At 35.7% G+C, this 116792-nt stretch overlaps 3 protein-coding genes and 2 long non-coding RNA genes across 8 annotated transcripts; 4 read left to right on the top strand and 1 right to left on the bottom strand.

Annotated features, from left to right (window-relative positions):
• Positions 1–10362: 10362 nt before the first annotated feature.
• Positions 10363–54112, bottom strand: pamr1a (peptidase domain containing associated with muscle regeneration 1a). Of its 4 annotated transcripts, XM_087261803.1 has the most exons (13): positions 53148–54112; positions 52793–52980; positions 39343–39462; positions 29882–30058; positions 27541–27666; positions 27322–27436; positions 26591–26808; positions 25407–25598; positions 16776–16967; positions 16632–16698; positions 16319–16548; positions 13992–14359; positions 10363–11361 (listed from the first exon to the last, which is right to left on the bottom strand). In XM_087261803.1, exons 3-13 carry the CDS (start codon positions 39431–39433, stop codon positions 10780–10782), a joined length of 2358 nt encoding a protein of 785 aa, XP_087117929.1. In that variant the 5' UTR covers positions 39434–39462; positions 52793–52980; positions 53148–54112; the 3' UTR covers positions 10363–10779. The 4 variants fall into 4 exon arrangements, with proteins under 4 accessions (XP_087117929.1, XP_087117931.1, XP_087117928.1 ...); XM_087261805.1 differs by lacking the exon at positions 25407–25598 and having other exon boundaries at positions 53148–53363; XM_087261802.1 differs by lacking the exons at positions 52793–52980; positions 53148–54112 and having other exon boundaries at positions 39343–39508.
• LOC147843182 (uncharacterized) lies at positions 34256–35556 on the top strand. Its single transcript, XR_015496236.1, has 3 exons — positions 34256–34285; positions 34410–35214; positions 35418–35556. It is a non-coding gene; the product is annotated as an uncharacterized LOC147843182 (long non-coding RNA).
• Positions 39522–89227, top strand: LOC147836107 (uncharacterized). Its single transcript, XM_087260117.1, has 6 exons — positions 39522–39526; positions 45515–45643; positions 45734–45865; positions 63214–63235; positions 84595–84628; positions 88264–89227. The coding sequence occupies exons 1-6, from the start codon at positions 39522–39524 to the stop codon at positions 88272–88274; spliced, it is 333 nt and encodes a 110-aa protein (XP_087116243.1). The 3' UTR covers positions 88275–89227.
• fjx1 (four-jointed box kinase 1) lies at positions 52897–54664 on the top strand. The gene has a single exon (XM_087261844.1). The coding sequence runs from the start codon at positions 53074–53076 to the stop codon at positions 54241–54243; it is 1170 nt and encodes a 389-aa protein (XP_087117970.1). The 5' UTR covers positions 52897–53073; the 3' UTR covers positions 54244–54664.
• LOC147843181 (uncharacterized) lies at positions 65001–66562 on the top strand. Its single transcript, XR_015496223.1, has 2 exons — positions 65001–65112; positions 65685–66562. It is a non-coding gene; the product is annotated as an uncharacterized LOC147843181 (long non-coding RNA).
• Positions 89228–116792: the final 27565 nt, after the last annotated feature.

Genomic DNA, 116792 nt, shown 5'->3' with positions numbered 1-116792 from the left:
ACAGAAAAAAGTAGATTAAAATAAAAGTTGTTATCAAGAAGGTAGCTGGGAAAGATTATGCCTACATTAACAGTTAAGGGAAAATAATTTGAAATGGTGGTATATCGATAACAAAAAGAAGATGCGTTATCCGACTTCTAAAACCTAACTCTGGTTTATGACTAGTAGTATGTTAAATGTACCTACTTTTGTAAACATTACATCTGACATTGTACTTGTATGTAGCATGACTCTTGGATTAAGGAACTAAACAAGAAATATTAAAAATAAAAAGAATTAACGAGAATAATTCATGATCCCATGTCAGGATCACACCAGGTAAAAACATGTAGAATTGATAAGATTTAAAGTTTAACGTAAGTTTGTTTTGAAAAGGCACAGCTTAGAATGTTTCCCAGCCATGGGTTGCAGCTGGAAGGGCATCCGCTGTGTAAAACATTGGCGGGTCATTTCGCTGTGGGGATTAATTAAGGGACTAAGTCGAAAAAAAAAAAAAAAAAAACGAATTGAATGAATGAATGAATAAACAACATAGAATGTTCAGGTTCAGACTAAAAGTTGAAAAACTTCTAATAATTATTAGTTAGCCTGAAAGAGTCTCATTAGCAGTGGCTAATGCGGGGGGCCCCCTGCAGGGATCACTGACGCGGCTCCCTAATGAAAAAGATGGGGGGGGTGGAAGTGTTCACAAACTGAGGGGACGAGGGAATTCGGTGGAGCGATGACGCGAGGAAGCAATCACAAATTGAGGAGCGGAGAAGGGGGGCGGGGTGGAGTGACAACGCGGGGAAGCCTTCACAAACTGAGGAGCAATCACAAACTAAAGGAGCGGGAAAGTGGGGCGGGGTGGAGCGACGACGCGGGGTAGCATTCACAAACTGAGGAGCGATTTCAAACTGACACCAAAAGCGGCAAGAGCGTCAAAGTAGCCAGAAGTCATTCATTTTCAAAGAGAACCGGCGGCAAAGAATAGGGCGGCGCGTCTTCTCCGATGTGAGCGTCGAGAAGAGTTGAAATCAAGTCAACTTTATGGTAATGACCTATGACGCGGTTCGGCGTTAAGCAATTTAGAATGAAGTAGTCCACCGCTTAAGAGGAGTTCAGAGAACACAGACGTGAACTTTGTGGTTCCGACAACAGTTGTTCCAAGGGGTTTGATTATTGCGGTTGCAGGATTTTCAATTATTGAAAACTGCGAAGAAGCGGGGCCCCCTAATCACGCGGGGCCCCCCCGCGGTGCGTGTCCTGCGGGCCCGTCCGCTCTACTACTGCTCATTAGCAAGCTGTTCAGAAATTTGAATGATTCTGAAGTTGGGGTTAGGGATTAGGTAGGGCGATATAACAGCTATCAGCTATTACAGATATCACATAAAAATTTACACTGGCAGCAAAATCTGATTGTTAGCATATTTTGTCATCCAAATGTGCTACCTAATTTTTGAGTGGGAGGTAGGACAATCTGACAAAGTAGGACAAATCAACAGAACAACGGCCATTTGATCTTTCTTTCTAAGTTGTTATAACAAAATCATTATCACAACTAACAAACATATAGCTTTCTTATAGTCAGTGATGTGTGTGTTGTTATATACACCTTAGAGGGTTTCAACTTCTTCAGATGTGAGTCAGAAGAATCTCTAGACCAGTAGTGTCCAAACTCGGTCATGGAGGGCCGATGTCCTGTATATTTTAGTTCCAACCCCAATTTTAACATACCTGAACCAGCTAAGCAAACTCTTATACTTCTAGACTTCTAGGCAAGTGTGTTGGAGGAAGATGGAGCTAAACTATGCAGGATACCGGCCCTCCAGGACCAAGTTTGGACACCACTGCTCTAGACCATTATTGGCTCATAACTGCGAAGAGCTGTGGCCCTCCAGGATCTGAGTTTGACACCTGTGTTCTAAATTATTTATTCATTCATTTTCTTTTCGGCTTAGTCCCTAAGTTATTAATCCGGGGCAAAAACGATCATTGCATGACAATATTAATAGCTTTCTAAATCTTTCCATCTCTCAAATTAAAGTTAATTACAATCATAAGATAACATGTTACCATCAATAATGTTTAAGATTTGATATCAATCAAATTTTGACAGGATCATATTAACTACTTCTGTGATTCAAACTTTTGTAACCTCAAAGTCTTAGATTTCATTTCTCCTCAAGAGTAGGCTGGATGTGTCTCCTTTTCTCATTCAGCAGTTTCAGAGGTGAGCTAATAATGGATGACGTAAACAGACAGGCCTGCACCAGCCTTTACAGCGTCAGTCAGGTTAGTTCTCTGTGTTGCTCACACATCAGTGACAATAATTCACAAAGTAAATTACAAGATCAGTTCACATCACTGAACAAGAAACAGACGTGTTAAGATAAGCAGGAGGTTGTTGGAGTGTGAGGATGTGCAGAGCTTGTTGACAGGTCATGCCAGAAACTGATATTTCCTTTTCTTTTTTTTTTTCAATTATACTTATGCACCTTTATTTTCTCTAATATCCCGATCAAACATTTTAAATGTAGCCATATTTAGAAAATTCCTTTTAAACACCTCTTAAGTTAAAGGTGTGTTCTAGAGTCTAATTTTAAAGAGGTGGTCCAGAGTGTATTTTTGAGGCCTGGTTGTGTTTATAAGATGCAAAGCACTGAGTGCTCATGCTTCACTTGTAGAAAATCACCCAATGTTTCATATATCTTACTCTGATTATATACAGATACTCAGCTAACTTGAAAACCACTGTCAAATTTCCTAGTTCCTCCAAAAGGCCCACCTTCAAGAAGCTCTGATTGGTCAGCTAACATAAAGTTATTCGCAAATCGGTTCCACATCACCAGAAAAAGTGTCACGCGCCTTCAAGCACACACTTTTGCGCTATGCAAACACTGTCAGAGTAGCTGTTAGCCGTATTAGTTTGAGCCTTAATCAGACAGAAAATGACAGAGGACACAGCTGAACCTCAGGCCTGGTCTCTAAAATATATAGTACACAGGTAAAGTGGATAAATAGAGAGACACTGTAGCACTGGTAAAGATCGTGGGTGTTGACAGCTGTTTGATGGATAAATATGAATTTGTAGCTAAATTGTTAGCGGTGCCAAACAGCATATCCCATAGTTGCAAGACAACATACCGTTAATGCAAGGCACTGTACATGGAATAAATTTTAAAACCTTTTAAACAAATTTTTAAAACAATTACAACAATTAAAACAATTTAACAAATAAAAATACTTACAGGTTGTGGCTCACAATCGACAGCTTCGTCTATTATGGTTGGAGCTGGTCCTTCTTTGGGGAGATTTTAGCTGAATCCAGCACTGAACTTGGTGAGATTCTGGAAGCTATCCTTTGTCAAATGCTAGCTATATCTTTATTATAATTCTCTGTAACATAATTAAATAAAATTGTAAGCACTTCACTCTTTGTGTCGTGTCCTTTGGAAGCCCAAATACAGAAACAGCAGAAGCTCTGTGGAAATAGCAACATTTTAGCTTTCTCTGCTATAATATTACAGCACCTTTGGCCACGCTCCTTCATTTTGCGGAGTGTATGCATGTGGTGAATGTGTGTAACCGGAAGCCCTTGTGATCTCGCTAACCAAAATGTATTTTTTGTACTTCCCAAACCTTGTTCGCTGTAGGCTTTGCTAAGCTAACACTGTAAAAGCTAAGCTGTCTACCTTTGCATTGAACTTTGAGCATCTTACATTCAGAGATGTTGTTTATGTTCACACAGCTACATTACACATCAACTCAATCAAGTTTAAAATATGATATAGTAGTGGACCATCCTTTTACAGCTAAAATGAAACAGATGTAGTGGCAGATCTTTTCTTTTGTATACTGTAACCTAATATTCTAAACTGATCATCAACAGAGAAAAATGTATGCTATATGACTTAATATTAACAGTTGGGCGTTGCACAAAATTAAATCGAGATTACAGTAACTACTTAAAGGGTGGGGATTAATTAAACTAAATATGCCTTTGGTTTATGGCTTTTTTGTGAAAAAAAAATAAAGCCAGTATAGATAATACAACCAATATGGATAGATGAATCATAAAAAAAATATTCCAACAAGCTAAAAGGTGACTAAAATTGATGCATAAAAATGGAACAAGGTGAGCAGTTACAGCACCTAAATCAGGGATGTCAAACTCAGTTCCTGGAGGGCAGCAGCCCTGCACAGTTTAGTTCCAACCCTGCTTTATCACACTTTCCTGTAGGTTTCAAACAAGCCTGAAGGACTCAAATAGTTTGATCAGGTGTGTTTAATTAGGGTTGGAACTGAACTGTGAAGAGCTGTGGCCCTCCAGGATCTGAGTTTGACACCTGTGCTCTAAATTATTTATTTTTTATTTATAAATTAATGTTAAATCATATAAGCTAAATTGCTGGTGTTAATAAAACAATTATATGCACAGTTTTCAATCCTTAAAATAAATATACTGTGTGTAATTTGTGAATACTCCTTAACATGTACACTGTAAAAAATGCTGGGTTGAACACAATTGATTTGTGTTGGGACAACATGTAGGAATTAAGTTAACTTATTACTTTTTACAAAATGAAGTGGACTGAAAATAAAACATTTTTTTAAATTTTATAAACAAAAGTTGTCCTAAAAAAGCCTCAAGAATTGTGTTGTTACAACTCATTTTAAATAAATTATTTTTTGGGGGGTTTTCACCTTTATTTTTGATAGGACAGTATAGATAATTGACAGGAAAGCATGGGGAGCAGTGAGAGGGGAAGGATCGGCATAGGACCGCGAGGCGGAATTGAACCTGGGTCGCAGCGAGCAGCGGAGTGCATGTGTCGACGCATTAACCACTACACCACTAGCGCCAACTTTACAACTCATTTTAAATAAGTATCTTGAACAAAAAGCAAACATAATTTTTCAGTGTATTAAATTGACAAAAGTACAAAGAAAACCAACCCAAGCTCATTCTGAAAATGTACCCCTATATAAATTTCTGAAGATCACCAAATACATCCAAGAAGCTACGTTTTTTTGCATTTTTGTTACTGCGAATCCACCAGAGGCTGCTGTGTGTGCTCACGAGTGCCATTCGAGCCTGCTGTTCTCTCATGAAATCCACCAGAGGCCACTGTCGACTGACTGACTGACTGATCGACTGACCCTGATCGAGGACCCTCCTCCTTCCCTACACCCAACCAATAGTGTTTTTAAGAGCACCGATTGATGCAAAAACCACCCACTTGCCTAAACCCAATCACAGTGTTTTCAAAAGCAATCCTAAAAAAGAAAAGCCCTCTGATTTTTGCTACGTTTTTATATTTCACCCCATTCTCACCTTGTTATTTACTTGTTTATAGATTTTTTTGGTTTCTGATTTCTGTCTTACCTGCTTTCTGGAACTGTTCTTTGCCGGTTCGAACCCCGTCATTGTGGTCAGCTCCCCTCTGCATCTCAAGTCCGCTGACATACATGACGAGCAAACTGGACAAACTGGTAACAGCAGGAAAGCCATCCATACGGAGATAAGCGGTCAGCTGGTAAGCGTGAAAAGGAATGCTCATAGTGTTCGTTTTAAAGACAAAATGCAGACATTCGTACTTATGGCTACATAATTCGTGATCCCCAGAAAAACATATGCTCTAGGGCTATGTTTTCAGAATGAACATGTGTTGAAGAAAATATTTGCTGTACTTTTAATGACAAGCTTAAATGAATTCTGTATTCTATTTGGACTGTGGGGGAAACCGGAGCACCCGGGGGGAGAACATGCTAACTCCACACAGAAATGCCAACTGACCCAGCCAAGGCTCAAACCAGCGATCTTCTTGCTGTGAGGCGACAGCACAGACAGCACAGAAATGGCTCAAACCAGTGACCTTCTTCCTGTAAGGCAACAATGCTAACCACTGAGCCACCGTGTCCCCCACCATACTCATACTCAAATATTCATTATTTGTTTTTTAGGATTGTACTGAATCCACTCTCACAACCACCCAGAATGCAATAGTTCTACATGTAAAGCTTAGTCAGTATTTATAAACTGTGCATTGTCTGTCCTCACAGGGAAAAAGGCTTCAACACTAAACACACTTTCACAATTCTCCGCAAATACACTTAAAGACTGTTTGCAGGGCATGACTAAGTACATAAACGCACGAAGGATAAAGACTTTTAAGTCAAATCTTTGGATGAAGCAAAATGGCTCTCTTATCGTTTCTCAGACTATCTGCAGAAGAGGGGAAAAAAAGTTAGATAAACAGACAAACCTAGATACCATAGACATAAACATAGCGCTCTGCCTGGACTTGCCCAACTTCAAAAGAAACACAGTACCATTCCCTTTTACTTAACATCCAACAGATTCTGTGCATACATAACACGCACACACAAGCTCGCGCGCACATTCACGCTCGCGCACACACACACACACACACACACACACACACACACACACACACACACACACACACACACACACACACACACATACACACACACACACACACACACACACACACACACACACACACACACACACACACACACACACACACACACACACACACACACACACACACAAGCAGCCACATGCACAGACATAAGGTCAGGATCCTACCCTGCAGGTTATAGGTAGTAACAGATTAACAAGCTTCTACATCCTCTATTTTCAGATGCACAACATCACAAGATAGCGTGTAAAAACAGACCTATTCTCAACATCCCTGTAACATGATGCTACACTTCTGTGTTGTCAACAAAATAATACTCCAAATGCAAAAAAAGGAACCATTTTTAAAGTGTAAGAATATGTAATTTGTTTACACTCTTTAACCTTAATTTAACAGGCTATATGCACACAGACTTTTAATTTTCAGCCAGGCAGCCCAAGGCCTTTCCATAATAAAATTGCCACATTTAAGATCTGATTTTTTTTTTTTAATCTGCAATCTTCACTGCCTGTTAGATATACAATATGAAGTGGGTCTCAGATCGGACAAGAAGCACTGCATTAAATTCCATTTCCCCCTGCCATGTCTTTAAAATATGACAGTTTATTTTACCTCAGTATTTTTAATGGAATTTCTGCACTAGCCTGTTGCTATGGTGCTAGTGGCTACAACGATTTTTCATCTCGTTTGACGCTTGAACAACTAAATGAGCACTTACAGTAAGTCTATTTAACTGAATGTATTGTAATTACATTACAACATCAATGCTGTAAAAACTACCTTGTGAAATGGAAATTAGCCACATTAAGCTTTCACCGGAAGTTTATCATTGGCTTTAAAACTCTAACGTTGTATGGAGCCCGTTGTTGAAAGTACAATATTTATAGTGTGTTTACTGACAAACGTTATTCCAGGGACTTTTTTCAAAGAAGATTTTATTTCAAATGCTTAAAAAAAGTCAACACAGTGTTAACACAGTGTCATATTAACTTCCCTTTTACTTGCAATGTTTATTTGTTTGGGAATTAAAGATCCTAATAGGGTAAATGCAGAAGTATGCAAAAGGACTTTTAATTTTACAGTGACCGGTTCAAGTGCTTTCAGCGATCTGTATGCCGTTACAAAATCAGCACGTTTAAAGTCTGTTTTCTTTAAAAATCAATGATCTCAACTGCCTGATTGACATACGACATAAATTGAGTCTCAGATTGTCCATAAAGCACTTCATTAGATACAATTTTCCTGCGCCTTTCCTTTAAAATATGAACATTTATTTTACTTTATTTTCCACAGTGCATTTTTTAGGCTTGGTTGTGCTTTGGATAAGATGCAAAGCAATGTGTGCTCATGCTTAACTTGTAGAAAATCATGTTATTGTTTTATATTTCTTACTTTGATTATATACAGCTACTCAGCCAACATGAAAACGGCTGTCATATTTCATAGTTCCTCTGAAAAGCCTACCCCCAAGATGCTCTGATTGGTCAGCTAACATAATGTGCTGTAATTGACGAATCGGCTCCTTGTCACTCCTTTACAAGCGCGTGCTTGTCTAGTCAAAGGTTTAGAGCAGTTGTTAGCTGCATTAGCTGCTTGAATCGGACAGAAATGAAGAGCACACAACTTACGCCTTCTCTCTAAAATAAAATCTGACAAAAGTCTTTCACATATATTCGGAATAAGCATGTGTAAGTAATATGAAACATGATGTAATATAAGTAATAAGAAACATTCTTATATCTTTTGCGAATGTATTAATTGGGATGTAGTATGCACGGAAAGCAGCTGCATAGAGAGACGCTGCCGCACTGCTGAAGATTGTGGGTGTTTACAGCCATTTGACTGATAAATATGAATTTGTAGCTAAATTGTTGACAATGCCAAACAGCATTTGCTGTTGTTTACATCCTTGTTTATGTCCTCACTACAACATACTGTTAATGCTAGAAACTGTGCCTGTAGTTTTAACAATTTTAACAAATAAAAATACATACAGGTTGTGGCTCACAATCCACAGCTGCATCTGTGAGTTTTTAGCTGAATCCAGCACTGAACTGGGAGTGGTTTTGGAAGATGTCCTTTGTCAAATGCTAGCGCTGTATCTGCTATTTGTGTTTCTCTGGAACATAATTAAAATTAAATTGTAAGCACTTCTCTCTTTCTGTTGTGTCCTTTGGAAGCCCAAATACAAAAACAGAAGTAGCTCTGTGGAAATAGCAGAATTTGGACGACATTTTAGCTTTCTCTGCTTTAGCATTACATTGCCTCTGGCCACGCCCCTTCGATGTGCAGGGTGTGTGCGCGAGGTGAACGCTCGTAACCTGAAGCGTTTGTGATCTCACTAGCCCAGATGTTTTTTTGTTTTTTTTAGTCCCCAAATTTGTTCACTGTAGGCTTTGCTAGGCTAACTCTGTGAAAGACAATGTCTCCCTTTGCATTGAACTTTCAGTGTCTTTAATTCAGAGATGTTGTTTATGTTCAAACAGCTACATTACACATCAACTAAAGTTTAAAATATGATATCGCAGTGAACCGTCCCTTTAACAGACACTCTAAGAAATGCTTTTTTTTTTCTTTGAGCAATTTCTTTGGTAAAATTGTGACACCAATTGTGAAATCCTGACATTACACTGAGCAACGTTTCAGTTTTTTGTTTTAACCTATTTACATAAAGTCAGTTATAAAGGTTACAAGAGTTTAAAATCTTAAAGAAGCTTTTTTAAAGTCGTAAAAAAGTCTCATTGAAGCTTTAATAATACATATTACTAATTAAAAATATATATTTATAATATATTTACAGCTGGACATTTAGAAAATAGCTTAGTCTTCACTTAATGTTACTTTTGGTATAAAAGAAAAATGGATAATTAGCTCACACTTTATTTTGATGGTCCGTTTGTTGAATTTAAGTTACATTGCATCTGCATGCCAACTAATTTTTATTAGATTAAAAGTAGACAGTTAGGTTGGGGTTAGGGTTAGTGCAAGTTGACATGTACAGTACTTGCAAAGTTTCTTATAGTCAGTTAAATGTCTGTTGAGGAGCAGTATCAGCAGATATTAAGCAGACAGTCTACTAATACTCAAATGGACCATCAAAATAAAGTGTTAGCGATAATTTTGACCCATACAATGTGCTTTTGGTTTTTGTCACAAATATACTCAAAATGAGGGTCATACACACATGCACACATGGGAATAACCCCTTTACTGCCTGCTCTACCAAAGGTTGACCCTATGTTGACTGCTTTAAAGAATTACTGGTAAAGTAATTTAAAGAACGACTGTTTTTAATAATGGTTTACACACACAGCATTGTTGGTTTACAAAAAAAATCTAACAAACATAATCCTGTTGCACTACTACACTAGATTTTGGTTTTATTGTAACAAAAAAAAAAAAAAAAAAAAAAAAAGCATGTTACATAAGAATATAAAATTGAAATTCAATTGAAATTGAAACTGAAATATTTTATGGCATAGTTTAACAAATAAAGGTGATTTAGTATTCAAAAATGTTTTATTTAATAAATATTTTATTAAATAAATTGGTCCTACACTTCATATTTTACATAGTACATTTATTAATTCTGGTACTTTTAGCATAAACCGACGTATCAACCATTTGGTAGAGGTTGCTATTTTAGAAATGATGGGATATGTTGAAAAAAAAATGCATTAAGTGTATTAACTAGCGACATTAGCAGTTAACATCCCTACAGATATCAACCTTTCATCTTAACAGTGTTGAATCCCATTGGTGTGATGTAATGGTCAACACTAGGAGGGTTACTGGTTTGATCCTTTGAGCCGTGAGCTAAACCAGTGTGTACTTACTTATGCAGGGCACTCAGACCCAGCAGGCCCTATAGAACCATCATGCGCTGTAATCTTTAGACAAAAATAAAACAAAAACTACAGGAGAAAAATGGTTAATTCAACACTGCGGTTGTCAAATTTCATTTAATTGAGATAACTCTGCATGATAAGTGCACTGTCCCAGAGCTGCACTAAAGACAAGTGTAAATACATGTATATTGATTGTGGTAAATTATGAGAAAACTGTCTTGTGAAACATCTTGAAGAGAGACCAAAAAATACAAGCTAAGGCCTGCAAGCGCAATGACTGAACTCACATGGAACGCTTCCTGTTCACTTCACCGTGCATAAACATATCCTCACACACACACGCAAGGACGTCAACTTGTTGTGAAATCCAAGTCTGCCACTTTCTCTTATCGATAATCACGTCTTTATATCCTCTAATGTGCAATATCATGCTTATTCTCATAAAAAACAGCAAAAGCTGGAACCAAAAAACGATATACAGTCAAAACAATAAGGGATCTCTATGTAATATTCCTCTCAATCCAGTTCTTGAAGTTGCCAACCCGTGTGTAGACAGTGTACAAATCAGGATTGCATCCCTGAAGATCATATCCGAAGCTCACTAACCCAAGCAGTTCCCAAGAATGATGGGAATCAGCGTCGTCTGCTTTGCTAGAGTCAATAACCTGTGAATTTGAAGTAATTTTAGATTCGTCTGAGGGGGAAAGAACAATCCCTCCAGTTTCAGAAGGGCAGATCATGGATGAACTGAGCGGATGTTGGCGTCCACATAACATGTTGTCAGTCATACTAACTGCGAGGCCGTGTTTGCCAAATTGACTTTCACACTTCACCACATCAGCCAATTCAATCTGTCCGGTCCGGGTCCGGGTCTCAGAGTCTGTCATCAGCCCGTGCTGGTCTGCTATGGGCCACCCGCTGAGGAAGGCCTGTGTTGCTGTGACTTCTCCACCCTGCAGACGGGGCAGGCAAACGGGGGATATGTACTCGCTGATTCGAGCTTTGTCCGCCAGCTTCAGCAAGGCCACATCAGAGTCTAAGACGTGCGGATCATAGTTTGGATGGATCAAGATCTGAGCAATCTGTGAGGGAAGAGAGATGATGAAAAGACTTGCAGTGAAAGAGGCTGGTCGCTCTGAGAGGCCAATAATCCTACACAGGCGAGCTGGCCAAGCCTAATCATAGATTATCGATAAGAATGCAACTCCAGTTTTAATGTGTATATTTAGGCTCCTGTATCCTCTGTATGGCTTTGGGACTTCCAAGAACTTTCTCAAAATATTCAATATGGTAGCGCTGCTGGATTTTTGGAAATGTTCTATTTACATCAAGAGCTATTTGTTGATGTAGTCTTAAATAGAGCAAGCAAGTTATTTACGTTACTTACAAACAAACTGACAGATGAATTTAATTAGCCATGTTTGATTTGTTCTCCGTACCCTGTGATGGCAGAAATTAACAAAATAGTTTAGTCTTTACTTAATCTTACTTTTGGTTTTTAAAAATTTATAATTTTGACCCATACAATGTTGGTTTTTGCCAAAAAACCAGGGTCATACACACACAAACACATGTGGAAATAACAAAATTGTTATACCATTGCATTGTTTGTTTACAAAACAAATCAAACAAACATAATCCTATTGCACTAAGTCACATTTGATTTTAGTTTTATTGGTTGAAAGAAATCAAGAAAGAATGTTAAAAGAGAATCTGAAATATTTTATGGCATACTTGGGAAAAAAAAAAGTTGATTTCAAGTGGTCACGCTTAGCTGATGATTCATTACAAAGCATGTTTGGCATGCTGTCTCGGGAGAGAGCCCTGAGCTCATAAGATCCTTGAGCCCGGGGTTCCCTCCCGTTTGCAGGGCGAGAGGGGAGTTTGAGCCCAGGTAGATCTCGAGAACTCCCCTGCTGTAGCTAATTTACAGATAGTGACTGCTCCTAAACGATAACAACTTACTAGGAGCATGTCTATGGTGCCGATTTGGATTAGTCATTTAACTTAAGTGGGAGGAAACGGGAAGAACATGTTAACCTTGCACAGAAACGTTGGCTGGCTTGGTAAGGAGCCAGTTGCTGTGAGGCAACAGTGCTAACCACTGGGCCACTGTGCCACCCATCTAGGTAAGGAGGAGGAGTAGGGGTGGAAGGGGGGATTCTTCAAAACGAAGATTGCAGTTATATGGAACTTAAAGTATTTACAGTGGTTTAGGATTCGTCTGATTGGAAAATCATAAGTTGAATAATGCGGGACCAGCTGCAAGCAATCATAAGCACATGCTCCTCTTAAATTTAGTTTATAAAAAAACTTTTATTAAAAACAAATTATGTTTTTAAATAAATTAGTCTTACACTTCATATTTTCAGATTTTTCATAGTATATTTTTACCATAAACCAACATATCTACCATTTGGTAGAGGTTAATATTTTAGAAATGATGGCATGTGTTGACATAAAACGCATTGAGTGGGTTAACTATTGACATTAGTAGTTAAGAAATGCAATTCAAACATTTTTTTTTTCCTTGGTGGGGCAGTTAAAGGGCTGTACAGTAAATGCTCTGATTATTTTGTGGTTAACACTATATTAGTGTCTTAAGAGGCAGGAGAGTAGCTTTTTATTTTATTATCATATTTTAGATTCCACTTATATAATCCTTTTTTTTTATTACCTTATACAAATTTCTGTTGCAAAACAAATCCATTATATCAACTTGCATCCCCATCCCCTCTGTGTGTCATTTTGACATGAAACTCATATTTAAAGAAAGCGGTAGAAGACCTTGTGACTTTTATCATACTTCAACTTGGAACACTAAACAAACAAACACATGATTGGATATTATTAGGTTTTTTGTTTATTTTTGTGTTAAAAAATACATAAATCTATCTTATGAGTGTCAATTTCACCCACAGTTGAGTTACTGGGAAGTGAGTGTGACTTTATTTCTCATTTAATATCGGAATTCTCAATTCAAATTGGAGTTTGAAACCTTTCTATTGTAATTATTTGTTCATTTATTTTCCTTTAGCTTAGTCCCTTTATTTATCAGGGGTCGCCACAGCGGAATGAACCACCAACTTATCCAGCATTTGCTTTACACAGTGGATGCCCTTCCAGCTGCAACCCAGTACTGGGGAACACCCATACATACTCATTCACACACACACATACACAATGGCCAATTTAGTTTATTCAATTTCAATTTATTCAATTTAGTTTATTGGCGGACAATGGGGAGAACATGCAAACTCTACAAAAAACGGCAACTGACCAAGCTGGAACTCAAACCAGCGACCTTCTTGCTGTGAGGTGACAGTGCTAACCACTGAGAAACCACCAAATTCATTTACAGTAATTTTATGTGAGTTTTTGTGTTTTATTTCTCACAAGTGGTCATCAGTGAACCTCAATGACTTTTATCTCTGTTTGTTTACAGTAAAGCGATGTCTGAAATTTGTCTTTAAGATACATATAAGATAATAATCACAATAAAAAAACAAAAGAAACAACAATAAAGTTACACTAGTAATATAGAACAGGTAACTGATTAACTATGGAGGCTCGTCCGGGATTAAACATCAGCTTTTAGCCAGCAAAAGTTCTCATTTAGTTTATTTGTATTAAAGCACTCGAGGCTATAACAACTAGTTACTTGGAATAACTGAGGTGCTTCTGCAAGACATACAAGCCTGACTGATCTTACCTGTATGTGCTGTAGTCTCTTGTTGTCTTTCGGGTCACTGAGGTGATGTTTTCCCATCACTATATTTAAGTGATCTGCACCAAGCGCTTCAGTCTGTCCAGTCTTCGCCACACAATGAGCTGCCACTACGACCCAGTGCTGGGTCACCAGAGCTCCACTGCACACCAGCTGCCATTTCTGGGCCTTCTTATGCCCATCTTCCTCTTCCTTCTCCTCCGCTTCCTCATCTACAGCAAATGTGTCTCCCCGTCTTTTGGTTCTTGCCACAAGAGGGCTGGCATTATACAGACGGGTATAAATGGCTGCATGCCATGGCCAGTAAATCTCTGTCAAATTTTGGGGACTGGCAGGTGGCAATTTACCGCATGCTGGAAGAGAATGAGTGCCAGCATGAGTTCAGGCATTTGTTTCTAATCATATCAGAGTGCCAGCTTTGATCTAAAAAATAATCATTTTAAATAACATAAATATATAAATATTATATTGTTATTATTTATTACACATTTTATGAAATAATAATTAAAAAAATATAAAAAAACTAGTATTATTATTTCATAAAATGTACAACAAATATATCAACATTTTATATATATATATATATATATATATATATATATATATATATATATATATATATATATATATATATATATATATATATATATAAAATGTTGATATATTTGTTTATATATATATGTGTGTGTGTGTGTGTGTTGTTTATAGTAATAATCACCATAATAATAATAAACATAATAATTATCATTATCTATTTATTACATTATGACAATTACTATTAATGATAAATAAAATAATAATAATAATAATCCGAATATTTCTAACAGAGATAGTTTATTATTGTACAATTATATTAGTAGTAGTAATAGTAGTTGTGTGATTATTATTTTATTATAAGCATATATATTGTTTATGTAAATAATCAGAATAATAACAGTAATAATCACTATCATCATCATTATTTTTTTACATTCTTAACAGTAGAAGTTATTATTTTATATTATTAGTATTATTATTGGTATAATAATAATAATAATAATAATAATTATTATTATTATTATTAATAGTAGTAGTAGTAGTAGTAGTAGTAGTAGTAGTAGTAGTAGTAGTATCCACAGCAATAATAACAATAAAATAACCAAATATTTACAACAGAGAAAGATTTTTATTATAAATTGTATTAAATACACATATACTGTTTTTATTAATAATCAGCATTATCATTATTTATATTTAATATTTTTAACAGATTAATTTTATTTTTGATACATTATTATTATTATTATTATTATTATTATTATAAAAATAATCAAAATATTTATTATTGTACAGTTAAATAGTTGTGGTAGTATGATTATTATTATATTATAAATGCATATATTGTTTATATTAATAATCAGGATATTAATAATCATCATTATTATTATTCTTTTTTTGTATTCTTAGAAGATGAAGTTTATTATTTTACATTTGTAATATTATTAATATTATAGTTATTCATAAAATTAATAATAATAAAATAAACAAATTATTTAAATTACATTATTATTATAATAATTAACAGAGAAAGTTAATTATTGTAAATTGTATTAAACACACACATATTGTTCATATTAATCAGCATAATAATAAATTAATATTAATAAATATCATTAGTTTTTTTTTAATATTCTAACAGATTGAATTCATTATTGTACATTATCATTATTAAAATGTAAATAATCTAAATATTTAAAACAGAGTCAGTTTAATATTATTAATTTTATTTGTAGTACTATACTATAGTAGGACAAAGCTGAAAAGAAAATTAATGAATGAATGTATTAGTAGTAGTAGTAGTATGATTATTATATTATATTATATTATATTATATTATATTATATTATATTATATTATATTATATTATATTATATTATATTATAAACATGAATATTGTTTATTATAATATTTAACATAAAAATAATCATCATCTTCATTTTTTCATATTCTTATGTATTATTTTTACAATTTTATTATCATCATTATTATTATTATTATTATTATTATTATTATCATTACAAAAAACATTTATATATATATATATATATATATATATATATATATATATATATATATATATATATATATATATATACTTATTATTTTTTTATTATTTTTAGGTGTTTTTTTATGTGTCTTTTTAAGTATGTGTTGTTGATTATTGATAAAAAATGTAATTCTGCTTTGTCATCCCACATCAGTCAGAGTTGCTACAACATATTTGTGAACAGAAAAGCCACAAGACGCTGTACATGTGATGTTGCTTCCCCCACCTGGTGAGCAGGAGAAATGTCGACCGCTCCACTTGCCAGTCTTCAAGCATGTTCGGCGGCCACTTCCAGAGGGCTTATAAAGCGCTGAAACACACTCATATTCTATACTGGTGTACACATGGTGAAAATTTTGAGGCAAATCTCCAAAAGCAGGAAAAGCCCTCTCCCGAGAGTCTCCTTCTGTCGCTCCCTGACTGGATGCAGAATACAGCTTGTGGACTGGACTTTTCCTGCCATCAGAAGGGATAACATGGGGATCCAGAATGCTTTCCAATTTACTATCACTGTCACACAGAATTTTTAAAAAGTCTACCTGGAAGGAGGTTGGTATTTTAAAAGCTTCTGGCGCACAAGTTTTGAAACCTTCGGCTCTCGGCAGGCTGTAAAACAGTTTAGGTGTTCAAGCTCACAGTGTGACTGAAGAATAAATTTCCTAAGTGGAAAATAGAGCCTGTACCTCTCACACACATGGGTTGACTGCCGCTCCAGGTCCCGTTCTTCTGGCAAACTCTTCTCCAGTCTCCACTGAGAATATATGTGTTGTTGCAGGAATACTCCACATATTTGAGTCTTCCATTGGAGGCTGAAATCTCTGTTGAGTAACCATTGTGGAGCTGTGGAGGAGCAGGGCATTCTTTGATGGCCACTTCTGTAATTCATAGGACAATAGAACAGGTCACTCAAAATTAGCAAAACATTTTTAGAGATGAATTTAAATGACAGCGTTCTGCAGTAAAACTGGCACCCTCCTCAAATATGAATTCTGTCAAAAAGTCTTTATTGTTTAGATTCTGCATGGACCGGAAGGCGATGGGATGTTTTTTTTTTTTTATGTATGTTGATGTACTTCCAACAGACCCTTTTCACAAGACTGTTATGACCCATTTCCACTGAGTGGTACAGTACGTTACGGTACGGGTTGGTATGGGTCATCTTTACCAGGCTTGCATTTTCACTGTTAAAAGGGTACCAATAGTACCCTTTTGGTGAGCGTGGTGTATGACAGAAAGTGTTAATCAACTTCATTTTTGCTCGAGGAAATGTATGGGTCGTTCATATATCATTTGAGAAGCACTTCTCTCAAAACAGATGCTTTATACACATAAATACTTGTGTATAAATGTTCATTACTAACCTTTCTATCAACATGATTTAAATATAACTGCAGATCAATGAAATACCCTACTGTAACGTCTGCGTTTATAGAAAATAAATAAATGAATAAATGCAACATATATGAACACATACAGCTCCTTACAGTCCCTGATGTAACCGATTACAGAAAAACTACAGACAGCATGCATTTAGTCCTTATTTAGGTTCAAAAACAACACGCAACATGTAGCCTGCAGTCAGTGCAAACCTCTCATCTGTATCTTTAATCTTCGCTAGCACTTGACTCGAGCTGGCCTTCCCAGCATGTATACCATGCTCCGACAACGTTGACTGCGCTGGCTTGGCCATGTGCGCCGTATGGATGATGGGAGAATCCTAAAGGATATCCTTTACGGAGAACTCTCATCTGGGAAGAGAACCACAGGACGCCCATTTCTGAGATTTAAAGATGTTGTGAAGAGGGACATGAAGGCCCTTGACATAAACACCAAGTCCTGGGAAGACCTCGCAGCAGACCGCCTGAAATGGAGGTGCACCCTGACCAAACAGCTCAAGTCAGGTGAGAAGAACATGATGCATGCGTCAGAGGACAAGCGAGTTCACCGAAAGGTGCAGAGCGTCAGCCAGGGAGCCACCTATCAATGCGACTGCTTCGGTAAAGAATGCCTCTCCCGTATTGGTCTCTTCAGCCACCAACGACGCTGTCTCAGACAATCAGTCATGCCTCAAGATAAGAGCTAGGATACGTCATCCATGGTCAACATTGACCGACGGAGGCCTACAGGCTGCTGAAAGAATCATTTGCTTCTTCGTTTTTTATGGCTTCTCCTTTGTTTTTTCGCACGTCAGTCTCACGTTTGTTCGTTTCTGACAGGATCGGATGACAGAAGCACTTTAATAACACGCACAATATGTCATCTGAACCAGTGAGCTTATTTGGCACTAAAACTGTTCTTTTAAAAGTGGACAAGACAAACACTCATCCTCCTCCAGGCTGATTCATAACACTTCCAGTTGACTGGTATGTCTTAATCATTGCACTGATGCTGGAAATGGGCTGAACACACTTACAAGCTCACCAAATGTCTTCTGCAAAGCTACACGGCTCTGTTCTTTGTTTTTTATAAGTTTTTTTTTTCAGTTGTGATGATTGACTGCCCTGTAAAATGGGGTCATCATTGAACAATTTCCTGTTCCTCAACATCCAGGTGTACTGGATATATGAATAATATGTGTAAATTTCAGTGGAATTGTATATAAAAGTTTTTGGTCCCATTTTATATTCGGTGGCTTTAACTATTATGTACTTGCATCAAAAAATAAATACAATGTACTGTGTTCATAAGTTATTGCAGAAGACTTGAGGTGCTCTTAAGGTGGGGTATGGGTAGGGTTAAGGACAGGTTTGGTTGTATGGGTAGAGGTGGGCTAAGGTGTAAGGAATGATCAATAGTGTAATTACAAATGTAATTACAGAAATTAATTACAAATGTAATTACAAGCGGATATTTCATCAATCATAAGTATAATGTAGAAACATGTATTTACATAACAAGTACATTATAACAAATGATTATTTTCAGTGTAAGTACATATTCGTTAAGGCTACTTAATATAAAGTGGGACCGAAAAATTAGCATATATAAATTCATGGCGTGCCAATAATTGTGGCACACATATATTTAACTATACATATATATATATATATATATATATATATATATATATATATATATATATATATATATATATATATATATATATATGTTAAAAAAACAACTGTGTTGTATATGCACAAGTTTCTTAATATGTTGAGCAAAAGATTAAATGGCTAAATAATCAGTAAGCAAGTAAGTTTATTTATGTAGCACATTTATCATAACAAAGCTAGCCGAAGAGCAGAACAGAATTAAGAATGCAGTGGGGGGTGTGAGGGATTAAAACAAACCATGAGCACCTACCCCCTTTCACACAGTAATGCCAGTAAATATCCATAAAATTACTAGAACAATTGTACCGTTAAATAAAGAGATGCACTGTTCACACAGGCAAGGACATTCTGTAATTTTCCCAGAAAAGCACCATTTACACACATAAATTCCACAATACTGAGATCATTAGCCAGAAATGACTTCTAAACGGCAGCGCTTATTTGTAAACATAAATGGGGGCAGATTTTAAATTGAAGGTTTCATTTTTATGTCAAACTTTAAATTCATGCAGCAGCTTTTTTTCTCAGAGACAAAACAAAATACTGAAATATAGAAGAAAAATGTTGTCGCGTTCCCCTTCATGTATACTCGCATCACACAGCTGAACACAGCACTTGCAGGTAAACTCACAGTGGTTCATCATATATTTTTCTTTTCTTTTTTATTCTTTTATAACCTGTTTTAATTTTAATCTGCTTTTACAATCGTTTTTTATTCACTGTTTTTATTGTTTTATACTCATCTCTTTTATTCCTGTTACTATTTCTTGCCTGTTTTAAATGTAATAAATAAATGAACAGGGAGCCGGGTTTATGATCAGTTTTCTTTCCCTGGTCAACACTTGCAGTAGCATTTTGTACCATTTGTATGCGTACAATAAATGACTGAGAGATACCAAGAAATACCCAAATTCACCAGTTTCAATTCCAATTCAATTGTACTAATTATTGAGACCCAATTACAATATTCAATGCAAGAAGTGATACATATGAATAACTCATTCCAAATCATTAAAGAATGATTTCAATCTCAAGATGATCCGTAATTGAGCAAAACCTTTCTTACAACTGAGTTCAAATAACACCAATGTTCTTGACTTGTAAAGAATGAAAAGAAATGACCTTCAGGCTCATTTATAAGAGCACCTCTCAGCTTTAGGGGAGCAAAGAGAATTATTTCAGTTTTTGTTCCTTTTCATTAAGTTGAAGAAAACTATTGGATAACCATTTTTTAATGTTCACAAGGCAGGCCGAAAAAAGGTTCAATATAATCACCAGCTTTTAATGCAGAGCTGGATATCATCCGCATACAAATGGAGCATGCTTCCTAATGATACCACATAATGGTTACATATGCATTAAAAAAGCAGATAAAAAAAGTATCGTTGCAGTAGCCCAGAGACAATAATAGCAATTCATAAAGAGAACTTACACAACTCAACAGACAAAGACATGCCTTTAAGATTTAAAGCAATTTAAAGTAGTACCCAGATACGAAAGAAGAACATGATGAGCAATTGTATCAAGGCAGCTGTAAAATGCAGGAGCAGAAGGACCGTACCTTTACTGCCATCAGTTGCAAGTAAAATGTCATTAAACACTTTGAGCCAAGCAGACTCAGTACTATGATCAAGAAACCGTGGAGAGGTTCTATTAACTTGGCTGCAGTTGGAAATGAGATCAATTACGAATGCACCACTTTTTCTAAAACTTTTTCTAAAAAAGAAAGCAATGAGACAAGCTGGTAATTATTAAAGCAACCTTGATTCAAATCCTGTTTCTTGTGGAAAGGCTGGCCAACAGCATGATTAAAGGGATAGTTTGCCTAAAACTAAAAATTCTGCCATCTTTTACCCCTTATTCACTTGAAATCCTTCAAGTTGGAAACCTTTAACAATTGACTTCTCTTTTAGGAAAAACCAATAGCTACTATGTATGTCAATAATTACAGGTTTCTAACATATTTTTTCCATATAACCTATTTTGTGTTCAACAAAAGACAGAAACTCATACAGGCTTAAAAGCACTTGAGAGTGAGTGAATAGTGAGCAAATTTTCATTTTTGGATGAACTATCCCTTATTAATCAAAGACTGTATGGCCGGCAGCTTACTCTCTGCAACTCTCACATGGTTGCCCACTGAAGCTAGGCAGGGCTGCGCCCGGTGAGTACCTGGATGGGAGACCACATGGGAAACCTAGGTTGCTGCCAGAAGTGGTGTTAGTGAGGCCAGCAGGGGGCACTCAACCTGCAGTCTGTGTGGGTCGTAATGACCCAGTATAGTGACAGGGACTCTAGGGACCCAGTATAGTGACAGGGACTCTAGGGACTCTAGCCGTCTTTCGGATGAGACGTTAAATCGAGGTCCCAACTCTCTGTGGTCGTCAAAAATCCCAGGATGTCCTTCGAAAAATAGAATGGGGTATAACCCCGGCATCCTGGCCAAATCTGCCCACTGTCCATCATGGCCCCCTAACCCTAACCATATCATAATTGGCTTCATCACTCTGTCTCCTCTCCACCAATCAGCTGGAGTGTGGTGTGCGGTCGGGCGCAATATGGCTGCCATCGCGGCATCCAGGTGGATGCTGCACACTGGTGGTGGAGGAGGAGATTCCCCCCATTGTGTAAAGCGCTTTGAGTGCCCAGAAAGGCGCTACATAAATGTAAGGAATTAAGGAATTATTATTATAATTAATAGCAATTTCAGAATAAGAAGCCTTAATTATAACATTTATAGCAATATATCCTCATTATCTTTACCCAATCACAAAGCTACTTAAAAGAGACACTCAGAAAAAAAATACACAAACTAGCCAACGAAAACAATAAAAACATCAGATATGCCAACTGCCAGGAGCGAATGGCACCTTTTAGCATATAGAAAGACATGTTTTTATGTTTTTTTGTTTTTTTTTAATTTCCAACAGAAACCGTCATAATGGACTAACTGTTGAGTTATTAGTAGAAAACAAAAGCTTAGGCATATGAGAGTGAGTAGTAATCAAATCTTAACATTATTTTAACTTGCATTTGCAGCCACATGAATGTTAGTCAAACACTCTTTAAGAACGTTATAAGACACTGATATAGAGTCGTTTTCCTATTTCCTCTCAGCTATAGGAGCATGAGCCTCATCATCCAGTCAATAGTAAAATGTGATAAAAAGCAGGAAATAATGATAAAAAATAATAATATAATAATAAATAAAGACAGCCTTTTTTAACAGCCTTTTTGCTTGTATTTGACCAATATTAAGGTCCATTCACACCACACAGACAAACACTAACAAACAACACTGTTAGAAATGCTGGTTAAACACTGTTCCTTCATGTTGTCCCAACACAAAGCGAATTAGTTAACTCAATCATTTTTACAAACATAAGTGGATTTAACATAAATACAATTAGGTTGTTCCAAAAACAACTTAAGAAGTGTATTGTTTCAACTTATTTTAAACAAGTAGTTTAAACAAGCAGCAAAAGTAATCAAACGATTTGCCTCAATCTGAATAAGACAATAATTTGATTAAGATGTTTACATGAGTTGCTTTTTGAATGTTCCTTTCATTATCCCATTTTACATGTTACAGCACATAATTCAATTAAGGTCAATGCGTCTCCACATTATACGTTTATGATTCATGTAATTTTGGGTGTTTTATTTTTAATTCAAGAGTTCCCACTTAGATATGCTTGGCATTTATAGCAGGTTTGGCATGCTGTCCCGGGAGAGAACCCTGAGCTCGGAGATATTTGAGCCCAGCGATCCCGCCCGGTCTAGAAGCATATCAGGTCTAGAAGTATATCAGGGGATCCGAGATCTGGTAGGTCTCGATTGCTCCCCCTTTAGAAGGGGAGAAAAAGGAGGAGATGGGGTGGAAGGGGGGGATTCTTCCAAAAAGAAGAGCAATAAGGAGAAAGTGATCCATTTACATTAAGCCAGGATCATTCTGATTGGATTATTACTGATTACGGATGAGTGGCCAGCAGTATACAATCATATCACGTGCTCCTCTCGAAATTAGTTTGTGAAACTTCACTTTGTCGACTTTAACTGCAGTTTGCACCTTCACTTTTATTTAAGAACATTTCATACATGCCCCACGTGACAAACAAGATATTAGATGCGAGTATGAACTGCTGGAAGAGTGTTGTTTTAATAGAATTTAATGCCGCACGCCATATGGGAAAAAAACCTCCACATTTTATGATGCAGGTGTCTGTGGTCCTTCATTGACTCTGTAGGTGCAGAGAATAGTGTCAAACAGCCTTGTGTTTAAAGACTATTCTGTCAAAAAATTTAGTGAAAATCCTACACAATGGTAATAGTTTGATTGTGGTGTTTACATGTCTGCACTGCACTTCAATAATGCCACTAAAATCTGCATACTCCACATAATCTTATTTCTGTTTAGTTCAATTATGCCCTAATCGAATGTATCAAAAATCTCTGTTTACATGATAGACTCTAAATCAGAGTATCGTCTTAATCGTATTAAAATCTGACTATTGATGTCTATTTAAACATACTCAATGTTGTGAAAAATGTATATGTTTACACTGCCCAAACATTTGCGACACACTATAATTAAATAAATAATTAAATTATCCTTCCTAAGACTAAAAAGGCATTCACGTGAAGCCTAAACAGATTAACTCTTTTTTGTTACAATTTGTTGGAAATCCCATTGGTATAAAGAATAATACAAATGTCAATTGCACATGTTCATTTTATGAAAGCAAACTCTAAGCAATGGCAACAGATGCTAAAAGGAGTAGCACTGATCCAACCATCTCCACAGATTTGTTTGTTGGTGTTCATCTATGTGGTGTTAATCAGTCTTTATGCTGCGCCCGCACCAGATGAGGAACACGCAACAAGCACGAGTAATTTACATGTTAAGTCAATGAATACAAGCGAATAGACATCCTGTGGTGTGATACACACAAAAGGCAGATATGCCTACAGAACATTGTCTGAATAGTTATATTTTTAAATTGTTCTTGTTTTAGTCCGAATTATATTTTGTAACATATTTTGTTTTTTATATATGTCTGTGTTCAGCCACAAATGGTCGCGTTTTAATTCCCTCCGCTGTCAGTGCGAAAAAAAAAAAACAAAGGAAATTGTTGAACAATAAATATAAGAATTTATGAAGTTTTTGTTCATTTGTAAAATAAATAAATGAATAATTTAGCCTATATGCTTGTCGTGCAAGTTCATGATTAAAATATAAATGAAAAAAAGTGATTAGATTAAATATAAAATATGCAAATTAAATGACGAACAATAATAGGTTACGAAGAAATTTTTTACAACCCTGTCCGTCAAAATGACAGACAATGAGAAAGTCTAACACGACTCTGATATATGTATTGGTTTTTTCCAAGCCAGGCTCATTCTGAGTACCCTTATTTGATTACGTACCCCTATTACTTTTGTTTTTGTGCAGTTTTTGTTTTTGGGAATCCACCAGAGGCCGCTGTGTACGCTTTTTCAGACCTCAAATTTCTCTCGCGAGTGCCATTCACGTCTGCTGTTTTCAAGTAAATCCACCAGAGGCCACTGTTGACTAACTGACTGACTGACTGACCGACCGACCGATACCCCCACACTCTGCCTTTTAAAACCCAACCAATAGTATTTTAAAAAGCACAGACTGACCCACCCAACAGCAGTGTTTTCTAAAGCAATCCAGAAAAAGAAAAGCCCTCACCTGATTTTTACCACGTTTTCAGATTTTACCACGTTCTCTCCCTGTTATTAACTTGTTTATTTTATTCTTCTGTTTTTTGTCTTACTTACTTTCTGGAACCATTCTTTACCGGACTCAAACCCTATCACCGCGGTAAACTCCTCTCTTCATCTCAAGTCCACCAACATACGTGTCAAACTACTGGACAAACTGATAACAGTGGAAAAGACATCCACACGGAGTTAAGTGGTCAGCTGGCATGCCAGAAAAGGAGCGGCATCATAGCGCCTCATAGCTTTTATTTTAAAAAACAAAATGCAGCCATACGTAGCTCTGGCTACATAATTCTCCAAAAATGTATATAGGCCTACTTTTCAGAATGAACCTGTGTTGATTTTTTCACACATTTTTGCTGAAAAGATTTCAATAAGCGTTCTGTGATCTCTGGCTGAAAGAAGCCTGACTCTCATACACACACGCACACCTGACTCTGACTAAGCTGCTTTGTCAGTCCCAAAAGCTGCCAAAAGGCTTTTGTCATAACAACATAAGACTCAGCGTACCCTTTATGCACACAGGAGCGGTGCCACTCCAAGTGCCATTGGGAAGACATGCCCGCTGAGACGCTCCCTTGAGCTGGTATGGTTTATAGCAGAGATACTGAGCTGAGTGGAGGAGCCCACCCTCATTGTACCGCAGGAATAGATCTCCATTGGCTGGCTTTTTGGGAGTTGCACAGAGAGCTGGTGCTTGTCCTTGTGAAAGGCAATAAAAATAACATTATGCAATATGTAAGCATTAAAAATTAAAGCATGGCAAGTGTGGTTTCTATAGAGGACATTTAGCAGGAACAATAAAAAGCCTCATAAAGGTGCATCAAATTAGAGAAAGCATTTGCCTGCATACATTTTACAGCATATGCTTATGGCTTACATATTATTAACGAATGAACTACTAATACACATAAACAAATGAATACATTGAAAAACTTGAAAATGTTAATATAAATTTATATGTTTGTGTGTGTGTGTACTTGTTTTTATACGCCAGTGACGACCTGAATGCACAGACTCATGAGGACTTGTCACAATAAGTCTCTGTGTGTGTGCTTATTTATGTGGTTTACAAGGATTTGTGTAATGACATTGGTATGACCAAGTTGTACTCTATTAACCTGGTTTGCTAGGACATGCCCTGTGTCCTTGTAATTGAAAACACTTTAAAAATCATACTTAAGGGGGGCTTTTGATGTTTAAAGTTTTGCTGCAGGTTTTCTGTAAAGTTGTGGGGTTAGCAGTAGAACAAGTATATTTTTATTATGTTTTTCACGTATAAAATACATGATGTGTATGGAGAGTCGTCATAAACGTATACACTCACTGGCCACTTTATTAGGTACACCTGTTCTACTCCTTGTTAACAAATTTCTAATCAGCTAATCAAATGGCAGCAACTCAATGCATTTAGGCATGTAGACACGGTCAAGACGATCTGCTGCAGTTCAAACTGCGCATCAGAATGAGGAAGAAAGGTGATTTAAGTGAAGGTAAAAGTGGCATGGTTGCTGGTGCCAGACAGTTCTGAAGGCAAAGGGGGTTCGACCCAGTACTAGTAAGTTGTACCTTATAAAGTGGCCGGTGAGTATATGCAAGTGTGCATGTTTGTGAATGTATGTCCGTGCATGCATGTTAACGTATAAATAAATACATTTATTGTATACACATATATGGCTCTATTAATTTTGTACCTGAGACTTCCTGGAATGTAGCGAAAAAGCCATCGTAGTTATTATATCCATCTGAAACAAATCGAATATGCAGAGAGTTCCCAGAGCTTTTGATTGGTCCAGGGCTTTCATCCCCACAGTATCTGCCAATCACAGGTGACTTGAGACTGTCTCCATCCCGCACCTCTACATAATCATATTGACAACTGTGGTCAGACTCCAGGCTAATCATTGAGAATCTGCAGTGAGAAAACATACAGGGTATATCATAATTATAAAAGGTTCTACTTTTATTCATTATTTTTTCTTCGGCTTAGTCCCTTTTCTGTCGCAACAGTGGAATGAACTGCCAACTGCCCTTCCAGCCAAAACCAAATACTGGGAAACCCCCATATACTCTTACATTCACACACACTCATACAATAAGGCCAATTTAGCTCATCCAATTCACCTATAGTGCATGCCTTTGGAGCGTGGGGGAAACCAAAGCACCTGAAGGAAACCCACACCAACATGGGGAGAACATGCAAATTCCACACATAAATGCCTCCTGACACAGCCGGGACCTGAACCTGTGACCTTATTGCTGTGAAGCTACAGTGCTAACCACTGAGCTGCCTATAAAGGGTTCTTCATGCTGATTAATTAATAAAGTAATGGATAATATAATGTCATTAATTTATTCCAATAATTTGTAATTAAATAAATAAAAATTAATAATTATTCATCAGATTTGTAGTATTGAAAGTTACCTTAGCTCCATTGTTGTGCCTCTGCCAACTTTTAGTGTCCATTCACATTTAGCATTGATTGGATAACTCTCTAAAGTCACATGACCGTGTGGCCTCTGTATGACTTCTCCGCATGCTAAAGTTGGTGAATAGAGAGTGTGTCTATTTTAATGCTCCTATTTGGAACAGTAAAAAGCAATATATTTAATCCTGTTTTCCAGAACGAATAGAAAGACTCACTGAGACAGTCTCCTCCAGACCACCCTTGGCGACAGGATGTGCAGTACCTGCCTCTGATGTAGAAATCATCTTTGGCCTGCCAGGTGCCATTGCTGCAAGTCTTACAGTTGTCAAAAATGCTGCAGCCTTGGGTGATACAGAAATCATTTACTTCTTGAAAACAATTATTTAATTAATGTGTATTAAAGCAGTAACTAACTAATTAAATAAACAAACAAGTAAATAAATATAATATAATAATAACAACAATAATAATAGTAATAGTAATAATAATGACAACATTTACAATACTAATAATATATTGAGATCAATCTAATAATATTTATATATGAATAATAATATGATAATTAAATATAACACAAAAAAAATACAATGTAAACAAACAAACAAATGCAAATAAAACAACACAGGCTCATTCTGAAAACATAGCCCTATGTACGTTTCTGGAGATCACAAATTATGTAGCCAGAAGTGTGTATGGCTGTATTTCAGCAAACACTTTGGGAAGCCATTCCTTTTCGTGCTTACCAGCTGACCGCTTACCTCCATGTGGACGGTTTTCCCACTGTTACCAGTTTGCCCAGTGACTCACCTTGTACACCGGCAGACTTGAGATGCAGAGAGGAGTTGACCACAATGACGAGGTTCAAGTCCAGTAAAGAACGGTTCCAGAAAGAAGGTAAGACAAGAACAAAAGCTAACAAATAATATAAACAAGTGAATAGCAGGGTGAGAATGTGGTAAAATCTGAAAACTTTGTGACAATCAGACGAGGCTTTTCTTTTTCTCGGTTCCTTTTTGAAACTGTCGGCTGGGTTTAGGGAAGTGAGTGGGCGGGTCAATTTGTGCTTTTAAAAACTATTGCTTGGGTTTAGGGAAGGAGGAGGGTGGGTCAGTTGATCGGTCAGTCAGTCAGTCATTCAGCCAGTCAATAAGTCAGTCGACAGCGGCCTCTGGTGGATTTACACAAAAACAACAGGCGTAAATGGTGTGAGAGAAATTTGAGATCTCAAAAAACATACACAGCGGCAGTGGATTCGCAAAAAACTTTAAAAAAAAAATACCTCCCAGGATGTATTTGGAGCTCTCCAGAAATGTATATAGAGGTACTGTATGTTTTCAGAATGAGCCTGAATGAATGAATGAGTTGAAATAAAATCAATAAATCAAAAATGTGATAAACAGACGGATAAAAAGACGGATAAAAAACAAACTAACCACAAAGTACATAAATAAAAAATTAAATAAATAAATAAAAACATACATACATGAATACTGTTTATGAAAGCAGACAATATAAATAAATATAATTAAACCAACAAACCAACAAATGCTAATGAAAGCAGAAACCGCAAGTAAATGCAACCCAGGCTCATTCTGAAAACGTACCACTATATACATTTCTGGAGACCGCCAAATACATCTCATGAGGTAAGTTTTTTGGAGTTTTTGTTTTCGCGAATTAACCAGAGGCCAATGTGTATGCTTTTTTGAGATGTCAAATTTCTCTTGCAAGTGCCATTCGTGCCTGCTATTCTCTTGTAAATCTAAAGCCGCTGTTGACTGAATGAATGACTGACCGATCGACTGACCCATCGACTGACCCACCCTCCTTCTGCACTAAACCCAACAAATGGTATTTTAAAAAGCACAGATTGACTCGCCCACCGACTTGCTTAAACCCAACGGACAAATTTAAAAAGCAATTTAGAAAAAGAAAATCACTTGCCTGATTTTTGCCATGTTTTACCTACAATCTCACCCTGTTATTTACATGTTTATTTCTTTTTTTGGCTTCTGTTTTTGTCTCACCTGCTTTCTGGAACCGTTCTTTACCGGAAATCAATCACCGGTCATCTTCCCTCTGCGTCTCAAGTCCACCGACGTACAAGTCGAGCTAACTGGACAAACTGGTAACAGCGGGAAATCCATCCATATGGACATAAGCGGTCAGCTAGTAAGTGCGAAAAAGGAACAGTGTCATACTGCCCCGTAGTGTCGTTTTAAAGATGAAATGCAGCCATTTGTACTTCTGGTTACATACTTCACAATCTCCAGAAATGTATAGGGCTACGTTTTCAGAAGAAGCCTATGTTGAGTAAATGAAATAATTAATGAAAGTATGGAAACAGCAAATGGAAAGCATACTTTTGGTAAAATAACAGCTAAGTATGCTAAATAAGTATTATAGAATATATAAATATAACATGATATAATAAATAAATAAACAGAATTATTCAGTTGCAATATAAATCCAATTATATAAACAGCTCAAGCTGAAAAAAACACATTAGCAGGTCATCAGCAGTTCAAAACTTATAACAGAGCTGTTCCCTCTTACCCTGGTGTAGGATGCAGGGGTCACACTCATCCAGAACATTTCGACAGCAGGGTACAGCATAGCCCACTTTCACTCCCTGAGACGGGCACTTACATGCAATCTGCTCATACTCACAGCAGGTACGGCACATGGCGTTCCACTGCGGGCCAGGGCACTTATCCTCCTGCGACCTAAAAACTAAATCAAGCAGCCCAGATGTCAGAAGTCCTGCACACTTCTCTAGAATTCATGAGAAGGATGTTAAGTGATGCTAAATAAGTCATGCATCCAGTTAATTGACAGAAAGTCATTGGTTTATAACAGGATGTAAAATCTGTGGTTTCTTAGACGAATAAGTTCATCTTTAAAGTGAAAATATGTAAGATTCACAATATGTGGAACAAAAGAAATAATGCAGATGTACATTAGCTTGATGCTATCTTGTAAAAGAGCAAAGGGATGATGGCAGTTGTCGTATTCAACTCTACAGTTGAATGGAAACCAATTAAATGGGACTCAAGCATAAATGATCTTCATGGATGAGGTAATGAATGAAAGATTTACTAACGTTACAATTTAATAAATTAATTCCATCTTATTTTCCACTCTAATGAAAAAGCTGGAAGTAAGCTAAAATTATGCTAACTTGCTACTCGTAGAAATCCCTCTCTATGCTGCACACATCATCAAATTATGTGTTTGTTTCCATGATCCACAGGGTTTGTAGCATGTTTTTCGTTGCAATTCTGTCAGGGCGGATACAGCAAAGCTGTTGGTTTGCTGCAAGCATTTTTGTCAAGAAAGCTGTATGAGAATTAAAGAAGGGCAAACTTTGCCTTTTATCAATTGAGTTCACTACCTTTCAGAAATATCTGTGCTACTGTGTTGGCCTATGTTCAAAATCCTCCAGATTACCAGCAGGCCAATGGTTGAAATAGCCTCCTGAGACCCGAAGACATTTTTTTTTTTTCTGTGATTTCCTACATCCTTTGGGTTAAAAAAATCTACAATTTAGAGTTTTTACATTTTGTTTTTATTTTTAATTTTACAGCATGTCCACTGTAGTGGACCAAAGGCCCATTTTAGTTCAAAACGACCGCCACTCAGACAGCAAAATTGTACAGAATATGGCTGTAGAGGAATATTAATCCAATATTATTGTAACAAAAACAAAATAAAAAACAGGTTTTTTAATTTGTATTGAAATTCTTGAGAATTCTTTTATTCTAAAAGAGAGCCAAACTCAAAAAAACAATACAAAAACAAAAAAGAAGTGATGTTAATCCAACACAAAATTTAACATAAAAGTGATTTAAAACTGATTTTCATTCTCTAATTGTCTCTAATTCTCTAATTGTCTGATTGTCAGACTCAAAATTAGAGTCTCCCTCAACTATTTTATAAAGAATCCTCTCTGCTTTTGTTCTGCCTCCTACAACATGCAGTCATTAACTCAATATGGTCTTGGTGTCCACTACAGTGGACATTTAAAAAAGGATGATGTTTTGAAACACAAACAAGTTAACAGCTTTAAAAGCTAAAAGTATTGTTCCTGACACTTTAATAATATATATGTAATAATAATAGTAAACATTCAATTGAAAAACATTCAAAAAGCTACATTTAACATGCCTCTCTCCTTCCCATAAAATTGTATATCAGCCATTTTGGAAACAGTGTAAGAAGTGGTTCCTAGCATGCCAGACAAACAAATGACATATCACAAGTCTGAAAACGCAATGTCCACTACAGAGGACACAAGTCAATGGGCGGGGAAAGATAGGGCAAGAGAGACCTGCCGCACTGCTCCATTGTGTCTGCATTCAGACCAGGGATTGAGGAGGAGAGAAGTCATCCTGATTTATATAAACACAATTGTCTTTATAGTGATATAACTAATTGTGGTTATGTGTATATGAAATTACGAATAACAAATGTAGCAGGGCATTAAATTACTTACTGTTTATTTCTTTGCATTTTTACTTCGTAAACTATAAAATCATGCATCTCATGTTTTGTCTCATTTTGTGAGCCAACTGACAACAGTCGTTCGCTAACCTCTTTGTCCCCTGCTCTGCCGGCGATGCCCAGTCCTCTCTCTGCTCACAGTGCTTCACGCCCATCTCGGAGCATTTTTTGAAAGGTAGAATTCAACCGAAAGAGGAGGGTTTCATGGCCCTTAAAAGGGATAGTTGACCCAAAAATCTTAAGTCTGCAATCATTAACTTTCCCTCCACTTGTTGTTACAAATCTGTTTTGGTTTCTTTTTTCTGTTGGACACGAAATAATATATTCTAAAGGCAGCTTGAAACTTGCAACCATTGACTTCCATAGTATTTGTTTTTCCTATAATTGATGTCAATGGTTACAGGTTTTCAGCTTTCTTCAAAATATCTTCTTCTGTGTTCACAACAGAAGAAAGAAACTTATAGATGCTTATATCACTTGCAGTGTTGGTCGCATTACAAGTAACGCAGGTTATGTAATAATATTACTTTTCTAAATGACAAGTAATGAACATCTTTTGCTCTGTGCAGAATTTTGCATAAAATCTACATATTTATGCAGAATGATTTTGAAATTACAGTAACAAAAAATGTAAAACATATAATTAAAAAAAGAATAACTTTTAAACTTAACTTATTTAAGGTATATGATGTGAATCCAATTTAAACAAAAAAATATCCTTTTGCAAACTGTATAGTACATAGCTCATATAAACATTTGTTTATTATTCAACAATATTACTGAAATTTAAATCAAAACTCTTCCATAAGTAAATAAATAGACATGGATTCTGCAGACACAGATTCCAAGTGGGCCTATTTATAACTACATTATATAGGCTTTATCACGCAGTCATTACCCTGCAAAATGTTGTCACCAATCAGCTAGATGAGCAGGAGTGGGTACACTGATTTTGTTGCGAACAATAAATGTTATTTTCCCTAGCTAATCATCAACAGCCCAAGTTTCTGACATCTGAGGATAACCAGATATGACAACACTGACAGCTAAAGCAATTTACAGACTGTAAGAACAGTTAAAATTGCAGCGTTGTCTGGTTTTTAACAATATTTGAGACATTTGAGTTAAATTATGGCAAGCACACAGTATTATTTTTGAATATTATAATGCACAAACTTTGCATATTGCACCTTAAAGTTCTCAATCGTGTCTTGGCATGTTTAACTCATACTTCTATCATAGATTTGATTATCAGTCATGTAATTATAGTGTGTGCTCTGTAACCACCCATCATGAGTTTTGCTGTAATCATAATATAGATTAAAGATCACCAAGATCTGTTTTCACAGTGCCATAATTATAACCTACTGTTTTCTTTCTTGTGGAAGCAAGACTCCTGTCTGTTTTCTTGCTATCTTTGAGTTTACAGACAGGTTAATTTAGTCACTTCCTGGCGCATTCATCTCAAGCCTGTTTTTCTCATTTGTGGGGAAAACGGCCAAAGAGACTTATGCATCTCAAAGTGAATCAAACCTCTTTAGACATATTATATTGAATTTGTAAGCAGCATGAGTACAACTTGTTATAAATAAATATTTAAACAGATTCACATTTTTTTCTTCCTGTCTCTTTATATAAATATAAACTACCAGTCAAAAGTTTGGGGACAGTAGGATTTTTAAATGTTTTAAAATAAGCTTCTCCTGCTCACTAAAGATGCATTTATTTGATCAAAAATACAGAACCATTGTAAAATTGTGAAATGTTTTTGCACTATAAAATAAATGTTAAAATGTATATTATTATTTAATTTAATCATTTTTTCCAATGATTTTAATGATGCATTTCCAGCCTTATTATTCAAGTCTTCAGTCACAAGATCCTTCAGAAATCCCTCTAATATTAATTATTATTGTTTTTGTTATTATTATTAATAATAATTTTATTATTAATGTAATTATTAAAAAACCAACAATGACTGGAGTGATTTCATATGAAACTACATACAATAAGAAAGCATTTATTTAAAATTACAATAAATATTTAACAACTGAACATTTTTTTTTATATTTGATAAACGCTGCCTTGATGAACAGAATAATAATAAAAAAATAAAAGAATAGACCCTAAACTTTTGACTGGTTGTGTTTATATAACAAAGCTGCGTCCAATAACACTTAGGCTGCGTCCGAAACCGTATACTTACATACTATATAGTATGCTAAAATCAGTATGCGAGCCGAGTTGTATGTCCGAATTCATAGAATTCGAAAATCAGTACGCAAGAAGTACAAGGATGACTTACTACTTCCGGCGAGATTCTGGAGTGCGCATCCCATGCATGCTGCGCTGTCCCATGATGCCCCGCGAGAGAATTCATGAATGGGAGTAAACCGACGCAACTGACGCAGGTAGGTCACGTGACCACACTGTTAGACCTTACCAGGCTTTTTTACAGTAGAACACTGGCAACACTGTTGCCAGCTACTCACTGTAAAAGTTTGGTTACAGTAAGTAACTGGCAACAGTGTTGCCAGTTAATTACTGAAACTGAACCATTACAGTGAGTGGCTGGCAACAGTGTTGCCAGTTGTTTACTGTAACCATACCATTGCAGTGAGTAGCTGGCAACAGTGTTGCCAGTTAATTACTGTAATAGAGCAGTAGTGGTAACTAACTGGAAACTGTGTACAGTTAATTACTGTACTGTAGTGTTACAACTCACAGCATTATACTGCATACACAATAGTATGTCAAGGTGTTACTAAAATTAATTAGTATTCTAACCTGTTATTAATTCTTTAAATTAATTAAGTTGTAAATTCTGACAAATTTATTTTATTGTTTTGGCAGCAAACAAATATAAAACAGAAAATGTATAACAAAATTAAGAAATCAGCAGACATAAATATCATCTTACATATTACTGAGAGCCACAGGTCTGCACAGCAAGGCTGCAGTCAAACTAACGTTTAAGCATGCAAAATTCTGTCACATGGCTCTGCGAAAAGGAGTGGGATTAAACAAAATATTTAGAGATTGAAAAAGCAAGCAACTGGTCCATCATTTTTGTTCAGAGAGGTCATGGTTTGATCTTTGATTAGTCTCAAGCAATCACATGATGTGATTTCGCAGTTCAGAGTTCTCCAAGCTTGAACTTTCCAATGCTGCAAACTGTAAAATTTGTTGCATGAGCATGCATTCCAGGTCTGCAGCATTCACATGCGTATGAATGGAAGTCTATAGGGAGAAAAGTGCAGTGTGACCGGGACTTTAAGCTGTAACTAATTAAAGACACCTGATAAAACTAATTAAGGCTCGTTAGAAGTCTACAGGTAATGTTGAAGCAGGGTGGGAACTAAACTCTGCTGCCCTGCAGTTCTCCAGTAACTTGGAGTTTGACCCCCATGGTATATAGCAGGGGTGCTTAATCCTGTTCCTGGAGATCTACGTTGCCGCAGATTTCAGTTGCTACCCATATCAAACACACCTGCCTGTAATTATCACGTGGTGTTCAGGTCCTAATTCATTGGTTTAGGTGTGTTTGATATGGATAGCAACTGAAATCTGCAGGAAGGTAGATCTCCAGGAACAGGATTAAGCATCCCTGATATATAGCATACTTTTAAAGCAACTGCTAACATTTATCACAATCACATATCCAATAAACACACACACACAAAGTGCTGCAGTGAAATGTGTTACTCTCACCTCAATGCTGACCATGCAAAAAAAAAAAAAAACTGAACAGCAAAAAACACAAAATAATTATTTTAAATTTTAAAGTTTTTAATAATTAAAAGCTCTGTCAAATCTCAAAAAGTTTAAAATAATTATAGAAAACAAAAATAAAGTTGGCAACACTGAAAAACCAAAGGATCCAATCTTTTATTGTTATAATTATCTCATGACAACAAACTTTTTTATTGTTTCAAATATAAATTCATAGGTGGAAACACTGCTCTGAAAAATACTTAGCAACAAACTCACAACCTGGGACCGGACAGTGGAGCTTTTGTGTGTGGATGGCTATGTGTATCATGTTTTTGTGATTCCCTGTGATGATATGCACATGTTACCTTACTGAGATGATGGAATTTAATTTTGGCTTAGTTGCCAGAAAGATACATACAACTGTTAGCATCTGTACATTATGGCAGTATGCAATATCCAATAAATACATATACTAAACAAAAGTAATGTAAGAAGTTATATGAGGAGAGGCTAACTAGCTAACAATAGCTTTCAAGTACACAGTTCAAGATAACAACAATATAACTTAAAACACAGCCTTATTTTAGAAACCCTCAAAAACATTTGAACACATTTTACTTACTCATTTTAGATTCTTATTTAAAGCCTAAAACATATCAGACTCTACATCTGAATTGATGGACAGAGAATAGAGCACACTCAGCAGTAAACAAATCAAACACCTGGCTCCCTTAAAGGGCCAGCATTTTCTGAAAACTCTTTCTAACACCTTTGTGTTTAAAATAAGACGGACAGTCTGTGGGAGTGTGTGGTGATGCCTAAATCATTGTTTTTTACAGTTATTTGCTGCACAATCTACAGAGTAACAGTGCAGTTATACTAATTAAACACACCTGATCAAACTAAATCTAAAGGTAGTGTGTTGAAGCAGGGCTGGAACTAAATTCTACTAGGCTGTGGCCTTCCAGGAGTTTGACACCCCTGGTACATAGCATATTTTCAAAGCAACTGCCTACATTTATCACAGTTATACACATATCGTTTAATAAAAACAATAAAAATATACTATAATATAAACTTCATTCATAGAAAAAATAAATAAATAAATAATCTGATTCTCATGTTGTTCCAAATCTGTAGTAATAATAAAAAACACAACAAATATCATGATTTATACATTTATTTAGGAAAGCCTTTAAACTGTTAATTGCTCTTTTACTTTCCAGTTTTCCAGACAAATTCATTGAGTCTCTGCAAAAATGTATGTGCGTGTTGTTTAAGATATATATATATATATTTTTTAAATAACACATTTTTACTAGTTATTTAGCAAAATACTAATATTTAGTTGAAAGTGCAATTTAAAATCTTAACTATAGGTCAAACTAGGCAATTAAATTAGATTAATTATAGAAAAAGTAAACAAAGTTATAAAAATTATTGTGACAATTTCTTTGCTCTGTGTGAATATTTTTGCCTTTAAATGCATTTCGTCCATATCTTACACTTACCTTTTAATAAGCTCTGTGGCATTGGTTGACTCCTGATACTCAATGTTAAAAACATAAAAGCAACCAAAGAAAACACAGAGATAAAATAAATATAAAATAGCAACATAAAGCATCAGAGTAGATGGGGCAGTAATGGTTGATCAGTAATTTACCATTTATTATCACAGTAAATATCTGTAATGGTACATAGAGTAAATTACTGTAATTTATTCCTTGCACTACAGAATTTCATACAAATCCTGCTCCTTTTACAGTAAAATACTGTTTCTTTTCATTACAGCTAAACACTGGCTATTTTACAGTTATTTACTGCATAATCTACAGTAAGGGTTAACAGTGCATGACAAAATGGCTTATGTAGTACGTCCGAATTCCATTCATACTTTTTCCACATTCATACTGTAGAACAGGGGTGTCAAACTCAATCCCTGGAGGGCTGAAGCCCTGCACAGTTTAGTTCCAACCCTGCTACAACACACTTACCTGTAGGTTTCAAACAAGCCTGAAGGACTCAATTAGTTTGATCAGGTGTGTTTAATTAGGGTTGGAACTAAACTGTGCAGAGCTGCGGCCCTTTTGGAACTGTTTGACACCTGTGGTATAGAACATACTTTTCTAACGGCCGAGTAGTACGTTTAAATTTAAATGCAGTACCTACTGAGTAGTAGGCAGTTTCGGACGCAGCCTTATTTTTGATGATCTCCTTCAGAAACTCTGTTGACTATATACAGATGTGGCTACTGATAATGCGCGAGTGAATTAAAGTGATCACATAAGTTACTACAGTAAAGTGCGCCACAGCGCAACATGGTCTAACACAAGAAATACATGGCCAGCAGAGGGCAGTTATGTGACATAGTGAACATACTGAACTGATATACCATAGCAGGTAGCCAACCTTGTTCCTGGAGAGCCACCTTCAGGCAGATTTCAGTTGCAACCCATATCAAACACACCTGCCTGTAATCATCACGAGGTGTTCAGGTCCCAATTAATTGGTTCAGGTGTGTTTGATATGGGTAGCAACTGAAATCTGCAGGAAGGTGGCTCTCCAGAAACAGTGTTGGCCAACCCTGAGCTAGAGCGTGCTGAGCAGTGTGACGCTCCGCTAAGAATTCTGCTGCATGCTTGTGTGCTTGCTCACCGGTAAACCAATACCGCTCAGATCCCGACCGACATAAAATTTCTCTAGTAGGCTAACTCACATTTTTTTGTAGCTAAAAAACCTTAAATAACTGTCTAAAGTTAATGCACTTCTATAAAATAAGTTTCTTTTTCAAAGCAGCATTCTTTCTTGTGCTTTCTTTTTTCTTTGATTATATATATTTTTTTTAGCTTTTTCAAGAATTAACAATACAGAACATTAAAACAATGCAGCAAACAAACTAAATTAAAACATACACAGTATATAAAATAAATAAGTAAAATAAAAATAAATAAATAAAATGGAGGTGATACAGTATAAACCAGTAGAAAAAAAATTGTCAAATCAAATCTAGTGGTACTGTTTTGTGCTTTTTTCTTTTAGTACAGTTTTTTTTTTAAATAATATTTTAAAATGCTTAAGTGATTAACTGTGTATTTTATAGTATATTTATTTAGGCAGCTGTGTGTGTTATTTTATAATACAGCAATACAGCCTATTTTAAACTACAGAGCTCTGAACATAATTCGCATAACAAATTCGCTTCAAAGACCACGTCTTATTAATGCATATCCTTGTTTTATTTAAGGTTATACTTTAATAATTAATTATGAATTGGAAGATTATAGGACTATATTTTTTGTATAGATTGTAGGACTATAATCCAGAAAAGTCCTACTAAATGTATAAAACTAAAGAATTAATTTACAAATTAATTCATGTCATTTAAGTCTGCATGAACAAAAGAACACATACAGGTAGGTGATTTTTTTGTAAGTGAAACACATCAACTTTATTAAACCTTACCATAAACTTTGAAAAACAATTTATAATTATAAAAAAATATAATAATACTTTAGTGAGAGTAAAGATGAAGTTACTTTAAAGTCATCAGAAAGAATCAAATCAACTGAAACGCCAGGTAGTCTGATCTAAAAAGCACACTTCAACTGAATGCAACCTGCAGGATAACATTAAGTGTTGGACTAAACACACACACACACACACACACACACACACATATTTTCCAGTGGCTGTGGTATTTAAATTACACCGTGCATTGAAATAACAGTGTTTGTGTCAGAGAAAACCAGTCATTACTCTTGAAAGTGAGCGTTACAGTTGAGTTCTTGCAAAACTCTTACCATTTGGCCAAGATGCCCCAGTGCTTAAAAGCTGAAGAAGATAAAGAAGGACGAGGAGCGAAGCCGAGTGGTATCCAGACTCAGGGGCCATCCATATCCCTGCGCTCACAGCCAGCTGGCCTGCGGGAGAGAGCATTCTTCAGCCAACACTTCTGTTGTGTCAAATGAGCTCCTGCAACATGAGGCCAGTCATTAGAAACCCCCAGTCTCTCTGTCTTCCTTTCTCTCTCTCTCTCTCTTTCTCTCTCAGACAGTTTCCTCTAACTCTCTCCCTCAATTTACAGTCTGTTGCAGTTTCACTGTGACGTAAGGAGTTTGATGGAGAGCAGGGGGGAACCTTTAACCCATTCTTCTACTAGTGTCATGTTTGTCTGTTTGCTAGACACAGTTACTAAGTGACTAAATATATAAATATCTGTAAACAAAGCAAACAGCTGTAAATGGGCTTCAATTGCACGTTTGTTGGCGTCAAGAGAACTCTTGGGGTGGTAATAATTTAGGTTATCATTAATGCTCCGATTAAGCACTTTTGGGGGGAAATAGAAGGATGGAGAATATATATTAAAGTGTCATTTCACTGGTCAAGCAGATAATAGGATGTGGAGAGGTATTATACAAATGACTGACTCAGAAAACTGCTGTTCTTTCATTTGCTCTCTCTCTCTCTCTCTTTTTCTCTCTCTCCTCCCCCATCTGTTTCTGTATTTGTCAGATCGTTTTGGTTTATTTTCTTTACATGTAGCCTTCTCCATTTTTGCTGTTTAAAGTTTACAGCTGTTTGTAAAGCTGATGATAATGAACTGTATGAGAGTGAATGGGGTTTGGTGTGAGGGTCCAGCAGGACACACTACAGAGAAAAACATTTGCCCCGTTTGTTTTGAGTTCCCATGGAAATCAAGTTTCCGTGTTCTTAACTGCTCCTGAATACACTCATTTTGAATGAAGAAAATCCCCCACTTGTATGAGTGCAATGATTAATAAATGTGTCACAAGACACAAACACAATTGAAAACTGGGGAACAAAAAACGGAACACTTTTTATATTAATTCAGATGCATTCTTGAAGTTTAGTTAAGTGTAGCTACATTTTTTTTAGCTTCTTTGTAAAACAAAATGTTTTATTACAAACAATATTTGACTTTTACACAGTTGTTTTTGTGAGTCAATCAGCACTTTAAATGAATGCATTTCCATATAAAACAGATAAACTAAAAGATGCAGATATCTCTTATGGAGATTATTTACATTTTTAAATGCAGAACTCAGAAAGCTCTCACCCTTTAAAAAAAAAAAAAATGAATCATAAACTGTTTGTAAAAACTGAGTTGTTGCATGGTTGAAATTCATTCATTCATTCATTTTCTTTTCGGTTTATTCCCTTTATTTATCTGTAGTCGCCACAGTGGAATAAACCGCCAACTTATCCAGCATATTTTAGGCAGCGGATGCCCTTCCAGCCGCAACATAACACTGGTAAACACCCATAACACACTCTTTCACACAAATATACTACGGCCAGTTTAGCTTGTTCAATTCCTTCATAGCGCACATCTTTGGACTGTGGAGGAAACCGGAGCCCCTGGAGGAAACCCACGCCAACACGGAGAGAACATGCAAACTCAGCATGTTATTGATCCGGTCCGGACTCGAACCAGCAACGTTCTTGATGTGAGGTGACAGCGCTACCCACTACGCCACCGCGCTGCCCCAGTTGAAAAAAACTTGCATATTTTAAATGTACAGTAAAAAAAGTAGGGTTCCACACAATTCCTTCATGTTGTCCCAATACAAATCGATAAAATTAACTTAAATAAACTCGTTTTTACAAATTTGAGTGGTTTAACCCTTGTGTACTGTTCATATGTACTACTCTTTTGTTATGTTAGAAACTGTAACAGTAAACTAGATTTATTTTTACGTTTTATCACAGTCTTGAATAAGTGATCAATTAGTAACAACTCTGGCTTTGACGCTCTGTTAGATTTTAATTTCTCTCCCTATAAAAAAAAGGTAACTTTTACACACTCAAAGACACACATATCCACACTTTAAATCCATAAACGTTTTTGCACAGGCCTGTCTAAAGGATTAATGCTGCCAACTGACGATGAACAGTAAAAGTTACACATTTTAACTCTTCCCTACAGGAAAAACCAGCAACAATCAAAAATGCATGATGATATGGTGTCATGGTTTTGTAATAATAAAAAAATGTGGTTATAATGGAAGTCAATGGGGAAAAAACAGCCACGAACAGAAAATTAGAGAGAAAAAAATAATAATGAAAACTTCCCCAACACACTCAAAACTTTATTTTATTTATTTATTTATTTATTTATTTATTTAGCTTGTTTAAACTACTTATTTAATATGAGCTGAAACAACACAATTCTTGAGATTTCATTGGGACAACTTTTTTTATGTTCAGTCCACATAAATTTGTTAAAAGTGTTAAGTAAATGTAATCAATTTGTGTCAGGACAACATAAATGAAATGTGTGGAACCCTGCATTTTTAAGGCTTAAACATAAAACAACTTAAAGTGTCTCGGAAAAAAAGTGTTGTTTTCACTTGTTTTAAATAAGTATGTTGAACAAGCAGCAAAACTCATTTTTTAAGTGTGTGAAATGTTGTACATTGTCAGTGAAACATTTTTCAAGCTTCTTCACATTTTACTTTCTCCAATATTTCTCTGACATAAGGTTTGAAAACATGGCATATTTTATATTGACTTATTATAATTTTCCACACTTTCTACTAAAATCGCTAAATGCTATCTGATCATTTTAAGATGTTTTAGTTAGTTAATTAAGCACACAAGAGCATTTTGCTCAGAAAAAAAAATATTTTTGTCAAGTCCACTGAATCAAGAACTTTTTAAGGGCTCTTTAAGAGTAGAGTATTCTGATGTTAAAAACATCTCACTTTATGAGTAAAATACAAGCACATTTTTATTACTGCCTGTTTCTACTATACAGTATCAATTTTCCTTATAAAACCCTCCACAAATTGTTGTCATTCTCTCCAGTTAAATCCAAACAAAGATCCGTATACCACTACAGCTTTGCATGTTTTATGATTGTGTGCATATTGAAGACACATCCTTAGATGTACTGTATATGTGCTCAGAATACTTAGCAGTTTTATGACTGTATGTCAGATTTAAATACAGCATTGCAGCCTGAAACATTGAAAGACCAGGCAAGCTAATGCATATAATACATGTCACGCTTGCTAAAAATAGCTGTTTATATATATTAAAAAAAGTGGTTTTACATTTGTTTTGTTTTGTTTTGCAAGGGGTAGTCAGAGAGATGTTTCACATGCAGCTCAGACATTTAATTAGTTTCAGCTGTGGCAATACTGTACATACAAACAGAATTCCACAGAAAGCTCTACGCCATGCTTTAAAAGAAACATTTCCTTCCAAACTCTGCTTCTCTTGGGCAAATGATTTATAAATCACACTGACAGTTTCAAAGGAATATTTGAATGATTGCTTCGATTATCCCAACTTTTTTACTTCTATTTAGAGATGGTCACAATCCATCAACGTCTATACTATATTTGATTACATCCGTGCGCAGCTGTATAACTTATGATAGTATGATACTGTAATCACTTATTGAAAAGCCAACCTCGCCTCTGGATGTTTTGAATGAACAAATATATGAAACACTGAAGAAGTGTTGCTGATGATGGTGTGTTCTACTTAGCATCTCTTGCTCAAGGGCAATCTAAAGGGGAAAAGGCTTTCTCTCTAAAATATTCATGGACATTCTGGAAAAAGCTTTCTAAAACGCGCATTTCCAATGAAAAGGAATTTTAAGAGTCCATGAACTTTGGTACTTTGCCACTTTGGCACACACTCTGTGCAGCTTTGCGAAATTTAGGCGCTATATTACCGTGTTGCTCTCTTTTATACACTGAAACCAAAAGTTGTTCTTTCAACTTAAAATAATTAGTTGTCTTTTTGCTTTGATGAGTTTCATTATTAATTGTTTTATATTTATTATTAAAATGTTAAATTATCTTTCATTAAGTACTTTCAAAACATTTGTGTGCTACTGTAAAATAGTTGACCCAACAAATTATTTCTAACTTGGACTTGCAGAGTTTAGTTTTAATAGGTAACTTACATTTTACATTTAAGTTAGCAGAACTTGAAAGGTTTAGTTGAAAACCATTAACTTACATTTTCAAGTTATCTGTACTAACATTTATACTCATTGAACTTACCCAGCAGACACACAACATCATACGACTTTAATATTAGGTTAGATTTAAGTCACTAGTGTCTAAGAACAAGTTATTTTAATGTCCAATAATGACGTGACTTGACGTTGATACTTTGTTGATTTAAGGTTGTGCTGGACCCAAAATCTTAAACCAACATCATATTGATGTCAAATACTGACATTTCTTTATCAGGTAGGGCAACCAAAATCCAACGTCTGATAGATGTCATATTGGTAATGTCCACACAATGTCAAGCTGTAACATTATTAGTCATTAGCCCCTTTCACACAGTGATACCGGTAAATATCTGGAAAATTTCCGGAACGACTTTAACGGTATATTCAAAAAAGCGCTGTTCACACAGGCGAGGACGTTACGGAAATTTTCCGGAAAAGAGCATTCACACATCCATTCCAAAATACCGGTAAATTCTGACATCATTCACCACAAATGAGCTTTAAATGGCTGCACTTGTATTTGTAAACATTTGACTAAATTACAAACTCTGTGGATGATCAATATTGTAAAAAACTTTCGCAGGATCACTTTCGCATGTCGAGATGTTCATAATATGTGCGTGTGCAGGCACATGCAAAGCTTGAAGGTAAACAAACAACGGCTTATCATAAGCATCTCGTCGATGATTATTTACACAGTTGGCATTAAGAAGAACATATAAACGTGATCTGACTAACTTCTAGCAGCTAAATGTGTCTGGAAAAATATTCAAAGGCTTTTATTCTCATAAACCGCGCGGACGTAAATGTGTCTGACTGTTGTGATTGGCTAAAGCAGACATCTCACGTGCTTATTACGGCAATCTTCCTTCTGCATTCACACAGCGCAGCATTCCGGCAAATTGCCGGTAATGTTACAACTTCTCTTTCCGGAAAATAGCCAGAACGAATTTACCGGTATTTTCAAAAAGGACCTGTTCACACATACAACCTTTTGCTGGCAATTTTCCGGAAAGGTCTGTATGTGTGAAAGGGGCTATTGATATTCGGTTGTTTTTAGGTTGGAAAGTGACCAAACTGCAAAGTCTGTCCAATGTTGGACTTTGACGTTGGCCTGACATTGGGTTCTGACGTCAACCCGATTTTCATTTCCAAACATTACAAAAATTACAAAATACAACCTCCCATGCATCATGTTGACGTCCTGTGCCTGCCGGATAATTACAGATTTTCTCAATTAGCAATACAGACAACCAAATACAATTCACATTGTATTAAATTATTTTACTTTCAGATGGAATGGTGCCCCAGTGGTTAACACTGTCGCCTCACAGCAAGAAGGTCACTAGTTTAAGTCCTGACTGGGCCAGTTGGCATTTATGTGAGTTTGCATGTTCTTCCCTTGTTTGTGTGGGTTACCTCCAGGTGCTCCGATTTCTCCCACAGTCCAAAGTCATGCGCTATAGGGGAATTGAATAAACTAAATTGGCTGTAGTGCATGAGTGTGTGTGTATATTAGCTCATTTTACAGCTTTTAAAGTAGCTTAACATAGATGAAGAATAGAGTAGAAAGCCAAAATATTTAACATTGTTAAGCACTCCAGTAACTTTTCTAAGATGCATTCATAAAGTAAAAGATTAATGGCCCATTAAACTCTTTTGAACTGATGAAAAATGTTGTGAATTGCCTGCATAAGATGAGTTTTTGAATACGAAAGTAGAACTAATTGTTTTAATATATGACAAACTGCTTATGCTGTCCCTCATTTATGAGTAACTTTGGATAAGAACATCTGCTACATGAATGAGAATGTGTAGTTTTTCTTTAAAGTAATTCATTGTTTCTTTTTTAAATCACAATTAGAGTACCTGTCCAAATGATTAATATGGTCCTGCTTATATTTGAGAACTGTGGATGCATTGAAATGTTTGAGCTGCCTAGCAGAGGTTTATTTTTGAGCTTTGTTTTTTTTCAGAGAACTTGTCAATCAGGTCTCTATCTTTCCTCCACAGCACAACCTGCAGTCATGGGTTGAGAAGTGGACGTCCCGCAGAGACTGCACTGATCTCAACGAAATCCAGCAGTGGGCCAAAGCTGTCTCCAGGTCAGCCTTATTTTTGCTCTTTCTCATCTTGTCTGATGCCTTTCAAGCTAATGACCAACAAACCTGTTCTCTGCAACAACCTCCTCACAGACAAACTGGCCAGGATGAAAGATCACAACTTGTAACCAAACGAAGCCAAAGACAGAGCTCCTTGTCAAAGCTGCCAGCCACAATACAACACAGCATGTCAAAACAAATAGGCCTGATGGGTTTTCACCAAAAGTAGGTATTTTCTGGCTCTGAAAATGAGACTTCTGATTCATTAAACAAATGAATGAATGAATGAATGAATGAATGAATGAATGAATGATTATAATGGCCTCTTGACAATCATGTTTATGACAGATTTATGACAGGTTAGGATGTCTTGATAATGTCAAGTTGTCACGACAAAGACAAAATATGATGCATTATGTTAAAGAGCCCCTATTATGCATTATAAAAGGTTGCATTTTGGTTTTGGGGGACTCCAACAACAGGCTAATATGCATGCAAGGTATGCATGCTTACAATATGCATTTATTTTTACCTTATTATCCCAACAACTCCCATATTATATGTTCAGTGGTTCCCAAACTCCTCCTTAGAGTGATGCTAATCTGCACTGATTGGTCCGATGACCCATTCTGTTGTGATTGGTCGACTGCATTTAGCGCAATGCAGAGAGAAACACCCACCATGATTTTTCAACATTGTTGAAGTAGTCAGAGTGCAGAGTTTATGTGTCAACCCAATGCAGGTGTGCATTAAAGCAATGCACTTAAACTCCAGCATATTGCTCTAGTCTTAACCATAAGTAAAAAGAACAACACACACTCAGTAATAATCCACACAGTGTCAAAAGTTGAATTATTTTAAAACTTGACCACTGCATGTGTGTATGAACAGCTGATGGTGGCCATGGCAATGACAAACAACTGAGAATCGCGAGCTCACAAACACATTTAAATCCGTAAACAAAGCAGCAAGAATTTTCAACGTGGTTTTAGACGCAATATGAAAATATAGAGAGTTAACCAGATATAGTACAAGCCGTATGGAGCAATTACAAATAACAAAACACAATTAATTACGTATTCTGCAAGCTATAGAAAACAAGGAGGCAACCATTTTAATCGCACTCACTTACACTTGTGAAATGTAGGAAGAAACTGATCTGTACTGTGTACTGATAAAATTTCTGAAAAGCTCTGACAAAGTCCCATACATCAATACCAGTTGCAGGGTAGATTATTGCATTAATCACCAGAATGTTCACTCATTAAAGTTCACTCATCTTTAGTAATGATCAGTCCCACACACACACTTACTCTGTTAGCGTTTGAAGGGAAAGGCACCTCATATTTGGTATTGTTTTGTGTTGACGTCAATATGAACAGGCAAAAGTTCCGGACGATCGACAAATCATTTAAACAACTCAAATATTTTATTTTACAAATCTTTATTTTTAAACAAGGTGCAATTTCAGATTTAAACCTCATGTGGATGTTTTCATTCACTTAGAGCTGTGTTTCACACTGCATGGAAGGTCGTTTTCAAAAACCAATAATAGGGGCTCTTTAAGTTGCCACAACTATACACCGTAAAAAATATTTGTTTCATTATTTTCATTGGTTTACTTTATTTCCTTTATTCTTTTGGATTGCATTAAAAGATCTTGAGCTTTTCTCCAGAAGTTTTTGATGTTGAAAAGTTTGAAAAGTGAAAATTTTAATACTTCAAAGTGATATAATGCCTGTGTTTTTGTTACGGTACAAAAACCTAGCAACAAACTCCCAGTACTTACTCTGTTATTTTACTCTGTTATTTAATTCCCTCTATATTATTTCTTAAACAATATCTCATCTCAAACTACTAAAAATGCCAATAAAAGTCTACATTGTTCATCTGCAGAGTTAAATTTTAAACATCAAAAGTCGATAGAGCAGTGATAAAACTCTGATTATGCAATTCACAACCAGAAAACACCATGTGAACAACCAAAAATAGAACATGTTAATTAACAGATATTTTTTACAGTGTAAGACATCTCAAACAATGTCATCTTTGCATTTAAAATTACGTAATTGAGCTGTCATAAGCATGGATAAAATCTCCTTCATATTCATGACATCGTGATATTTGTCTTGTAGTGATTATAAAGATAGTTGAAGTCAGAATTATTAGCCCTCCTTTGAATTTTTAAAATGATGTTTAACAGAGCAAGGACATTTTTAGAGAAAGTCTTATTTGTTTTATTTCGGTTAGAATTAAAGCAGCTTTAAAAAAAAAAAAACATTTTAAGGACAAAATTATTAGCCCCATTAAGCGCTGGTCTACAGAATACCCTAACCTGCCTAGTTAACCTAATTAACCTAGTTAAGCCTTTAAATGCCACTTTAAGCTGTATAAAAGTGTCTTGAAAAATATCTAGTCAAATTTACTGTCATCATGGCAAAGATAAATAAATCAGTTATTAGAAATTGGTTATTAAAACTGTTATGTTTAGAAATGTGCTGAAAAATCTTCTCCCCGTTAAACAGAAATTGGGGAAAAAAATAAACAGGGGGGGCCTAATAATTCTGACTTCAACTGTATCATGACAGTTTTAAGAACACCACCTTTAAATAACGCGGTATCAACTACTGGAAAATAATTACACTGCATGAAAGCTCTGCACAAGTTCCAAATTACATTTAAAAAAATAAAAAAAACATGCATGCCAACATCCCATTTTGGGGACCAACGCACTCTCTAACATCCAAACCCCAACATATCCTAATCTTCCCAGCAGGTGCGAAGCTCCGAAATCAGTGTGCGTGCATTCATGTGAAGAGTGACAGAATGGTGGCAGGGGGAGGATTTAGGCACAACACCTGCAGCTTTTTCATGATCTATGCCAGACATTTTGGGAACATGAGCTGACCAGCTGTATGTCTGGCAGTGCATTCAAGTAATAAGTAACAAGTCAAAACAGAATGACAGTAGGCCAGATCAGCTCAGGCATGATAAAACCACCCATAAAGCTGCTGTGATAATACCACAATAATTATGACAGCACTGTTTATTACTGTTAAAATGCTGTTAAATGTAGATTCAGAAGGGTTTTCAGTTGAATCTTGTTGTCCTTTGCGGTAACACTTTATTTTGATGGTGCATTTGAGTATTAGTAGACTGTCTGCTTGATATATGTTACTGCTCCTTCAACAGACATTTAACTGATTATAAGAAACTTTGCAAGTACATGTCAACATACACTAACCCCAACCTAACAGTCTACTTAAAATCTAATGAGAATTAGTTGAATGTAGATGCAATGTAACTTAAATTCAACACATCACAATAAAGTGTGACCTCCTTTGCAAAACTACCATATCATAAAAGTGGCTACATTATTCTGCAGTATAAAATAGACATACTTGCATTCAGTTTTACTTTTACTCACACATATTTGTGCTGGTAAAAGCCTGCTTTTTGAATTGCAATGGTCTGCTATGAGCTCTCATTGTGTTGGATGCATTTTGCAGCATGGCAGCTGTTACCATCATGTGTTTATGCTTGGGTCTTGATGTCCAGACATTTATTCCCAATCTGTGGTGTGTGAGAGCTAAAGATCATTGCAGTTTGCCTCGTGACTCCAGAGGGGACTGCATGTTTGGAGCTTTTTATCTTCCCCTCAATTTTACTGTTTATAGTGTCTGGTCGAACAAAAACTCATTCATATCATCACATTGGATTATCCTGTTTACTCGGATTCAGTTGATTTGCATATTTTTATATATATATATTTGATTATTAAAATTCCTTGAGCACTTGCTGAAATAAATATATAAATGAAACATTATAAATTATAAATTGCAGAATTAAAAATGCCTTAAGCTGCACCTTGGAGATTATATTATACAGTACCTCTAAGCTGGGCGTTTGCTATTTTATTCTTTTCGATTTGTTTTTGAAGGCACGGTAAGTCTTTGGTTGCTTTTTTTATTGCAGCAAGTAACTTTTTTAAACTCAGAAATTTTACTAAATTGTAAACATGAAAATAAAGAATTATATTTTGAACAATACACCCAAAATCAAAGTTACAAATGTCTGCACCTGACTTATTTAAAACAAAAATTGCAGATATAAATTATGTATGATCGATTTTATAGATAGTGTTTCACTTGTAAATATGTAATTTGACGGCAATTTAAATTTGTTATGTAATGTCAATATGGGAAGACATATGGAGTTCAGAAATGCACTTCATGTAAGATAAAAGCCTTCTGATTGGCTTTAGCCCTATTCAGAAGGGAATACACGCATAGATGGAGTAATGCGATTTTAGCAGAGGATGCCTGTAATATTAATGGCCAATTCACAAGGGATAAGACATCTCAGTAAAACTGCCAGAAGTGGGAGGAGTGACTCCTTTTACGTGAGAATGTAAAATTTGCCACAGATATCTCCCACTGTTATAGAATATGCAACTGAATGTTCTTCAACAGCCTCTATGCTTAAACACACACACAAACACACACACACACACACACACACACACACAAACACAAATACTGTACTACTGTCAGGGAAGTGCTTAATGATATGGGGGCCCTAAGCAATTCCAGGTATAGGGCCAAAGCACTGAAACATTCTCTTTCTTTATAGATATATACACAGTTGAAGTCAGAATAATTAGCCCCCCTGAATTATTAGCCCCCCTGTTTATTTTTTTCTTAATTTCTGTTTAACAGAGAATTTTTTAACCCATTTTTTTTTTTTTTTAAAGCTGCTTTTGTTCTAGTTGAAATAAAACAAATAAGAGGGGCCTAATAGGTCTGACTTCAACTGTATATATTTATATATATATATATATATATATATATATATATATATATATATATATATATATATATATAAATTTATTTTTTTTAAACAAACTGCATGTTGAAAATACATTTTAAGTGGAACCTTTATCTTAATGTAAAATTAAATAAAAAACAGTTCACAAACTAACTGTATGTACAGTTAATAAGCCATATTTGTGATTATATTGTAATGTTTGCATGTGCAGTACATGCGGAAAATTAGATTATTCATGGGGGCCCCCAGTTTTAAAAAGAATAACTTTAAAATCTTAATGGTTATAGACAGATTTTACAACATATGATAGAAAATTTATAAATGAACTATATTAGGCAATTCTTGCCATTGGTCAGGGCCCCAAACTTCCCAGGGCTCTAAGCAGCTGCCTACCTTGCTTATTGTTTAAGTCCGCCCCTGACTGCTGTTAACAATACTTTAAGTATTTTTTTTTTTTTTTGGTAAAAGTCGCTGTAATATTTATTGACACTCTTAGTACTAATTACTGACATGAAACATTATATGAGACTAAAATAACTGGTGCTAATTACCCCACCTGTCCATGTAAAACTGATCACTGTCTAAATATGGAACTTTTGACTAAAATTACTAGTGTGAAATGTGTTTTTTTTTTACAGGGTTGAGTGTAACTTTAACCTAATGTGCAGTTAAGTGATTAAGGAAAATTTGCCGTTAAGTCTGATACATAACTGGAAAGTTTGCCAAACAAAACATGCAAACAAATATAGTATGATATTAGATTCAGATAATATGATGTAGCTAATCCATGGGACTATATCACTTCAAACATATGCTGCGTTCTAATTTGCGTTTTATCTATCCTAAACAGTATTTAAAAATTTAATTAGTACATCCCAAACCATAGTATGTTTGAAAGAATATGACAAAGGCTACAGGATGGTTTACTATTTCCAGTAAAAATTTTAACCATGCATTCACACAGGGCTTCAGCGTCAACGCTTGAGCGAGGGCGTGTCTGAAGTTGAAGCTGACATGATCGTCATAGCAGCATCAGCCAATGAAATTAGTCCACAATCGGCTACTGTATGAGCTGGGGTATTTGCATAAATCGATCTGATTCGCTGACGCTTCCATTGGCATTTAAAAAGTTGAAAAGTTCCCAACTTCTGCAGCGAGCAACACCACTGAAGCAGCGCCGTTGGATCCACAATTTAGTTCGGCAACGATGAACATTGCATTGACGCTGAAGCCCGTGTGAATGCAAGGTTAAAAGTTTTACTGGAGATAGTAAATCATCTGGTAACCATTGGCATACTCTTTTTAACATACTATGGTTTCGGGACATACTAATTCTATTTTCAAATACTATTTCGTATGGATATTATGCAAATTTGGACGCAGCGCATGTATGAAGTGATATAGTCACATGGATTAGCTACATTGTAGGGTAAAAGTGTAGAAGCGTCCATACTCTAACCGCTGATAATGCACATTGTGCATTGACCTGAACTCAATTAGAACTTCAAATGTGGGTGAAAAGTGTAAATAAACTACAAACATGGCGGATCCACAAGACCAACCGCCAAGTAGAGAGAGGCTTTGTTAAAGATGTTTGTATGACTGTTAATTATTATCTAGCCAACTGGAAAATATTTAAATTGTGTTTCTGTGTTATATTTTATCTGCAACAACAATACTGAACTTATATAAAGACGTAGTTGGACATTAACTCCTGAATGCATAATTATCCAAAGACCTAAGGAGATTTCTCTGCATAAAAGACGCGTGAATGAGAGCTTAATCTGCTGCTGCTTCTCCAATAAGGTAGCACATTAAATATGACAGAAATGTGGATGATGTGTGGATGATTGACAAGAGTCATAACTAAGCAACACGATGATTCATTAACAAGGATGTAGTATGTCCCAAAGCTTGCATGCTCTTCTGTTACACACTCAAAAGCAGGGACGTAGTGTACATTGTAAAAATAGGGGAGGACAGCTGTATGAAATCCAGAAGTTTGCATTCCTAATTACTTGTTTCTAACTGGTCTGTCTCTAAAAAGGAGGGGGACGTATTTTCCTTCAAAAAAAGTACACTTTTAGGGTGTAGTATATGCGAATTGGGACGCAATATCTATTTATCAAAATAACTGTTCTATTCGTTTATGTGTACATCCTCCTGGTAATTCAGTTCAGCTGTAAAGGAACAACCCACCAACTAATCACGCCATGTATTTCGCTTGAGACCCTTGAGGCGTTCAATCATAGTGCAAATAAACATCTTCTGCTGACAGACGAACCTGTAAATATAACAAAGCAGCATAGCCCCACGTGCATTTACCTGAAAGGTTTAAACATCTCGAAACACTCAGTTTTCGTCAACTCATGTGCATTCTCCCTGGAGAAATATGAGACGATATTAGTGAAGTCTCATGATCTGGTCACATGGTTGGCGTCCATGCGGTGGCAGCGGAACACAGAAAGAGTTTGGGAGCAGAAGAGAGGAGTGGAGAGGCAGAGAACACCGCCCTGAAGAGGAGAATATATTAAAACTGCACTGAAACATCAACCATGGAAGACTCTATGGTGTGAAAGGCTAAATGGAAAGCGGAATGAGCTAAAATGCGTTTAGTAATCATGAAAGCCGGCAAGGTGAAATTATGCGCGTCGCTTTGCGTGTGGCTTGGAATAGTTACCTGGATTGGGAATGTGAAGTTGCACCTTTTGTCCGTATTTGTTCAACAAGACACAGATCGAGGAGTTTTGTTCTCTGTTGCAAATAATCAGGTAAACAATACGGAGATAAACGCACCAGGAATGCGCGGTGCAAAAAGTTTTAATATTCGCTCTGCGTTGATTCTGGATAACGTGATTGAGCAGCGGGTGTTCTGGAGCGCGTGGCTTGAAGCTCTAGCCACTCGTGTTTTTGGCGTGGAGCACGAGAGGAAGTGGAGAGAGCGGGTTCGGGACGCTCGGGTGGTGGCACTGGAAGCGGGCTGCGGCAGACCCACAAACCGCCTCGCAAGCTTCGCCGACGGCACTAGAGCATGCGTGCGGTATGGCATCGACGCGGATCAAGTGCTGGGCGAAACGCTCTCCTATTATCTGGCGGAGCTGCTTGGGATTTCCAACCTTCCGCCCTTGTCGCTTTCCAAACTGAACCTGTCCAGTGAGCAGTGGGCAAGTGTCCGGGAAAATATCGAGGTGTTAGAATGGTCGCCAAATGCCATCGTGTCTCTCACCGAGTTCATCCCAAATGTCACAGGAGTGTTTATTCCAGCTCATTTACAAAAACAGCAGCAACTTTCTGCTGAGAGTCTCTCGAACATGACTTTATCATATCTGCTCGAACTGATGCAGTGGGGCGATTTAATCCTCTTTGATTATTTAACTGCCAACTTTGATCGAATCGTCAGTCATATTTTCAGCCTCCAGTGGGACGCGCGCGTAATGGAGAGGACCACTAATAACCTTCTCAAAACAGTCAATGGAGATTTGCTTTTTATTGACAACGAGGCAGGACTTGTTCACGGATACAGGGTGCTTGACCTGTGGGAACGTTATCACAAGATTCTGCTGAGCTCGTCCTGTATGTTTCGGAGAAGTACAGTCCGGCGTGTGTCTGAACTGAAGCGCTCTGGAAACAGCGCAAAGCTGCTGTATGAACTGTACCGCGCGAGGGAGCCGCTGGCGCGCGAGCTGGGCTCTCTGTCTGAGGAGCACGCGCTCACATTGCAGAGCAGGATTGATGTCGTTTACAAACATATTAAACTGTGCACAGAAATCATGTAGACATGTCATGTGCGAGTTCAGGTGTTTCCATTTGTAGTTGCTAGATGTTGATCTATGAATATACACATCACTGTGTGTACTGTTTACTTAATCATGCGTGGCATTCCAATGTGAGTTTTTACTGCTTAGTAGATGTAATGAATGAAGCGAGAGAGCAGGATTACTAACAAAACACTGGAGTCTGTGAACTGCAACATTCCCCCTCCTGCTTTCCCAGGCTGCTATTTTGGCTTGTTTTCGAGAGTTGCACTTTTTTAGCTGGTCAGACTGGGAGAGCAGATTTTAATTCTTCTTTCAGATGTTATTTGCCTATTATGAGGGTCCATTTGGTAAGAAGATAAAGAAATAAATAAAGCAGTAAAACAGTAAGAATAGAAAAGATGTATCTTACTGTCAAAATAAAATGTAAAGTATCTGAAAATAATGTTGCTGTATGTGTGATGTATTAGCTGTGTGGTGTTGTGGTGTTGAAGATTAATGGGAAGATTACTCTTTTTATTAATCAGTGTCTCGAATTTGCATGTTATAACTTTGGAAAAAAATCTGTACCAGATTTGTTACACAAGTAGTATAAAACCAAACATAACCCCAAGGCTGTTTATACTGAAGTTGATATTTAGCTGCACCTTGTTGGTGTTTTGTAGCATCTATTTTTTTTTTTTTTTTGAGGTGGGTCATTAGCACAATGCTCGAGCCCCAACCTGGAACATGAACAGGGATGGGCAGTATTTATTATACATGCATTTCAAATGTGTATTTTAAATACACAATAGTATTTTGTAATTTGTATTTGATAAGGTTTATGAAGATGGGTTAGTATTTTTATCAAAATGCATTAGTGTCTTTATTTTTGTATTTGAAAATACTGTAAAATACTTTGTAAGAAGTCTACATGATGACTTCATAGTAATGCGGCCTCAGATTGATGCTTCCCAAGTTATTTGCCTAGGCTTGAGATATCACCCTGCAGCACGGTGGCTAAGCAATCTCACCTTACAGCAAGAAGGTTGCTGGTTCGAGTACAGACTGGGTCAGTTGGCATTTCTGTGTGGAGTTAGCATGTTGTTCCAGTGTTGGCGTGGGTTTCCTCTGGGTGCTCTCCCACAGTCCAAACATATGCGCTATAGGTAAATTGGGATAAGCTAAATTGTTGTATGAGTGTGTGAATGTGTATGGGTCTTTCCCATTGCTGGGTTGCGGCAGGAAGGCAATCAGCAGCATAAAACATATGCTGAATAAGTTGGTGGTTCATTACACTATGGTGACTCCTGACGAATAAAGGGACTAAGTCAAAGGAAAATGAATGAATACATAACTATTTTTAAAGATAAGACTGTTAAGAAATTGTCAACGCAATTGGATGGAAACACAATGAAGAAATATACAGTAGTACTATATTCCAACTCATTATCTGAATTACATGGTTTTAACAATGATTAAAGAGTTCATCTTCAAGACAGGACTTTCTGTATGAAATGTGTACAAAATGTATACTTAAATGAAAGAGAAACAAAAGTTTATGAATAGCATGTACAGGAGAAGAGGTGAACAAGTTGTAAAGAAGCTGACTGAAACTTTCTCAGAGACTTGTTCACTTCACTAAGTCAGTTTAAAGGTGAAGGGATTGATCGAATATGCCTATTGATGGAAGGTTTGTCAGGTCATGCTCCCTTGTAAAAGTATTTTGTAGTATTTTTAAAAGACAGTATTTTATTTTGATCCATTTGTAGCTGCTGTATTTTGTAGTTAATTTTGATACATGTAAAATTGATGTATTTGGCATTTTGTTTTAAAATACATTTTAATGTATTTTTGCCATCCCTGACTATGGACAATTTAGCTTACCCAATTCACCTATAGCGCATGTCTTTGGACTTAGATAAACCGAAGTACCTGGAGGAAACAGTTGAATACGGGATAACATACTATTTCCCCTAAATCAGTCCCTAATGCAGAGTGTAATTTTTACAATTACACGCTAACATGAAGTGTGCAGATATCATGCTAATAATTTGAGTGATCAAATAGAATTTTCTCATAAATATCATCAGGTTATATGACATCATGTTGATGTTGTACCCCAATACACCCCAACATCGTGATGATGTTGGATTTTGTTTGGAAATGAAAATTGGGTTGACGTCAAAATCCAACGTCAGGCCGATGTCAATGTCCAACCTAAAATCAACCAAATATTAAAGTGTAATCATGTTACACCTTGACGAAGTATATATATATATATATATATATATATATATATATATATATATATATATATATATTTTTTTTTTTTTTTTTTTTAATTTATATATCAGATGTTGGTTTTTGGTCACTTTCCAACACAACCTAAAATCAACCAAATATCAATGTAATTTGACATTAATTTTGGACGTTAAAATAACCTTGTCCTTAGATGCTGGCTAAACATTTAATTTTGGTCACCTGACGTCATGATCTGAACCTAACCTAATATTGTGTGCCTGCTGGGATGTATTTGTTGGTCCCATATAAGTATATTTTAAAGTAGTGCTACAATCCTGCTAATCTGGTCAGCCTTGACACTTCTCGTTTTAATAATGTAGATGAAATGATCGTGGCGTTGTTTGCATGTAAATAGGGTTGACAGAATGATGTATTGCTGTCCAGTGCTGCTTATTATGAATGCAGAGACAGTAGTGTTTTCTTATCATATGCAGCAGCACTATTTATCAGTCATATTGATCTCCATGATTGATGTACTCTACCAACCCCTCCCTGCAAAACAATTACATTAATTATTTTTTGCAGGGCAGAATTTTACCTTATTAGTTTAATTCCCATCCTTTTCATTGATGGAACAGCATCAGCAAAGAAAGGGGCTTGCAGCTAATGCAAATCTAATATTTTTAATCATATCATCAAAGCTGTCATTTATGTGCAGTTCCAGTGCCATCCTGTGAATCAGATTTGTTGGAGGCACGGCGAACTGCCACTAAATATTAAAGTGAAATTTTGAAGCATGTTGTCTTGACAGCTTGTTTTTGGGCGTCTAAAATGCTCATTTAAAATGCAAAATACAGCTTTAGCCATGTGGAAGAAATGCCAATTTGAGGGAATTGGGGAAAGAGACTTGAATGAAACAAAAATATTTTATCTGACAGAACAGTAGGCTCCATTCCTGCATTTCCCCATAGACTCTTCTTTCATGGCCCTTGTTGAGGAGGATTTGGTTTCAAAGGCATTTGCAGCTTTCAACAACATCACTCATAGCCTCTTTAGACCATTTTATCTTTACTGCTTAGGGATCAGGGACACTAACAACAAAGTGAGCCTTTTAAATAGCGGGCCGCAGCTTTTAAACATTTCATGGCAGTACGGCTTGAGGTCATGTAGCTTTTATACAGTAGAGGGAGCACAGAAGTGATTAAGTGGAGGTCAGAGGTTAAGCAGAAGGGAATGTTTGTACCAGATCAGCCACCTGCCCAATCAGTCAGTTTCCATGTCAAAACACAGACACGACAGCAATTAAATGTGTTTACTTCTACACTTTACAGATCATAAACTATAGCAAGTATGTGTTTACAGCACTAATCTACTGTACTGAAGGAAAAAAGAGAGATAAAGATGCTGGTGTTAGTAATTGTACCAAAATAAGAGGGATCTTTAATTTTTTTGGTGATTTTTTTCACATAACACATTTACATTTACTCCACAGTACTAAATAATTAATAAAAAATGAGCCGTGTCTAATCTAATCTTATGAAGCTGCACTTACTGGCCACTTTATTAGGTACACCTGTCCAACTGCTCTTTAACACAAATTTCTTATCAGCGAATCACATGGCAGCAACTCAGTGCATTCAGGCATATAGACAGGCCCATTAGTACCAATTGATCATCGTGTCAATGATACTGTCTACCTGAGTATTGCTGCTGACTATGTCCATCCCTTTATGACCACAGTGTACCCAACTTCTGATGGCTGAACATGACACGAGTTCACTGTACTCAAACGGCCTCCACAGTAACCGGATCTCAATCTAATAGAGCACCTTTGGGATGTGGTGGAAAGGGGGATTCTAATCATGCATGTGCAGCCGACAAATCTGCCACAACTGCGTGATGTTATCATCTCAATATGGACCAAAATCTTTGAGGAATTTTTCCAGTACCTTGTTTAATCTATGCAAGTAAGATTAAGACAGTTTTGAAGGCAAAAGAGGGTCCAACCCGATACTAGTAAGTGTACCTAATAAAGTGGCCGGTGAGTGTAATTATTAATTGTTATAGTATTGTATATTTTAAGAGAAATATTTATGGTTCATGATTTTTTTTTTCATGTTTTCTAGCTGCATTGTGGGACTATCATTTTTTTTTGTCAACTTTGATGTTTTTAATTTATTTGGTTAAAAAGTAGTATGAAATTATACATTTTGGTAGTATGAAATTACATACAGGGTTCCCGCATTCTTTATTGTATTTGAATACTTGAATTTCAGGCACTCGTGACACTGAAGCCTGGAGTAATGCTGAAGTTTATAGTGTGTTCCCATCTCTAAACTTAAAGTTAAAAAAGTAGTGATAAAATAATGTTCTTTTTGTGTTTGAAGCAAGGCTATAGGCATTACATAATGGCCTCAGAGACAAGACCTTATTTTCTTTTTCAGAGGTCTGCGGTTTTGTTTACTGCTGTAGCTTTTTTATTTTACAGTGATATATGGAGCAGCTAGCAGACTGTATATCTTTTTTTTTTTTTTTACATTTTCAAACTTCAACAAAAAATTAGACCAATTCCCTGATGAGAGGATGTCAAGTATGGTTAAAATATTAACCCATTTCCCCCCTCTGTGGAGCACAAATAATTTACTCGGCTTCCACACGAAACTCTTTCCCCTCTCTGTGCGCCACCAGCACTGATGGAACCAAATAGAGCCCATCTATAATAATGACAAGTACACTGAGTCGAGTGCTAGTGTGAGAAGTTTGACTTGGATCACCATTTATCAGAACAGACGTGGGAGTCGTAGAATGGTGAGGTGGGCGTAAGTGTGGACTCAACTGCTCTGCTTTGCAGAATTTTGTCTGGCACATGAGTGGACCATGCTGCAGAAGAGCAGCGCTCTATGCTAGTCAGTTTTGAGATTTTGGGCTTTATTGCTTTTCATAAAGTTTTTTTTTTTTTTTAGTTTAAAGGAAGAAAACATCTAAAATACACTTTTAAAGGCACAGTATATCTATTCAACAAACAAAAACATAGTGTGATGCTGCTGTGACTGAGTGTGAAATCATGGGGGTTGTCATCCTCATTACGTCCATTGGGAAATCTTGTTCATGGTTGGCTAATATCTTCAAAATAAATTATTGAATTAGTTGTGTTAGTTCAACTAGTCAAAATCAACTCGGAATGAGTGAACATATTCACTGAAATACACTCAAAAAAGATTTTTGCTGCTTGTTCAAACTACTTGTTTAAAATGAGCTGAAGCAATACAATTCTGGAGATTTTCTTTGGAAAAAGTAATTGTTTTATGTTCAATCTACTTAAATTAGTTACGTTATTGGATATGTGTTAGGACAACATGAATGAATTGTAAGGAACCCTGCATTTTTACAGTGTATTTTCAGTTTCACTCTTAAGTGAGTTACTTGTACAACACTAAAAATTAGTCATATTTACACTCTATTGAGTTCAAAAATAACTCTGGTCTACATTACTGGAAGTGGATTGTTCCTTGATTAGTGTAAAGAGCGAAAATTCACCAATTTAACATAGAGAAGTAATGTTAAATTAGCTGTGTACTATGAAAGAGAGAGGGTGAAGTCGTTGAAGCAAAATGAGAGAGCTGAAGTAATTGCTAATAAGAGATGTGTGTGATGCACAGCAGAGCTTTTATTATGCCAAAGTCGACTGCTTCCAGTTCATCTGCTCATTATCAGGTGGGGAAAAACCAGTGCTGTTTTTATCATACTAAACGCATTATAAGGTTCTGTTATAATGCAACTTTGTGCAGTATAATTCCACATAACATATTATTAAACATAGTATTAAAGTGTTTTTGGCATTTCCCTGAAACCAAACTGAAAATCGAGGGTTTAATCGAGAATGTCAAAAGCATGGCCACAAAGTCTGTGTCACAATTGTTAAAATGGCTTGATTTTTCAAAACATCTGGGATAATGTACGTGCATAATTCAGCAAAGTATATAACACTGTACAAGTGGTTCTTTTTGGATATTTTAATTATAAAAACTTACATATTGTGCCTTTAAGTGTTTGTTTCACTTCTTTAAAGAATATTTTCTCTAAATAATAATTTTTTTCTCTACTGAGCCTCAAATAGGGTATATACAGAGCTAGTGTTTCTTCCCATACTAATAAACTTCCGGTAAACGGTTAATGTGACTTTTTTCCATTTCATATGGTTTCTTTTACAGCATTGATGTTGTAAGTACAATCAGTTAAATAGAATTCAGAGTTTATTTAGTTGCTCAAGTGTAAAACGAGATGAAAATGCACGCTCCTGTCAGGATTAGCAGGCTAGTGCAGAAGCTCCATTGATTATACTGGGGCAAAATAAATGTTCATACAAGACATGGCAGGAACAATGTAATTTATTGCAGTGCTTCTTGTACAATCTGAGACCCACTTTATATCGGATATAATTCAGCCAGTGGGGATTGCTGATTTTTAAAAAAAAAAACAAACCTTAAAATTTTGTAATGGCATACAGTTCAGGTTACTGACAAATTAAAAGTTCTTCAGCATTCCTCCGCATATACCCTACACTTCAGCAGCACTTTTTTCAAACTTTACAATAACAGGTTTTTACAGTGATATGCTCATACATAATTAGCCTGATTTTATCAAGAAAAAAGTCTAATATGTCAAACAAATGAATACCCTGACTTCATTCAATTCTAGAAAGTATGAACATTTGTACATATGTAATTAAATAATGACTTTTTTGAACATTTAGACATTTGAAAAAACTTCCAAAAGGAAAATAATATATATATATATATATAACGTATATTTTATAATTATGTTGTATATTTCTGTAGTAAAGATTTGAGAAGTAATGTTTGCCCATGAATGCACTGTTTTGTTGTAGTAAATTTGCAGTTGGAGAGTCTCATGCACACAAACACATGCAAATGATGAGTTGCTATGGAAGAACAGAGGCAAGGCCAAAGCACTCAATAGCAGACTGGCATTTTTCCCTCTTTCTCCCCGGGCTCTATTTTGCTGCCGCACTGAAGAAAACGGAAGAGCCATAAAAGTAAACAGGAGAATGGCAAACAGCACATTCCCTCCCCTGAGTTTCCCTCCACTGATCTTAAAGCACATTCAGCACAGAGGAAAATTGGCTCTTTCAGGAATCCCTGCTAGCCTCAAGACGCCACTTCCTACTACATGCTAATGGGACAGAAAAGATGAAGTCATCGCTTTTGTCAAATGTGAAGTAATGGCCTTCCACATAGTCTCACTGACAAAGCTCTACACATAAGCCTCAGTACTCTTTCAATACACGTTTGTACTGATATTTTTTTTAAAATACACGCTGTAAAAAAATTATGTTTTACCCCTTTATGCTCATTTAATAAATGCACCTTTATGGACATTTAGTTGATCACAAACTGTAATATTGTGAACTTTGGTCCTAAAAAGATAATTGATTCTTGTTTTCTGAGAAGCTAAGCAAAATAAAGCAAGTTTAACTAAGTGATTACATAACTGTCGTTGAGTATGAAAATGACTTTTTCACTTAAGTTAAGCAGTTTTTTTTTTCTTCAGGATTTTTCAATTTTACAGAAAATAATATTGCTGATCTCATGTAATTTTGCCTCATATATAAACGTACAGCATATTGACTTAAGAATCTTTAGACATATGTACTGGAAGACAAGACACATCCACAAAGGAGTAAAATTACTTTTTTTCTTTTTTATTCTGCGTGTGTGTGTGTGTGTTTATTTTTGTGTTTATTTTATTTTACGTTGTTTCCAATATGATACTTTTACTTTTTTTATTTCTGATGAGTATAGCATTGTTTTTATTTATTTATTACTTCATTTTTTATAAATATTTTTATTTATTACAAATTTTGACATTAAAGATTTATTATTATGATGATATTTGAGCATTTTTATTTACATTTACAGAACATATTTATACATTTTACATTACACATTTTATTATGGGCGGCACGGTGGCATAGCGCTGATGCCTCACAGCAAGAAGGTCGAGCCCTGGCTGGGTCAGTTAACATTTCTGTGTGGAGTTTGCATGTTCTACCTGTGTAAGCGTGGATTTTCGCTGGGCACTGATATATATGCCCTTTAGGCTACATATTTTTTTTGATAGTCTATAGAACAAACCAGCATAATTTAACAACTTGCCTAATTACCCTAACCTGCCTAGGTAAGCTTTTAAATGTCACTTTAAGTTGTATTGAAGTGTCTTTACTGTCATCATGGCAAAGATAAAAGAATCAGTTATTAGAAATGAGTTAATAAAACTATTATGTTTACACACACACACACACACACACACACACACACACACACTATAATTATTAGTGTTGTTATATAATTTATTCATTCATTCTTCTTTGGCTTAATGCCTTTATTCAGCAGGGGTCGCCACAGCGGAATGAACCGGTAACTTATCCAGCATATGTTTCACACAATGGATACCCTTCCAGCTGCAACCCAGTACTGGGAAACATCCTACACACTCATTCATACACATAGACTACAGCCAATTCAGTTCAATAGCGCAGGTCTTTGGACTGTGGGGGAAACTGAAGCACCTGAAGGAAACCCAATCAAATACAGTGAGTATATGCAAACTCCACACAGAACTGCCATCTGGTCCAACCAGGACTCAAACCAGCGACAATCTTGTTGTGAGGCTACCGTGCTAACCACTAAGCCATCATGTTGCCCCATTCTTTATCACAATTCCTAGTTATGCCATATCTATTTTCAGCACCATCAAGACTTGCTGCTTGGTAAGTGTGCGCAAACTTTTATATGTATTTATATAGATATATATATATATATATATATATATATATATATATATATATATATATATATATATATATTTTTTTTTTTTTTTTTTTTTTCAAGAATCCTTGTTAAACAGAAACTGGAAAGAATGTGATTATTTGAGGCATTTTATATAAAAAGATAGTTTTAATAAAATTGGAACTTTTGATCAAATTAATGTGTCTATGATGAATAAAATATGAGTAATTTTTTTTAAATCATTAAATATAAAACACGTTACATTCATCACACATTCTATCATATCAACATATTCCCTTTTACTACCCTTAAAAATTTGAGATTGTTATTTTAGCTCTCTTGAAGTTATATTACCCATCTCTCTAGAAAGACATTTTCTTTTTTATTGGATAGATTACCCAAACATTTTAATTGTCATTATTATCTCACCCTTGTATCAACCAGTTTTTAGTTTTATTTGTCTATTGAACGCACAAAAATCTATTTTGAAAAAAGCTGAAAACCTGTAACCATTGACTTCCATAACTGTATTTTTTGCTATGGAAGTCAATGATTACAGGTTTTCAGATTTCTTCAAAATATTTTTTTTGGGTTTAACTAAAAAAAAGGAACTCATTTTTTATTATTATTTTTTATTGTAATTACTAAAATAAATAGAGAGAAATTATTTTAGTAATACAAAGTATAAACAGATGCCAGGGGTAAAAAAAGAGTAAGATAATAATAATAAAAAATTAAACTTTTATTCAATCAATTGAAAGTTACATGATGCTTCATATATATATTTTTTAGCTTTTCTGTTTTTAATGTTACATAGTGTAGTACCATATTGTTTAATCTCCTTTATAAAATGTTCAAAATTTGGCTTAGATTTGGCCCATTTCTTGACATGAATATGGTATTTTCCAAGTAATATTATCAGTTGTATAAGAAAATATGTTGTGCTTTTTAAATCAATTCCATCTTTTACTAAAGCAAATATGACATCATAAATAATTACCAAATTTGTATTTGTGTACCAAATGTCCTTGAAATAAAGTTAGAAACATCAATCCAAAATAGTCTTGAGTATACACATTGAAAAAACGAGTTTTTTTCTATCCACTCCAAAACGTTCAAATAACTATTTTACAGTATAAATTCTGTGTAAAATTTTAAAAGATAACTGTCTTACTTTATTACTTATAAAAAATATATATTTTTTAGTAACTATACTTTTTTCCACTCAATGTTTCCAAATTTTGATGACCAGAAGACTGTTGAAGATGGCATATGATTCTTTTTTTTTTTATACATTTCTAATATATCTATTACTACATTTATCCTTAACAATGTTAATATCGCCAATAAATAAAACATCATCACTTGTCTTTGACTGTTGGTCCACTCTGTATGTTACGCAAAAGTGATACAACTTTACTTGGTATTGCATCAAAAATAACAGCATAGTCTCTTGGTTTTACAGGAACTTTTTTTAAGGAATTCTGAGTATGACTAAAGCAATCCATGTTCATCAAGTACTTCACTAAATATGTAAATATTCCATTGTCATACCATGATTGAATAAATATAGACTTCCTTTTGTACAAGATATTTCTATTATTCCACAGAAAATACCGATGAGGTGTAAAATAAAAAAATAAATAATAAAAAGGAACTCATATAGGTTTGGAACCACTAGAGGGTGACGTAATAGTGTATTTTTGTGTGAACTATCCCTTTAAATTAGGCTTTTTAGAGAATTGGGTTATGTGCATTTTCTGCCACAAGGTGGGAGTCTAGCATCACAAAGTGGATTCCTGCAGACAATCACTAATGCAGCCAACGCTCTCTGATAGAAAAAGTAAACAAGGAAACGGTAAGAATTCTTGAACATTTTTAACGTGTGAATCTTTGTACATATAAATGATGAAAATATAATTCAAAGCACAGATAACAGATTCTATCATAGCAATAATATGCAACACAATGTTCATCTCGTGTTTATCATGTTAATGTGTGTTCTCCTCCAAACTTTGTACATGAGGGAAAAAAAGGTTAATAGACAAGAGTCTATAGCATTGAGCCACAGTCATAGACGCTAACTTTGCCTGTTAATTGAAGTGAAATTGGTTTTTATTTTCGCACATACGTTTATTTTTGAACAGTGACACGGTTGTTTAACATTTAAATATTCGGTTACAAATTGCATGCAAGTAACGTTCTGAATTCAAAACCACATTAGCAGTAAAGTTCACTGTAACAATGTTGTACTTTGACTGATATGATTTCACTATTTAGAATTTGCAGAGAATACTTTAATGAAATTATATTATTACGGAGAAATCCGAAAATGCTAATGTAAAACCAACTTTCCCTCTATTATCCATTATGTCCCTCACATGTTTACCCTGTGCTACTTTTATGTGTGTCCCCCTCCTCCTGCCCCAGGACCCTCGTGCACCTTGCTCTCAGGAATGCCTCCGCAATTCCCTCAGGAGTGCTGGTACTTCCTCCCGCATCAAATCAAATGCCTTGGAGCACCAGGTGATGCAAATATTTAGTTTTTCGTGTGCCAGCGGTCTATATGCTCAGTCAGGGCTCATTGTGATGGTAAAACCCCCCACTGAGGGACAGTCGATGTGGACCGCCGTTTCACTCTCTCTCTCAAACAGCAAACATACTTTCCCTTTACACAAAAGACAACGCGGAAGAAATGCTAATCATCTGCCCGTCAAACCAGCACTTTCACTGAGCCGTCAAGGCCTCAAATGAGGACACGCAGAAATTAGGCACATTTTTGATGAAGAGGGTACACTGTGGAGAGAAGAAAATGGTCAATCAACTGCTGTATATCTATATATATTTTAACAGAAAACACCAATAATCTTGACAGCTCTGACAACATTTAATATTGATAAAGTAACTTGTTATTGCAGTTTAACAAAGTGACTTTATAGAATTGTTTAGTAGTCCTAAATATAACAATTAAATATAAGATTACAGTCATTTAATTTCTGTCAAATTGATAGATTTTGTGGTAAAGATGGAAACGGAAAAGCAGATTCTCTGCAGCCTCATGTGCCATATGATTTTTATTAAAATTCCTTTATTTTCAGCTTTCTTTTCATTTTGTTTGTCGTTACTGATACACTTTTATACTATTATTAAGTATAAAAGATTATTTTAAAAAAATAATTAGAAGTTTTTTGAACTTTCCAAATACAAAAAAACAAACTTAAACGCTCACAGAATATCTGTATGTAGGGTTGGTTCTTTATAGTGGAAACATATTTTTAAAATATTAAAATTGTTTTGCACCAAGAAAAAGTTCCTTGAACTGTTTACTAACAAGTACTATAGAGATCTAAAAATGTTTTATGCTATAAAAAAAAAGCAAACAGTGTAGTTAATGTGCATTATAAGGTTTTGTGTTGCACTGTCTGCCTTTTCAATGTTTATGGCATTATTTTAATATGGTATTGTGCTTGACCCACTGCATCATCTGTATGCATATTTTGGTCATATTTTACGTAGAGGCCTCTTATGATGATCTCTTATTCATTATGTGGCTTTCTGTGTTGCCACCTGTTTTATTGTGGTGGCTGTCAGTACACAGTAAAATATTTTTGGAAATTGCAAATAAAGGATATTGGAGAAACATATTACAAGAAAATACTATTTTAATGTTTCTACTTCAAAATTTAATGTGATATTCTAATATTATAAGTTGTTTTCATTGCTAGCATAGATGAAAGATTATAATGTAAAACTGAATAAAATTTATTATATATATATAGGCGACGCAGTGGCGCAGTAGGAAGTGCTGTCGCCTCACAGCTAGGAGGTCACTGGTTCGAGCCTCGGCTGGGTCATTTGGCATTTCTGTGTGGAGTTTGCATGTTCTCCCTGTGTTTGCGTGGGTTTTGTCCGGGTGCTCCGGTTTCCCCCACAGTTAAAAGGTACAGGTGAATTGGTTAGGCTAAATTGTCCATAGTGTATGAGTGTGAATGAGTGTATATGGATGTTTCCCAGAAACGGGTTGCAGCTGGAAGGGCATCCGCTGCATAAAACATATGCTGGATAAGTTGGCGGTTTATTCCGCTGTGGCGACCCCATATTATTAAAGGGATTAAGCTAAAAAGAAAATGGATGAATGAATATATACATATTTATTTATACAACATTTCTGTCTGTTTCATGAATCTTATTGGCTGATAGCCGTGGGGTATTCTGCCAGTAACAGCACTCGTCAAGCCTCTTCACTTTTCACCCTTGTGTATTTCTCCACCCACATACAGCAACAAGCAGAGGACACTCTACAGCTTGGCAAATATTGGTGCTGTTGGACAACATAATGTAATTTTAAAGCTTTTTGAGCTGAGAATGTAGTTGTTTAAATTGCAACTGGAGTTTATTTTACAAGGATAGTTTCTATTTACAAATATTTATCATTTCTGAGAGAAAGCACTTCAGCGGCCATTAGGCTGTCTTTGAGCAAAAACGGTTGATGATGTTCATCCACAAGATGGGGACAAAGCCTGCATTATGAACCCTAAGAGAAAAACAGTGTAATTTCAAACTACAGCTGATCAAAGCATTATTAAACTGGTAAATGATTTTCTAAGTCGATCTCTGTCTTTTGTATGTTGTAGTGCTGTATTTATACCATACTAATATTGTGATCTCCTGAATGCAATAGAAAAATTATGGGAAATATCTGTAGACTCATGGCATTTCAAACAGTTCAAGCCTTATAGTCTTAAAATATGAGCAAAATCTCCTGTTTTGTGTTCACTTTAGACATTACACTAGAGAATCATTCAAACACTAGCTCTAAAGTGACGTTGGTGAATGAGCAACAGTTTGTGATATATGTGATATATATATATATATATATATATATATATATATATATATATATATATATATATATATATATATATATATATATATATATATATATATACAGTTGAAGATTTTGTCAACACATTTCTAAACATAATAGTTTTAATAACTCATCTCTAATAACTCATTTCTTTTATCTTTGTCATGATGACAGTAAATAATATTTGACTAGATAATTTTCAAGGCAACTAGTTAACCTAATTAACTAGGTTAGTTAGGTTAACTAGGCTGGTTAGGGTAATTAGCCAAGTTATTGTATAACGATGATTTGTTCTGTAGACTATCGAAATCATTTTGTCCTTAAAATGGTGTTTAAAAAATAAAAACTGCTTTTTTTCTAGCTGAAATAAAACAAGTTATACTTTCTCTAGAAGAAAACATATTATCCGACATACTGTGAAAATGTCCTTGCTCTGTTAAACATCATTTAGGAAATATAAAAATAAAAAAAAATCGAAGAGGGGCTAATACTTTCGACTTACACTGTTTAAGAAATGGTCATATTTTCATATTTTTTTTTATTTTTTATTTAAAGATTAATATACTTTTGATTTTTTTTGCTTTACTTGATAGCTGTGTATACTTGAGTATAAGACAACAGTATGCCATCCTGTATAACACAATACACTCCAAAAATTATGTTTGCTTCTTGTTCAAACTACTTTCTTAATTGTTTTATGTTCAGTCCACTTAAGTTTATAAAAACAAATAAGTAAACTTTTTTTTGGTCAACAACAGCTACCATTTGTACAGTTAATTGAAAAGTAAAAGAGCAGTTGACAGTTTATCTATAATCAAAACTATCCTTGTAAGTAACAATGTATGTCAGACCATCAGTTTCCCAAATGCTCACCTCACTTGATCCCTAAGCAGTGCACTTCACTCCAAGTAAGAGTCACTTATTTTATGTATTTAAACTATTACCAGTACCTTTACCAAAAAACACATACTTCACTTGTTCCCCTCAAACATGGATCTCCATTCTGGCCTCAGCACAGTCGGGATGAGCTCAAGCGGGACGTTTAAAGAGCCCCCACAGTGAAACAGTGAGCGAGTGCCACACTTTCCTTTGGCTAAAACAGCAAACATACCTTCCCTTCAATGGCACACAAAAGCTTACAAGCAGGAAATGCTAATCGTCCGCCCGTCAAAGCATCTCCAGTCTGAGGTGAGCAGCTCTGGAAACTGTCATCCCTGCAGAGATTCTGACGGGTTCATCTGCTCTCAGACAGAGAGACCAGAACAAAAAAACAGTGCCGGGCTCCAGGGATGTGGGCTCATTATTAGTATGCATGCCGTTGTGTTCTCCCATTGACTTTTGCACTGAGGACAAGGCCGGAGAAGCACTCTTTTATTAGGCAATGGGGAGCTTATCTTATTCATCTGTGAACTGCTCCATTAAGTATGCAGGCAGATCCAATGTTATCTCATTACTGCTGGCCATCCGTGCATCAGACGCAGAGAATGCGCTGAGATGGAAATGTCGATTTTGCCCATTGTCTATATTCAAAGTAGCTAATGTAGGTGAGGCTTTAAAGGAAAGTTTATGCAAAAAAAAATATTCTGGGATTGTTCGTCCACCCTCTTGATTGATGTGTGACTTTTTGTTCTTCAGAAGAATGTTTCTAGTCTTTTTATTTTTAGTTCGCGCAGTAAAAGTCAGTGTTGTCAAAGAACAAATGGACAGTGCTCATTGGAGGAAATGGGTTTTATACATGTTTAGAATGTTGGTAAATGACAGTATTTTTAATCTGTCAGTGAACTAACACTACATTTTGTATGGTTCAGTCATTAAGCTGGTATCAATTTAGCATTTTTCTATGGTGGCTGAGAGAGATTAACACGCTGCAATTTAAGAAAACATGCAATTACAAAACACAGCAGCAAATTAAGAAAATATCTTCATGCACTTAATAGCACATATGCTGCAAATGCTCACAATGAATACACATAAAAAATGTGCTGCATTTCTACACTATGCAAATAAATTAATAAAGTGCGCTATATTTACTCACAATGCAAACAATTTACGAAAACGCGCTGCATTTTCTCACAACACAAAAACAGCGGAACACAATGGAAATGTATTAAGAGGACCCAAAAATGACAAACATCATTGTGTCGTGACTAATGCTCAGTGAAGTTGTAGGTGATCTTTGAATGGTGAGTTTTTTGTGAGTTTATTTTAATATCACAATTTCTATGTCTTTAATATTTATTAGCCTTAATAACCATAACCTAAATAGCCAGGTCTGTCATGTATTTGGGTCTCCTTGAAACAATTCCATTGTGTTCCGAGCTATTTAAAAGTGTTGTGAGAAAATGCAGCACGTTTAATAATGCGTTTGCATTGCAGCATGTCTGCTGTCAAACAGATGAAGTTTTTTTTTAATTTGCTGACGCTTTTTTGTAATTGCACGTGATTTCTTAAACTGCAGCATGTTAAGCTTGTATCGTATTTTTTGTATACTGTTTTAGTTTTTATGATTTCCTTTTATTTTCATATCGAATTATTTTGTTATATACATTTTTTTTCTTAGTTGCTTTCGTCATATGATATTTGTTTTTATTTTTGTTTATTTTAAATAGTCTTAATTATTTATGTTTTTATTTTTGCTTGTTTTATTTTACTGTGCACTTTTTGTGCTTTGGTATTTAAATGATTTCAATTATAATAAAATACATTTCTCGTTTTTTTGTAGATTTAATTCATTTACTTATTAGTTCATTCATATTACTTCGGCTTAGCTCCTTTATTCATCCGGGTTAGCCGCAGTGGAATAAACCGCCAACTTATTTAGCATATGTTTTACACAGCGGATGCCCTTTCAGCTTCAATCCAGTACTGGAAAACATCCATACACACTCATTCACACACTAAGCCACAAAACAGACATTAGTTAATTTAGTCACTAGTTCATTTAAAAAAAAATCTAAATCTTTTATTTTCTACCATTTTTCTGGGGCCGGGTCGTGAGGGCAGCAGTCCTAGGAGAGAACCCCAGACTTCCCTCTAGCCAGACACTTCCAATCCAGATCCTCCGGGGGGGATCCCGAGGTGTTCCCAGGCTAGCCAAGAAACAAAGTCTCTCCAGCATGTCCTGGGTCTTCCCTGGGACATGCCAAGAACACCTCCCTAGGTAGGCGTCCAGGAGGCAGGCACCCAAAACAGATGCCTGAGCCACCTCAGCTGAGGTGACTTGTCTCGATGTGGAGGAGCAGCGGCTCTACTCCGAGCTCCTCCCGGGTGACAGAGCTCCTCACCCAATCCATAAGGGTGCACCCTGCAAGGAAACTGTAGGTGGAAACTGTATCTAAGACCTTTTACTTTTGGTCATTGCCCAAAGCTCATGACCATAGGTGACAGTAGGAATGTAGATTGACCTGTAAATCGAGAGCATTACTGCTGCCACTGCACCAATCCACCTGTCAATCTCACGCTCCATCCTTCCCTCACTTTTGAACAAAACCCTAAGATACTTGAACTCCTCCAACTGGGGTAAGGACTTTCCTCCAACCTGGAGATGGAAAACCACCTTTTTCTGGTAGAGCACCATGGCCTCGGACTTGGAGGTGCTGATTCTCATCCCAGCCGCATCACACTCGGCAGCAAACCGCATGCATGCTGTGCATGCTGAAGGTCCATGTTCGAGGAAGCCAGCAGAACAACATCATCAGCGAAATACAGAGATGAAATTCTGTGGTCCCCGAACCTGACCCCCTCCAGCTCAAGGCTACACTTTGAAATTCTGTCCATGAAAATTATGAACAGAATTGGTGACAAAGGGCAGCCCTGCCGGAGCCCAGCATACACGGGAAACAAGTCTGACTTATTGCCGGAATTATTAAAATCTAATATCTATAATTAATTTCAGCTTTTTTAACTGTAACAAAAAGTTTTTTTTAAATTTTAGTCTAGTTAAGGATAAATACTGCAAACATTAAGTGCCTGTTTTAAAACTTTTAAAAGCAAATGATGTATTTAATAAAAACCTGTGATTATTAAGATGAATGAAAAAAAAGAGATCATACTAAAATTGTTTGTATTTTAAATATTAAAAAAAGAGGTGAGAGTGACTCAGTTAGCACTGTCGCCTCACAGCAAGAAGATCACTGGTGCAGGTCCTGGCTGAGTCAGTTGGCCTTCCTGTGTGGAGTTTGCATGTTCTCCCCATGTTGGTGTGGGTTTCTTACGGGTGCTCCAGTTTCCCCTACAAGTCCACAAACATGCGCTACAGGTGAATTAAATAAACTAAGTTGACCGTAGTGTATGTGTGTGTGTCTGAGTGTGTATGGGTGTTTCCCAGTACTGGGTTGCAGCTGGAAGGGCATCCGCTGTGTAAAATATATGCTGGATAAATTTATGGTTCATTCTGTCGTGGCGACCCCAGATGAATAAAAAGACTACGCCGAATAAAAATAAATAAATGAATTAAATATTTGTGCATATTACAGCTGCTGTTAATCTTAAATAGAGTCTTGATTCATGACATTAAATTGGGTATGTTAGCTGTTTATTGAGTTTTATATATATATGTTTATATAAAGAACATTTTGCTCTGAAAAAATAATCATAAATAAACAGGAGAACTAGATTAGTGTATGAGTGTAATGTGAATGTGAGAGTGTATGGGTGTTTTCCAGCACTGGGTTGCAGCTGGAAGGGCATCCGCTGTGTAAAACTTATGCTGGAATAGTTGGTGGTTCATTCGGCTGTGGCGTTCCCAATGAGAGACTAAGCCAAAGGAATGAAATGGAACACATTTTAATACATGTAAAACAGTTACATTATGTTACACATTCATTCATTCATTTTGGTCATCCTTAACAATAAACTCATCTGTTAAAGCTAGTTAATGTATTTGCTACAGCATAAATTAATTACAGTTCAGCTTTTACTATTAAAATACAATGTTGTACTTAGTATAATTGGTTAATTCACTAATTAACTAATGATCAAATTTATTTTCATTAACTAACATTAACAAAAAAAATAATAAATACTGTAATGTATTGTTTAATGTTCAAGTTATTAAATACCTTATTTTAACTAATGCAACCTTATTGTAAAATTACTGTTGTTTTTGAATAAAAAATAACATTTTGATGTAACTAAAGCCCCTTTTAATCTCTAAATCAGACTAAAATGATCTAAATTTACTGTTGAAATCAAAATCATTAGCCCTCCTGTGACATTTTTATTATTTTTCAAATATTTTCCATGTGTTGTTTACCAGAGCAAGGGAATATTCACAGTGTATGCTATATATATTTTCCAAAGTCTTGGCTGGAATAAAATAATTTTTTAATAATGAAATAAAATAAAATTATGGTCAATATTATTATCCCCCTTAGTTGTCCATCGACATGCCTAATTAACCTCACTTGCCTAGTTAAGCCTTTACACTTTAAGCTAAATACTAGTATCCTGTAAAATAACCAGTGAAATATTGTGTACTGTCATCATGGCAAACACTAAAGTAACTAATTAGTTATAAGAAATGAGTTATTAAAACTATAATGTTTAAATAAAATCTTTTCTCCATTAAACAGCACTTTCACAAAGAATTCAAATTTTACAAGAGGGCTAATAGTTTTGTTTTTAGCTGTATATCTCCTCAGCTCTTCCTTTTCTTTTCTGAACAATATCTTGTTGTCTTCCTGCCATCCTTTCCTTCAAAACATGAGAGTAAACTTCAGTTGTAAACATTGTCTTTATATTCCCATCACAGCAGGCTGTTAATGCGGTGCCTCACACTAATATCACCCATCCCTGCACCCTCACTCCATCTCATTGTGCTCTCGCCTTCATCCAAAAAAGCCTGAAAGTTTTTTTTTTTTTTTTCTGCCCGTCTATTCCTTAATCAAATCCCCCATTACACCCTTCCCAACCCAGCCTCGGGGTCCCAAAAACTCAGCAAGCGGGAGGCATCACGTCCCTATTCACACACACACACACACACACACCACCATCCACAAAAGCGCCAACCCATCCGTCACACTGACACCCCTTCCCTATAGCCCAAAACAAGAGCGGCTCGCACACACTCCAAACACCTTCACACGCAGCCCCGAAGCTCCCGGCCCGCGCCTCTCTCTTTTGTCCTGTCCCAACCGGGCCTCCTGCACAATGCAAGCAGGGCAGGAACAGAGAAAAAAGAGGGAGTGTCTGGTTTTTTGAGGCGCTGGACCGCCTTCACCAGCCCTCTTCTCTCCGGTCACCAGCAGCACCTCTTGTGTGAGGGGTTGGGACGGCCTGCCCCCCATTGCGCTGATACCACAACAATAAACTGGTGTCCATTCACAGGCGAAGTGGCCCGTCTTTTGCCGCATCCAAAATGTCCACAAAAGTGATGCATTGATGTTGGAGGGTCTTAGATTCGAGATTCTTTTTGACTTTTGCATGAAAAGAGGGGTTTTTTTGTTGACACGATGTGAAAGTTATTGTGATGCTGTCCCACTTGAGGCAGTGTTTTGTTTTTGTTGATTGTTACCAATTAAATGAGGGATTGGTATTGAAATTTGAGAGACCCACAAGGTGAGATCAAGAGGATCCATCATTCAGCTTCTTTACTACAGTGACATTTTTTTTGGAGATATAAAGTGCAGTGACTTGCAGCAATTGAAGTGTAAATTACACTGTAAAAAAAGCCGATGTTCAGCAGTTCTTTCTAAATTGTGTGTGTGTAAGAGCTACAGTAGTACAGCCAGGTTGATTCAGACATAGTAAAAACGCAATGGTTAATATATACATTGACTGTCATTCAAAAGTGTAGGGAAAGTGAGATGTTCTTGTGATGTTGTGTCTCTTTTGCTCACCAAGACTGCTTTTATTTGGGTAAAAATACTGTAAATAGTGTAACATCATGAAATGTTAAAATATAAATGGCTGTTTTTAAAATATTGTTGGATATAATTGACCCTGTAGTGACAAAGATGAATCTTCAGCAGTTTTTATTGCTAGTCTTCAGTCATAAGAAAATGATCAGTGACAAAAATAGTTGTGGGGCTTTATGATTTTGTAAAACCTTTCTTTTTAGATAGACACACTATTTACTATACAGTATATGTTTATTTATTGAACATCAACACTAAAACTTTTAATTTAAAACACACATTGCCTAAATCCAGCAGTCATTTTTTTATTTAAAAAAATGAAAACAAGTAAGTTTTTGGAAACAAAATTAATTATTTTCATTGTTTTCAAAAGTAGAAAATAAGCAGTATCTTTTCTAAATAAAATAACTCTTGTTGTAATGAAGTGGCTGACACAGAGGAATCCATTTGCAGTATTTTTATTAAACACAGTTTAATAACAGATAGCACACAGATGTTATGCGTGTGCGAACATCAAACACAGCAGTATATCATCGTTGGGCTGGCGGCAGATAAACACAGGATGAGTATTCAGGCATGGGTCAGAGGCAGGCGGCTAGTATCAGAGTCGATAAGCAGGCTAGAGTTCAGAGGCAGGCGGCGAGGATCAGAGTCAGGGTTCAGGCAAAGGTACAAGGCAGGTGGCAGGCTGGACAAAGTTGGTAAGCGAAGCAAGGTAACAACGGGGAAGCAGGCAAGGATGAGAAACGCTCAGTAGTGTTAGCCGGGGCAGAACAAGACTTCGCAATGGGTGAGTGTGTGAGTGCTCCTTATATGTGTGAGTGTGTCATCAACTGGATGAGCTGCAGGTGTGCATGCTATCAGTGTAAGTGGATGACGTAATGCCTAGAAGTCCGGTGATGATGACCTCTGCTGGCCAGTGAGGGAAATGACTGGGACAGAGTCGGTGACACTTGTATATCCGAAAAAAATATTTAAAACAGTGATTTTTTAAAAAATCTTCTGTAAACAACTATTTTTAAAGTAAATAATATCGTTATTGTAGTGGAAAATATGGTGTCTCAAGGCATCTCTGACACAGCTTCCAATAATCGTCAATGTAGTGCAAATGTGCAAACTGTAGTTACATTTTTTGAGAGATGCGCAGATTTGCGAAAGCGTGAAGGCTGTGCCGGACCATATTCGTGCGTTCAAAGCAGAAGTATAAATCAGCCTCAACAGAGCAGGGTCAAGTGACTCCACGCATATTTGGGAAAGTAATTGAAAAAAATGACCTGGAAAATTTGGATCGGCTATATGTTCTGAATGTTGATTTAAATTACTTTTCGATTAATCGCCCAGCCCTATACACACTTTTCAATAGATTTTGTATAACATTTAATGTAGAATGTATTAAACAATGAATGCACCTTTACATAAGGTTTAATAAAATTATAGTATTTTGTTACATATTGAGTTACATTATTTTTGACAATGCTAGTGTGTATTGTTCCTGTGTGTTGTTTCCTCCATTATCTTTCTCTTTCTCTCTCTCCACATGAGTGGAGATCAGGTGATATGATTGGATGATGACGATGATAGTGATATAAAATTTAACTAGCTGCACAATATATAATTTCAGCGATGATATCACAATTTACGCATCTGCAATAGTCACATCACTGGATCTACAGCGTCAAGTGTGGCTTATTGTTGACTAGGAGCTTGTAGATTATTGGCAAAGTTTGACTATTGTATATTTAAAGTTTATTAATTGCAATTTTTTTCTGTTAGACATATCAAATGGGGGAGGCACAGTGGGTAGCACAATCGCCTCACAGCAAGAAGGTTGCTGGTTTGAGCCATTTCTGTGTGGAGTTTGCATGTTCTCCCTGTGTTTGAGTAGGTTTCCTCCGGGTGCTCCGGTTTCCCCCACAAGTCTAAAATTGTCCATAGTGTATGAGTGTGAATGAGTGTGTATGGATGTTTCCCAGTGATGGGTTGCAGCTGGAAGGGGATCTGTTGCCTAAAACGTATGCTGAATAAGTTGGTAGTTCATTCCGCGGTGGCGACCCCAGATTAATAAAGGGACTAAGCTGAAAAGAAAATGAATGATTGAATATTAAATGATGTTAAAGCATTCAGGCACAAGAAACAAAAGCATTTGTTGCTTTATTGAAGATTCTATAAAATTAAATTACATTTTTATAGTAAAGTGTTATTTCATATTAGATTTTTGCATATTTGCATATATGACTTGTCAGACAAATATAACCCCCCCCCAAAAAAATAAAAAAAATAAAATAAAAATCTAGTTTAAAGTTCATTTTAATAATTTATGCAGATGCAAATTAATCTTTAATTAAACTTAATCATTTTTACAAATGTAAGTGAATTGAACATAAAATAATTAAATTCTCTCCAATAAAAACAAGAATTGTGTTTTAACAATTTTAATATTTAATAAATGTTTTAACTCATTTTAAATAAGTAGTTTGAACAAGCAACGCAAGTCATTTTTAGAATGGAGAGAAAATAAAGTTTTTCAATCCATCTGGTGAATATACATTTCAGATCGCTATGTATATTGCTGTAAAACAAAATATTATAATGTCAATTTTTTCCAATATTGTACAGATCTAAATTTAACCACCCCATATATTTGAAACTAACTTTTTAATAAATTGAGCATATTATTTTATATACAGTATAATGTATTTAACAGTGAATCTTTAAAAAATATGATAAATATATATATATATATATATATATATATATATATATATATATATATATATATATATATATATATATATATATATATATATATATATATATATATAATCATTACAATATAGATTTTTATATAGTACTACCTTAAATGTTTAATAGGTAGTGTCTTAGTAAAATATATAATAAAGTATAAAGATTCAAAAAAGTTTCAAAGATGATTCCTTGAATATACAATTGTTTTTTTTTTTTATAAATTAAGTGATCGTAAACAATTTATTTGGGCTGAATTTAAACAAACAAATTAAGTTGAACATTACTAAATTGAATCTGATTGTTTAAATTCGACTATTGTTTGGAACAATTTTGCAGACATCATTATTTTTTCCAGTGCATAAACTAATTATATTATTTGTGCATATGTAATAAATAGTTGATTCAATAATACTTCACATTTACTACTAAATCCACCTTTTTTACGACTTTTTTAGTCAGCTAGCAGTGTGCGTTTAGCCTCACTGCTAAAACACAACAAAACAGCATGAATCTGTGATTTTTTTCACTGCAGCGAGTCTCTGTCTACTTGTAGATTTATCAGTCCCTCCTATTTGCTAACACGGTGCTCCCTGTTGCTAAAGTCCCATTGAAAGGCAGCAGCGAGGAATGCATGGACGCCGCCAGCCTCATGCCCTTTCCAGAGCGGGCATGTGCCACTCAGACAGCAGGGGCCACAACCTCAAATTACACTGCATCCCAATACAAGAGCCCCGCTGTGCAGGGAGGAGTGCAGAGAGAATAGCGGCACACACTGTTTCTGATTCACTGTTTGTGTGAGGCTGAAAACGGAGAGTCCGTGTGATTGGCTGGAAGGGGAATCTAGTTTGGCCTCTTTGATAAAGCTTTCTTCAGGATTTGCTATGGTTGTCTTGTCCTGCTGCAGCTGTGCTTTAGGAGACACTGAAAAGAGGGAGCAGAGGTAAAGCAGGGTTGATGGGCTTATATTATTCAGCATTGTAGAGCATGACGCCTCTCATTAACTAATATTATTTAGTGGAGCGAGCGCAGAGAGATAAAGTGATTTCAGTTGCGGTGAATGAATGAAGAAGAAAGAAAGAAAGAGAGGTGGAGAGAGAGGGAGTGAAAGGAGGAGAGGGAGTAATCATTTTTTCTTTTTCTTTCTTGCTCTCTTTTTGTTGTCAGGTTTTTATGAATAAAAATGATTGAGTGGGAAAGCGTGGACTGAGTCGTTTAACTTAAGGTCAAATCATAATTGATGTCTACTTATGCAAAAAAAAAAAAAAAAAAAAAAAAGAAGAGAGAGTATTTAAATATTTATGTTTGTACAAATTTGTTAATACATTTCATGATCGTAGACAGTGTTCAATTAGGCATGGGACGGTAACCGTTTTCAAAGTATACCATTGTTTGGAAAAGTCAAGGTTTTAAAACTACCAAAATGTTCTGTTATATCGTTCCTAAGGTATGTGTACAATTTTTTTTAATGTTTTTTTTTTTTTTTTTTTAAAGTATCTCCAGCTGAAAAGATATCTAAAGTACTATTTTAAATGGCAAATAAATCTGTGTGTTTTAAAACTAATGAAGACAGCAGAAGTCAATGATTCATTTGAATTAGTTAACCTGACATGTTTACTGTAGCAAAATATTTCAAATATGTCTTAAAATAAGATATATTGTGTTCAAAGGGGAAAAAGTTATTGTTTTTTACCCAGAAATTTAAAAGGAATATATTTTAGGGCAGTGAGCACAATACCGTCAAACAGTGATATTTTTATCCAAGGTTATCACACCCTCAGAATCATATACTGGCCCATTACTATGCTTAATTTACGTACATATTTATTTTACATACAGTATTTTCTATAGGAAGCTTTAGATTAGTCAGTATTGACTATATTGACTATAACTTACGATAACGGTCCAAAACTAGTACAGCCAAATTTATATGCAATGGAAAAAGATTAAATTGAAAATTTAAAAAAAAAAAAAATGCTTAACATTTTGTTTAAATTTTCAAGTTTGTATTTTTCCCCAGTATTTTGCATGAATTTAATTGTATTATCTTTATATTATTTATAAAGGTGTTTGGTGACTAAAATATTCTTTTAATAAATATATCCGTTTAATAAATCTGTTTTGTTAAAATGCACCAAAATGTTTTACCCATATTCACTTTGAGCATATAGTATGATAAATAGCATTATTTTAGGTGAATAAATAAATATGATAAAAATACGATTTTTTTAAAATGGGGTGTACTCATTTATGGTTTATTTTTTATTATATTCTATATTGTAGATGATATGCAATATATTCATATGTACTATATACATACTGTATATCAGATGCATATTTCATATATGCACAGTTTGTGGAGCTGTTCAGTGTCCAGTTCTTTTGACTTTCGGCAGTGAAAATTACATACATACATACATACATACATACATACATACATACATACGCACGCACGCACGCACGCACGCACGCACGCACGCACGCACACACACACACACACACACACACACATACACACACACACACACACACACACACACACACACACACACACACACACACACACACACACACACACACACACACACACACTTATTATTGTTGTTGTTCTTTATTAATTTATATATTTTTTTATGGATGCAATACATTTTTGCCCAGCACAAAAAAATAATATAGCATATACACTTATGTCAAAAGTTTGGGGTAGTATGATTTTAAAATGTTTTAAAATAAGCTTATCGTGCTCAACAGTCTTCAGAGTCACATGATCCTTTAGAAAACACTCATTATTATAATTATTATTATTATTATTATTATTATTATTATTATTGTTAATAGTAATAAAAGCAGTAATGACTGAAGTAATAATTTCATTTGAAACTACATACAATAAAAAAGCAGTTTATAATAAATATTGTTAATAAATATTTTACATTTTATTTTACATTTCATAAATGCCACATTGATGAACAGAATAATGTTATTTAAAAAAAAAAAACCTGAAAAACCTTACCCCAAATTTTTGACCGGTAGTGTATATTAAAATATTATATCTGAAAAAAAATATAGCTTATAAATAAAACAAAATATCTGTAATCTTTTAAGTTTAAGTTGTACTATTAAGCAAAACAGCAGTTTACAAGCCTTGAACATTGTATTGACCAATCAGAATCCAGGAGCAGTGCTATGCGCTTTTATGATAAATGATTAGACGGGTATATTTGCTGGTATTGTTCAGACCGGTTCTGTGCGTTTTGTAGTTTGCAGTGCGTGTTGAGAAACAACATTTGTCTGCGCTGTCTCTGTGCATGTGTGTATGTGAGTGTGTGTGTGATGGAGGTCACAGTCCAGGGCAGCCATTGAACTGGAATGGCCTGCAGGGATGCATGTTGCTAGGCAAAGTGCATTGGCTCAGTTGGAGTTGAACGCACAATGCATCAAGGCCCATTGGTCCTGATGATAATAAATGAGGTGCCATTGCATCTGTGGTGTTCCAAAGCTCCGAAAGCTTAACGCCGTCCACGCCGTCTGCCATTATCAATTTTATTCATTAGAGGTCTGTCTTTTATTACTTCAGGGACTTACAAACAATGGAATGACATTTGAAATGGTCAGATATTTCTTTATTTAGTGAGATCATTTGTTAGGAGTGCTCTGTATTCTAGATTTTATTTTGTGATGATGTATTTGGCATAAACCTTCCAAAGTAACAAGTGTGTCTGGCTTGAGAGTCTATAGCTATGCATCTAAAGTCCGGTTTACACTAATGATGATCATTAGAACTATAACAATAACAATTTAGCATCTGCATCAATGTAAAATAATGATCTGATGATTACGTGCCTGTGCTACAGTTGTACTGTCTGATGGTTAAATGCTTACATTCTTTAATGCAAGATCACCCCTTACTGTTTTTTAGGTGATTTTGAAGGTAATTCCAATAAATTTGTTCCTCTGTGTCCTGGTTATAGATGTGGGCTTTTCTCCTAGTATTATGTATGGCCTTAATTTTGCAGAGCATTAGATGCATTCCTGGGTCAACATATTATGTTGATTCTGGAACATCTTTCATGTCTAAAAATGTATTCGAAACCTTGGACCCAACCCCCAAACCTAACCCTGCCCTGTCCATATGGTATTTCTAAAAACTAAGTGAAATAAGTGTTGCATAACAATCATTCACTCATCATTCAAACCTGTTTGAATGTCAAGAAGTTTTTTGGAAAAATGTTGGAGAGCTGAAACTATTGACTTCAATAGTATCTTTTCTTACTATCCTCAAAAAGAAAAGATTACTGCTGCTTCTTCAAACTACCTGTTTAAAATGAGCTGAAACAACACATTTCTTGTAATTTGTTTGGCCAATTTATTTGTTTTAATGTTCAGTCCACTTAAATTTGTAAATCATTAGGTTAAGTGTTTTGTGTTGGGACCAGTGGCAGAAAAAGTACTAAAAAATTATACTTAAGTAAAAGTACCATTACATTCCTAAAAATGTTGTGCAAGTAGAGTAAAAGTATCTGTTGTATATATTACTCAATGCATAAGTAAAAAGTAGACCTTTCAAAAGTACTCAAAAGTAGTGAGTATTACGCTGTATGCTTTGATATGAAATTTGTGCATGTGTGTGTAAACGTAACATTCTGTAGTGCATCGAGTTTTTGCCCAGCAGGCACACTGCACCAAGACGTTAATAATAGGTTAGATTTAGGTCATGACGTCAGGTGACCAAAATTCAATGTCTAAGCAGCGTCTTAAGGACAACATTAATTTGATGTCCAATAACGACGTAATTTTAGGTTGTGTTGGAAAGCGTGTCGATATCAGATACTAACGTCAGATAGTGATATTTATTTATTAGGTATGGCAACCAAAATCCAACGTCTGATAGACATCATATCTTAACGTTAACATCCACATAACGTTAAGCTGTAACATCATTAGACATTGATTTTTGGTTGTTTTTTGTTGGATGTTGGACATTGACGTTGGCCTGACATTGAGTTCTGACATCAACCTTTTCCAAATAAAATGCAACGTCCCCACAACGTTAGGGTAAAACGTCAATCTCATGTCATGTTGACGTCTTGTGTTTCCTGTGTGTTTAAGGCCATTTCGGTCATCATACAGTAAATATCCATCATCTTCTTATCAGTTACATGCATCTCAACAGTCTCTGGGTCAATGCATGTAAAGATTTTGAACATCTTTTTGGACACTTTTAATGCTTCCAAATGGTTTGCTACAATTATAAAGTGCCTGTGTAAAAATAAAGTAAAAAAATAAAGTAGTGACTGCAAATTGAAGGAAAGTAGAGGAGTAAAATTACCAATACAGCACTAAAATTTACCTAAACTCAAGGTTAGGTAAAAGTACACATACTTAAAACTACTTAGTAAATTACAATTCCTGAGAAAAACTGCTCAATTACAGTCATTTGAGTATTTGTTATTAGTTACTTTACATCACTGGTTGGGACAACATGAAAGAATTATGTTGGTCCAGCTAGCTGGTTAGGGGATTTTTAGTTCCCAGCTTGCCTTTCGTGGGATTGAATAAAGAGATGGAAATATTTACAATAAAAGTAATCTTAGGTGTTTTAAGTGAATAGTAAAATTTGTTAGAGATTAATCTTCACTTTACTTTGAAGATTTAAATGATTATCATGTAATGCTTTGAGTTTTGAGATTACCATCCTGCAGATGCACCTATGCTTTAGGTGTTGGCATCTTAATTAGCAAAAATGCAGTTTGTTGTTTTGCTCAGTGAGCAATAACTGTCCTAAAATGAGTTCTGATATCAGTCTCAATCAACTGAATATGTAAATCATGAAATATGAAATATATGAATAAACTCTATTAGTTCATTTAGGATAACTTTGAATAAAACCAAGGGTGTAGATTTGCTCTTGACATTAGTAGGGACATGCATCCCTATATCATGCATAGATCAGCACAATTTCTCTTTTGAGCTTTTAAAAAATAAAGACTTTAAACAGTTAATAATATGAATAACAATTAATGAAGCACGTCCCATGCTGCAAAAGTCAATTTACGTGATTTTACTGCAATCTGGCTTTGAGGAGGCATGAATGTGGAGAAATTTAGAGAATTTAACCATTTCATCACGATTATTATTTTTCATAATAATGACAGCCAAAGCGGAACTGAAATCCGATTAATTTCACAGCCTTGGTTAATGTTATTATGGTGGACTCCAAGGGAACTTGACTTTAAAAAACTTGAGTCTTTGAAAAGTAGCTATTTGTGTAAACATATAGTAGATTGATAGAGGACTGAAAAATTCCTTGTTTTGTTGCTTCTCATATCCAAACGTAATTACAGCTGTCATTAACAGCATAAATAGCCCAATTACACTGTCCTTATGTGTTTGTGGGAGGGAGGACCCGAGAAGAGAACATGACTTAAACCTTTCTGCATGTCTAGGTTACTAAGGATTGACAGAGCATTATTACATTTTGAAGGTGATTAAATTATTGATGGGGACTTATCAGTAATTGCTGGATATTGGTGGGGACACATCCCCTCCATCCATGCCAAATCTACGCCCTTGAATAAAACTTTGAAATGTACGACACATCAACATACATGATATTATCAGGTCTTTGAGTTTAAGTTTAATAAAAATACAAATGTTTTCAAACTTTTATTTGATAAAATCATGTTCGGCCAACTCGATTGCATTTAATTGTGCAAATAGTTTTTTAATTGGTTCTAAAAAAAATATTGGATGGAAATCCTGCCCTCAATTCATCCTCAGTTCCTCCATTGAGTTATTTTTTTGGGTGTATGGTTGTCAATGGTTTCAGGTTTATAACATATTTCAAAAGGCTTGTTTTTAATTCTTTTAGCAGAAAAAGGAAACTCAATGTTTGGAATCGCTTGAGGGTGAGTAAACAGTGAGCAAATTTCAATTTTGTGTGAACTTTCCCTTAAAGCCCAAACTTTAAACTCGGCTTTACTAATGTCACTTTGTAAAGAAACACTGTGTGGCTACGCACATATGGTCTTGTATTCGGCTGTTATTGTTTTGGTTGCCAAGTACTTGTGTATGCCGTACGTTGAACTATGTAATAAACATATGCATTGTGTCACCATTTTAAAAAAATGGTGTTTGCACAGAGCCACTAATGGTTTTCCAAACCTTCTGGAACCATTTTCTTTTTGAAAAAAAAAGGACCGCATTTTCAAGCTATACGAATGCTTAATGAATGAATGATCAAAAACCCTTTCTCTTTTTAGTTGAAAACGGTGTCTTGTGAACATAAAATTATATGAAAAAAATAAAAAGATTTAAGTCACATTTTATTTTATTGTGCAGTTCTTGCTATTAATAAACCATTAACTATGACTTTTGCATCTAAAAACTTATAATTAGCTGCTTATTAATAGTTATTAAGGTAGTAGTTGGGTTTAGGTATAGGTAGGATTAGGGATGGAGATAAAAATGATTAAGTATATCAACTGTAAAAATACTAATAAATAGCCAATATCTTAATAATAGGCAGGTAATAAGCCACTAGTGAGAAATGGTACTTAAACTAAAGTGTTACCAAACCTTCAAACAGCAGGCATGTGATTAATCTTCGCTACATGCATTTAGGCACAAACATGGAGTGGGCATTTTAAAGTAACAGTTAGAGTCTACCTCAGTTTACATTTCTTGTCTTGAAACATCTTCGTCACTGAGTCAAAACAGGAAAACCCTTGACTCAAAACCTGTTAACTGACCCCAGACCGGTTGACACGTTCATCTCTTTCAGTGCCTTTGGCACAGTTGATTTTAATGGTATCTTCGGCATGTCATCCTGAGGGGGAAAAGTCAACTCTCCCGAGTGCTGTAAACTATAGACTAATCTTTGCGGCCTACTGTCAGGGGTCACACCGGCCGCACGCTAGGGTCAACCCATGACCCCCTTCCCTCCGGCCGAGCCTAAGGTGCCTTTCACTCCAAACAGCAGTGTAATTATCTCCTTATTGCAGGAGCGCTGAGGCCTGATGAGAGAGAGTTTCAAGAGGGCTTGTCAAAGATGAGAGGCTTTAGACGCGTAATTCTCATCTCTCATTAGTTGTGGCCCCTCTCTCTCCAGCCCATGGGCACACAAAGAGCCTCCGCTCCCCCAGCTGAGAAGGGCTTCATCAGGGACAAAAGGGAGTCCCTTAGTCCCTGACTGGAGGACAGACCAGGCCAGGAGGTGGAACAGCAGGGCCTATCCCTGCTTAATCCCAGGACTAGAGTATAAGGAACATGACTTGTGGACCGAAATCCTCCTGTCAGGGACTTAGAGCAGTGGCTACTCTCAGCGGTGTTTGGAATCCTCTTATAGGAGTCACAGTGGACTTTAGGGATAATGTACTCCCCAATAGCCACTACTGACTGAGCACTTGCTGGGCGACTGCATCAAGACCCCAGGATACATTGAGCGCGGGATGAGAAATTTGTAAGGCCGTGCTGGGAAACTTCCTTTCAACCTCTGGGGTGCAAAATAACGGGCTTGAGTTCTTGGCTGACCGGTCAAGAGACTAAACTGCCAAAAAGATTGGGGGGAGGAGTAAAGTTCACGTGAACTTTTCTGTGGTGTAAGCTCAAACAGAAAAGCTCACTGGCTGGATGGACATGGGTTTGAATCCTAGGAAAACAAGCACTGATACACTGTAAGCCCATACAGATTGATTGAACGTAATAGTACATAAATGGTAACACATCAAAAAGCTAATTTCGTTTTGTTGAAAATATGAAACTTTTTTAAGTCTATTTTATACAAAAACGTGTCAAAAAGGAACACAAACCTAACTTTAGACACATTAATCTTACACATACTTTTCTTGCTAACTGTTTCGTATTTTGGTTAAAAAAGGAAAATAATGTATGAACTGTTTAAGACAGAAGTATGAAATTGTACATTCATTGATCAGCAGACATTAGAAAATGTGCGCTGTATCCACCAGTGACATCAGTTCAAAGACCCAATCACATGTTTCCATGCACGTCTTTACTTTGACAACAGACTAGAATAGCTCTGTTAAGTACATTCAATTTAAATATTCCAATAGAGTAAAAAATCATGCGAATCCAAACTAAACAAATGAAGTAATTGTGCAAAAACATTGATATTTATGAAAAATGATTTTGAATTACAGTTTTTCTCAGTGGCTTTGGTGCATTTCTCACAACACTATTTACATTTGCACAACAGGTCATGCATTTCTCAAAACAATTAGTCATTTGTGCACATCATAGTAGCAGTTTCTCATTCCTTCCAACACATTGCAAATGCTTTTGGACATGCACCAATTGCTTTCATACAACTCTCTGCTGTTTAGAACATTATCATTTGCTTATGTCATGTCAGTCAAAATTAACTAAACTTGTGAATGCTGAATAGTCATTCCATATGAAACTAATATTCCTCATTTCATTACTTGAGTCATTCCATACTAAAATGTTAAACTAGTTGTCAAAATCTGTTTAGCAAATTTTATAAAAAAAAATGTAAATCTTTATTTTCCTGAAAATGTCTTAAAAATTGAACAATTTGATGACTGATTTACAGACCTGTATATGTTGTAGGTTCAGTTCCAATATGTACTGCAAAATTGTCTTCAGTTGTGCACAGCTCTACCCAAAGGGAGTTTATGTTTGTTGTAAATAAGGCTGTGTTTATTTTTTTGCACAATGCTGTGAATAAATTCGAATTGTAAAGAGCAAATGCAGTAAAAATGTGAAACATACATATTCAGTGTCTTGTACTCAGATACCTTACTAAATGCAGTGATGTCTAACTTTACTGTAGTGTTCAAATGGCTGTGCAAATAGTATAAAGTGCTGTCTTGAGCATTTTCAGCAAGTGTCACCAAAATCTGACTTTTTTTGCATTGAAAAAATGTAGAGAGTAAGCTGTCATAATGAAAACATGACTAAGCCATTTGACTATCTTGTTCATAAACAATGGTGTCAGGACTTTTCATTTTGATGACACTCACACTTTGATTTAATCGTCAATACTTGGTTTTGAGGAATGTACTATCGATTTTGAGCAAGTGACGCGCTTTGCAGGTTATCAGCTAGGTTTTGCAGTTTGCACTAATTGTTTTGCAGTTTGCATTAACTGTTGTGCAAATGTAAATAGTGTTGTGAGAAATGCACCAAAGCGTCTAAGAAAAACTGTAATACAACTTTAGGGAAAACAATGAATGTAAAAGAAATTACTTTGATTTTTTTGCAGTAATAAACAGTTAAATGATACAGTACCAATCTGTATCCTTGGTATATTTGATATATAGATATAGTATATACAGTGAATAATCATAAATTGACTTTTTCAGAATTACCCATAATATGCCACCTCTAATGTTTTTACATTGATGTTGGTCCTTCTATAATTATGATGTGCATTTTATGTTACATCTAATGTTAATAGATACAGTTTATTGCATTACATTAGTGTCATGTGTGTGACATTAAAGTACACTAAAGGTATGATGGTGCTTAGCAGTTGTAATAATTCTTTACATTTGTATAGCGCTTTTCTAGACACTCAAAGCACTTTACACATTGGGGGGAATCTCCTCATCCACCACCAGTGTGCAGCATCCACCTGGATGATGCGACGGCAGCCAGATTGCACCAGACCGCCCACCAGCTGATTGGTGGAGCGGAGACAGAGCGATGAAGCCAGTTATGATATGGGGATGATTGGATGGAGGCCAGTGGGCAGATTTGGCCAGGATGCCGGGGTTAAACCCCTACTCTTTTTCGAAGGACATCCTGGGATTTTCAATGACCACAGAGAGTCAGGACCTCGGTTTAACATCTTATCTGAAGGACAGTTGTGTGAGTTAGGGCTGCATCATATTAGAAAAGTCTAACATTGCGATTTTTTTTTTAATTTTGCGACTATATATTGCGATATGAAAACAATTTCATTAGATGACTTAATGGCTGCATTTACACCGCAGGTCTTGATGGTCAAATCTGATTTTGTGACTATATCTGATTTTTTGGACGACTCGCTTAATCATTTTTAAACGTGATTCGTATCCTGTTGTCTGCATTTACACAGCACACGGCAAAGACGCAATGACTAAGAAAAAATAAGTGGGCGCTGACTGACAGCTGATAATAAAGCAGCACTCTTTTCTCCATTCCTGTATTTAATCTGTTTGCAGGGTTTTGTTTTTTACAATTATTTGTTTTATATAAGTTTCACTATAGCTTAGAACAGAAAAGTTCTCATTTGGCCATCTTCCTTTAATCTAGGCTTTTTTAAACCAGCAGGCATCTTAATGTAATGTCCATGGTGCACGTGATGTATGCAATGGTTTTCATTTATATTGTTTACGTTGCAGACGTTGCCCTCTTTCTATTTAACATGCTTTAATACTTGTCCTACATGACAATATAAAAGCTTTTTTAGTCCTTGTGTATGAAATTTAAGGTTTGGGACCCTGCTGAAGTCTGTTCTGAAATAAAAGCGTCAAAATTGACATCATTTTCTACTGTTTTTAATGAAGTACAACTCACATTGACAGGTGAAAATCTGATCTAACTGCTAACACTGCAGACACGAGGTATCAGATAAATTCCCACATATGAACAAGACCTGAATCTGATTTAAGTAAACTGGAATCCATGTGATTTTTTTTCTGCTTACATGTACATGGTCCAGGCCTGGATTGGCTAATCGGGAGAACTGAGAGAATTCCCGGTGGGCCGGTCCGTTTTTTGGCCGTGTGGGCTGGTGTCCCTAGCTGCTTGCACTCTCAGCAGTCGCACTTTTTTCATTTATTTATTTATTTGACCATAGCCTCACTCTTTTATTCGTTATTGTGCCGCAGCGCCGCTCTTTTTATTTATTTTCTCGCAGCCCCATGAGCAAAATGCAGCCTGCAGGTTAATGATGATGTAACTATCATCATTCGACCCCAAACAGCGGCACCTTAGTGAATGTAAGAGTTCGAATAATTAATATTAATGAATATACACCTGCTCAATGAAAATCAGATGATTTATTACATTAAATCTGACATAACTTGATCAGAAATCTAAAAAGGGGAGAAAATAATTAAGCCATCAATAGAAAGTAATACTGTTTCTTGCCTTTCACAGTGTAATATGTATTTTTTATTCCTTCTGTAACAGCGCTATTGTGGTACAGTGGTAAGTACGTTGCGTTACGACACCACCGACCCGTGTTTTAATCTCAATTGAAAAATTATTATTATTATTTTTTTTTTTTCCCCACTTTTATTGTTAAGACATATAACACTGTTAGGGTTGTTGAACATTTGAATTTCTAAAGCAGCTGTTTTCTTGAAAAAGACGTGATAGTGTCATTAGAAACTGAATTGGAAATGACCTTATTTTAATTCAATCAGTCGTGATCTGAGGTGGGCCGGTTTGGCTTGAAACTCCAGGGCTGAAAATGAGTCCCACTCCAGCCCTGACATGGTCCATATCTGATTTGTGCAATATGGGACAAAAAAAAATAAAAATTTTAATAGATCAATTGGGGTGATTCTGCAGTGGGAATACATTCCCATAAAAAATAATCTATACACTTTTTGGGGTCCCCCGACATATTTTCGCTGTGGTCTGTGCTATTTGCAGTGCATTGCTGTATTTGCATGTTGTGTGAATATTTTCATGCCTAACAATCTATACATACAGTCAAGTCAAAGATACAAATGAAATAAAGTGTTTCCAGTGTCTAACAGTATAGACTGATTTCAGGCGGCCCCCATTTTTAAAAGCGAAATCGAGTCTGCTGTGGGAAGAAACCCGCAAGTATCTTTGGGAGTTACATAGGATTGTTGTGTACTTGGCTGTATATCTTATCAGCTAAGGGAAAGTGACACAAATTTACAATTTCAACGCCATCCGAGTGAACTAAAGGTCCATTCTGAATCAATGGTGAAAATAAAAAGGGATATTGGACCTAATTTTTAGCTAAGTTAAGGGAAATGGCACTAGTTAGTTATCGTTTTCTTTTCCAAACACATGCTTTAGATGCCATTTATCAAACTCAAGTTAATGAACTAATTATTTCACTATATCAGACTTGTCACAATACTGAATTAAAAGAAATACAATTTCCCTCTAACATTTAAGGCACTTTTAATGGCTTTCTTAAAAGAGCACTGATTTGCCATTGTGTTCACGTGCTCGACAGAAATTATCGTGATTGACCGAGAAGTTCACCCTTGGTTGTTTACCGAGTACAAACACAGACGAGTGATCTGCTTGATAACTCGACTGATCGTTATAGCTGCTTCGTGCTCCAGTCTTCGTGTATCTGTGTTTGCACTGGGTGAAGAGAGGTAAATTGATGATCACTGGTGAATACTATGGTAAATCGTCAATGTTTATGAACGCGCTCAGGCTCACGCGCTAGACGTTTTTAAAACTTTACTTTTAAAACACTAATACAGACAACACGAGGGTTCACTACAGAGGACTGCAGTGTTTTATCATTCACCAAGTTACATAGGCTGAAGCAGGAAAGCGTCCCCACGGTGTTTAACTGGTGCCATGAACTAAAGCCTAGGAGGACACTTACAGACTACTCTTACAGAGATTTTAATGTTGTTTGATGCTAAATTGCTTTAAACTGTTTACATTAAACTTGCTGATTGATATTAAAGTGATGTTTACACCATTTCTGTATTTTGAAATCTCTGCAACAACTGGAGGTTTGTAGTCCGCAGCATGTTACTGCAATGTTTACAGTGCTGGTCCTATACTTCCGGAGTTTCTTCCCACCGCAGCCTTGCTGTGGTACTTTAAAATGGCGGCTGCGTGAAATAAGCGTATTCAAGTTCAGTAAATGAATGATGAAAATAAAAATAATTCAGTAAAATTAATCATAGTTAAAGTTGCAAATGGCACAATTTCTTATGCCTTAATGTTTAACAGGCATCAAAAAATACATGCAAATGATAATTATTATACAAACTCAACTGCAATGTGACTATTGAGATATCTCATTGTGATATCGATGCTGAAACGATATATTGTGCAGCCCTTAGGGCTGTGCAATTAATCGAAAATCCTATTTCGATTTTGGCTTCAAACAATTATGAAAAAGCATTAATCGAGATAAACGATTATTGCATCATATACCGCCCCCTTCCCAGCTGTATACATTTGTTGCTCTTAAAAGCGCGAAAGACCATGTGATTATGAGTGTGTGCGGCACGCACACACAGTCAGAAGCATGTGGCCGGTCGGCATTCGGTCTCTTTCGCACACTGAGACGAGCAGAGGAGCGCAGACATCTAAAGTCATCTTAACGTGAGCGCTTTAATGGTCAAATAGGTGTAAAAACACGATGTTTAGTGATTATTCATATTAACCCTTATTTGTGTAATAAACAAATGAGTTGAGGATCAAAAGACACGTGAAAGAGAAACCATTAAAGTGATATTCCTAATGCCACCTGTTTTTATCATTAATCAAACAAAATGAGAAAATCCCTCTCTGCTCTTGACTGAAGGATTTTTGTAGCTAAAGTGTTTTTCTTACAGTGAAGATGCTTAAAGCACAGTTTGTTTCATAATTTTTATTCTATTGTATTTATTTCTCTTTCCTTTGCAGGGTGGAAAATAACTGTATGTACAGTATAGTTAAAGTCTGAATTATTATCCCTCCTGAATATTAGCAATTCTTTTCCTGCTAAATTTCTGTTTAATCGAAAAAAGTTTTTTTTTTTTTTTTTACTTCTTTATATATTTTTTTCTTTTATATTTATTTCTGAACATAATAGTTTTGATATATAATTTCTAATTACTGATTTATTTTATCTTTGCTATGATGACAGTACATTATATTTTTTCTAGATATTTTTTTCAAAATACAAGCATTCAGATTAAAATGCAATTCAAAGGCTTAATTAGAGTAATTAAGTTTCTTCTGCAGACAATCAAAAAATATATTGCTTAACAGGGCTAATAATAATGATCTTAAAATGGGTTTCAAAATATTTAAACCTGCTTTTATTCTAGCTAAAATAAAACAAATAAGCCTAGAAGAAAATATATTATAGGAACTACTGTTAAAATTCCTTGCTCTGTTAAACATCATTTGGAAAATATATATATATATATTTTTAATTCTCAGGAGAGCTAATAATTTTGACTTTAACTGATAATCGTTTTAAATAATCGTGATTACAATTATGAAGAAAATAATCGTGATTATGATTTTTCCCAAAATCGAGCAGCCCTAGCAGCCCCACATTGAGCATGGGTCTCTTTGGAAAAAGCTGTTCTTGAGCAATGGCTCATAGTTTTGATTGTCTTTTATCTGTGTAACAAAGGTATAAGTTGTAGATTTTTAGTACTTTAAACTATTGGTGTATTTGTATAATTTATTTAATATGGTTGTTTACCGTAAAATTGTGCAATTATTTTATGGTTTTCACCATTTTTTACGGTTAACGGTATTCCTGCAACCACAACTTCCTTTTTTTTTCCATAAATTGTACACACTGTTTTTACAGTGTATTGTAAATTTCTACCCTAAATGCATGAGTGAAAAAGAAAACACCTTTACAGTCACAAGCACATCCTGTTTCTTGTCATTCAGCACAATGAACACTGCAGTCGTATTTATATTAACAGACTTAACTAGTCTGTTCTCATCAGGAACATCAGTTCTGTTGTAAACCAAAACAATGACAATCAACAACATCCTGTTCAGGAATTTTATTTGAAGTACATGAGAGATTCTGAGGAAAGTAAAACTGGTTTGTAGGGCTATGTGTATACTCAAAATAGATGCTTGTTCTGTCATGTTTGAGTAGTTGGACACTTCTCTACTGCACAAACACACTGTTATATATGATGTGGTATTGTGTAAAGCAATCCTTCTGCTAACATTGTATATAACCAAAACATTTGAACGGAAAACATTTTAAGCATCCATCATCAAAATCTCTGAGTTAGTGTTTTCATGAGTTAATGCGAACGTTAGCAAAGCATTCAGGAATTCTGAAGTTCCAATGCACGACGCCATCCAGCAAGAACTGCTGAAAAACCACAGTCCTTCATCATCCCGTGCCTGGCTGTGGTTCCTCAACTGAACGTTTTCTCATGCTAATCAGCTTTTTTGTAGTTGAAGGGATTTTCTCTGTGGAAGCTTTGTCCCCAGTCCAACAAAGAGCCCCCCCAAAGTCAAGCCCACTGCCATGCTGACACAAAGATCCGTGGTTTTGGGGAGCACGTCTCCAGCTCTATTCATGCAGAGCGCACCCCTCAAAACTCCCCAAAACCACAGATCGCTAATGAACGTTTACAAACTTTATCACAAAATATTCTTCCAAAAATTTGAGATGATACTAGATACATTTCTATGTCATCACTTGTTGAGTTTCATTAGCATCCTCTCAAAAAAAATAAATAAATAAAATGACTTAACTTTTCTTTAAGGCAATTCACAAATAGATTTAAAGAAGGGGGGAAATAAAACAAAATGTACAACACAGACGATGTAAAGCAACTACTATAAAACAATAACAGGTGCATCAATAGAGGTTTTTGTGGCCGTGCCGTGTCAAAGACTATATTACTTCTCTAAACAGAGGACATTCAGTAGGCTTTTTGCCTGCTTCTCTCTTTGTTTACTAATTGGGTTATTGGTCTATGAGCATTATAAAGATGCATAGACAAAGTATGAAGGAGGAGTTAGGTAGGGGGACAACTACACAAAGAGACCTTTCCTTTTACCATTTCTAATTGGCCACCCATGGCCTTTTGCTATTCACCTTTCACATTTTCATCTAAAAGTAAGACGGAAAAAGAAGGTATTTATAATCTGAGAATGCAGACTAGTAGCTGGAAGACTATTTATAAACAAACCTGACTTTCTGCCATATGTATATCTCCAAATAAGCATATCCATATGTATCCAAATAAGTTCCATATATATCCAAATAAGTATATCCATATATATCCAAATAAGTTCCATATATATCCAGATAAGTATATCAATATATATCCAAATAAGTATATCCATTTATATCCAAATAAGCATATCCATATGTATCCAAATAAGTTCCATATATATCCAGATAAGTATATCAATATATATCCAAATAAGTATATCCATTTATATCCAAATAAGCATATCCATATGTATTCAAATAAGTTCCATATATATCCAGATAAGTATATCCATATCTATCCAAATAAGTTCCATATATATCCAAATAAGTATATCCATATATATCCAAATAAGTATATCCATATATATCCAAATAAGCATATCCAAATAAGTGTATCTAAATTTATACAGCAAAGTATAGCCATTTTATATTCACCTTTCATAAACTGTATTGTAAAAGTGTTCTACACTAGCAAAAAAACAATTGGCTTCCTATATAAGTTGCACTATTTTAGTGCTTCAATGGGATCAAAGGCTTCTGAGACTAAGAAAAGTTTTTGAATAAAGCAGAGAAATTATTGGATTATTCTTTTCTCTTGAAAATGCCCCTCTAACCCTTATACATACCACCAGTCTTTGCCTTCAAGCTTCCTGTGAATGATGTGAGAAAGATGATCTAATTATTTCATTTACTAATTAGCACCCATGGAATCTCACCCCTAGCGCTGGCCTGCCCCGACCCCTTTGAACGTCCGTCTGAGTTAAAGGCCATTTTTATTTCTTTACCCCAAAGAAGACAAAGGTAATTTGATTGCCAGACCCTTTCCATATGCTTGCAGACCTGTTTGGTCAACCAAAGCCCCCAGAGACCCGACGGGTTGTTTCACTCAACCTTTGCAAAGTGTCAGCCCCCCAGTCCCAAACAACAAAAAAAAAGTAAAAGCAAACACATTGAATCTAGTTAAGGAGAGAATGAGGCAAACAAACACAAAGAAGGGAATCAACTGACCCATAAGAAATGCTCTCAAACACAACCAGTCTTGAAACGGTCAGAGAAAGGCCGTATCTGTTGTGCTCTCGAAGCCTGGTGAAGGGAGATAAGGAACTGAATAGATAGATGACAAAACAAAGATTTTGGACTAAAGCTTGACTTTTGTCTTATCACCTCCATAATAGTCAGCCCACGTATTAACACAGGCAGATGGCGAAGAGATTACAGCCATTTGAATTTATATTTGAAGAAGTACTTCTTTAAGATGATAATGAATTAGAAATGTGGTTCACATGGAGGATGGAAAGGGAAAACCACAGTTACTTTAGACACGCAGGCAGTTTCTACCAAAGCAAACTGTATTTCCTGCTGTTGTTCTGGCCAGTGCAGCTCAGTGAGAGTGTAGTTTTAAGTGAAGCTCTAGAAGGAGCACACGTGTGGTTATGTGACACCGGTGCGTAAATGAACCTGCATTGTCCTGGCAGATCATTGCCTCGTAGACTCATTAAACCTCCCAACCACCTCCGACTACAAGGAAGCACAGCATCCTCTTTACCAAAGAGCCACAGGGCCTGGCGTACCGGTTTAAACCAAACAAGGACGCCATTACTCTTCACAATGCTCTGAATGGGCCAGCGGGGAGAAGGGCAGTCTGGCTGAAACTGGGGAATGTTTAATTAAACTTTGGAAACGCTTGGAAGTGCATCTGCACCAAATGACCCTCTAGCTGAAAAGAGGGATTACGCTGGTGGAGAGAGAGCGCAAGTTCATTAGAAAAGCGCAGGCACAGGAATAGCACTTTCAGGAGAAGGCCACTGGAATAATTGCATTTGAGCTCTATAGGTATTTTTTTTTGCTCACACTGTATATATACTGTTGTGGTGTAAAAAAAAGTGTTTCCCCCTTACTGATGTTTATTTTTTTTCATGTTGTCACACTTCAATGTTTCAGATAATCAAACAAATATAAGTTTTAGTCAAAGATATCACAAAGAAACATTTCGAAATGAAGGTTTTTATTATTAAGGGAAAACAAAATACAAAACTACATCCCCTGTGTAAAAAAAAGTGTTTATCACACCTGAGTTGCATTTTACTGCCACACCTGTTAACAATCAAGAAATAACTTTAAATAGGACATGCCTGACAAAGTGAGGTAGACCAAAAGATACTCAAAAGCTAGACATCATGTCGAGATCCAAAGGAATTCAAAAACAAAAGAAAATAATTTAGATCTATCCATCTGAAAAAATCTTCTTTCTAAAGCTTTGGGACTAGCAAACCACAGTGTAAACCCTTCTATACAAATGGTCGGGTAACCAAAATTATCGCAAGAGCACAGTGACAACTCAAACAAGTGGTCACAAAAAACAAAACAAAAACAACAGCATTCAAAGTACTGCAGGCCTTACTTGCCTCAGTTAATATGTGTGTTCATGACTGCACCATAAGATATAGACTGGGCAAAAATGGTTTGCATGGCAGAGTTCCAAGATTAAAACCACCGCAGAAGAAAAAAACAAAAACATAAAGGCTTTTCTCAGTTTTGCAAGAAAGCATGATCCCAAATAAATTTTGTGGAAAATACTCTTTGGAATGAGACAAAAATTAAACTTTTTGAAAAGTGTGGCATAAAATCAGCACCATTGTCTTGAGTTTAGCTTCAACCCTAATCAAGCATACCTTCCTATAGCTTTCAAGTGATCTAGATTACGCTGATTAGCTGTTCAGGTGTGTCTAATTGGGACTGAAACTAAACTCGAAAGGACACCGGCCCTGGAGGGGATTAGTCAAAGTCCTGATCTGAATCCAATTGAGATCCTATAGCATGACCTTGAAAATGCAGTTTATGCTCAAACCCTTTAATGTAGCTGAATTACAACAATTCTACAAAGATGAATTGGCCAAAATTTTTCCACACCTCTATAACAGGCTCATTGCAAATTATTAAAATGATTAATTGCAGTTGTTGTTGCTAACGGTGACCCAATCAGTTATTAGGCTTATGGGGCAAAGACTTTTCACACAGGGTTATGTACAGTAGTTTTATATTTTTTTGCTTTCCTTTGTTAATAAAAAGCTTAATTTCATTACTGCATGACGTGTTTACTTGTGGTTACTTTGTCTTAAATATTGTAAATTATTTGATGTATTTAATAAGTGAAATGGCTTCTAAATGCTGGTTGACAGTTTCTTCTAAAATGAGCATTTTTCTCTCAACCTTTTATCTTTTTCTTTAATTATTTCACTTTAAAGGCAGTTAAAATAATCTATTGATCACAATAGAAGTGAAATGACTGAACGTACGCATAGAGCTTGAGAAAAATCCACATTTTAGAAAAAAATTCAGATTTTTTCAGAGGCTTTTTCTTCTAAAATCATATAGGGCTCTCAATCAATTAAACAGTTTCAATACATTAATTGTAATCATGGTCTTTAATTAACTTGAATTAATTGCAATTGTAAAATATATGATTTAACTGTAAATGTGCTGTGATGAAAGAAATATGTGCAAGACGATCTAATTTAAGGAAACAGATTTTCTAGATTTATTATCTTATTTTTTTTTTTTATTCATCATGTTTAACTTGCCTATAAACTGAATGAGTGAAGACGCCAGTTGTCATTGTTTAGGTGCACTATTTACATCGAGGTAGTTTTGGTCACTTACTGTTGTCCAGTAGTGTCCAGTAAGTGCAATGGAAGTATACTTTCTGCATTCTTTTTTTTACTTCTTTTCTGTGCCATACAGTATGTATTTTCTTAACAAAAATTCACCTCAATAGTAACCAGTACTGTACCGGACAATGTCGATTTTTCTGCAGTAGGGTTGGGTCGTTAGACGATGGCATCGTCCATTGCCGATTGCCGATAGACATCAGGATGTTTAGCCGGGTTCACGATTCTCCGCCCCGCCCTTGTCGCAGTAGCAACCCGCTCCCAAAAAATACACACTCAGGTCCCGTTTACATTAATACATCTTCAAACAATTCTAGCATTTCTGAAGAGATCTCCCTCTATACCACTGGCCACTGGCTTGCATGGTTCGGGACTTGTAGAGCTACGCATGGATGGATTTAAAGCCAAGTGAGGTAGTTGAAATGATAGGCTACAAATAATTAATCCATTATAAATTATTTATAAATAATTAATTCACCGCCACCTACAACGACAATGCCATCATCCATCGCAATGTTTCACATTAGACATCGTACGATTCCAAATTGGTTAACATTGGCAAACCCTAGTCTGCAGTCTGTAGATATCTGTTCCATCTGTTATGGTACTTAAATTTTGTTGTGCAAAGTATCATTTCTTGAGCCATCATCTTACTGGCATACACTCTAACTTTATCACACAATTATGGCTGAGTTTAAATTGTATTAAAGAAATGTTAATGACTTCAATTTTTCAGCTTAATAAAAAATTTGAAGTTATCCCTGTATTCCAGCATAGATTGATGCACTTTTTGGAGTTTCAAAAGCTCAGGCGCCTCCCAACGCCATTACAAAAGCCTGGGTATTATTTAGTATCTTTCTGATTTGTGTTCTTCTGTAAGATGATAGACATACACCTAGGATGGCTTAAGGGTGATTAAATTATTGGATAAAAAGCTGTGACTAAACCTCGTAACTGTAACGTATTGCAATGCGAGGGTAAAAACTGGCTGTTTACCTCCATTTGAGCTTAATTGTGGTAAAATGATTATAACTCAATCCCAAATGCAAGTGTCTTGACTATTCATTAGGCACATTAATAATAGTTTTGACTTATTTAAAGTAGTGGATGGGTGGCACGGTGGGTTAGTGGATAGCACTGTGGCCTCACAGCAAGAAGGTTCCTGTTTCGAGTCCCAGCTGGGCCAGTTGACAGTGGAGTTTGCATGTTCTCGCCGTGTTGGCTTGGTATTCCTCCGGGTGTTCCGGTTTCCCCTACAGTTCAAAGACACGTGCTATAGGTGAATTGGATGAAGTGATAGGTGAAGTGCATGGGTGAATGTACGAGTGTTTTCCAGCAATGACTTGCAGCTGGAAGGGCATCCGCTGGGTAAAATATCTGCTGGAATAGTTGGCGGTTCATTTCGCTGTGGTGAGCCCTGAAAAATAAGGGATTAAGCCGAAGGAAAATGAGTGAATGAATGAAGTAGTGGTTTTGGGCATGAAAGGTTTCTGTTCAGTTGTGATGAAATATCATGTTATTGTCACATTTAACAGATTAGTTAACTTCCAGAATAAAAATTATTAATAATAATTTACTCACCGCTTTTTTATCCAACATAAACTGCATTTTTTTTTCTTCAGTTGAAAGTTTTTGACATAAACGCAGGACTTTTTTTCATATAGTGGCTTTTATGGTGGGATTCTATGGTTTATGTATTATTCTGGACGTGAACTGGAATATGTCGTAATGCTTGATCCAGAGGGAGGAAAAAAAACATCTGTGCACATCTATAGGGATTCCTTGGTCATTGTAAAAATTAGCAGGGAGTAAAGCAATTGTTGAAGAGCTGCATTGCTGTATTAATAATTAACCATTTCCCCCCTTTGCGTGCTCGCCCACGGATCCTCTCTCTGCTGACATTTCCAGGGACTGCTCTCCGTAGGAGGACGGACTTCTTCATTTAGAAGACAGGACAATGCAGTACACTGCTTTTGTCCCTTTGAAATCCTGCTGGGCCTCAATATGGCCGGTCAGGGATCAATAGAGAAACACAATAGCCGTTACTCTGCAGATTCACTGGGCCTTTAAAGAAGGCGCAAAGCAGACAGCATCCAGACCGCATGGTGTCTGGCCACACTGGGCAAAAAAAATGGAGTGATGTAAAGAGTAGGAAGAGAAAAGTGTCAATGGGGGAGCAAAAGAGCGAGTGTCAGGCCGGTCAAGGAAAGAGGAACGCAAAACGATTGTTGTGAAGTGAACTTGGATGAAAGGTCAAAGATTGGACAAACACGCATTTCTGTTCTCATTAGGTTCACAGCTATACTGTAAACAAACAAATGCATACACACATACTGTAAATACATACCTAATAAAAAAGAAGAGCTGGCAACAACATTTAAAAATTGGTAAGTTTACAATAAGGTTGTATAATGTTAGTTTATGTGTTTATTTAATGAACAATGCATTTTTCACAGTATTCACAGTAGATAGGTGAAACAGTTGTTAAATTGAATTAATGTATATAATAAATTAATAATTTCTAATCTCTGTTTTACATTGATACGTTTACATTGACAAATGAAGCAACTAATTTAATCTCAGACATATTTTACAAAAGCTGAGGTTACAAACCCTACCCAGCAAACAGTTTTGTGTTTAATTAACATATAATGGACATCTAATTGTAGAAATCTTTTTAAAAGATGTCTAATAGACGTCTAAACATGTCTTGGCTAAAACAAGGCTGAACTTGGGCTAAACAAGTCTAAGAATTGCCTAAAACTAGACTAGTCATTAAATAGCTAGATTAGGCAGACTTTATATGTGTAGTCCTTCATTTCTGTTTATTAGTATTAGTGTAGTGTGACGAGCAGACCGTATGAAGGCTGCACCGGACTATGCCTGTGCATTTGACGCAGAAGTTTAAATCAGACTTAACAGAGTGGGCTCACGTGACTCCACATGCAGTAGGGAAAGTAATTGAAAAAATTGACCTGGAAAAATGTGATCGATTATAGTGTTGATTTCGATTACTTTTTTATTTAATCACCCAGCCCTACATTCATTAATGACATGAAATGACGTTGTTATTTGGTTGATTTTAGGTTGTTTGGAAAGTGACCAAAATCCAGTGTTGAACCAACATCTTAAACCAACGTCATGTTGACGTCAAATACTGATATTTCATGGTGTCCGCTACATTGATTCTTCCATGGCAGGGCGCCACACCAAAATTCATCCTGCCACGGCTACATTCTCATTCAAAATATTCAGTTTTTTTTTTTTTTTAATAACAGGTTATAATCACACCAAAACATATTAAAAGGTAAGTGAATTATAACAGAGCAAATGTTTCTGTAACCGTAGTAGTGCTGTGCGTTTTTTGTTGAACCCTTTTAGGTGACATGCTGACTGACTGATTGACTGACAGATGTGATGCATGAGGCCAGCAAACACGATCAAGCTTTCAGTTAAGATGAACACAGTTTCCATAATTACATTTTATAAATAAAGGTCTAGGGCTCACATACAATACTTTATCTTGCTGGAGTTAGCCATTTCACTTTACGTCAGGAAGCATTAATGCCGCTCTGTAGGCTAATTGGAAAGATTCATAAATCTGCACTTGAGCAGCGTATATTTGAGGGCGTGCAAGAAGTTTTGTGCACGAACAGAGTAAATCGACGTGCAAGCAAAGAGATTTGCATGCATGTATTAAATTAAATGAGATCTCGACTTACGCCATAGGTAGTTGGTAGATCTGTGTAAAAGGCCTGCCGCCACAGCTGGAAAAAAAAAATCTTAGAGGAAACATTTTACCTGTATTTATTCGTCAGTAAGGCAGCCAAAATCCAGCATCTGATAGACGTCCTGGTGGTAACGTCCATACAACTTAGTGCTATAACATCGTTAGACATTGACATTTTGTTGTTTTTAGGTTGCGTTGGAAAGGGACCAAAATGCAACGTCTGTCCAATGTTTGACACAGGGTTCTGACATCAACTCAATTTTCATTTCCAAACAAAATGCAATGTCTTACAACGTTGGGGTAATTCTCAAATCTGACGTCATGTTGACGTCCTAAGCCTTTTAGGAACATACAGTATTGTATTTATTTTATTTTATTTTTAAGAAAGACCAAAAACAAATATCATAGAATTCTCTGTGAGAATCACATTTGATGTTTATGTCAATTTACAACTTTTACAGTTTTACATTTTAAGATTACTTGGAGTTTTTAAAATTGTATCTTATTGTAAAATTACATCAACTATCTCAGTTGACCATACAATTACATGAAATATCATAATATACACAAAGTTAGCCAATAACAGGTTATTATAGTATAATTTCCCCCGGTCTTAAATTTATTTTTATAGTGCGTCTCTAAGTAAGATTTCTAAAAGTCATGGCATATGTTGCTAACATCAGGCACTGTTGAAACCTCTTCTGCTTGGGACAGATGGTCCTCCATTCCCCACATACTATCACAGATTGTGCTGGCCTTTGGTTTACATTTGACAGGATGCGATTTCTTAGCTCAATCAAAGACGGCAAGAGGCCTAGCCCAAGTCCATTGTCCGAGCGATTAGAGCATGAATGGAGTCTCAAAATGGAGAACCAGCGCAGGGAGACAGAAGCATGAAGAAGGAGGAGGTGAAGGAATGCTTTTTGAGGTGAACAAAAATAACTGGTCCCTGGTCAGCAGGCCCCTGTGATGATCTGGACTTTGTTCATTTATCCCTCTGCCCTGTGCTGCGACGTGAGGCTTTTTTAGCCCACATGCTTTCTGCCACCCCACAACTGAACTGTGAGAATGGACACGCAGCAGGAAGCCTCTTTCCTCGCGCTCCGGCTCCATCTGCCACTGCTGCTCACGGAGGGGCCGACAGTATAAGTGCGCGAGACTGATGTGATAAATGACTGACACTGCACATTCACATGCAGGACCATAAGCGAAAGTGTGTTCACTTGCTGTGAATGTGAGTTTGCTGTCTGTATTGAAATTAAATAATTTAAAAAGGTCTAATGAAAGGTGTTTTATTGACCTGACTTTATAGAAAGATTACACAAAAAATATTAAGTGTGACTAATTTATTCAATTAGTTTCTGAACAGATGACTCTGCTCTTTATACACTACCTGACAAAAGTCTTGTCAACTATCCAAGTTTAGAAACAACAAATAATAGTTGATCATTTAGTATCAGAAGTGGCTTATATGAAAGGCAAAGGCCTCTAGATTAGCTTATTTTACCAAAATAAAATATGATTATGGCTTGATTTTTAATGGTTTTATTAGGACAGTAAGCTCTGACTTTGCTTAGACAAAAGTCTTGTCACTTAACAGAAATAATGCCTAGTATTGAATATAAAGTCATGGTGCAGTGGGAAAAGAATGAATATTGTGTATGACTCCCATGAGCTTGAAGGACTGCATCCACACATCTCTGCAATGACTCAAGTAACTTATTCATAAAGTCCTCTGGAATGGCAAAGAAAGCGTTTTTGCAGGACTCCCAGAGTTCATCAAGATTTTTTGGATTCATCTTCAATGCCTCCTCCTTCATCTTACCCCAGACATGCTCAATAATGTTCATGTCTGGTGACTGGGGTGGCCAATCCTGGAGCACCTTGACTGTCTTTGCTTTCAGGAACTTTGATGTGGACTGTGAAGTATGAGGAGCAGCGCTATACTACTGAATAATTTCCTCTCTCCTGTGATTTGTAATAAAATGCACAGCAAAATGTCTTGATACCTCAGTCTGTTAATGTTGCAGTCCACTCTGCAGATCTCCTGCACGCCCCCATACTGAATGTAACCTCTAACCATGATTTTTCCTTCACCGAACTTGACTGATTTCTTCACAGAAAAACTTCACAGAAAAACTTCACAGATTGCACAATCCACCAGTAAGAGAAGAGTGTGAAGGTTTAATTAGTAATAGCACAGTTTTGCTTTCAATATTGCAATGCACACAAAACTATGGGTGAAATATCAGACTTCAAACGAGGACCAAATCGTTGGTGCACATCTGTGACCAAGACAACAAGCATTTTTGATGTATGAAGAGCCACGGTATTCAGGCTAATGTCAGCATATCACCAAGAAGGATAAACCACATCCAACAGGAGTAACTGTGGCAAGAGGAAGCTGTCTGAAAGGAATGTTCAAATGCTAATCTGGATCGTATCCAGAAAAAACATAAAACCACCGCTGACTGTTGCATGGCCAGAGTAAAGCATGGGGGTAGATCAGTGATGGTTTGGGCTGCAATATCATGGACTTCCCAAAACATTATGTGAAAGCTAAAAAAGTGAAGTTGAACCTCTCCCATGGCCTGCACAGACACCAGAACTAATATTGTTGAGCCACTTTGTATCTATCTTTCTATCTGTCTGTCTATCTATCTGTCTATCTAATAGAGGTCTTTAGCCTCCTCATTAGGGCATTCACCTGAATCGCCTCCTATATGCAAAGAATAACCAGTTCGATCCAGGGTAGTGTTAGAGTGGTGAGTTACAAAAATAAATAATAATTTAAGTGTTTGAAATACATCCTTCTGTGAGATGATTCCATAGTCTTGTATATGTTTATCACACCTAATGAGTGGAAGCAGTTAAGTCTTCTTTTTATAGTAGTTGCGTAGTGTATTGCATATAGTGACAAACTACAGGGACTTATGCACTCACACGTGTAGTGTTTGAGTTTAGTGAGGTCCCAAATGGAGCACTATGCTTTTTTATAAGGAAATTCAAACCATTTTCCAGTCAATGTTTAATGATTGCCAAAAAAAATAATATAAAAAAACTACCAAATATTATCTAAGTATTCACTATTGGGAGGTGGCTTAATCACTCACATGGGATTTTGGTTGCACTATACAACATAAATAAAGTTGTCCAACCTCAGTGCCACTTCTGCTACGTGAGGAAGGCTGTAACCATTGAGTACATGTAGTGTTCAACATTCCACACCTCTTTTTATTGGTTGAATAATTGCATCATCTGTTTAATTAAAATGCGCTTATTTTTAAAGTTTTCTTTATGAATGTGCTACTTATGCTATTTAGATGATTGTAACAGTATGCAATCTGGGATGCACCTATTGTGATGCTATGGGTTTGTTTTCCTTGTGGGTGTTGAGGTTTCCATGTGAGAGTGTCCTCTGGCCTACAGGGAAGATTTACTGATCACACAGCTTTGCTTCCCTTACAAGATGTGCATGACAATTGCAGATTTACTTAGCGTATAAGTTATCTGAATCAAAACCATTCAGTGGATGTAGCCACAGCCATATCACCATGCAGCCCTAGATGGGTTACTCACTAAAGCTAAGCAGGGCTTAGCCTGGTCAGTAATTTAATGAGAAACTAGGTTGCTGTTGGAAGTGGTGTTAGAGAGGCCAGCAGGGGGCAGGGGGTCTTAATGCCCCAGTAAAAGTGAAGGTGACACTATACTGTCAGTGGGCGTCGTCTTTCGGATGAGACAATAAACCAAGGTCCTGACTGTCTGTGGTCATTAAAATCCCATGACACTTTTCGTAAAGAGTAGGGGTGTAACCCTGGTGTCCTGGCCAAAGTCCTTTAATTGGCGCTTAAGATCATGGCCTCCCAATCATCCCCATTCACCGATTTGGCTCTATTAATGTCTCTCCACTCAACCAATAGCTGGTGTGTGGTGAGCAACCTGGCAGCGTTGTCCTGTGGTTATCGTCGCATCATCAAAATATGCTGCACACTGGTGATGTTGTGGAGACCCCCCCCCCCCCCTCATGATGATGAAGGCAGTGGTTTTTATATTTTTTTTGTAGAAAGTAATAATTCATGTAATATTTTTCATTTATTTAATTCTTTTTCATTTGTAAGGATATTTGTGTATTACTGTACATCTTGTGTGTATTAAGCAGTGTGTAAGCAAGGCGCACAACGTGCTCTGTGCTGGACTTTAGACTTGCTTTCAGCTGGTCTATTGGGCAGTCTATTTTAGTTCTTCAAAATACCAACGCGCCAACAATGCTCCTTAACACACCTCCTTTATGAACCAGAACGCATGTGCGCACATATGAGCGCAAATGCATTTGTTATTTAACCAGTGTGGTGCAAAATGTCAAAATGACTAGTTGAATCTAGTTGAGTTGAAACTAGCAAATAACATTTGCGTGGCACTCTGTATGATAGGGCCCCTTGACTTTTCCAAACTGCTGCAAACCTTGATAACGGTTATCATGCAATGTCTGCTCTGTATAGTAAATAGAAAACTTCCAGTTGAATCAGTGAAGTCTGATTCCCCAGAAAATCTCTGTATAGTAAATAAAAAAAACAAAATGAAGTCTGATTAATGAATAGTTTACACTCCGTTACCTTAGAATTATAAGGTTCTATTTGACATTTTTGCCAAAATTGAGTTATTGATATATTCTTATTAAATGACAAACTATTTACATTATAGGATGTTTTTATAAGTTGTTTACATTTTAGGACTTTTTATTTAAATAAACAAATATTACACACATACTGTTTGCTATGGAATGCAAAAACTTAAATAGCTCAATATCTCAAAATCATTCGGAACGCAGATAGAACCTTGTAATTCCAAGGTGACAATGTATGCAGCTCTTCTATAGAGCAAATCACAAAGTATTGGTAGAACTGGTGAAATCCAATGGAGAAACAAATGTTCCTAACAAGTTAGTTCATTTATTACAATGAATCAAAGACATTGAGACCAATGGAGTGCGATTAACAAACACATGAATCAAAACCTTCAGTGGAATGTACAAAGACATTATTCTAAGTCAGGTGGGTCAAACTCAGTTCCTGGAGGGATCATCATTATCTTTAGGTTTCAAACAAGCCTGGAGGATTAAATTAGTTTGATCAGGTGTATTTAATTAGGCTTGGAACTAAACTGTACAGAGTTTGACACCCTTGTTCTAAGTACACATTCTTTATACATAGTCTTCATAAGCTAATACATTGATTCTGTACTTACAAATCTGAAACATTCAATGGAACCAGTTCAATATAATTCACAAACAAATCATCTTTATGAGTAAAAATGTTTGTAGTGAATCAAAAAGCAATTCTGGTTAATGTAAAAAATATGATCAGTCTGTCCTAAATAGCAAATTAAAACCAATAGAATCAATGCATTGTGAACCATAAATACATGACTCTTATGAATCAAAATTTGACTGCAGTTCAAAACAATGAAGCAGGTGATCCAGTTCACAGGTAAATGACTCTTATGAATCACATCTAATATTGTTTCAAACATCAAACAAAAACAAAAATGCTTCTCAAATATTCTACCCTTTTTTGTGTCATAGTTCATATTTGGATGTTAGCCTAACCATAATGGATATTATTCAAATAATTTATTATCTCATCTGTGGCTGTTGTGGTTGAGTCATATAGACCTTCTTACACAGAGAACAAGTGCAGACATCTACCTCTAACTGTTTGAGATTAATATCTGTATAAACAGTTGGGGGAAAAAATAGCCCTGCTAAATGAAGCTTTGAATTCCTGTTCTGGGGCAAAACAGTATAAGTCAGCACGTAAAGTACACAGAGATCGGGTCGGTTGCATTTCATGGATACAAAGTGATCTTGACCTTAAAGAAAGAAACATGCCCCTCCATTTCCATACTGAAAGCTACAGTACATGCAGCGTCATTCTTCTGACAGAACATCAATCAGGGAGAAATATGAAAGGCAAAAATATGATATGCGAGTTGAAAAGGTGGGAGAAGGTTCAGGACAAGCTGGGTCATGTTTAGGTGACTTCTATAATCATTTAACCATGTGGGAAAAACAAAAAGGACATAATTAAAGCCACGTGTTCTTCTGATTTTGTAGCATGTATGCGTACATTTGCAATTTTATTTTCTGCCAACTTTTTTAGTTTTTATTATGTATTCGTTTAAAAAAAAAGATAGAAAAATATATAAATAAATGGGAAGTCACGGATGCTCTCACAGGACATACTTTCATCATGCCAGTCTTTTCTCTTCTTGTTTTCGTTTTCTTACGTTCTGAGTGTGAGACGAGGTTGGTACAGATGTGCCTGGCAGGCTCAGAATTCATCTTGAATCAAGCGTGCTTTCGAGAGACGCACAGAAAACTGCCTCAGGATCTGTCACTATGCATTTCAGTCTCACAGGAGGAATGATGGTATGTTGAATGGCAAACACTCTGGAAATTCGCACTCAATCTAATTCCAAAATCTTCCCTTCACCGATTTACCTTTATGCTACTATTAAGTTTTATTGTATTTTTTTCCTGCCAAATTTCACCCTTCTCCCCCTAGTTTAAGCAATCCATCAAAGTGCATATTTTGACTTATTTAGTTATTTTATTTCATTGTATGTTTTGTTTTGCTTTTTCTGTTTTGTTTTGTTTTATTCTATTTTTTGTTTTGATTTGTTTTATTCAATTTTGTTTAATTTTATTTTGTTTTCTTTATTTATTTTATTAGATTTATTTTTGTTTTGTTTGGTTTGATTTTATTATGTCTTGTTTTGTTTTATTATATTCTATTTTATTTATATATTTATTTATTTATTTATTTTTATAAATTTTGCTTTGTTTTGTTCTATTTTATTTAGTTTAGTTTTGTTCTGTTTTGTTTTGTTGTTTTGTAGTCTATGTTATTTTCTTTTGTTCTATTCTGTTTTGTATTTTTTTGTTTTGTTTTATTCTATTTTGTTTTGTTTTATTCTTTTTTTTGTTTTATTTAGTTTTATTCTATTTTGTTTTATTTTATTCTATTCTATTTTGTTTTCTTTTATTCTTTTTAGTTTAGTTTTGTTTTGTTCTATTCTATTTTGTTTTGTTCTATTCTGTTTGTTTATTTGTTTTATTCTAATCTGTTTTATTTTGTTTTGTTTTTTTCTGTTTTGTTTTGTTTTATTCTATTTTTTGTTTTTGATTCTATTTAATTTAGTTTTTTTATTTAAATTATTTTATTTTATTTATTATTGTTTTGTTTTATTCTATTACATTTTATTTTATTCTATTTTATTTTTATTTTGTTTTGTTTTATTTTAATCTATTTTGTTTTGTTCTATTCTGTTTTGTTTTGTTTAATTCTATTTTGTTTTATTTTGTTCTATTCTGCTTTGTTTTGTTCTATTCTGTTTTGTTTTAATCTATTTTGTTTTGTTTTATTTATTTTACTTAATTAATTTTTTTTATTTTTGTTTTGTTTTATTCTATTTTATTTAGTTTTGTTTTGTTTTATTGTGTTTTATTTTATTTTATTTTGTTCTGTTTGTTTTGTTTTGCTTTGTTTTCTATTTTATTTTGTTCTATTCTGTTTGTTTTGTTTTGCTTTGTTTTATTTTGTTTTGTTCTATTCTGTTTTTTTTATTTTCTTCTACTTTATTTTGTGCTGTTTAATTCTGTTTTGTTTTATTTTATTTTGTTCTATTCTATTGTTTTGTTTTATTCTATTTTATTTAGTTTAGTTTTCTATTATTTTGTCTTGTTTTGTTTTAGTCTGTTTTGTTTTATTTTATTTATTTTATTTCTTACTTTATTTATTTTATTTTTGTTTTGTTTTATTCTATTGTATTTAGTTTTGTTTTGTATTATTCTATTTTATTTTGTTTTGTTTTGTTTTATTCTATTTTATTTTGTTTAGTTCTATTCTATCCTATTCTGTTTTGCTTTGTTTCATTCTATTTTATTTTGTTCTATTCTGTTTTTTTTTGTTTTGTTTGGTTTGGTTTGGTTTTGGTTTCATCTATTTTATTTTGTGTTGTTCTATTCTGTTTGTTTTGTTTTATTCTATTTATTCTATTTTATTTAGTTTAGTTTAGTTTTCTATTATTTTGTTTTTTGTTTTGTTTTAGTCTCTTTTGTTTTGTTCAATTTTTTTCAATTAATAGTTATTAAATAGTAACTAAATAGTTGAAAATCTTACCAACTTTTTGCATATATCAACTAATATGTTTTGAAACTGCTTAATTTCCCCCTTTCCCCCCAGTTTAAGCGATTCATCAAAGTAAATATATTTCACCTACTGTACAGCATGGTTAGTCATCACAGTTGGGTTCGCGCCATTAACAGCCCTCATGTGAGTATGACTGACAACATGTTAAGGAGCAGTTACTCGACGGTTTACTTTTTTGTCTCGAGTATCAACAGAGCCAGGGGCAAAAGTCTCAACATGCATGCCATAGAATCACCGTTGCCTGTCATATTTGAGCATGTAAAGGCTGATTCCACTGTGTGCTGACATGAACTAACACACAGTGATTGTGCTGTACATGTTAATGTAGTTGACTTGATGGGATTTAAGGACTTTTTGATTCTGGAAGCTGGCTGGGCAAAACAATTAAGTTTTAGCCTCACTAGGATAATCACATTTGAAAATATATTTGTAGAAAATGTGTATTTAACATTGATTTAGTATTTCACAATTTTGTTCATTTTGCCAAATCAAATATTGCATCCTTCACAATTGACTATTATGTTTTTAGGACAAAACATTATAAAACTCCTACACCATTCCCAATCTTTTAAACAGTAATCATGACTCGAATATACAGATTCTATTATGATCCTATTTTTGACTTCAATATTTACCTTTTTTTTTTTGCATTATCCTTGTTACATATGTCAGGACAATTCATCTTTATCTTTAAATAGAAGCAAGAGTTAAGACGCTGATGTACTTCAAGCTAAATCAAAGAATAAACTGATGTGAGGTCATTCCAGACAAAATCATGTGCGCCATATTCTGATACTGTGGAAAAAAAAACTGTTGAAAAAAGTCATTATTTTTGTTTTATGTGCACACATTTTCAAATTATGTACCAAATACAAGCAAAGGTCTCAGGGATTTGGAACGACAAAGTAGTTGCCAATTAATAACATTTTTATTTTGGGTAAATTAATCCTTTAACAACACTGCTGTAATTTTACTTCTACAATGTGGAGCACAGAGAGTTAGTGACAAGGAAGTGAGGTTTCAGAGAATCGCAGTGATAATTTTGCCTGTGAGAACAGTGGATGGATTATGGGATGGACAAGTGATGTGAAGCTTACTCACCTGTTTTCTCTCTCTCTACTGCTCTACCATTTTGACCTGCAGCTTGATTTCTTTTGGTCAACCTTCATCCAGCAGCGCTTTGCTTACAACTTCCTGAACTCTACACAACACTTAGAAAACAAGTATATAAGAATAAAATAAATGGAAATGTATATATTCTGATCATATTTTCTCCCCAAAACACGTTATTGATTCCAAATCACATCTTTCACAATCAATAATATCAAACAATTTGCATATTTGTGCATTTATTCTTACTTAATGTTTTGTCTTGTTTCTAGTTCAAGTATCTAAAACTGATTAAATCAAGAAACATTTTCTTAACAAGTAAGAGATATTGTCTGCTTTTCAGAAATAATAATTATGTTTGAATAATTAGTAAGTGTTTTTTTTTTTCTTTTACCAAGCAAGATAATCTGCCTATGGGGTAAGGAGTAATTATTTTTTCTAACCCCATTGGCAGATTATTTTGCTTGTTTGAAAAAAAAAAAAAAAACTTTTTATATAAAAAAACACAAGAAATATTTGTATTTGTCCACTTTAATAGAATATACATACATAACTTGTTATCCTGCAAAAAAACAAAAAAAAAACTTTTCTAAAAAAAGATTAGATCAAAAGAATTTTTTTTTATCTTGTAATCTTCTAAAAAAAATCTTTTCATATAATATTTTTTTAGAAAAGTTTTTTTTTTTCAGGATACCAAGTTATGTATGTTTATTCTGTTAAATTGGACTTGCAAATAATATATATATATATATATATATATATTTAATAATGTATATGGTTCAAAAACAAAAGTAAAAATGAAAAGGTCAGCAAACTGATAAATTAAAGCCAAGACCAAACCCTTAGCCATTGGGCAAGTATGTTCAATGCGGGGTAGCAGGGAGACACAAAACATTTAGATGAAGACATTTTAAGAAAAAAAGGTCAAGAATTGGTGCTAAACCAAGAATTAAGCCATCAGGAACCCTTTAATCTCCAGTGCCACCATTGTTCCAGAACTGCAGCAAACCTGTCTTCAAACATGCAGGGTGTCAGGTTCTCACAGACCTTACTGAAAAGAAACCACCTCTTGAAAAGAATCACAAGCTTATAAAACAGATGAAAACTGAATTTAGTGATTATTTTATGTATAAATAAGTTGACACTGACTCTTGAGCTACCTGCAGAAGTTCAAGTCAGACAGCAGCATGGCAGAAAGGAAATCATGGTGTGGGCTAATATTAACTATGAGATAGACTGCACAAATTCTGGAAGATCAATTCTATTAAGAGCAGTATTTAGGTAGGTGTGATTTTGCCAAGTAGGTTACGATCCTTGATTAAAATCTATACTGAGCCTGGAACATCATTCCTGTTCAAAAATGTAATCCATACCTAATTTTTTAAACCAATTAACCAAATGTAATCCATGAACCAATTTCAGTTGCTACCCATATCAAAACACACCTGAACCAATTAATTAGGACCTGAACACCACTTGATAATTACAGACAGGTGTGTTTGATATGGGTAGCAACTGAAATCTGCAGGAAGGTAGATCTCCAGGAACAGGATTGAGCACCCCTGGTCTAAACACATACGCTATTGGTGAATTGGGTAAGCTAAATTGTCCGTAGTGTATGTGTATAAATGCAAGAGTGTATGGGTGTTTCCCAGTGTTGGAGTTTCCCAGCTGTAAGAGCATCCGCTGCATAAAACATATGCTGGATAAGTTGGCGGTTCATTCCACTGTGGCGACCCCAGATTAATAAAGGGTCTAAGCTGTAAAGAAAATGTATGAATGTATGAACAAAAATGTATGAATACAACTAAAAGCCAGCTCACACTGTGTTTATATATATATATATATATATATATATATATATATATATATATATATATATATATATATATATATATATACAGTATATAATTCTGAACTATCGTAGCATGCCAGACTGCACGAACATGGCACCCATTTCACACTGTAAGATCTAAACGACAATGAAGACGTGCCAAACAAGAAAGAAAACTCCAGAGTTTGACGTCATCCACCCATGACACTTTCACTATCTAACATTCTGAAATGATTCCTCACAGCAAACGTAAACAATCTGTAGCGGCAATTTCTGCACACGGCATGTCTCAATAATAAAACCAGAAAGAACAAAATAGTTTTAGCATTCTCCTGTGGTCATTTGAATTGTCGCATGGGTTGCGTCATCAAATTCGGTGCTCTTACTGGTTCTGGGATTGACAATCATCCCTACTGTTGTCACTGCAGGAAAGTGTCTGAAATCTTCTGACACTGCGAGAACTTCATCAGAGGAAAAATCTGACTTCAATGGGCACTAAGCAGCTGTCAGTAAACATGTCAAACCTATGATCAAAAATCATAGATTTTAGCCAGGATTTTAGGAATCTTTTAGAATATCCAAAATTTGAAAAAGTAGTGGCTGAAATCTTACAGTGTGAGCAGGGATTTCGGTCTGCTTGTTTTGACACATTATTTAAAATAAGTGGCTAAGAAATGACTTATTAGATTAATTTTCTGCTGGGCCATTAAAACATCTTTAACATTTCATTTTTCATGGTCTTAAAAAGGGTCTTAAAAAGTCTTAAATTTGCTTTGATGAAACCTGCATAAACCCTGTACTTGGTTTAGACCGCTCACATATTCCACCTTCAACCAAACACCACCTCATGCAAAAGGCCATTCGATGTCAGGAACAAATAAACTAATAGTTTTAAACACTTTCATTTGCATAACAGTAGACTTATTCCTCAGATTCAAAAGAGAGCTCCTCCCCTCCTCAATCGGTGCAAATCTCGCCCCAAACCAAAAGAAATCCAGAGGAAAATGCCTCAAAACAACCACAAGAAAGCAAGAGAATGAGGCAGCGAAAGAAGAACTAACCTCAAAACTCTAGTCTATAGAGGAGCTGACCTTGAAAACAGGATGGAGACAAACAGATGCATGTCACCAGTGATGCATTTAAGCAGCACATGAATAGCACCCGAAAATAACTCCTTAATGATACAAAGTTGAGAAATAACATATTTGCGCAACCACAAAGCACAAGCGCAGTTTCGGATCTGGGAGGGGGTCGAGAGAACATCTCGAACCGGCGTTCTTATTCAGCGTCTAGAAGAGAGGAGAGCCGTGAATAGAATTAGGCGAAATCTGCATAGTACAAGAGCTCTCCGACAAAGACTTAATGGTACGTTTGGCTCTTTTGAAGGGGCAGCAACAACCCGAAACCTTTAGTGCTCAGACCCCTTCAACAATCCCCAACCCCCCTCATGAAGCCTTTCAGACTCGTCCCCTGTCCTCCGCTCACAGAGGGCGGCTCGGGACGGCTAGAAGATGAGTATTGATATAATGAGCGGGAGAGAGAGAGCGTACAAAAACACTGCGGAAAGCGTAGATGTGATTAGAGCCTGAATTCCATTATGTCTTTCTGCAATGATGGACAAATACACCCAATGAGAAAAGCATGGGGTGAGGCATTGGCGAGACAAAGACCCCTTGCAGAGATGCAGTTGAATGTTCACAAGAGGACAGGTCTGGACGGTTAAATATTTCAAAATACACCAAATCGTCTCTGCGTAGACGTGCCAATCCCAATACGCACATCCAAATATTGAGCTCTGTTTTGTTTTTCGCTGAATGAGGCGAATCGCAAACAGGAAAGTATTTGCCTGTTTATTGGAAGGGCGGAATTGTGTGCCGTTCACAAGTGCACAGTACATACTCCACGTAATTGCATTAGATTTGACAATGAGTTTGTTTGTGTGCCTCTGTGCGTGTGTGTTTAGGGGATCGTCATCGAATCCATCCCATCTTATTGTCATTATGGAGATTGTGTAAACAATTTTCTTTGCAATTTACACTAGCTGCCACGATGGGCTGATGCTTTCTAAATAACTGGACCAGTGTAAACAGTCATAGCGTTTGTTTGCTGCGGCTTCGGTGCGCTGATGAGAGCTGAATGATAATCAGCTAAGCAAATGTTTGATCAAGCATGAACACTTTCTTGAGAAAGGCACCATGGAGTTATCGTGAAAGTCATCTGTGTGTGTATCTGGAAGTGCAGATAGCTTACAGAGTGCGGGACAATGATGAGGCACACAGGTCTGCTTAGCTGGTGTCTGGGAGGCTGAAGCTCTGATTTGAGTGGCTTGTTGCATATCGTATTACGGTGGATGAGAAAGTTCAGAGTGCTGCAGCTGAAGTAAACAAATGCAAATAGAAAATCACTGGACAACTGCCATCATATTTTTAACAACACGTGCTTAATAATAGACTAGTCAACTTGAAAATTAAAGTTTGTTCAACTCAAATGGGAAGTTATGTCAGAAGATTTTTTTGTCAAGACAAAAAGTTTTTTTTATTTATTTATTTATTTATTTTACGATGTGGTAGTAAAACAACCAAAAGACATGCATCAAATATTCACAAGTAGTAGTAGTAAGGCAAGGCAAGTTTATTAGCACATTTTTGATACACAATGGTAATTCAAAGTGCTTTACAGAAACAGAAATAAAAGAACAGAACATTTAAAAGAATTACAAATCATTAAAACAGGTAAAACAGATTGAAATGTGTTTAAAAAAAAGGTTATAGAATAATGAATAAGAAAAGAAATACATAATAGTGTGATCTGTCGGACATAGCACAGTGCTCATTCAGTAAAGGCACAGCTAAGCAGATGTGTTTTCAGTCTTGATTTGAATGTGCCTAATGTTGGAGCACATCTGATCATTTCTGGAAGCTGATTCCAGCAGCGGGGGGCGCAGCACCTTAAGGTGGTTTCACCCTGCTTTAACTGAATTTCTAGTTTATTTGATTTTAATGATCTAAGTGATCTGTTAGGTTTGTATTCAGTGAGCTTATCTCTTATGTATTGAGGTGCTAGGCCATATAGTGATTTATAGACAAGTAATAATTCTTTAAAATCTACTCTGAATGTAACTGGGAGGCATTGTAAAGACCTGAGGACAGGTGTGATGTGCTCTGATTTACTGGTTCAGGTTAAAATCCTGGCCGCAGCGTTCTGGATGAGCTGCAAGTCTCTGACAGTCTTTTTGGGAAGTCCAATGAGGAGTCCATTACAGTAATCCACCCTGCTGCTGATAAAAGCATTAAAAACCTCACTGGAAACAAAGCAACTAATTCTTGCAATATTTTTGAGATGATAGTATGCTGATTTAGTTACTGCTTTGACATGACTACTGAAACTCATACCTGATTCTATAATCACACCAAGATTCTTGACCTTATTTTTTGTTGTTTGACCTTTAGTGCCAAGGTACGCATTCACCTTGAGAACCTTATCTCTGTTCCTAAATGCAATGACTTCAGTTTTCTCTTTGTTACCAGAAGAAAGTTTTGGCGCATCCAACTGTTCATTTCATCAATGCATTGGCATGGGGTTTCAATCCGCTTGTTAAGTGTGACGTCACGCGAAGC

This window comes from Danio rerio, chromosome 7, assembly GCF_052040795.2.
Source record: "Danio rerio strain M-AB ecotype USA chromosome 7, GRCz13ab, whole genome shotgun sequence".
NCBI classification, from domain to species: domain Eukaryota; kingdom Metazoa; phylum Chordata; class Actinopteri; order Cypriniformes; family Danionidae; genus Danio; species Danio rerio.
This window is presented reverse-complemented; position numbering and strand designations above follow the sequence as displayed.

Coding starts and splice junctions, on each gene's coding strand:
- fjx1 (XM_087261844.1), top strand. CDS start 53,074: ATGCGTTTAGTAATCATGAAAGCCGGCAAGGTGAAATTATGCGCGTCG.
- pamr1a (XM_087261802.1), bottom strand. CDS start 39,478: ATGCTCTCTCCCGCAGGCCAGCTGGCTGTGAGCGCAGGGATATGGATG. Junction 27,667..29,881: donor CCCCTGCATCCTACACCAGG/GTAAGAGGGAAC, acceptor GTATCACCCAAG/GCTGCAGCATTTTTGACAAC. Junction 16,699..16,775: donor TCAACCCATGTGTGTGAGAG/GTACAGGCTCTA, acceptor ACTGTTTTACAG/CCTGCCGAGAGCCGAAGGTT.
- LOC147836107 (XM_087260117.1), top strand. Junction 45,644..45,733: donor TGGGCCAAAGCTGTCTCCAG/GTCAGCCTTATT, acceptor ACCTCCTCACAG/ACAAACTGGCCAGGATGAAA. Junction 45,866..63,213: donor CTGATGGGTTTTCACCAAAA/GTAGGTATTTTC, acceptor ATCTATTTTCAG/CACCATCAAGACTTGCTGCT.